We start from the raw sequence: 143,273 nt of genomic DNA on the forward strand, positions 1-143,273 counted from the left end.
CCTAGAGCCTTCAAATATCCAAGTTCAATTTTAATTATTTAGGCAAAATTTAATTTCATACAAAAACCCCAAATTATGAATTTATTCATTAGTTTAAATTAGTCACTAATTACGCAAATATTTAGTATACACGAGTCTTTTGGGAAACGATATCCCGGTCTTACCAGTTACTACTTGCGCGACTTGGTACACTTGCCAAAGTCTTAACAGATACCTCGGAAACTATTTTTGCCATCTAGTGTAATATTATTTGTATTTCTTCTAGTTATGACAATATGCCCAATTTCTTGAGATGATTGAAGGTTAATGTAATTTTGGATATTGATTCTGGTGGCACAATATCATCTGCTGGTTATGGTTATGTTTTTAACCTTGGATGAAGGTGTCCTATCATGGAAATATGTTAAAAAGTTGTTGTTATGTCTTGATCTACTGTGCAAACATAAATTATTCTTTTTTCCAATGCATCCTGACAATCAAATTATTATATTTAAAGTTTTTAGTAAAAATGTCAATGAAATTGACATAGAGAACGAGAGACAAATATATTAGAAACTTAATTACTCATGGTATTGTCTCTGTTGACTTTGTCAGGTTAGAAAGAAATATTACAGATATGCTTATCAAAGGGTTGATGCATCAACAACAAGTATTTGAGTCGTTGAGGGGAATGAGACTATAGCCCATAAATTAGTTGCAACAATGGACACCTATCTCCACATGAATGGCGATCCCATGGAATGGAGTTCAATGGGTAACAACGAAGTTGTTGTTGACTAAAGTACACCAAATAATTTGATTAAATTTTATGTCTCATTCCTATGGTGAGGTGTACTATAAATTGTGACAATAATAAGGTTGAGGTATGTACATTATTATGCTTATTTTATAAAATACCTCTTAATAAACCCAATGGTTGAGGTATGTGCATTATTTCATAAAATACCTCTTAATAAACCCAATGACAATTATTGTAGGGGTGTGAGTCACAAACCACCCTTTGAGGGTTTACCTAGTGAGTGTGATGGTGGGGCCGCCATTGTGAGACATGGGCAAATCTCTAAGTGACACTCATGAAACAATATACATGCACAAGGCCGTAACGTGCACCCACTGATTAGAACCTATAATGAACACCAATATTGTATGTGTTATTTACTAAAACCTGGTCACAAGGGATGTAGTTCAAGACAATCAAGTCTCTGCATTTTCTTGGGTGGAAGTTTATAAGCACTAGGTGTAAGGGTCAGACCCGGAAGGTTCCTTACACTGAACTACAATATTTTGTTTAAAAAGATAATATATATTTTTTGTTTTATTTTATTTTTTAAATTATGTGGGGGATTGTTAGAAATATTTTAATGTAATTTAAAAAATAAATAATTAAAATAGAAATTCTACTGTTAGTGAAGTTTTTATAGACCTTTAATTTATGGGTTAATGGTTTTTATGGCTAACGACTATATTCCAATTACTATTTACTTCTTTGTCTCCATTTTCTACCTATAAATACCACCTAGGTGCATGGGGAAAGACACAACAACAAATACTAGAGTTCTCTCAAAAGTTTTCTTCTCTATATTATCTTAAAACAATGGTGTTCATAAGGTTCGGAGATCTTTCGCTGCACTCGATCGATCTGACAGGTTGTTGTATCTTGGGAGAGAAACGCATATGATAAGAAACACATATGATTGTGTATTGATATATTTGTTTAGTCCTGTGCAGTAGGGGCGTTTTCTCTCTAAGGATAGTGTTATGCGTGTCTCAACCCATGATATTTCTACTCCTTACCTTTTATCTATTATTTATTATTGTTAAAATATTTGTTGATATCTGATTAATATTCATTATTTTATATATATGTCTTAGTATTATTGTTGATTTAATAATTATTATTATATCATTTTATATTTTTATTATTATTAGTATTATTTGAGTAATCATTTTCTAACATGTATCGGATATGACACGTATATGATATGTCGATACGTTTATTTTAAAAATAATAGGATACGGTAGATCCGTGATATATGCATATTGAGAAGTGTACAAAAATTCTTAAGAACATGATAAATATCTTATTGTTATTATGTGAATCCAAATTAAAATTATATATACTAGCCTAAACACAGGCGCTATCGCGCCTGTGTATACGCATTTTTTAAATATACGTGATATTATATTAGTCAGTGATGATATTGTAATGTTATTAAGTTAATATATAAAATAAAATTATATTTATCAAAAATAAAGTGAAATATATAAAAAAAGATGAGAGAATAACTGTTGATAAATAGGAAAAAAAAAAGAACCAAAGATAGACCATTTTATGAAAAAGCTTCTAAAATAACGGTCAATTTTCAAAAGTTTAGTAAATAATTATATTTTAAAGGGTAAAATTGGAATTTTGAAATGTGGACACAAAAAAGAAAATCTTCTTTATATATTGTTATAGATTAAACGTTGTCAAAATAAAAATGTATAAACTATAAAAATACTATTGTTTTATAGATTAGATATTTCATTAAAAGTATCAATAAAATATTTTAAAGATCAAATACGGATATGTGTCGAACACGGATATATGATCCAAATTGAAATATATGTGCATCGTACATTCATAATAATAATTAGGGTTAAATATGTTTTTGGTCCCTCAAGTTTGAGTGAATTTTGGAATTAGTCCCTCATCAAAACTTTATACCAATTTAGTTCTTCATCTTTCAAAATGCGTGAATTTAGTCCTTTTAACCAAATTTTGTTAAGTTTATTTGACGTTTCAAGAGCATTTCATGAAAGTATTTAAGTTAACATTGAAACAAAAATGTGTCAAACAGTGTAAATAATTTAAATACTATCATGAAATGCGCTTGAAACGTCAAAAAAACATAACAAAATTTGGTTAAAAGGACTAAATTCACACATTTTGAAAGATAAAGGACTAAATTGGTCAAAAGTTTTGATGAGGGATTAATTCTAATTTTCGCTGAAACTTGAGGAACCAAAAACATATTTAACCCTAATAATTATCATTCATTTTATTTTGTTCTTTTCCGTGTTTTTAATTCCAGCAATCGAATTCTTCCTCTTCATAATTTAGTGATATTTAGGTATTATGATAGCATGTTTAGAAATAATTTTGATACCTCAAAACTGATAGAATCTAAATTTAATTTGACCTCATAAAACTGGTTTAGTGGAGGAAAAGGAGTATGTAATAGATGCAACAAACTTAATCTATGACTTTGATATCAAGAGAATGCATCTTATAAATACTCACTTTAATAAATCAATTTTATGATATTGGGTTAAATTTAGACTTTATTATGCGAATAAAGGGTTTATCTTAAAAAATCGTACATGCACTTTTAAGTTTTTATTCTATGATAAAATTTGGTTTTGATTCTTTATTCCTTACAAAATTATTTTTATCACAATGATACCTTGTTTAATGCATCTTCACTATAAATAAAATACTTTTTTCATGAGAAAAAAACATAGTATATCCAATATCACGAATAATGCATGTGTTGTTTTTCAATCATATTTAAAATTTTTCTAAAGTAAAACTCTTAAAATTATTGTTGTTTTTCTTTAGTTCTAGTAAATACAGTTATCATTCATGTGTGAATATTATATTATATTTATGAAATTCACATTTAGCTCTTTTCAGTGTAATTTTACAATAACTAAAGTTTTTTTTTTGGGTTATATTTGACCGTCTTAAACCCATTTGAACACCCCGTGCCCACTGATCCCACTGCCCACGTAAGAGGTCAAGAATAAAAAAAGTTGGCCTTGAAGGCAGGGCAATGCCAATATGAATGACAAAGATTGATGCAATACTTGTCAACGATAATAAATGCATATATACATATATATATATATATATATATATATATATATATATATATGTGTGTATATATATATATGTGTATATATATATATATATACATATATATATATATATATATATACACATATATATATATACATATATATATATATATATATATATATGTTACATTAACGGGAGTAGATGCACCAAAGAAAATTAGGTGTTCTCATTATGACAGAGTCCATGTACAAACTTTTGAGTCTTGTTACAAATCAAAAATTCTATGACATTTTCAATTACACCTTTTAACACAATTAAAACTAAACATTTCTTCCTACGTCCTTGAATTATTTATAAGCAAAGCTATGTTGAATTTATTTACATGGCATCTTAATAACAATAATGGAATTGAATTTACGTAAGTAATTCAATATCAGTCATTTCAAAAGTCGAAGTCAACTCGGCAAATTTATCATTAAGTTTCCACAACTAAAGTCATTGTCCAGGGAGAAAAATTCAACCAATGTGTAGTAAGTCTTAAGTCCAGGTTATGTGTAATGGCTGACTGATTTGAAGTGTGGTTTTGGAAGCACGCCCAGTACCATAAGAAACCGCGTCCATCTTTTGGATGATGCAAAAGCAATGGTCCCCCAGTAGCTTTCATCCAAACATTACAACTACTTCAACTCCAACGTAAGACCACATCCTAATTTATGCAAAACAATGGCTGTTATTCTAATCATGTTCCTTCTCAGTGTTGTTTCACAGAACTTAGTGCACATGATGCCACGTACACTTGCTCTCTCTTTGAGTTCAGAGAGTGACAAGCAGGCTTTACTTGCTTTGAAGCTTAAGCTTACCAATGGAGTCGCCAATGCTCTTCCATCATGGAACAGCTCTTTGCATGTCTGTGAATGGAAGGGTGTTGCATGCGGACAACGCCACATGAGAGTCTCCGTCTTGCACTTGGAAAATCAAACATGGGGTGGCACTCTTGGACCATCTTTGGGAAATCTAAGCTTCCTCACAACCCTCATTCTTTACAACATCAACTTGTATGGGGAAATTCCCACACAAATTGGACAACTAAAGAGGTTGCAGCTTCTTGATTTGAGCCACAACAACCTAAATGGTCAGATTCCTATACACCTTACCAACTGCTCTAAACTTGAGGTCATTAGCTTGTTGGAAAATAAACTCACTGGAAAAGTTCCCTCCTGGTTTGGAAGTGGATCCATGACACGGATAAAAACGTTGTTTCTTGGTGCCAATGATCTAGTTGGTACCATCCCACCTTCCTTGGGGAATCTTTCATCCCTTCAATATATCTCAGTTAAAGGAAATCATTTGGTGGGAAGTATACCACATGTTTTGGGTCAATTATCAAATTTGAAAAGACTGGATCTTGGTTTAAATAGTTTGTCAGGAGTAGTCCCTTATTCTCTTTATAATCTTTCCAGTATTCAAAGTTTTGCTCTCGATGCAAACCAGTTATCTGGGACTTTTCCGTCAAAAATGCAACTTGTTTTTCCAAACCTTAGAGCATTCTTGGTTGGAGGGAACCAGTTCAATGGAACTTTCCCGTCTTCAGTATTCAACATCACTGGATTGGAAAGGTTTGATATCTCCTCGAATGGTTTTAGTGGGTCAATTCCTCCCACTCTGGGAACCTTAAATAAACTTCAGCTGTTTCACATTGCTTACAATAGTTTTGGAAGTGGGAGAGCTCGTGATTTGGATTTCCTTTCATCATTAACAAATTGTACTCATTTGCGCATACTTATTTTGGATGGCAATGGATTTGGTGGTGAGGTGCCACGTCTTATCGGCAATTTTTCTACCAACCTGAATATTCTTAGTATGGGGTCGAATCAAATATCTGGAACGATACCTGAAGGAATTTGGCAGCTAATCAGTTTGGCCGATATCACCATGGAAAATAATTATCTGGTGGGAACTGTTCCAGATTCAATTGTAAGGCTTAAAAATCTAGTACGATTAAACCTAGGAGAAAACAAATTGTCTGGTAATATTCCTACTGCCATTGGCAATCTTACTATGTTGTCTGAACTTTATCTGTACAGAAACAGATTCGTTGGAGACATTCCATTAAGCCTTAAATACTGCATGCGAATGCAGTCAATTGGTGTTTCCACCAACAACTTGAATGGGGATATCCCTAATCAAACCTTTGGCAATTTGGAAGGTTTGACAAAGCTTGACTTATCCTACAATTCTTTCACTGGTTCCATCCCTTCAGACTTTGGAAACTTGAAGCACCTTTCCGGTTTGTATCTTCGTGGAAACAAATTGTCTGGTGAATTACCCCAAGAGCTTGGCGCTTGTTACGGGTTAACAGAGCTTGCATTGGAGAGTAACTTCTTCCGCGGAAGCATACCGTCGTTCTTGGGCTCTTTAGGATCCCTTGAATTCCTAGACCTTTCTAACAATAACTTCTCAAGCACAATCCCTGTTGAATTACAAAAGTTGAGTTATTTGAATACTTTGAACTTGTCTTTTAACCATCTTTGTGGTGAGGTTCCCACAGGAGGTGTCTTTAATAATGTTACAGAAATTTCACTCATTGGAAATAAGGATCTCTGTGGTGGCATACCTCAACTGAAGCTTCCTGCATGCTCTAAGTTGTCCTCAAAGAAACACAAGTGGTCTTTTAAAACGAAACTCATCCTCATCATTGCAATTGTCGTTGGAGTGGGTGTGGTTACTTCAACACTGTTTATCAGCATCTATTTGTTCAGAAAAAGGCCCATAACACCCAAAACACCATCGACTTCATGTTCTCGTAAAAACAAGTACGTGAAGGTTTCTTATGGAGATCTGCATAAAGCAACCAATGGATTTTCTTCGTCCAATTTGGTAGGTTCGGGAAGCTTTGGTTCTGTATATAGTGGATCTCTTCTCCCTTTCAAAACACCTATTGCTGTGAAGGTATTGAATCTTGAAAGAGGTGGTGCATCAAAGAGTTTCGCAGCTGAGTGCAAGGCTCTAGGAAGGATCATGCATCGGAATCTTGTCAACATCTTGACTTGTTGTTCAAGTATTGATTATAACGGTAAAGATTTCAAGGCTATAGTTTTCGAGTTCATGCCTAATGGCAGTCTAGAAAGTTTGCTGCACGACAAAGTAGAGCCCAAATCTAGAAATTTCAGTGTCAACCTTGATCTTGTGGTAAATATTGCTCTTGACGTTGCTAATGCATTGGATTATCTTCATCATGGTTCTGAGGAAGCTATAGTTCACTGTGATATTAAGCCGAGCAATGTTCTTCTTGATGATGACATGGTTGCTCACTTGGGTGATTTTGGGTTAGCAAGACTCCTTCATGTGGCGACGGGAAATTCCAGCAGAGATCAAGTTAGTTCCTCTGCAATTAGAGGAACCATTGGATATGTTCCACCAGGTAAAGTGTTTCACTATCCTTTAAAATGGTTACCTATGTTTGACTATATATTTATGTATAATGTTGTTAAAGGGTATAGTTGATATAGTTGAGTTGGTTGACGTAGAAGGAATTAGTGTAGATTTTTTTTTGATGTGTTTAATTTGTTGCTATAACAAAAAAATGGTGGTGAAAACAGAGTACGGAACAGGTTGTCGAGTATCAGCTAAAGGAGATATGTACAGTTACGGAATTCTTGTGCTGGAGATGCTGACAGGAAGGAATCCAACAGATGCAATGTTTGGTGAGGGTCTAAGCCTACACAAATTCTGCCAAACGGCAATCCCAGAAGGAATCACCGAGATCGTGGATTCACGTTTGCTTGTGCCAACTGATGCAGAAGGAAGAAAGGTTACGGAAAGCAAAATTAGGGAGTGTGTGGTTGCTTTAGCTAGGATTGGAGTTGAATGTTCTGCAGAATTAGCTGTTGATCGAATGGACATAAAAGATGTGGTACTGGAGCTGCACTCAATCAAACAGAGGCTGTGTCACTGAGTCACTAGTTACATTTTTTTTTAAGTCTTTACCTCCATCATCACCTGTATCTTTTCTTTCACATGTTAATCTGCTTTCAACTTCCTCTGTTTCTGCTTGGTGGTGTTATTTGTTGTTCAATAATGAAAAAGGCTTTGAAAGAAAGACCTTGAGATAAAACCTATTAATGAATGTAAAAAATAAAATATAACTGTTAGAATAGTTTTGCTTTGTAAAAATAATTGTTAATTTTAAAAAATAAATAAATAATTATATCGTGAAGGATAAATTAAAAATAAGTAATTGTGTAAAAAAATAATTATCTTTATGTTTATTTATAAAAGAAAGAAATGCTCTGTATATATAATGATAGATAATAAAAGTTTAGAAATAGTTAAAACGAAAGAAGAACAATTCTATTTTTAAAATAAACATGAAAATTATTAATTATCACATTACTAACTTGTTGGTTTTAAGAAGGAACCATCATGCATTTTTTAGAATTATAATAATAACTTAACACTAGAATTTTTTGATGGAGCTAAAGTTGAAGGGTTCCTTCTTTTTACTAATTTAATTTTTTTTTATTTAACTTAATTTCTTAATGATCGGATATCTTTTTGAGTTAAAATGATGAATAAAATAATTGTTATGTCGTATGGATAAAATACATGTATCGAATAAGACATGTATATGTTATAGTTATATATTTATTTTAAAAATAATAGTATATTATAGGTGATATTTGTATAAGAAAAAAACATATAAAAACTCTTAAAAATTTATGATTATTAACCAAAATATCAGTAATTTCCCTTCTCCTAGTATTAGTAGTCACTTTTTTCTTGTTTTTTTTTTTTAACATGAGTTACTCCTTTACTTGTATTGTTTCCTAACATTCTATTTAATTTGTTATTCGCCTTTAAAATTTATTCTTGATTGAATAATGATATTTTGACTCTCATCTTGTACTTCTTAATGTGACTTAGTATTTACATTAATCAATACTCACATTAAACCACATTAGGAATACAAAATGGGAATCAAAATATGATTTTCCTTTTTTATTATTCAACCCCTTATATCTCCGTTATAACATCTCATAAATGGCTACCATAAATAGTTGAAGGAAATTCTCCATAAAAGATTTATTATGGGATTATGTGATATATATATATATATATATATATATATATATATATATATATATATATATATATATATATATATATATATATATGACTTTATCTTATAATTTATAATTAAATGTGTCTTTTTTCCAATAAATAAGCAACACTCTTTCAGAGTGGTAGGGAAACTGATTTTACTTGAAGAGAATTTTTTTATTGTCAGAGCCGATTTTATTATACATCAACATGCAGATGTATTTTATGAATATGGACCTCAATGAAATTGGGAGTAACACCTTGTGGCAAAGATTGGTAAGATATTAAATAAAATAAAATATACTAAATCAAATAATAATAATAATAATAATATTGAAGAAATAAATAATAGTAACCTTAATAAAATAAATAATAATTAAATAAAATATAAGAATAATAAATATAAATAACAATAATTTTTATTTTTATCAATTAAAATATATTTTTTTAATTTATTAAATCTATCACGTCATTCTGTAATTTCTATAATCTTACTTTCATTCTAAACCTTTTAATCTAAACAATTTTATTCTTACATTTTTTTTTTCTTCTCAAATCCACTCATTTTTTACTTCCTTAAATCCACTATTCATTATATTTAAATTGTAATGTTATAAGATTATTATGTAATAAAGTTAATATAATTTTCGTTTAAATCTCATACACTCACCTAATTTGTAATGAGTGTAGCATTACAAATGTTTTTGTTTTTTATATATAACTTTGAATCGATGCATTTAAATTGAAAAATCATATTTGATTATAAACCCTAACCTAAATAAAAAACACTATAAATAAATTTATTTGTTTTATTTAAAAATATTATACATCAATCATAAATATTTTCATTGAAAACAAAATAACATATTAAAAATATTTATCATAGTATACTTTAATTAACATAAATTTATATATTTAAATATAATATTAATTTTGTGATTAAAATTATTTATTGAAAAATACTAGCTGTTGTACAATAATATCATGATCCGTTATAAAACTTGTTTTAATTCTTTATCCGTTACAAAATTATTATGATCCAAATAATAGTTTGTTTAATGAATCTTTACTATATATAGAAGACACTTTTTTAGGGAAAAAAAATACATTCAATATCACGAGTAATGCATGTGTTGTTTTTCAATCATATTTGAAATTTCTCTAAAATTGTTTTGTTCTCTTTTTCTTTTAGCTTTTTATGTTTAGTGAATACAGTTATCATTCACTTATATTTATAATATACACATTTAACTCTTTTCTGTGTAATTTTTTAATAAACTTTTAGGGTATAATTGACATTCCTGGGTCCATTTTATCACCCCGTCTTCCACTGCCTCCAATCCCCACTCAAGAGATAAAGAATCATTCAAGTTAGCCCTTTCCATAAGGCAGGGCAATGCCAATATGAATGACAAAGATTGATGCCAAACAATAGAACAAAGTCATATTTTACATTAACGGGAAAAAATGCATAAATTTTTTTTTGGTGTTTCTCACTGTGATAGAATCCACTTAGAAACTTTGGAGTCTTGTTACAAATTAAAAATTCTATTTCATCTTCAATTACACCTTTTAACACAAGTAAAACGAAATCATTTCTTCCTGCGTCTTTTAATTATTTATAAACTTAGCTACGTTGAATTTACTTACATGGCATCTTAAGAACAATAATGGAATTGAATTTACTTAAGTAATTCGATATCAATCATTTCAAAAGTCAAAGTAAACTTGGCAAATCTACCGTCAAGTTTCTACAACTACAGACATTGTCCAGGAGAGACAAATTCAATGAACAAGTAAGTCTCTAGTTCAAGTTATGTAGTGATTGATTTGAACCGTGGTTTTGGAAGCACACCCAATAATATAGGAAACCGCGTCCATCTTTCGGAAGATGCAAAATCAATAGTATCCCCAGTAGCTTTCATCTAAACATTACAAGTACTTCAACATCCAACATACACTATGGATTACTTAAACATGATTTTAAGGATGCCGATTAAAAAACGTAAGACCACATCCTACTTTGTGCAAAACAATGGCTGTAATTCTATTTATGTTTCTTCTCAGTGTTGTTTCACAGAGCTTAGTGTACATCATGCCACATACAGTTGCTCTCTCTTTGAGTTCAGAGAGTGACAAGCAGGCTTTACTTGCTTTGAAGCTTAAGCTTACCAATGGAGTCGCCAATGCTCTTCCATCGTGGAACAACTCTCTGCATTTCTGTGAGTGGCAGGGTGTTACATGCGGACATCGCCACATGAGAGTCTCTGTCTTGCACTTGCAAAATGAAAACTGGGGTGGCACTCTTGGACCATCTTTGGGAAATCTAAGCTTCCTCACAACCCTCATTCTTTCCAACCTCAACTTGCATGGGGAAATTCCCACACAAATTGGTCAACTTAAGAGGTTGCAGGTTCTTGACTTGAGCCACAACAGTCTAAATGGTCAGATTCCTGTACACCTTTCTAACTGCTCTAAACTTGAGGTCATGAACTTGCTGTACAACAAACTCAAAGGAAAAATTCCCTACTGGTTTGGAATTGGACCCATGACACGGCTTAATAAGTTGCTTCTTGGTGCCAATGATCTAGTCGGTACTATCCCACCTTCCTTGGGGAATCTTTCATCCCTCCAAAATATCACAGTGGCAAGAAATCATTTGGTGGGAAGTATACCACATGTTTTGGGTCGATTACCAAATTTGAAGGAGCTGAATCTTGGTTTAAATGATTTGTCAGGAGTAGTGCCTGATTCTCTTTATAACCTTTCCAATATTCAAATTTTTGTTCTCGGTGTAAATCGGTTATCTGGTACTTTTCCACCAAAAATGCAACTTGCTTTTCCAAACCTTAGAGCATTCTTTGTTGGAGATAACCAGTTGAATGGAGCTTTCCCGTCTTCAATATCCAACATCACCGGATTGCAAGCGTTTGATATCTCCTTAAATGGTTTTAGTGGTCCAATTCCTCCCACTTTTGGAAGCTTAAACAAACTCGAGACGTTTAGCATTTTTGATAATAGATTTGGAAGTGGGAGCGCTCAAGATTTAGATTTCCTTTCCTCTTTAACCAATTGTACTCGATTGAAGATACTTCTTTTGGGTTGGAATGAATTTGGCGGTGTGTTGCCGGATCTTATTGGCAATTTTTCTACCAATCTCACTTCGCTCAGTATGGAGTGTAATCAAATAACTGGAACGATACCTGAACGAATTGGACAGCTAATCGGTTTAACTAACTTCGTCGTGATTAATAATTATCTTGAGGGAAGCATTCCAGATTCAATTGGAAAGCTTAAAAATCTAGTAAGATTGGCCCTGCAAGAAAACAAACTGTCTGGTCATATTCCTACCGCCATTGGCAATCTTACCATGTTGTCTGAACTTTATCTGCACACAAATAGATTGGTTGGAGGCATTCCATTGAGCCTCAAATACTGCACGCGAATGCAGTCATTTGGTGTTTCCTCCAACAACTTGAGTGGAGATATCCCTAATCAAACATTTGGCAATCTAGAAGGTTTGATAAATCTTGACCTATCCAAGAACTCTTTCACCGGTTCCATTCCTTTAGAGATTGGAAACTTGACGCACCTTTCCGTACTATATCTAAACGAAAACAAGTTGTCTGGTGAAATTCCTGCCAAACTTGCTGCTTGTTCCGCATTAACAGAACTCATGTTGCAGATAAACTTTTTCCGAGGAAGCATACCTTCGTTCTTTGGCTCTTTAGGATCCCTGGAAATCCTAGACCTTTCTAACAACAACTTCTCAAGTGTAATCCCTGCTGAACTACAAAATCTGACATTTTTGTATACTTTGAACTTGTCTTTTAACCATCTTTATGGTGAGGTTCCTATAGGAGGAGTCTTTAATAATGTTACAGTAATTTCACTCATTGGAAATAAGGATCTCTGTGGTGGGATACCTCAATTGAACCTTCCTGCATGCTCTAAGTTGCCCTCAAAGAAACGCAAGTGGACGTGTAGAAAGAAACTCATCCTCATCATTGCAATTGAAGTTGGAGTGTATTTGGTTGCTTTGACAGTGTTTATCAGCATCTATTTGTTCAGGAAAAGGCCCAAAACACCATCGACTTCATGTTCTCCTGAAAATGAGTACGTGAAGGTTTCTTATGGAGATCTGCATAAAGCAACCAATGGATTTTCTTCATCCAATTTGGTAGGGTCTGGAGGCTTTGGTTCTGTATATAATGGATATCTTCTCCCTTTCGAAACACCTGTTGCTGTGAAGGTATTGAATCTTGAAACAGTTGGGGCGTCAAAGAGCTTCGCAGCTGAGTGCAAGGCTCTAGGAAGGATCATGCATCGGAATCTTGTCAACATCTTGACTTGTTGTTCAAGTATTGATTATAACGGTAAAGATTTCAAGGCTATAGTTCTCGAGTTCATGCCTAATGGCAGTCTAGAAAGTTTGCTGCACGACAAAGTAGAGCCCAAATCTAGAAATTTCAACCTCGACCTTGATCTTGTGGTAAATATTGCTCTTGACGTTGCTAATGCATTGGATTATCTTCATCATGATTCTGAGGAAGCCGTAGTTCACTGTGATATTAAGCCAAGCAATGTTCTTCTTGATGATGACATGGTTGCTCACTTGGGTGATTTTGGGTTAGCAAGACTCCTTCATGTGGCGACGGGAAATTCCAGCAGAGATCAAGTTAGTTCCTCTGCAATTAGAGGAACCATTGGATATGTTCCACCAGGTACAATGCTTCTCAATCCTTTAAAATGGCTACCTCTGCTTTTTGAATTACCCAGTGGCAACATCAGTATATATATATATATATATATATATATATATATATATATATATATATATATATATATATATATATATATATATATATATATGTATGTATTTGTTGTGATAAAAAATTGTGTGGAAACAGAGTACGGAACAGGGTGTGGAGTATCAACTAAAGGAGATATCTACAGCTATGGAATTCTTGTGTTGGAAATGGTGACAGGAAGGAGACCAACAGATGCAATGTTCGGTGAGGGTGTAAGCCTACACAAATTCTGCCAAGTGGCAATTCCAGAAGGAATAACTGAGATTGTGGATTCACGTTTGGTTGTGGCAAGTGGTGAAGAAGGAAGAAGGGTGATGGAAACAGAAATTAGGGAGTGTTTGGTTGACTTAGTTAGGATTGGAGTTAGATGTTCTGCAGAAAAATCTGTAGAGCGAATGGACATAAAAGATGTGGTACTGGAGTTGGATACAATCAAAGAGAGACTGTCACTGAGTCTATAGTTACAATTTTTTAAGTCTTCGTCCATCACTTGTATGTTTTCTTTCACATGTTAATCTCCTTTCAACTTCTTCAGTTTCTGCTTAGTGGTGTAATTTATTGTTCAATAATGAAATGAAAAAGGCTTTGAAAAAAAGACCTCGATACAAAAAATATTTATATATGTGCTTCCTAAAAGCCAAAAATCTTCGTTTTCAAATTCTTTTTATTGGCCATGGTCTGGTTTATTTCCGATTTATATCTGCTCTCTATCTATATTTATATTTATATTTATATTTTAAATATTCATCTCTATTCTTAAAATCAAATTCAACGAATATCAGATTTTTGTCTCATTTTCGTTCCCACTAGATAACGATATATACTATTACTCGTATCCACCTTCTTACTGTTTCAATATTAATTAATTATTTTTTTAAATAAAAAAGAATTACAATGAAAGATACATAATATTATCAAACATTCAATACTAGAACATGGGTTATTTCTTCAGTATCAGATATTTAGAAAAAAAATCATAATTGTATACATTTCAAATTATAATACAAAATAAAATTTTATTAAAACTAAAACATTTATTAAATTTGCAAGCATTAATGAAAAGTAATTGATAAAATTTAAAAACAATTTTAAAAAAGTTTAAAAGGAAAGAAAATTTAAATTAATTTTTATTAATATATTTGTTTATTTCAATTTTTTAAATTCTAATGAAAACGCTTTCTATACACAAATAAAAGTTAAATAAATTACTTTATCAATATCACACAAAGAATAAAGATTAAATTAATAAAAAAGAATTTTAATATAAATTTTTCATTTGATGAACTTCAATATATGTTTGATGGTGATAAAAAACATTCATGGTAATTACATTAAGTTATTATATTATAGTAAATAAAATTTATTTATACAATTATAGTGATAAAATTATATATATGATAATGAGTTGGAAAATAAAATAATTATATAAAAAAAATTAAAATAGTATTTACATATAAAAATAAACAAATGTGTGTCTTAAAAACAGTTAAAGAGACCATTGGATGAAATCGCACCAAAGAAAACAAATGTATAGTTAAGGGTATGATAAGATAAAAAATAAGTTAAATATCTAAGTTTCAAATATCAACATAGTCGATGATCGAAAGATAACAAAAAATATTTTAGTGAAACAAAAGAGTTTTTCAAATGAAACAAAAATTAATAATTATAGAATAAATAAGATATTTTTTTATATTACCTAGTAAATAAAATATTTATGCTATTGAATACTTAAATTGAGAGGGTTAAACATTTTCATATGAAAATAAAATATACAATAAATAAAAATATTAAGAAAAAGTAAAAATATTTAAATGTAAGACATAAAAATATTTAATTGGCATATATCATTTGAACATAATTGCCAAAAAGGTAATGATAACACAAAAATTATATATATATATATATATATATATATATATATATATATATATATATATATATATATATATAAGGTTACTTAATAGGCTAAGTATTTTGATAATTTAAACGGTGACGAGGATATAACAGAAATGGGTAGGGGAGAAGAACGGGATAGATATGTACATCATATACCTATCCATATATCCAATCGAAAAAATTAAGTATTTTTCATACTCAAATCTAATCAAATGTAAAAAATTTTCTTTAAAAATAGAACTGATTCAGACAATATCCAAATTTATTTGTAATCATGTATACGAGCCCAGACCTTTATACCAAAGAAACATGATGATTATTATCATCAACATTATGTAAATAATGAATGTTTAGAAATAGTCAAAGAAAAAGAAGAATAATTCTATGTCTAAAACAAAATGGGAAAGTTATTAATTATTACTTTGCCAACTTATTCATCAGTGATCGTCTTAAAAGAAGGCATAGACAAAAAAAATTCCTCGACTTTAACAATAAATGTCCCAGTTATTTTAATAAATAAATCAAAACTTTTTGAGATGTTGATAGAAAAAAATATCCTTAAAAGATGAGTTAATGTTGTCTTCCTTGACTTTGTGCGGATAAATAATCAAGATTTATTACCTCAACGTGAACTTGCGTTTCTTTTCCTTTGATATTTATAATATATGGAAAAGAAGAGAATAATCAGTTAACAAATTAATTAAATTAAAAGTCAAATAATCAAATGCAATTCAAACTCATAGAGCTTGAAAGTACAATAATTTATTTGTTTATAATTACGGAAAAGATTAATAAGGTCGATATGGATCTTAAAAGGTCTATAGAGGAGTCTTGGTCTTCTCAATTTTTTTTCCTATGCATATATAAATTAGTATGTAAATAAAAGTTTTATTTTTAATTTTAGTATACTTTACGTATTTAATACTCCAAAATATTATCATCTGTCATTCATAAAATGAAATATGAATAAAAGAAACTTCTACTGTTGAGATAGTTTGTTAAACAATTTTTATTGTGATATTTCAAATGATAAAATACGAGATTTTGGTTTTAAGAAGGAATCATTGATGTATTTTTAGAATTATAATAATAACTGAACACTAGAGTTATTTGATGAAGCTAAAGTTGAAGGTTCTTCCTTTGAACTGTAACGTCCCATTTAATTATTAAACGAAGTTAAAGGAAAACGTCACACAATAATAATATTGTAGCGTAGTCTTGGAGTCCTTAACACAACCCCTACAAAACTAGGGCACACCACGATGCCAAAGGAAAGTTGAATACAAGTCTAACACAGAGTGTATAGTAGAAATGCATAAAGAGATACATGGGCCATAGTCCTAAAGAAAACATGAAGAAAACTCCAGCCCAGATGGCTAAGGAGCGGAATCACCATTCCCTTGTTGACCACGAGAACTTCGCCCATCTGCTCCCATCAATCAAATTGATGATCATCGCAAGAAAGAACAGCCACATACAATACAACCATGCAACAAAACGGGTAAGCTAGAGCCAACACATATTCATCATACAGTCAAATGCATTATCATCATCCCATATCCATATACAACCAAGCATGTTATGACTCCTCATTCAATACACTACGACTCGACTCGACTCATCCGGATACGTATAACTTAGTCAGATTCAGCGGATGCTTGCACTTGTGGTGGATACCCCTGCTCGACCCTGAGCTGCTCATCTCCGAGCTATGTGTTACAAGTGTTACGATAGATCAATTTCCCCTCACCACAAGGTTAGCCCTTAATGAATTTCAGGCCTCCTGCTACTCTCACCACAGGAGTCAGTCTGCTCTAAGTGAGACTAACTGGCTTCTTAGAGCGTCAGGATGCAACCTTAACTTGAATCCTTACCTAGTTATACAGATGGGGCACCACCATGGACACCCACTAACAGGGGCCATGGAATTACGTCCCGACCACTAAAGCGCGACCCCGGAGGTCTCACCTAGAGACCCCAAGGAAATTTACACGCTGACACGGACCAACATTCATAACTCAGCAATAAGGGAACATTAAATCATATTTACATTTCCATACCAACCCCTGAGATTAATTCCTCATACACATCATATTTCGAATCCATACCTCTGATCATCACCACCCCATGAGTCTAGGACCTCATTTCATATTAATACCATGTTCCTTTAGTTCCACACCGCTCATTCATTTCACATGCCAACTTTCATACTAGACCCATCATACACAATTCGTGATTCATGCCAAGCACGCACACTACTCCATTATATACATGTTTCTCATCATACAATTCACACCCAAACCAATATCAATCATCCAAGAATAAACGAACACCCAAACAACGCACTGCCTCGCCCAATCCCTCGCTCAGGCTGAGGGGTCTCGCTCAGGCGAGCCCCCCCTTCGCCTAGGCGAGGGCTCGAAAGGGGAGCAGGAGCACATGCGGGATCTCGCTTAGGCGAGACCCCTCTCGCCTGGGCGAGATGCTCGCTCGCTCAAAACGTCGAGCTGGTCGCCTGGGCGACCTTTCGCGCAAAAGCCCTAGGCGAGCTCCCTGTTCATCTCGCCTAGGCGAGACTGACTCACTTGGGCGAGATTTACAGGTCTCGCCACTGGTTCATCTGGAACAACCATGTTTTTCAAACCAACCAAACATACAGAGTGTTCTCACGCATCAAATCGAAAGATTAAACCATACAAGCAGCAACCAACTCAAACACAGACCAAAACGACTGGAAACTAAGAACTCTAACTTTCCGTACCTGGAAATGGGTCCGTACAGGTCTTTCGGCACAGAACTAAGGAGCACAGCAGCTCTAGAACCCGATTCGCAATTGGAACAGTGGATAAAAACGAGTTATAAAAGAGTTTCCACTGTTACTGTGAAGGCTATACAAAACAGAAGCGGTAAGGGTTAAAGGTACTTACGTGAGCAGAACAATGGCCAAGCCAAACGTGAATCTGAAGAACGTTGGAACCCTAGCGGAAGTAAAGGCGGCTGTGGCTCAAGACAAGGACAAAGCTTTTCTGAAAATGGTAAGGAATGTTAGGTTTAGGGCAGACCTAAGGACTTTATATGTTGGGTCGGCCTTAGGCCCACTTACAAAAGCAGTCCACTAACTTTAGGGCAGGAATAAAATGGGGGCCTTACGTTAACTAATTTAGAAATTTTTGGTTCAGATAAAGTTGTATGTTCTCGATTTCTTATTTGATTGGAAATATTTTTAGGTTGAAGTGATGAATAAAGCAAGTACAAATAAAATTTTATAATGCTATTTTGATTATTTAAAGTAAATCGAAAGAGATGATGGATATATCTTGTCTGAAGGAATGAAGGTTAAGAGTAAATGCTCAGTTTGAGGTATTTATAAGATAATTTGGATATTATTGAGTTCTTTTTTTGGTGAAACTTTTAAGTCATGGGAAATATGATGGAAATCTCAAACCCATTACCAATGAGAGAAGTTCTAGGTACAAATATTATAGGGCTTTTGAGGGTTAGGAAAAAATTTAATTTTCTTCTTTGGTAATGTCTTTTTGAGTTGTGATTGAAGAGTGTTTTATGTTACACCTAATTCACTATAGACATTACAAAATCAAGAGTAAGAGTTTAGTTAGCTCATACTGAATTGACTCGAGAAGTATTATGGATGCTAGGAGAAAAGCTTAATATTCATTCCGTGAAATCTTACCACCAAAATATCCAAATTAGACATTTGTGTTGTAAACTTTGATGTTAACATTATTGGACCTCTAATGCATGGTTTGAAGGAGAGATTGGATTTTCTTAAAAGTCTTCCCAAGTCAAAATAATTGTAAAGTAATGTTCATATATAATTAAAATAACAAAATTTGTATTATACTAAACTTTATAAGAAAATGATGATTTAGTGATAAAATTGGAAGGGAAGATGGAAGAAGTTGTTGGTTCAACTCTTTACTAACAATTTGAAAATATAAGATTAATTTAATGGGTTTGGAAAGAAAGGTGGGAGAGTTTTTGAGTTCAATTCTCTCCGATATCAAATACTAACAATTTCTAAAAAAGTATTTGTTTTATCGAAAATATTTTATCCCAATAATAGTTTGTTTGATGAATCTTTACTATAGATAAAATACTTGTTTAGGAAAAAAAAAGACTCATATCCAATGTCCTGAGTATTGCATGTGTTGCTTTTCAATTATGTTTAAAATTTCACTGAAGTAGTACTCTAAACTGGTTGTTCCTTTTTTTTCTTTAGTTCTTTTAGGTTTAGTAAATACAGATATCATTTCACATTTCACATTTCACATTTCACATGTGAATATTATATTATATTTATGATATTCACATTTAACTCTTTTCACTGTAATTTTTCAATAATCGAAGTTTTTTTAGGTTATATTTGACAGTCCTAGGCCCATTTGAAGACCCTGAGCCCACTGCCCCCACTACCCACGCAAGAGGTCAACAATCATATTAGTTAGGCCCTTCCCATAAGGCAGGGCAATGACAAAATTTGATGCAATAGTTGTCAACGATAGAATAAATGCATATATAGGTTACATTAACAGGAGTAAATGCACTCAAGAAATTTTTGTGTTCTCATTATGACAGAATCCACTTACAAGGTCAAAGTGCACTTGGCAAATTTACTATTAAGTTTCTACAAGTACAGTACAGTGTGGAAAAAATTCAGTCAATATTTAGTCTACACGTTAAGTTTTAAGTTATGTAATGATTGATCTGACCTGTTCTTGTGGAAGAAACAAAAGAAATAGTATCACCACTACCTTTCATCTAACCTTAGTGCTTCAACAACTAACATACACTATGGATTACTTCAACATGATTTTAAGGATGCTCATAAAAAAACGTAAGACCACATCCTACTTTGTGCAAAACAATGGCTGTAATTCTATTCATGTTCATTCTCAGTGTTGTTTCACAGAACTTAGTGTACATGATGCCACCTACAGTTGCTCTCTCTTTGAGTGCAGAGAGTGAACAGCTGGCTTTACTTACTTTGAAGCATAAGCTTACCAATGGAGTCGCCAATGCTCTTCCATCGTGGAATAACTCTTTACATTTCTGTGAGTGGCAGGGTGTTACATGCGGACATCGCCACATGAGAGTCTCCGTCTTGCACTTGGAAAATCAAACATGGGGCGGCACTCTTGGACCATCTTTGGGAAATCTAAGCTTCCTCACAACCCTCATTCTTTACAACATCAACTTGTATGGGGAAATTCCCACACAAATTGGACAACTAAAGAGGTTGCAGCTTCTTGATTTGAGCCTCAACAACCTAAATGGTCAGATTCCTATACACCTTACCAACTGCTCTAAACTTGAGGCCATTGGCTTGTTGGAAAATAAACTCACTGGAAAAGTTCCCTCCTGGTTTGGAAGTGGATCCATGACACGGATAAAAACGTTGTTTCTTGGTGCCAATGATCTAGTTGGTACCATCCCACCTTCCTTGGGGAATCTTTCATCCCTTCAATATATCTCAGTTAAAGGAAATCATTTGGTGGGAAGTATACCACATGTTTTGGGTCAATTATCAAATTTGAAAAGACTGGATCTTGGTTTAAATAGTTTGTCAGGAGTAGTCCCTTATTCTCTTTATAATCTTTCCAGTATTCAAAGTTTTGCTCTCGATGCAAACCAGTTATCTGGGACTTTTCCGTCAAAAATGCAACTTGTTTTTCCAAACCTTAGAGCATTCTTGGTTGGAGGGAACCAGTTCAATGGAACTTTCCCGTCTTCAGTATTCAACATCACTGGATTGGAAAGGTTTGATATCTCCTCGAATGGTTTTAGTGGGTCAATTCCTCCCACTCTGGGAACCTTAAATAAACTTCAGCTGTTTCACATTGCTTACAATAGTTTTGGAAGTGGGAGAGCTCGTGATTTGGATTTCCTTTCATCATTAACAAATTGTACTCATTTGCGCATACTTATTTTGGATGGCAATGGATTTGGTGGTGAGGTGCCACGTCTTATCGGCAATTTTTCTACCAACCTGAATATTCTTAGTATGGGGTCGAATCAAATATCTGGAACGATACCTGAAGGAATTTGGCAGCTAATCAGTTTGGCCGATATCACCATGGAAAATAATTATCTGGTGGGAACTGTTCCAGATTCAATTGTAAGGCTTAAAAATCTAGTACGATTAAACCTAGGAGAAAACAAATTGTCTGGTAATATTCCTACTGCCATTGGCAATCTTACTATGTTGTCTGAACTTTATCTGTACAGAAACAGATTCGTTGGAGACATTCCATTAAGCCTTAAATACTGCATGCGAATGCAGTCAATTGGTGTTTCCACCAACAACTTGAATGGGGATATCCCTAATCAAACCTTTGGCAATTTGGAAGGTTTGACAAAGCTTGACTTATCCTACAATTCTTTCACTGGTTCCATCCCTTCAGACTTTGGAAACTTGAAGCACCTTTCCGGTTTGTATCTTCGTGGAAACAAATTGTCTGGTGAATTACCCCAAGAGCTTGGCGCTTGTTACGGGTTAACAGAGCTTGCATTGGAGAGTAACTTCTTCCGCGGAAGCATACCGTCGTTCTTGGGCTCTTTAGGATCCCTTGAATTCCTAGACCTTTCTAACAATAACTTCTCAAGCACAATCCCTGTTGAATTACAAAAGTTGAGTTATTTGAATACTTTGAACTTGTCTTTTAACCATCTTTGTGGTGAGGTTCCCACAGGAGGTGTCTTTAATAATGTTACAGAAATTTCACTCATTGGAAATAAGGATCTCTGTGGTGGCATACCTCAACTGAAGCTTCCTGCATGCTCTAAGTTGTCCTCAAAGAAACACAAGTGGTCTTTTAAAACGAAACTCATCCTCATCATTGCAATTGTCGTTGGAGTGGGTGTGGTTACTTCAACACTGTTTATCAGCATCTATTTGTTCAGAAAAAGGCCCATAACACCCAAAACACCATCGACTTCATGTTCTCGTAAAAACAAGTACGTGAAGGTTTCTTATGGAGATCTGCATAAAGCAACCAATGGATTTTCTTCGTCCAATTTGGTAGGTTCGGGAAGCTTTGGTTCTGTATATAGTGGATCTCTTCTCCCTTTCAAAACACCTATTGCTGTGAAGGTATTGAATCTTGAAAGAGGTGGTGCATCAAAGAGTTTCGCAGCTGAGTGCAAGGCTCTAGGAAGGATCATGCATCGGAATCTTGTCAACATCTTGACTTGTTGTTCAAGTATTGATTATAACGGTAAAGATTTCAAGGCTATAGTTTTCGAGTTCATGCCTAATGGCAGTCTAGAAAGTTTGCTGCACGACAAAGTAGAGCCCAAATCTAAAAATTTGAGTCTCAACCTTGATCTTGTGGTAAATATTGCTCTTGACGTTGCTAATGCATTGGATTATCTTCATCATGATTCTGAGGAAGCTGTGGTTCACTGTGATATTAAGCCAAGCAACGTTCTTCTTGATGATGACATGGTTGCTCACTTGGGTGATTTTGGGTTAGCAAGGCTCCTTCATGTGGCGACGGGACATTCCAGCAGAGATGAGGTTAGTTCCTCTGCAATTAGAGGAACCTTTGGATATATTCCACCAGGTAAAGTGCTTCTCTATCCTTTAAAATGGTTACCTATGTTTGACTATATTTTTATGTATAATGTTGTTAAAGGGTATAGTTTATATAGTTTAGCGTAGATTTTGTTATATGTATTTAATTTGTTGCGATAACAAAAAAATGGTGGTGAAAACAGAGTACGGAACAGGTTGCCGAGTATCAGCTAAAGGAGATATGTACAGTTACGGAATTCTTGTGCTGGAGATGCTGACGAGAAGGAAACCAACAGATTCAATGTTTGGTGAGGGTGTAAACCTACACAAATTCTGCGAAATGGCAATTCCAGAAGGAATCACTGAGATAGTAGATTCACGTTTGCTTGTGCCAACTGCTGCAGAAGGAAGAAAGGTTATGGAAAGCAAAATTAGGGAGTGTTTGGTTGCTTTAGCTAGGATTGGAGTTGGATGTTCTGCAGAATTACCTGTTGAGCGAATGGACATAAAAGATGTGGTATTGGAGCTGCACACAATCAAACAGAGTCTGTCACTGAGTCATTAGTTGCAAGTTTTTAAGTCTTAAGTCAATCACTACTATGTTTTCTTTCACATGTTACTGTCTTTTCAACTTTTTCAGTTTCTACTTAGTGGTGTAAATTGCTGCTCAATAATGGAAAATGTTTGGGAAAAGAGACCCTGGCACCGAAAATATTTATGTATGTGCTTCCTAAAAGCCAAAAATCATGCTGAATAAAAATATGTATCTTTTTCATTTGAAATATACTTATTACTTGCGGAATAAAAAAGTAAGATTCAAATTTCATATTTATCAAGCACCGAAAATAAAAATATATATAAAATTTGACATAGGAAATGAAAATAAGCATAATAAAATGTGCAACTTCACATCTTTGTTTGATCTTATTAAAAGTGAAATAGTATAATTGTGAATATCAATGTAACTCGGCAAATAAAGAATACATAAAAAAAAAAAATTGAGATAAAGTTACCAAGAATACGTGTGATGCGTTCATGAGAGGAAACCTCGATACCTAAGGAACATGGGAATTATTATCATCAACATTATGTAAATGATGCATGTCTAAAAATAGTTAAAGCAAAAGAAGAACGATTCTACTTTTAAACCAAAATAAGAAAGTTATTAATTATTACTTTGTCGACTTTAACGATAAGTATCCCTGTTGTTTCAATAATTAAATCAAAATTACTTGAGATGTTGGTAGAAATAATATCCTTAAAATGTATTAATATTGTCTTCCTCACTTTGTGAGGATAAATCACCGAGGTTTATTACCTCAATGTGAACAACTGGTGTTTCTTTTCCTTTGATATTTATAATCTTTGAAAAAGAGGAAAATAATGAGTTAATAAAATTAATTAAATGAAATTTAAACTCATATGACTTGAATGGACAATGATTTATTTGTTTATAACCACTAAAGAGATCGCAACAGGATCGACAAATGAAATGCTAATAAGGGACTTCGTTCATAGGAGAAATGACCTCTATTAATAAGACAATTTGTTGAACAAGTTTGTCTTTCTTTATTTTAATCTTGTATATAATAAAATGTCTTTTCAAAATTTTATTTTATTATTTTTTTTATACTCAATTTCAACTTATTAACAAATCAGTTATCATTTTGTTCTCTCCTAATATCTTTCCACAACTAAAATCGTTATTTGAATTTTTTACCTCATCCAAGACTTTTTAGAATATTTTTTTCATAACTTGGTATCCTCTTTTCTTTCCAAGGCTCAACTTCCATTTTCTCAATAAATTCATATTAAACATTTTGAAATTCTTTACTCCAAGATAATCCCCTTCATTGGTATTGGTTTTATTAACGGAGTCTCACTTTACCTATGTAATTTTTCTTGACCCTACTTCATAAAAAAGTCCCTTTGTATTTGTTTTTTAATTTTTTTTCTATATTAACATGTATCTTGAACAAAGATAAGTAGTACAGAGGAATGGTAGATGATACGCTTTTTGAAAAGTAACTCTACCAACAAAATAATACTCATGATCATGTGAGATCTTTTTTTTTTTCTATTTTACACTCTGTCCTAAGGAAGGATTGGGCCTGACTTTTTTAAGAGTCCAAGTTCAACCCACTTTGGAAACTCCAAGACCTTCTCAGAGTCACTTACTCTTCATTCTACCACTTTTTACAGAGAACAGTTTCTCCCCCTCCCTTGTAGTGTTGCAAGAGCTCTGCTAGGGCACCAGCTTTTGCCTCCCGTAGCTAGTGAGTCATCCCTATTCGGAGCTGCCTGAGCTCATATCTCGGTGTAAGTAGATCTCAACCTTCGTTTTTCCAGTTGTGTTGTGGTGGTCCTGCATAGGGTTCGTTCTTATACTTGTAACTGTTTTGATTCAAGTGTCGATATATTTCAACTCCTTAATGTGTTCCTGGAGCTATGGTGCTCTTCCTTAAAGTTCAGTTTCGTTTAGCTAAGTCTCATTAAGGTAAGCGAAGCTAGGGTTTCACGTTATTTCTATTTTATGCGATTAATGTTTTGTGAAATATGAGAAAAGATTGTGGAAAACGTTAGTTTTTGGTATATTTTTGAGTTAGGGGTTCAAATATTCATGAAACTGTGATATTTGACCTTATTTCTCTTATTCTGAATGCGTCGCGCAGTCGTTGGGCGACGTGTATTTTTCTGATATGCGCAGTTTTAGTAAAATTGACTTTTCTGACTCATTAACCGTTGGATTGAACTCAAATTTGGACACGTGGTTCATAACATGCTATTTTGTAGTTTGACCGGTTGGATTGTCAATTAGATGTCTGTAGCTTGAGAAATGTGTCACGCATTACTGCAGTGATTTTGGTGTAAGAATTATGGTTGTGTGTTGTACTTGATTGTATGAAATTGCAGGTACTTAAATGTTGACACTCATTTATTTGGGATGAATACTATTTTGTGATATATGTATGTCATGGTATGCATTTATAAAGTATGAGATTAAATGAAATCTTGTTATGTTGAGTATGAAATGGAAAACATAACTTGTTTGGTTGGTGGTGGATTGACATGAGACCTGAATGAATGAGTATCGAATGTTTAGTCACAATGGTATACCATTTATATGTTTCAATTTCAAAATATATACACTGCCTATCTGCATGGACCTACAACAACTTTAATGCAAAAATTCTCATAAACTATGGAGATGGAAATCATTGTAATGAAAATGGTTTCAATATAATGTTTCGATGTCCAAAATAGTTAATTAAGGTAAACAATTAACATAACACAAGTATTCAAATTAAGGTAAACAATTAAGGAAATGGGTTCTGTTTGAAAGAATGGTGTAATGGTAAGAGAGTGTGTGTGTGTGTGTGTGTTTGGCACCACGCGCGAGTGGTTTTTTACTTTTCCCTACAGCTTTTAAGTTAAGGAAAAAAATAAATTAAAATTCAATAACAAATGACACGTAATGTGATAAGAGAAGTGGTAAGAAATACTAGTCACTGTATCATTCTCGAAAATATTTATGTATGTGCTTCCTAAAAGCCAAAAATCATGCTGAATAAAAATATGTATCTTTTTCATTTGAAATATACTTATTACTTGCTGAATAAAAAAGTAAGATTCAAATTTGATATTTATCAAGCACCGAAAATAAAAATAGATATAAAATTTGACATAGGAAATGAAAATAAGCATAAAAATGTGCAACTTCACATCTTTGTTTGATCTTATTAAAAGTGAAATAGTATAACTGTGTGAATATCAATGTAACTCGGCAAATAAAGAATACATAAAAAAAAATTGTGAGATAAAGTTACCAAGAATACGTGTGATGCGTTCATGAGAGGAAACCTCGACACCTAAGGAACATAGGAATTATTATCATCAACATTATGTAAATGATGCATGTCTAAAAATAGTTAAAGCAAAAGAAGAACAATTCTACTTTTAAAGCAAAATAAGAAAGTTATTCATTATTACTTTATCGACTTTAACGATAATGATCCCTGTTGTTTCAATAATTAAATCAAAATTACTTGAGATGTTGGTAGAAATAGTATCCTTAAAATGTATTAATATTGTCTTTCTCACTTTGCGAGGATAAATCACCGAGGTTTATCACCTCAATGTGAACTGGTGTTTCTTTTCCTTTGATATTTATAATCTTTGAAAAAGATGAAAATAATGAGTTAATAAAATTAATTAAATGAAATTCAAACTCATATGACTTGAAAGGACAATGATTTATTTGTTTATAACCACTAAAGAGATCGCAACAGGATCGACAAATGAAATGTTAGTAAGGGACTTCGTTCATCGGAGAAATTGCCTCTATTAATAAGACAATTTGTTGAACAAGTTTGTCTTTCTTTATTTTAATCTTGTAAATAATAAAATGTCTTTTCAAAATCTTGTTTTATTGTCTTTTTTAAGGCTCAATTTCAACTTATTAACAAATCAGTTATCATTTTGTTCTCTCCAATATCTCTCCACCACTAAAACTCGTTGAATTTTTTTACCTCATCCAAGGTTTTTTAGAATATTTTTTTCATAACTTGCTATCCTCTTTTCAAGTCTCAACTTCCATTTTCTCAATAAATTCATATTAAACATTTTTAAATTCTTTACTCCAAGATAATCCCCTTCATTGATATTGGTTTTATTAATGGAGTCTCTCTTCACCTATGTAATTTTTCTTGACCCTACTCCATAAAAAGTCCCTTTGTATTTAATTTTTAATTTTTTTTTTCTATATTAACCGGTATCTTGAACAAAAATAAGTAGTATACAGGAATGGTACACAATACGCTTTTAGGAAAGTAACTCTACCAACAAAGTAATACTTATGATTCAACTTTATATAAAATAGATAATTGATGACTATGATATCATCTTAAAAAAAACATGCATTCTATAAATATTCACATTAATGAATCAATTTTGTGAGATTAAACCAAACTTTAAATGGATATTTTAATAAAAGTTGCAACTTGGAAATTAGTCCATATATTTTTAATATTTTTTTTCTATGATAAAATTTGTTTTGATTCCTTATTCCTTACAAAGTTATTGTATCCCAGTTTGTTTAATGAATCTTTACTATAGATAAAATACTTGTTTAGGAAAAAAAAAAACTTATATCCAATGTCCTGAGTATTGCATGTGTTGTGTTGCTTTTCAATTATGTTTAAAATTTCACTGAAGTAGTACTCTAAAGTGGTTGTTCCTTTTTTTTCTTTAGTTCTTTTAGGTTTAGTAAATACAGTTATCATTTCACATTTCACATGTGAATATTATATTATATTTATGATATTCACATTTAACTCTTTTCAGTGTAATTTTTCAATAATTGAAGTTATTTTAGGTTATATTTGACAGTCCTAGGCCCATTTGAAGACCCTGAGCCCACTGCCCCCACTCCCCACGCAAGAGGTCAACAATCATATTAGTTAGGCCATTCCCATAAGGCGCCTTCTCCCTGCACCTCCAAGACTTCTTCTGTACCCCCAAAAAAGACCGTTATACCCTCATTTATAAGAGTGGGTGAAATTCGTTGGGACGCAGTAAATCTCATTTACTGCGTCACCAACCTCATGCACCCCCAAAACTTGACTCTCTTAGTATTTTTCTCTTCTCGCGTTTCGTCGTTCTTCATTCCAATTGCTCTCGTTCTCTTCTCCCTGGTCCCTTTCTGTCCTTCATTCATTCTGTGGTCCATTCATAAAAGTTTGCAAATTTTTTTAGGAAACGGATTACAGAATCCGTTTCACAGTGTATGAAACGGATTCTGTAATCCGTTTCATAAAAAAATTTGCAAATTTTTTAATGAAACGGATTACAGAATCCGTTTCACAGTGTATGAAACGGATTCTGTAATCTGTTTCCTAAAAAAATTTGCAAATAACCATGGATTTCAGAATCCGTTTCTAAAAAAAAAATAAAAAAAAAATAGGAAACGGATTACACAATCCGTTTCCAAAAAAAAAAAACCAAACGGATTTCACAATCCGTTTTAAAAAAAAAAGGAAACGGATAACACAATCCGTTTCCAAAAAAAAGCACCAAACATAGTCTTCATCTCAGCTACAATCAGATGCCTTTCTCATCCCAGTGCGCATGTTCGTGCTCTGAGTATATCAGTTCTTCGTGACATTTTGCAAATAACCATGGATTTCAAAATCCGTTTCTAAAAAGAAAAAAAAAAAAAGGAAACGGATTACACAATCCGTTTCCAAAAAAAAAAAAACCAAACGGATTTCACAATCCGTTTTTGGCCCGTATTAAACGGGCCGGGCCGGGCTGGCCCGACATGGTAAAACGGGTTGCGTTTCTGAGCCCGGCCCGCGGGCTGGCGGGCTGACGAGCTGGCGGGCCGGCCCGCCAGTTTTTTCTCATCTGTATAATTTGTGGTCCAATCAGATTTTAATTTTTTTCATTTCAAATTTAGTTGACTGAATAATGTCCCAATTTTATATTACCAAAAGAAATTCTCCTGCAATTAAAAAAATACAACAACAATGATATATTAAACAAGAAAATTATCACAACACAAACAGCCCTGCAATGGAACCAGAACGCTACGAAGTTGAAATGGAACCAGAACGCCGTGGGTGGAGGAGAAGTGAGCGCAGAGAAGAGTCGAGAAGAAGAGACGCAATCACAGAGTGTGTGAGGTGTCTCGGCGCAGAGAGTGTGTGAGGGAGGGATACTGAAAAAATGTGCACGTGCTGTTTTTTTTTATTAAGTGATACGGCCCGCGGGCCAGCCCGTTTTGGCCCGCGGGTTGGCCCGACGGGCCAGCGGGCTTGACGGGCCGGGCTGTCATGGGTTGACGGGCTGAATTTCTGGACCCGGCCCATGTATTTACTGACGGGCTAGCGGGCCGGCCCGTCGGGCCCGGCCCATTTTGCCATCCCTAGATTACACAATCCGTTTCCAAAAAAAAAAAAAAAACCAAACGGATTTTACAATCCGTTTTTAAAAAAAATAAATAAATAAATAAAAGGAAACGGATTACACAATCCATTTCCTAAAAAAAAAAAAAGAAAAGGGGGGGACGTGGGTGGTGCTGTGTTGTGTGTGTGGGAGAAGAGAGAGAAGGGGGAGAAGAGGGAGGAGACGTGTGGGTGATGTGTTGTGTGTGTGGGAGAAGAGAGAGAAGAGGGAGAAGAGGTGTGCAGGGGGCAGGGGGTGCAGAGGAGGGAATCTGCTTTTGGGGGTGCAGTGCGGTGAATCACGGAGTATTTGGGGGTGCAGTGCAGTAAAAAATAATAACTCATTTTTTAACTATGGGCAAAGACGGAATTAAGATAAGTTTTGGGGGTACAGGAGAAATCATTGGAGGTGCAGGGAGAAGCCCCCTTCCCATAAAGCAGGGCAATGACAAAAATTGATGCAATAGTTGTGAACGATGGAATAAATGCATATATAGGTTATATTAACAGGAGTAAAATGCACTCAAGAAATTTTGGTGTTCTCATTATGACAGAATCCACTTACAAAGTCAAAGTGCACTTGGCAAATTTACTATTAAGTTTCTACAAGTACAGTACAGTGTGGAAAAAATTCAGTCAATATTTAGTCTACACGTTAAGTTTTAAGTTATGTAATGATTGATCTGACCTGTTCTTTGTGGAAGAAACAAAAGCAATAGTATCACCAGTACCTTTCATCTAACCTTAGTGCTTCAACAACTAACATACATTAGGGGTCGACATGGATCGGATATTTAATGATCTAATCCACATCCATTTTAGATCCAAATAATTGTATTAGATTTTTGATCCAAATCCATTTTTTTAGGAAAAGTAGTTTGAATTTTTTTTAAATCCAGATCCAAATATTTGGATCAAGATTTAAATCCAATCCAAATATTTGGATCAAGTTTAAAATCCAGAATCCATTTTTAATAAAAGAAATTTAAATTGAATTTCTTAAAACTTGTGTCACTAAGGCCCGAATGACTCGGATGGGATCGACGACCCGGACGACCCAGACGGGCCCGACGACCCGAACGACCCAGACGAGCCCGATGACACGAACGGGTCGGACAACCCGATCGGGCCCGAAAACACAAACAGGCTCGACGACGCAAACATGCCGGACGACCCGAATGGGCCTAACGACCCGGACGACTGATCCAAATAGTCAGGCCCAATCGGGTAGTCGGGCACGTTCAAATCGTGGGGCTCGTTTGGGTCGTCAAGTACGTCAAGGTCATCAGGCCCGTCTGAGTTGTCGGGTCCATCCAGGTCGTAACGCCCGTTCGGGACGTCGCGCCCGTAAGGGTCGTAGGGCCCGTCCGGGTCGTAGGGCTCGTTCGTGTCATCGTGCCATCCGGGTCGTAAGGCCCGTGTAAGTCGTCAGGGTCGTCAGGCCCGTCAGGGTCGTCCAAGTCGTCAGGTCCGTCTAGATTGTTGGGCCCATCCGGGTCATCCGGCCCGATCGTGTCGTCGTGCCCATCCGGGTCGTAAGGCCCGTGTAGGTCACACTCGTCCGGGTCGTCAGGCTCGTCCGGGTCGTCGGGCCCATCCAGGTCGTCCGGCCCATCCAGGTCTTCAGGCCCGTTCGGGTTGTCAGGCCTGTTCGAGTTTTTGGGCCTGCCTGACCCGTTCGGGTCTTTGGGCTGCCTCATCTGTTTTCGACATTGGTTCTGCCTGGTTTGTTCGGGTTTTCGGGTCTATGTGACCCTTTCGAGTCTTCGGGTCTGCCTGACTCGTTCAGGTCTTCGGGCCCGCCTTACCCCGTTCGATTCTTCGAGCCCACTTGACTCGTTCGGGTCATTGGGCTCGCCTGACCCGTTCGGATCTTCGGGCCTGTCTGACTCGTTCAGTTCTTCGAGCCCACTTAACCCATTCGGGTCATCGAGCCCGCTTGGCCCGTTCGGGTCATCGAGTCTGTTTGGCCCGTTCGGATCTTTGAACCTGTCTAGCCCGTTCGGGTCTTCGGGCCCGTTTGGCCCGTTTGGCCCGTTTGGGTCTTTGGGCCCACCTGGCTCATCAAGTCATTGGGCCTGATCGACTCGTTCAGTTTGTCGGGCCCGCCTATTTCGTTCATATCTTTAGGCCCGCCCAATCTCTTATGGTTGTCGGGCCTGTCCGATCCGTATAGGTCGTCGAGCAAGGCCGGTCCAAGTCTGAATTTAGCATAGTTCATCTCAACCTTTAGTCTAACCCAACTAAAAATTTAAATTGAAAATTTGGATTGGAGTTTTCGGATTATCCATATTTAAAAATCTTGATTTATAAAATGGATATCCAATCCATAAGATATATAAAATGTAAATTAGATTGAAATCCATATCCATTAAATGGATTTTAAATGGATTAGATTTTTAATAAAATGGATTATAAATGGAGTGGATTGGAGCAAAAGTGGATTAGATTAAGAAAATTAAATTTTTTGCCCACCCCTAACATACACTATGGATTACTTCAACATGATTTTAAGGATGCTCATAGAAAAACGTAAGACCACATCCTACTATGTGCAAAACAATGGCTGTAATTCTATTCATGTTCATTCTCAGTGTTGTTTCACAGAACTTAGTGTACATGATGCCACCTACAGTTGCTCTCTCTTTGAGTTCAGAGAGTGACAAGCTGGCTTTACTTGCTTTGAAGCATGAGCTTACCAATGGAGTCGCCAATGCTCTTCCATCGTGGAATAACTCTTTACATTTCTGTGAGTGGCAGGGTGTTACATGCGGACATCGCCACATGAGAGTCTTTGTCTTGCACTTGGAAAATCAAACATGGGGTGGCACTCTTGGACCATCTTTGGGAAATCTAACCTTCCTCACAACCCTCAATCTTTCCAACATCAACTTGCATGGGAAAATTCCCACACAAATTGGTCAACTAAAGAGATTGCAGGTTCTTGACTTGAGCCACAACAGTCTAAATGGTCAGATTCCTGTACACCTTTCTAACTGCACTAAACTTGAGATGATTAACTTGTTGTACAATAAACTCACAGGAAAAGTTCCCTCCTGGTTTGGAAGTGGATCCATGACTCGGCTAAATATGTTGCTTCTTGGTGTCAACGATCTAGTTGGTACTATCCCACCTTCCTTGGGGAATCTTTCATCCCTTCAAAATATTTTCCTTGCAAGAAATCAATTGGTGGGAAGTATACCACATGTTTTGGGTCGGTTATCAAATTTAAAAATCCTGAATCTTGCTTTAAATAGTTTGTCAAGAGTAGTCCCTGATTCTCTTTATAATCTTTCTAATATTCAAATTCTTTCTCTCGCGGAAAACCAGTTGTCTGGTATTCTTCCATCAAAAATGCAACTTGGTTTTCCAAACCTTCGAGCCTTTTTGTTTGGAGGGAACCAGTTCAGTGGAACATTCCCGTCTTCAATATCCAACATCACCGGATTGCAAGCGTTTGATATCTCCTACAATGGTTTTAGTGGGCCAATTCCTCCCACTTTCGGAAGCTTAAATAAACTTCAAATGCTTAACCTTTGTTACAATAGTTTTGGAAGTGGGAGAGCTCGTGACTTGGATTTCCTTTTGTCATTAACAAATTGTACTCATTTGCGCATACTTCATTTGGATGGAAATGGATTTGGTGGTGCAGTGCCAGGTCTTATCGGCAATTTTTCTACCTATCTGAGTATTCTTACTATGGGGTTGAATCAAATATCTGGAACGATACCTGAAGGAATTTGGCAGCTAATCGGTTTAACTGACATAGACATGGGAGAAAATTATCTACAGGGAACTATTCCGGATTCAATTGGAAGGCTCAAAAATCTAGTAGGACTGGACCTAGAAGAAAACAAATTGTCTGGTAATATTCCTACCGCCATTGGCAATCTCACTATATTGTCTGAACTTTCTCTGCATTCAAATAGTTTTGTTGGTGGCATTCCATTAAGCCTCAAATACTGCACGCGACTGGAGAGATTTAGTGTTTCGGCCAACAATTTAAATGGAGATATCCCTAATCAAACATTTGGCAATTTTGAAGGTTTGGTAAAACTCGACTTATCTTACAATTCTTTCACTGGTTCCATCCCTTCAGAGTTTGAAAACTTGAAGCACCTTTCCGTATTATATCTTCAGGTAAACAAATTTTCTGGTGAAATACCTGAAGAGCTTGGCGCTTGTTCCGGGTTAACAAAACTTGTGTTACAGAGTAACTTCTTCTGCGGAAGCATACCTTCGTTTTTGGGCTCTTTAGGATCCCTTGAATTCCTAGACCTTTCGAACAACAACTTCTCATGCACAATCCCTGTTGAACTACAAAAGTTGAGTTATTTGAATACTTTGAACTTGTCTTTTAACCATCTTTATGGTGAGGTTCCCACCGGAGGTGTCTTTAACAATGTTACAGCAATTTCACTCATTGGAAATAAGGATCTGTGTGGAGGGATACCTCAACTGAAGCTTCCTACATGTTCTAAGTTGCCCTCAAACAAACACAAGTGGTCTTTCAGAAAGAAACCCATCCTTATCATTGCAATTGTCGTTGGAGTGGGTTTGGTAACTTCAACACTGTTTATCAGCATCTATTTGATCAGGAAAAGTCCCAAAACACAATCGACTTCTTGGTCTCCTGAAAAAAAGTACGTAAAGGTTTCTTATAGAGAGCTGCATAAAGCAACCAATGGATTTTCTTCATCCAATTTGGTAGGTTCTGGAGGCTTTGGTTCTGTATATAGTGGATATCTTCTCCCTTTCAAAACACCCGTTGCTGTGAAGGTATTTGTTTCGGGGTAGGAACCAAGAGCCTATTAAAAGAACCTTTCCAAACTTGCTCTATTCTTCACTACAACTGTAACTTCAGCGAAATCCACTCCTTAGCTCGATCGGCTGGGACGACGATCGAGGTACCTGTCTAAAAGGCTCTGATGCTTAAGTCAGTAATGGACCGATCGGTATACCAGTGTAACTGCCGTAATAAATGCGTAATTAAGATTCTTACCAACCTACCTTTGGGCCCTATTTATAGCTTTCGGCATGGGCCTGTAATTAGGGTTTCTTAATCACGGCCCAATGATCTTTTAATCAAGATTACTGACTCGTTTAACGTTAATTAATTTGACTTAGGTTATTTAACCGTGCGACCGATGGCCGCTTGGCTGGGTTAATGATATTCTGTTTTTAACAGGCGAACGATCCATGTGTATTGCTGATCGACCGACAAATGCGTGTAAGGGACTGCGCGAATCTAAAGAAATTGATCGACCGATCAACCCGATAGTTGATCCACACGCGGGTCCGATCGACCGATGTGCCATTGGGGGGGTTAGAATGTTTGTCGATGATGTTCTACCGATGGGCCCTTGGGGTTAGAATGTCCCTCGCTGATGTTTTACCAATGGGCCGATGGGCCCTTGGGGGTTAGAATGTCCCTCGCTGATGTTTTACCGATGGACCGATGGGCCCTTGGGGGTTAGAATGTCCCTCGCTGATGTTTTACCGATGGACCGATGGGCCTGAACATGGGTGACTTGTGAGACCGATCAACCAATTGCTTATGGTGGTGACTTGTTTGTGTAACCGTTTGACCGATGGTCTGTGGACTTGTTTACCAGGCCGTTTGACCGACAGCTCTTATCGTTGCTCTACGGAGTTTATAGAATCGAGTTCGATTAGCCGATTGACCGATGGTGTTTTATGTATGATTGGCCGATTGACCTATTGGACGTATAGTACAGTATTGAATCTTGAAAAGGGTGGAGCGTCAAAAAGTTTCGTAGCTGAGTGCAAGGTTCTAGGAATGATAATGCATCGGAATCTTCTCAACATCTCGACTTGTTGTTCAAGTATTGATTATAACGGTAAAGATTTCAAGGCTATAGTTTTTGAATTCATGCCTAACGGCAGTCTAGAAAGTTTGCTGCACGACAACGTTGAGCCCGATACTAGAAGTTTCAGTGTCAACCTTGATCTTGTGGTAAATATTGCTCTTGATGTTGCTAATGCATTGGATTATCTTCATCATGGTTCTGAGGAAGCTGTGGTTCACTGTGATATTAAGCCAAGCAACGTTCTTCTTGATGATGTCATTGTTGCTCACTTGGGAGATTTTGGGTTAGCAAGGCTCCTTCATGTGGCGACGGGACATTCCAGCAGAGATGAGGTTAGTTCGTCTGCAATTAGAGGAACCATTGGATATGTTCCACCAGGTAAAGTGCTTCTCTATCCTTTAAAATGGCTACCTATGCTTTTTAAATTACCCAGAGTCAACATCAGCATATATGTATTTAATTTGTTGTGATAAAAAATGATGGTGGAAACAGAATACGGAGCAGGGCGTGGAGTATCAACTAAAGGAGATATGTACAGTTACGGAATTGTTGTGCTGGAGATGGTGACAGGAAGGAAACCAACAGAAGCAATGTTTGATGAGGGTTTAAGCCTACACAAATTCTGCGAAATGGCAATTCCAGAAGGAATGAGTGAGATAGCAGATTCACGTTTGGTTGCGGCAACTGGTGAAGAAGGAAGAAGGATGATGGAAAGTAAAATTAGGGAGTGTTTGGTGGGCTTAGCTAGGATTGGAGTTGGATGTTCTGCAGAATTACCTTCTGAGCGAATGGACATAAAAGATGTGGTACTGGAGCTGCACTCAATCAAACAGAGGCTCTGTCACTAAGTAACTAGTTAGAAATTTTCAAGTCTTACCTCCGTCATTAGTATGTTTTCTTTCACATGTTAATGTTCTTTCAACTTCTTCAGTTTCTAAGTTTCTACTTAGTGGTGTAATTTGCTACTCAATAATGAAAAAGGCTTTGAAAAAGAACTTTGGGACAAAATATTTACATATGTGTTTCCTAAAAGCCAAACATTTATGTTTTCAAATTTATCCTAATATTATTTTATTAACATTGTGTTTAGATGAAGTACTTCAACGATGGTGAAAAATTGAAATGCATTGTATTTGAATTATTTGCAGATAAATTCCTTTCATTTTCTAAATAACTTGTTTGGATAAAAAAATTAAAATACCTTACATTTCAATTTCTTGTTTGGATAAAACAATTGAATTTCATGTGAGATAAAATTTTATTTTAACAATATTTATTTTAGACTTAATTATGTTTTGAGTTCATGATAAATTTAGAAACAAGCTCGACGACCCAGATGGGTCAAGCCGACCCGACTACCCAAACATGTCGGGCCGGTCGAGAAACCCAAACAAGTTAGGTCGGCTCGATGATATAGACATGTCCGATCAGCTTGACGACCCATAGGGGTCGGTTTGCCAGTCAAGTTCGTCGGCCCGGCCCAACCCAACCTGTCTAAGTTGTTGGTCCGACTTGGCCCCACTAGGTCGTTGCGTTCGCCCGACCCATCTAGGTCATTGGGCTTGTTTTTGTCATTGGGCCCGCTAGACGAGTCTTTGTCATCGGGCTGGTCGGTATCGCGTAGGTTGTCGGGCCTGTCTAGGTTTTTTGGCGGGTAAGTCAGGCACATTGAGGTTGTCGGGTCGTCGGGCCTGCCTGACACGTCTAAGTCGTCAAGTTTGCCAAACACCTCTAGGTCATCTGCCTCGCCCGACCCGTGTGGGTCGTTGGGCATGTTGGACCTATTTGGATCATCGAGCCCGCCCAACCTATTTAGGTCATCGGGCCTGCCCGACCTGTTTGGGTCATTGGGCTCACCTAGTCCATCTTGGACGTCAGGCCCTTTAGGTCCGTTTTGGTTATTTACTTCGCCCGGCCCGTCTAGGTCGTCGGGCCCGTCCAACCATGTTGGGCGACCCATGTGGGTCGTCAGTCCCGCCCAACATGTTTGGGTTCTCGGATCGACCCGGTCCGTCTAGATTGTATGGTCGGCCTATCCTGTCAGGGTTGTCGGGCTTGTCTGGTCCGTTGAGGTCATCTGATTAGGCTGTCCCGTATAGATCGTCAGGCCGGTCGGACCCGTCTTGGTCGTCAGGTCAACCGACCTGACAATCTATTTTTAAAAATAATATATTTTTCATGTTTAAGAAGAAAGCTCAAGGGTTGGCCCTGACCTATAGGACTTTTGTGGAGTTTTTGGCCCTGTGGACTTCTTTGACTCTAGCCCAAGTGGGTCAGGACCAAGCCCTGTGGACTGGGCCAAATTGATAACTCTACTAGAGAGTCCAGAGTATGAGGTTGAATGAGAAAATTTTCTAGTTCCACCTATTTTAAGGGTATTTGAATTTCTACTAATTTAGCTAATTGAAATACTTCAAAAAAAAATACTTACATTTGAAATGTTTTTTAATTTCTCTATTCAAACAAAACATTTCATTACAAATAAATCTAAAATCTTCAAAAACAAAATATGAAATGCTTCATTAAAATGTTTTATCCAAACACACCATAATAATATTTGATTTTTAAATTTGACAAGAAATAAGTATTTACATATAGGTTTCATTCTTTTTATTGTCTTTGGTACTATTTAAATTATTACAACACATAATCTATTTATTATTTTATTTTAAAATTATAGAATTATAATATCTTCGTTTTTATTTTATATTAAAGAAAATAAGATATGTATCTTTTTAATTTCAAATATACTTATACTTAATGAATAAAAAAGTAAGATTCAAATTTCATATTTATCACAAAATGAAAATACAAATAAAATTTACATTATAATTGAAAATAAATTTAATGAAATTTGATTAAAAAGACTAAATTCACATATTTCTCAAAATCGAAAACTAAATTGGTTCAATATTTTAAAAAGCGACTAATTCCAATTATAACAAAAGTTTAGTTTTGTTCTGCTTTTTGTTTTTGCAGGTATGAATCTTCTTAAGTTTTACATATGTATTAAATGATCATAATATTTTTCCTACACTAAATATTGGGTAGAATTATTTTCAAGTTTTTTTTTTTTTGCGGTAAATATTTTCATATGTAAAAGGATGTAGCTCTGTCTTTATTACTAACTCAAATTTTATCATTACATTAATTAAAATCAACATTATTAACACAAATAATTGATGAAAAAATTATTTAATAAAAAATAAGACAAATATTTTTAGACCTCTAAGACAATAATTGAAGTTTTTTCTGTTAGGTTATATTTGAGTCCAAGGCCCACTGCCCCCATTCCCCACGTACTGCCATAGGGGGCTTCTCCCTACACCTCCAAGAATCTCGTTTGTACCCCCAAACTGAATTTAATTTCCATAACTGCCTATGGTTAAATATAACATTTACTGTGTGTTTTTTACCCCATACCCCTGCACCCCCATACCCCTGACGCTGCACCCCCTAAAAAACCCCATACCCCTACACCACTGCACCCCCAAAACAAACTCCAATAAAAAGAGAATCTGATTCCCACACCCATGATCAGGAATCTTTGACCTAACTCCTCTCTTTTGTCCTCTGCTCCCGCAAGCCTCCACACACTGTTCGTCCTCTTCTCCCAGCCTCCACACACTGTTCGTTTTCTCCCATTTGGTCTTCTCCCATGTTGGTCGCACACATCCTCCACCTCTACCACACAGTTCTTCTCTCCACCGTGCACAACACAGTCTTCATCCATCTCTGCTGCATCCCTTTTCTCGTCTTCTGCAACACCACAGACGCACCCGCATCTTCTCCAAGTAATGTTTTGAAATTTATAATTAATTTCAGGAATGTTGTCTGTTTATTTTAATTGATTTTTGCATCTTCATTTAGTTTTAGGAGTGCAGTTCCACAATGGTGAAAGGGAACATACTTGGTTTGTTTTATTTTTTTTTGAATTCTTTGTGAAACGGCATTTGTAAGCCGTGTGGGAAATCAGAAACGGAATACACATTCCGTTTCTGCATTTTTTTTTTCATTTGTTTTGTGAAACGGCTTTTGTAAGCCGTGTGTGAAGTGAGAAACGGAATACACATTCCGTTTCGCCTTTTTTTTTTTCAAATTTTTCTGAAACGGCTTTTGTAAGCCGTGTGGGAAGTCTGAAACGGAATACACATTCCGTTTCGCCTTTTTTTTTCAAATTTTTCTGAAACGGCTTTTGTAAGCCGTGTGGGAAGTGAGAAACGGAATACACATTCCGTTTGGGTTTTTTTTTTTTTTAAATTTAACTGAAACGGCTTTTGAAAGCCGTTGTGGGGAGTGTATGAAACGGAATACACATTCCGTTTCATTTAATTTTTTTTTCAATTTTATTGAAACGGCTTTTGAATGCCGTGTCGGATGCGTATGAAACGGAATACGCATTCCGTTTTTTGTTTTTTTTTTCAAATTTTGGTGAAACGGATTTTAGTATCCGTTTTGTGTTTTTTTTGGTGTTTTTTTCGTGAAATCTGTTTTAGCAGTTACTTGTTGAATGTAATTAAAGGCTTAGTCTTTGGAGATTATGTGTGTGTGAAATGGAAAAAGAAAGAATGGTTAGAGAGGTTTAAAAAAGAGAACACACGGTAGCTCGGATTAAAATGAGCTGATTCATGGTTGGTACTAAGAACTACTATACTGGTCCGTCACCAATTTAAGCATTAAATCCAACAAACATGTCTTCCAAGTCTAGCATGTAAAATTTACAAACCAGTAGAGGAAATTGCCTTCATGAGCATCAATAATTTACGTTTCCTATTATTAGACAGAAATTGCATTTGGTAACGGAATTTAAAATCATGTTGTTTATTTCATTTAGTTATTTTTCCAGGAAATTTATATTGGATTCTAATGTTTCAAACTTTGAATTACAGATATGGTTAGAACACGAGGAAATTTAGGTAGACGCGGTTCAAATGATGCACCAAAGAGTTCTAGACAGGGTGGTGCACGGAATAGACCCACAGCTTCGGCTCGTAGAAGGGGTCAGCATGAGGGTAATGTGGTTGAGGATGATATTGTTGAGAATGAGGTTTCTGACGTTCCTCAGGAGGACGAGCACGGCATTGATAACGATGGTGGAGGATTTCCTGGGGGTCCATATGATACATCTTTATTGACCCGGTACCAGGATCATGTTGCACGCATGATATGGGATGGTCAGGTCAGTAAAAAGTTTTTATATAGGTTTAATTTTATTGTTGGTAAGTATTTTTAGTCTTTTTTGTTTCTTCTGGTAGGATCGAGTTGTGAAAGTGGTCTCTCATATTAAAAAGGTGAAGAAATTAGGACGTCCTCATCCTTCTGTTGCACCTTTTGTGTTAGCTTCTGGATTATCGCCTCTGTGCGATATTTTATATGAATATATCGATCTTGGGTTAGTATTGGGTTTCGTGGAAAGATGGCATCCCGAGACTAATACTTTTCATTTACCCATTGGGGAGATGACCATCACTTTGGATGACGTATCGTCACTTCTCCATCTTTCCATCAGTGGAAACTTTTGCTCCACTGAAAATCTGGAATATGAAGATTCTGTTCAGATTTTGACGACACTTCTTGGTGTTGACCGGGCCATGGCATGTGTGGAGCTGAATCAAAGTCGGGGTGCACAGGTCCGACTGAGCTGGTTGAGAGACTTGTATCATAGCTGTTGTGAAAACGAGCTATGGGAGTTTGCTGCACGTGCATATCTTTTGCACCTTGTAGGGTGCACGATATTTGCTAACAAAAGCGCCACCTATGTTCGTACACATTATCTCGAGCTATTTAGAGATCTTTTCACATGTCGTACATATGGTTGGGGAGTTGGTGCTCTTGTCCACTTATATGAGCAGCTAGGAGATGCCAGCTTTGCAAATACAAAGCAATTAGCTGGATATCTACCTCTTCTGCAGGTACCCATTTATATAACATTTTATTCTTTATTTCACTTGTTTTTAGTTTTATATGATAATGGTTAAATGAAATATTATTTGATACAGGCTTGGATATACGAGCACTTCCCTACATTGGGAAGGAAGCAAGTACGGGATACATATGTGGAGACCGAACCCCGTGCTCTACGTTATGTCACTGGACGCGCCATTTCCGCTATAGTTGATGTTAGAGTCCAGTTGGATGGCTTGACATATGATGGGATGATTTGGAACTCATATGTAGCACATAGAGCTGCACGACAACTGGTAACACATAGCATGTTTTCTGGCTTCCTGAGGGTTGGGACCGTCGTACAACGTCATTTGCCTGAGCGTGTGTTGCGACAATTTGACTTCATCCAGCCTATTCCACGACCGCCTAGTTCGGTTCCCATGATGGACTTTGAGGCTATTGATGATCGGTGGAAAAAGCACGAGCAGTTTGTTGTACATCAAGTGGTCCAAGCACCAGCTCCCTTTTCATGTTCGGATGGATATTTGCAGTGGTTTAGGAGAGTCTCCCATCCATATATTTTACGTGGAGCTGAGGCCGACCGACCTAGCCTTGTGCTTGTGCCCCGACTTCGTCGGAATTTGCCAGATGACATAACAGTTCAGAGGACGTCACCGTCATCATCTTCCAGTGGTTTATTGGTATGTCACACATTTAGTTGTTAATAGTATTAGTAACTATTAATATTTGACATTAACTTGTTATTATGACAGGGTCTCGTGAAACGCATTGTAGGTGGTCTTCAGCGGATGATAGACTGTAGAGATGTTACTGAGGGCACTGTTGCCTAGGATCGCACTCATGAGTTATTGCAGATGGCTCAAGATGGACTTGAAGAGGAAGAGACTAGAGGAGGACGTAGAGTTCGAGGTCGACGACCATCTACGTCTGGATAGTCGATTTATTTGTATTTGATGTTAGAGTTGACATTTGTATTGGATTTTATGTTAAGATATTTCATCTATATATGGTATTTTATATTAAGTTATTTAATGTTAGCAATGAGGCCAAAATATATCCGTCCCTTGGCCAAAGGAGTTAGAATTTTATATATTGGTAAAATAATTACAAACTACAACAGTGAAATACTTAAATACAATCAACAAATATTAGTCTTCCATGAGATCTACATAACTACGATCCACTATGTGTAAATCTAGGAATGCTTGCATCCTACCTCTATATAATGATGCCCACCCTTTTGCCTTTGGGTAACAATTGCTAGATGATATGATATCCACTGTCGGTAATGGACAGCCTTCTTGTAGACAAACCTGTAAATACGCAATTAGACAATAGAGAAATAAAGTTATTTATAAAAATAATATATATATATATATATATATATATATATATATATATATATATATATATATATAAACATATATACCTGAACAAAATGAGAATTGTAAACATGTCCGATACAAATTAGTCGATGTTGACTTTGCGAAGTAGGTGGGGATGTACGAAGTGGGAATATAGTCAAATTCTGAACTGATGACAAGCACACGAGGATTACATTATATCGATTAGCAATCGCATACCCCATGTCTGGTATAGTCATCCACTTGTCTCGATTAGCCTGTATATAATTAATTAGATTATAATAAAACAAAATCATAAAAAACTTGTAATACATAAATTTCAACAGTGGTGTATAGAAGTTATACCCCTGATGGTGATTGAACTAGCAAAGACTTTCTCAGTTCTTCCAGACGATCATAGCCTCCAACTAACGTTGCATATTCATCTCGTCATTGGCTAAGTTCTTTGTATAGATCATGTCTGATTAGAGGCCACGACTCCTCACCCATACCCAACAATGCAGCAATGCATCTATATCCACAATGACCGTCCGCCACAACATCGACAACATCCAGTATATATGGATGAAAAACAGGATTGAACTGTTCTAGCATGGGTATTACTTTCTCTTCAATAACACGTTTGCTCTTCACCTTGTTTTCTGTTTTTGCAACAAATGTGTCTTGTCTTGAGGACTCTATGAAGGCGTCCACATGCTCAAAATAGGAGGGATCACGTTTGGTTGACTTCTTTGATCTATGACTCTTAGCTGCACCTATCGTTTTAACTTTAGTCGGTGGTGGTAACATCGATGTCATGGAAGGGCTAACTATGTCAAGTAATTTATGTTTTATGGTCACTTTTCCTGCAATATCAACTTCTTTGAAAAGATTAAGCAGTAGATCAACCTCCCTCTGAATAGATAATTGCCCTTCAGATTGTGAAGACGAGACATTGGAGAAGCTCAACCTAGTCCACATGACATGAATTTCTTGGAGAGGAATAATCCCAGGATCATATCGTGCTAATTCACACGCACATGGTAGACCATAAGTTTGTCTGAGAATGCAGCCACAACGACTACTATCGAATCCAATCTTCTTTACTCTTTCCAATTCTGGAGCAAGGAGTTCTAAGGCACATCTAGAAATATTCCCCACTAATCTTCTATAACTCAATGCCTTGTAAGAGTCACTGATCAAATTTATACTTCTTTCAAAAGACGCCTTAATTTCGTTGTGTTGCAAGATAATAACGTTGTGAATTCCATCCCAACACGAACAAAGGTCTCCCATACTACTTCCAAGAACTTTCTTCAGACTCCAGTGAGCAGACTCAACCCTAGTACAATTTATACAAGGAAATCATATAAACCATTAATAAAAAAAAATTTAATTAATAGCAAAATACAAACATACCTGTTTGATGTTGTATTCCCCAAATGCATAACTTTGTTCGTCCATGCCTTCACAAAGAATTTCTTATAAGGAATGATCCACGAGTCGTTAACATATTCAAAGAATACAGGCCACGGCTGGCAAACAACCTGAAGACGATGAACACACTCCTTAAACTTTAATTCATCTTCACAGTCCATGACATTCTCCCAGGCTTGAAGTACAACATCCCATGCGTCAACAGAATTTACTAACATTTTGCACTTTGCCTGCACATTTTTTTGAATGTGGAAACGGCATAGAAGATGATAACACTGAGGGAACACCATGCCAACAGCATTCATTAGAGCAAGATCCCTATCAGTTACAATGACTTGTGGACCACCCTCGGACGTCATAAATAGACCTCTTAGCCTTTCAAGAGCCCAAATGAAATTATTTTGCTTTTCACTAGATAAAAATGCAAAAGCGGCCGAGAAAGTTAATCCTGTTGAGGTCACACCAACAATCTCAAGTAATGGCAACCGATATTTGTTGGTTTTATAGGTACTATCCATTAAGAACACAATGTTGAATGAATTTAACAACTTCACAGCATCAGGATGGGTCCAGAACAAATCGCTTACCACATCAGATTCATCAAGACATCTACTAAAATGGATGTAGTGATCACGTTCCAACATCAACATTAACTGTTGTAACTCAGTTCTAGAACCTTTTATTGAACGTTTGTACCTATATCTTGCATTATACACTTGCTTAAGGGTTGTAACATTACACTCATCTTTTTCTTTCAGGGTGAGAAGTATATTTGAAGGTTTGACTTGACTTTTAGTCATATCAACAAGCAATGACTGTTCAGTAGACTTCAACCTACCAGCATAGGGGTGACCAACTAGAGTAGATGAGACATCGTGATTATGGTAACCACATTTTACGTTCAACACCCATCCCTCCCCTTGAGAGATGGGTCTCCCTCTCAATCTAAATGGACAATCACATTTTCTTGTCCCAGATAAACTCGGTTCTGCATCAGACTTGTATTTTCTATATTTTCCACCTCTTTCACAACCTAATAATACATGGGTCTTTCTTCCTGGTTGTCCATTATATTTATCTGATCTTAGAATAATGACAACAAATCCAAGATTATAAGCAACCCCTCTAACCCACTTAATCAAATCTTCACGTGTTGGGAAAATATCATCGGTTGTAAAATGAGATGTATAATCTTGTTCGCAGATATCATGAACAAAATCAGAAAAGTCCGACATGAGACTACAATTTAGTTGAGAATCCGCTTGAGAATCCAAAAAACTCAAATAACTAAATTCATGATCTTCCATGATGAACTATAATAAAAAAAAAGTATTTTAATACGTAAATTACTCACATCAGAATATTAAAAAATAATGCAATTAAAAAAATGCATAAAGAATGTAAGACGAATCACATAAGAAAACCAATGAATGCAACACGTATCAAAATTGGAAAACTGATTGCTGATATTTATAACTGATTGCATTATTTAGGTTAGAAAATTCACCCCTCACACAGTATAAATTCACTCACATTAAAAATTCACCAATAACACAACATAGACGTATCAACATTCAATACAAACACACAAAATCCAAGTATCAAACGGAATACCTATTCCGTTTCACAAACATTTGAAACGGCTCCCACAACCCGTTTGACATAAAACTACAGGCAACGGGTTACAAATTCCATCTCACATCTTTCAGAAACAGATTATGTAATCCTTTTGGAAAAAAAAATTTGGTTTTTTGATGTTTGAGTGTTTCCTACAGTCGCACAAAACAACCATGCAAATATGGATTTCAACTCTATTTTTAAGACGAGGATAACACGTACATGCATGCCACCAATCTTATCATGCAAAATTTATTTACAACTAAGGTTTAAAAGAACGAGGTGAGGGTGTAATTTTTTAATGAATGGGTGTAAGAAAAAAACAAAATATATCAGAAACGGCATACAGTTTCCATTTCATATATTTGTGAAAGGGATTCGGAAACGGCATACACTTTCCATTTCAAAAATTGTGAAAAGGATTCCTCTTCGCAGAGAAAAAGAAAATCTTTACTAAATTAACAACTTAGAGCATCCCAGAACCAGCTACGAACATCGGAATATTTCAAATTAATGGGGTGGGGTGTAATTTTAGCATGCAAAATTCAAAATGCATGTGAAACGGAATATAGAATCCGTTTCAGAGTATTATGAAACGGATTCTGTATTCCGTTTCATAAAAAAATTTGCAAATTTTTTTATGAAACGGAATACAGAATCCGTTTCAGAGTATTATGAAACGGAATCTGTATTCCGTTTCAAAAAAATTTGCAAATTTTTCTTTGAAACGGAATACAGAATCCGTTTCATAATACTCTGAAACGGATTCTGTATTCCGTTTCATAAAAAAATTTGCAATTTTTTTATGAAACGGAATACAGAATCCGTTTCACAATACTCTGAAACGGATTCTGTATTCCATTTCGCATACATTATGATTTTTTTATCAAACGGCTTTTGTATTTCACAAGCAAACAGAAAAATAAAAAGTTTAAAGGCTAACCTGATGGAAACTACCACTTACAGATAAGATAACGGAGTTCCTTACAACCACCTTCCTTCAACCTTCGATCACAACAAACCAGGGACCACGAGTGATTGAGACAATAAATAACATTCCTTAAAAAAGAATAAAGGAAACTGATACAAAGGACCACGAACCAGAACCAGAGAGAATGAAGGAATGAGACAGAAGTTAAAAATTTTAGGGACCACCAACACAGAGAGAAAAGTTTTAAATGAATGTCGAGTGGAGAAGAAAAGAAACGGAGCCGAACAAATAACGTTTGGGGGTGCAGGAGTTGGTGACGCAGTAAATGAAATTTACTGCGTCTAACGGACTTTCACCCACTCTCTCACTGTTAATTAATAAGGGTATAAGAGTAATTTTGGAGGGTACAGAAGATTCTTTTGGGGTGCAGGGAGAAGGCCCCACTGCCATATTAGTTGGCCATTCCCATAAGGCAGGGCAAGGCCAATATGAATGACAAAGATTGATACAATACTTTTCAACAATAGAATAAATGCATGTTACATTAACAGGAGTCAATGAACCAAAGAAATTTTGGTGTTCTCACTGTGACAGACCCACTTACATACAAACTTTTGACTCTTGTTGCAAATTAAAAAATCTATTTATTTTCAATTACACCTTTCAATACGTCTTTTAATTATTTATAACTTAGCTACCTCTAATTTACTTACATGGCATCTTAAGGACAATACTGGAGTTGAATTTACTTGAGAAATTCGATACCAGCAATTTCAATAGTCAAAGTGAAGTTGACAAATTTACTGTTAAGTCTACACGTTAAGTTATGTAATGACTGATTTGACCCATTCTTTTGGAAGTATACCCAGTAATATAAGAAAGCGCGTCCATCTTTTGGAAGAAACAAAAGCAATATTACGACCAGGACCTTTAATCTAACCGTTGAAAGTGCTTCAACATCCAACATACACTATGGATTACTTAAACATGATTTTAAGGATGCCGATTAAAAAACGTAAGACCACATCCTAATTTGTGCAAAACAATGGCTGTAATTCTATTCATGTTTCTTCTCAGTGTTGTTTCACAGAGCTTAGTGTACATGATGCCACCTACAGTTGGTCTCTCTTTGAGTTCAGAGAGTGACAAGCTGGCTTTACTTGCTTTGAAGCATAAGCTTACCAATGGAGTCGCCAATGCTCTTCCATCATGGAACAACTCTCTGCATTTCTGTGAGTGGCAGGGTGTTACATGCGGACATCGCCACATGAGAGTCTCTGTCTTGCACTTGCAAAATGAAAACTGGGGTGGCACTCTTGGACCATCTTTGGGAAATCTAAGCTTCCTCACAACCCTAATTCTTTCCAACATCAACTTGCATGGGGAAATTCCCGCACAAATTGGTCGACTAAAGAGTTTGCAGCTTCTTGACTTGAGCCACAACGGTCTAAATGGTCAGATTCCTGTAGACCTTTCTAACTGCTCTAAACTTGAGGTCATTAACTTGTTGTACAATAAACTCACTGGAAAAGTTCCCTCATGGTTTGGAAGTGGATCCATGACACGACTAAATAAGTTGCTTCTTGGTGCCAATGATCTAGTTGGTACTATCCCAGCTTACTTGGGGAATCTTTCATCCCTCCAAAATATCACAGTTGCGAGAAACCATTTGGTGGGAAATATACCAGATGTTTTGGGTCGGTTATCAAATTTGAAAGAGCTGAATCTTGGTTTAAATAATTTGTCGGGAGTAGTGCCTGATTCTCTTTATAACCTTTCCAATATTCAAACTTTTGTTCTCGGGGTAAACCGGTTATCTGGTACTCTTCCATCAAAAATGCAACTTGCTTTTCCAAACCTTAGAGCATTCTTTGTTGGAGATAATCAGTTGAATGGAGCTTTCCCGTCTTCAATATCCAACATCACCGGATTGCAAAGGTTTGATATCTCCTTAAATGGTTTTAGTGGTCCAATTCCTCCCACTTTTGGAAGCTTAAACAAACTCGAGACGTTTAGCATTTTTGATAATAGATTTGGAAGTGGGAGCGCTCAAGATTTAGATTTCCTTTCCTCTTTAACCAATTGTACTCGATTGAAGATACTTCTTTTGGGTTGGAATGAATTTGGCGGTGTGTTGCCGGATCTTATTGGCAATTTTTCTACCAATCTCACTTCGCTCAGTATGGAGTGTAATCAAATAACTGGAACGATACCTGAACGAATTGGACAGCTAATCGGTTTAACTAACTTCGTCGTGATTAATAATTATCTTGAGGGAAGCATTCCAGATTCAATTGGAAAGCTTAAAAATCTAGTAAGATTGGCCCTGCAAGAAAACAAACTGTCTGGTCATATTCCTACCGCCATTGGCAATCTTACTATGTTGTCTGAACTTTATCTGCACACCAATAAATTCCAAGGAAGCATTCCATTAAGCCTCAAACACTGCACACGCATGCAGTCATTTGGTGTTTCCACCAACAACTTGAGTGGAGATATCCCTGATCAAATATTTGGCAATCTAGAAGGTTTGATAAATCTTGACTTATCAAACAACTCTTTCACTGGTTCCATCCCTTTAGAATTTGGAAACTTGAAGCACCTTTCCGTATTATATCTACACGAAAACAAGTTGTCTGGTGAAATTCCCCCAGAACTTGGAGCTTGTTCGGCATTAACAGAACTCATGCTGCAGGGAAACTTCTTCCCGGGAAGCATACCTTCGTTCTTGGGCTCTTTAGGATCCTTGGAAATCCTAGACCTTTCTAACAACAACTTCTCAAGCACAATCCCTGTTGAACTACAAAATCTGACTTTTTTGCATGCTTTGAACTTGTCTTTTAACCATCTTTATGGTGAGGTTCCCATAGGAGGCGTCTTTAATAATGTTACTGCAATTTCACTCATTGGAAATAAGGATCTCTGTGGGGGAATACCTCAACTGAAGCTCCCTGCATGCTCTAGGACTCTCTCAAAGAAACACAACTGGTCTTTTCGAAACAAACTCATCCTCATCATTGTAATTGGAGTTGGAGGGGTTTTGATGTGTTCCATAATATCTATCACCATCTATTATTTAAGGAAAAAGCCCAAATTACTTTGTCCGTCACGGTCTCTGCAAAATATGCATTTGAAGGTTTCTTATGAAGAGCTGCATGAAGCAACCGATGGATTTTCTTCATCCAATTTAGTAGGTGCTGGAAGCTTTGGCTCTGTGTACCGAGGATCTCTTCTCCATTTTGAAAAATCCATTGCCGTAAAGGTGTTGAATCTTGAAGCTAGGGGGGCGTCAAAGTGTTTTACATCCGAATGCAAGGCTCTTGAAAAGATCAAGCACCGGAATGTACTTAAGATCCTAACTTATTTCTCAGGTGTTGATTATAATGGAGATGATTTCAAGGCTATAGTTTTTGAGTTCATGCTTAACGGGAGTGTAGAAAGTTTGCTGCACAGCGACGAAAAGCTCAATTCTATAAATCTCAATCCCAACCTTCAACTCAGGCTAAATATTGCTCTAGATGTTGCTAATGCATTGGATCATCTTCACCATGGTTCCGAGAAAACAATAATTCACTGTGATATTAAACCAAGCAACGTTCTTCTTGATGATGACGCTGTTGCCCACTTAGGAGATTTTGGGTTAGCAAGGCTCCTCAATATGTTCACGGGACAAGTAAGCAGAGATCAGGTTAGTTCGTCAGCAGCAATCAAAGGAACCATTGGATATGTTCCCCCAGGTAGTGTTTTCTATCCTTCAAATGTTTTTGAATATCCCCTTGTTGCAATAACAGCAAAAGAAATCTAGATATGATCATGTTGGTGATGGTTTATTATTTATTTATAATGAACAATACGTGGTTGTGCTTGATATATCCTTCATTTGTATCTACGTTGTTGTTGTTGTTGTTGTTGGAATGGAACAGAGTACGGGGCAGGTGGTCGAGTATCAGAAAAAGGTGATATTTACAGTTATGGAATTCTTGTGTTGGAGATGCTGACGGGGAAGAGACCAACGGATGAGATGTTTGGTGAGGGTTTAAGCCTACACAAATTCTGTCAGATGGCAATTCCTGAAAGAATTCTTGAGATAGTGGATTCACGTTTGCTTCTGCCATTTGGGGTCATGGAAACCAACATCAGAGAGTGTTTCGCTTCTTTTGCTAGGATTGGAGTTGCATGTTCTGCAGAATTTCCCGTTCAACGGTTGGACATAAAAGATGCGATAATGGAGTTGAATGCAATCAAACACAAGTTGTCTTACTAGGAACCATTTTTTTGGGAAAAGATTTAACTGGGTTTGTCGGTAAACTAGGTAAGTTACACATTCATGTCTCTTTATTTTCGCATGCTACTGTCCCATCCTGTGTAATAGTGTACTAAAAATGGGAATGAGTTAAATTGGTTCAACCTACAAATTTAGGTCAATGTTTGATTATGAATTCATTTTCGGAGGAAAGAGACATATGGTTTTGGTTTTGGGTAATGTAATTTTTTTGTTTTAATTAGTATATATCACGTTAGTATCACTTATATGATAGTTTTACTTACCGAGAAGTTATTTTAATAATAACAAATATATTTGAAGAAGTTGTGATTAATGGCAGGTTTTCTTACCCTCTTGGTTAAAGAATATTTTATGAACAAAGCATGTAAAGAATAATTAACAGAGTGATGAAGAATAACAAGGAACTGCATTGCTTGAGTTGTTACGAAAAATCACTGAGTCTAACAGATACCAAACTTTATACGTCCTAACGCTTTTAGAAATTACGAGATTCTCTCTTGCAGTTTCAATTCTAGCGAAGTGCAAGAAAGAAAGAAAGATAGAAAGAAACTACTCTGCATGCAAAATCAACGGAAAAGATTCATCTTCTTCTTCATTCTGGCTTTAATCTTCATCTTCTTTTCATATTCCGATGCAATTCGAAGATATTCGTAATCCCGAGGCTTCTTTTTCAACCACCGAAACATCTGAACAAAAGAAACAAAAGAACTCAAGTCTTGTTTGATGGGAAACATTAATATTGTTACAGTTGATGATGCAGAATTGAAGAAGAAAACTTACGGAATAGGAAAAATATGATCCAGGTGGAATCCGAATATACTGGTTTTGTTTTGTGGAAGTGGAAGCTTCGTTCCGTGAAGCGTAGGGATCCCAACTCCAAGGAGTAAGAAAAGATGTATCTTTCTGAAGAAACGACGTTAGTGTCGAATAACATATATTTTCCTCCATAGCATTCATAGAAGAATATTGTTCTTCCATTCTCGGGAGTTTCGCTTTCTTGCTCCTTAACGCTACTTCACTGCTCATTCATATGGGACTATCTTCAGAATAGGTAGTGTAAATATTAGTTAGGTTTAATCTCACACTTTTCATCTTTTATCCTGTTTTTACGATTTATTTTAATCTTTTAAGAGATTATTTTAGACTTACATATGTTAAATTTAACGAATTTTATTTTTTAAATGTTAATATTTTCATTTTGGAACACGATATTTAATCATTTTTAGATTGAATCAAGGCTTAAAATTTATTACAATATATATATATATATATATATATATATATATATATATATATATATATATATATATATATATATATATATACGTGTATGTGTGTGTGTTTTATTTTTTATGTATACTTAAAATCATTTTAAATATTTTAATTTTATTTGTAATGGTTATAGTTAATGTAGAGATGAAAAAAATTTAAAAGCTGACAAATAAATTAAAAAAAAAGTTGGATTGATTGAGGAATTTATGAGAAAAATTATATTTATATGAGATACCAACTAAAATGAAACAGAAAACCAGAACCAAAATAAAATGCGTGTTGGGAAACACGTGGAACGAAAAAATAGGTCTTTTTCGAAAATATTGAGCAAGCAGACCAACATTCTAACTTGGGAGGGCCAATGATAATAAATATTAAATTTCATACAAAATATTTATAAGTATATGTATTAAAATTATTTTCGAATATTCAAAAAATATATTTATATAAAATATGACATATAATTTTTAAAGACCTAAAATTTAAGCTATTAATTTATTAGTTTTACCTTTTCACAAAGAATAATCTTGAACTCAGTTAATATTGGAATATACATAAACTATAAATTTTTATGAAAAAATTCCCATTAGTTGTGTATAGAAAAAACTACTGATCTTTTATGTTTTTCTCATCACTTCAAAATGCACTCAACGAAACCTTTTAGGTTGCAAGGTTATATTGTATTACGCATGGTGAAAATAGAGTGGGAGGAACAAGCCTGAGTTTCCAACTCAAGAAGACTCCATGTACTTAACAGTGCCATCTGCAAGTTCCACATCGTTCAGAAAATTAGAAAAACTAGTATTTATATATCGTCTGACAGACATGTCAGTTCGCCGAGCTGAGTAACGTCAGCCTACAACCCAAGTGGGGGCACTCAGGTGATTGAACAAGGCTTTAGCTTGCTGAGCTGATCTGGTGGTTGCTTTGTGCTGGCTTGTCTGCTCCAAGTTGAGAGTTGAGCCATGGTATCTTTGCGAAGGCATTGGTTTCCCGGTTCCTAGACAGGAGGGCACCGCGTTAGGCTGGCTTCACAGAGCAGCGACTACCTCTGGTTCTTGATAGTGGAGGGATTACAGGCTGCTGCACCCCCATGTCATCTAAGCTTGGTGAGCTCATGTCTCTTGAACTATCACCTTTTATTTTCTCAATCTCTATTTAAATGCAATCTGAGTGCGAAAACAAAAATATTGTCTTTTTGCTCTAACTCCTTTACCCACCAAACATTGGTTTATATTATAACACAACCCCACAAGCAAAGTAAGCATGTGTTTCATTTATCTTTTATAACTATATAGCAAAGTAAGCATGTTTCATTAGTATTTAAAATTGAAACAATAGGTTATAAAAGAAAAATACTACTAAAACGAAAATTTTGTGATATTAAATTATGCTGTCTACAAAGAAAAAAGGTATACATTTCTACGATGACAACTATAAATGGAAAGTCAAGTTTTTTTTTTAAGAAAAATACTAATATTTAAATAAAAATATGAAAAATTGCTCAAATACTCGAGCAAAAAATAAGTAATACTTAAATACTATCATTATTAAGGATGTTTGTTTAATTAAAATAATAACCCTAATACATATGTGGGAGGCGTATAATGATTTTTTATAATCAAATCATGCCACTATGTTACTGAATACCCCACTCAACAAGAGAATAACTCTTTAATAGTTTATCTCTTGGACAATTATTTTCAAATAAAATTTACTAATCTATTAAATTAAAAGTTTTATTATGTGAATCAACTAACAAGTTTTTACAAAATTCTAAAACTACTTAATATTGATTAAATAAAATCATATTTTCGTATAAAAAATAGGTTACAACCAGAGATGTGAACCGTAAATATAAAAAAGTGCAAAATCACATGTTGCTAGCATTTCTCAAAAAATACAATGCCACACACAGGGTTTCTAGAGTTTTGGCGTGATATAACACCACTTAAAAAAAAATGAGTATTACAATTTCAGCGTATAGGTGATCTATCTAAATTACAAATAGCTTCCACTTCCGGTAACTTTACATGAATTGAAGCATGGTTAGCTCCATATAAAAATCCAATATGGCTGAAACTCAGGATAGGAATGGTTGAAGCATTAAAGAGTAGGTAAGAGGATTCCTTTTTACCTACCCCGCACACTGGCAGGAGATTGACCACTTCTTTCACTGCCAATATCATCGTCTATTTCACTAATATCTAAGCAAAGCCCATTTGGGTTTACACTCACTTCAGAACTAGCATTACTGCTAGTGGCATGAGGAGAGCCAGAGATACTAACAGTGCGGCTACGCTGAGGACCAGACCTCACACTATACATTGAAGATGCTGGAATGTTCGTCATCAATGATGACCGTAAATTGCCTGGAACCCTTCGCCTTATATCCTGTTCCAAGAGAAACCAAATGTTATTAGGAGGAAAAAACTCAATTTCATCACTTCCGATTAATTTCATTATTAATAATAGGTATGAAATGAAATGTAGGCCCTTAATGACAAACTCTCAAATATCTAAATAACGTCTAGACATAATGCATCCGCAAAGGGATGCCAAGAACTAATGTAGAAAATGTGCAGAAGATGCATACCATATGCCTTATTGCCATATCCAAGGATTTCTTCGAGAGTGACCTTCCAAAACCAGAGGTATCCGGTGATGAAGAAGATTTGCCAGAAAGATTATGGGAAGAGTTCCTGTCATCCAGCCTTGGTGGTGCCAATTTCCGCATATTTACTACCCTCTCAACCATTTTGGTGCCCATTACAACAGGACTGACATTGTCATTTGCTCTGGAGTACCCACGATTAACTGCCGGCATAGAGCTTCCAGTTGGATGAGAAATGCCGTTGGAGGAACGTCCTCTGGACGGAGAGCACGATTGCCGCCTTGGTCTACCAATAGAAGGAGGCTCAACAGAAGCGGATCGTGAACTGGGTGCTCCAGGCCTACCCCTAGTTGTTGAAAGTGCCCTTTCTGGAAGCGTTGTCCTCAAATTGGGTGGCGCATCAAGTGAAAAACCAGGCATATCAGATGGCTTCCATGGTCTTGGGCTTGACTTCACAGTTGGTGAAGTACCAGGTGATGTTATTGGCTGCCTCACAGGAGCCGACTTGGAGATTGAAGAAGTTTTTACAGACGGAGAAGATACAGTGGGTACATTAGACGGTGTTGTTGGCCGCCTAGTTGGGGTTGATGCCCTTGAAGTAGGCCTCGATGCAGGTAAGGTAGTTCTGGTTGTTGGTGTTGAAGATCTTGTAGTAGATCTTGACAAAGGTGTAGAGGATCTAGATGGAATTGTGGTTTTAGCAGCAGGTACTGTAGAAGTTTTAGCAACTGAAACTGCAGCCTTAGTAGCAGAAACCATGGGCTTGGCTGAGGAAACTGAGGTCTTGGTGGTTGCTACCATTGCCCTAGTTGATGGCATGGTTGTCCGAGAAGTGGGTGTCGAAGGTCTAGATGATTTTGAAACTGTGGTCAATGTAGGTCGTCCAGTAGGAGTTACAGATCTAGCTCCCAGATTCCCTGATGATGAGGACCTCCTAGTTCCCCCAACTGAAGAACTCAACCCCGGGGAAGAGGCTGGTTGTTTAGATACTAAGTTGCTTCTTCCAGCTAGTTCTGACAAGCTTCCTGATGATGAGGGCCTTCTAAGTCCACCACCTGAAGAGGTCAACCCAGGGGAGGAGGCTGGTTGTTTAGATACAAAGTTGCTCCTTCCAGTATGTTCTGACGGAGGATTTGACAACTACAATAACAACGAAACAAATACAAGAAAAATTATTTTCTGACCATTAGCATGAAAAAAAAAACAACAAAATCATACTACTATGAACCATATGTTAAACCACACATCATGGATTACTTTGGACATGGAACTAACAAATAGATGCAGAGCATTACACTTCTTTGATTTTATCAATATAAAAAGTATTATCAATTTACTCAGTGGAACCGACAAATCTGCTTTTATGAAAGAAAATTATGTACACAGAAAAGGGGAAGGAATCCTCCTAAACAAAGCAACAACAGAAAAACAAACAATGAAAAAGAAAAAATCTAAGTAATAGAGCTTCACTCCTCAATATTAACATATCTAATAGTAGAACCCCCTTCAAAAAAGGCCCTGTGTTTCCTACCAAATAGACTGTGAAGCTTGGACACCTCTTTTGTTTGAAGTGTTGCAATGTAGTACACATTGCAAATTGCCACAGAATTTAGCCTCTTTACTTCTACCTAAATCATTAAAGTCATTCATCAATTTGGTCTAGGGACCAAGGACTAGGACACACCCAACATTCATTAAAAATACCAAATATGGAATGCCATGAAGAAACTGCAAAAGGACAGTGAAAAAGAGAAAGAGAGGATAGTTAAATAAATGATCCTGTTATTAACAAATAAATTAACCAAAGCAAATGTCATGCAAAGTTGGAAAACATTCAAAATAATGAGCACGAAGCTTGTAGTTCAGGGATGTCCCGCTAGAGGGAGCAGTGCATGCCAATTAGCTACTTGTAATCAGGCACCAATAACTGAAATTATGCAATAATTCACAAAATATTCTCACCCATTCCTAAAATCATTTATTTCTGCTTAAGCTCATCAGGAATAATGAATAATAATGATATTGCTAACAAACGAACTTTCAACAAAACCAGGAGTTTACAAGGAAATGTACCATTTTATTTATGAATTAAAACCAGAAGTAAAAGACAAAATCTTCAAATTACCATAAGATGATAAAATGATTGACATAATCCAAAACATTCAATAAAATTGCTTACTCTAGTTTTTAATGATGTGGGGCGTAAAGTTGGAGCCCCAAGCTGACTCATAACAGTTTTTGTTGATTCCATCTCCAAAGAAGGAAAAAGGGGAGTCCCAGGTGGGGTTAGAAGCCTGAAAACGGAAAAAAAAATGCTAAGCACCAATCTGAACAATAATCGTTCTGCTCAGGTCGCCAAAAATGCCATGGTGTCTTAAATAATGTAAAACCATGTCTGGATATTAGTGCCTGTTAAGTTATTTATTATTAGGTCATGCTTCAAACACACAGAGCATCAACGCAAGAACCTGGTTAAAGTCAGCAATTTAAGATTTGGATGCATGATAAGAATGAGGTTAATAATAAAAATAGCAACAGTGATACAGTCCTACTAATAATTTATGATTGAAAAAGAATTATCATAAAGAAATATCAAAGAAAGGAACTACAAAGATACATTAATTGTTAAGTTGTATTAATTGCCAAATTGATTACAAGGCTTTTTGCAGTCGTCCAAACTGCTGAATGCAGATGGAGCTGTGATTTCTAACAATTTCGCTTTTTTTAATCAGGGGAACAAGAACAACTAGCCATCAGTTATCCAATAAATTAATTAGTCATTATCTTCTAGACTTCTCTGTTGCGGAAAAAAGAACATGATACTTTACAAACCTAGTCAGTATCATAATGATGGTATTAAAACAAGGGAAAAGCTATAAAGTGAGCATGTCAATTATGTGAGGTCAGGAAGAAATGTCAAAGACTCTGGTCACAGATACCAAATTATCAAAACAGTTGACGTTGTTTTTTATGCTCTCATAAAATTTTACCAAAGGTTTATTTAGATATTTGGAAAGGGGCGGGTGAATTAACAAATGCTTGTGAGAAAACATAATCAAGTAAGGGCATTCATATTTACCATAATAAACGTGAATATGTAATTTGAGACAAAGCTTAGTCCACCATAAAAATGCAATTACAATCTCATCTGTCTAACTCACAACTCATTCTAGACAGTTTTTCCCCACAAATTTAACTTAATTGTCCATTTCATATTAGTAATAGCAAAGGATAGTTATTGCTTCAAAGTTGAAGTGATATTCATTACAATTGCTTCCTCTACGGGATTTACATTGTAGAGCAGATTAATTGCTCCATATCTAGAGCTGATATCAAGTACAAAGAGTTGTTAACTTATTATTTTTCACAAGAATATCCAGAAACCACACTGTACAAGTTTTATCCAACAAAAAGAAGGAAGAAAAACAAACTACTAAAATGGCATAGTTGCACTGAACACAGTAGACACAAAGGCTAAGAATAAAAAAAAAAAAAAAGCAGTTAGAAAGACAAACAGAATATACCAGTCATAATCATTCTTATCATTCTCCGAATTGAGAAAATCATCAGCACCAGTCTTTCGTACCAGCGCCGCCATGGAAGACGGAACATGAAACAAGGGAGAATTGTCTGGATTTGAGCCTGAAACACGAAACACATAGCGAGTGAAAAAGGGAAACACAACATGTCACACCGTGCAAAGGACACCACCATTCCGCAGTTGTTGGAGCTAAAATTAACAAAACGATATCACAAAAAAAAAAAAAAAGTGTTGTCGACGGTGTTCATACCCAACGCGGCTGCGCCGTCGAAATCCTCCGCGGCGCGAAGCATGAGATCGCCACGCTCCGCCTTCTCGCGGCTCCTCATTTCCAGGAACAACGCGAGCTCCTCGTCCCTCTCCTTGGCGCGCACAGAGGACCTGAGAGCCCCCAATTGCTGTTGCCTGAGCTTGAAGGCGTCTTGCATTTTGGACTCCGGCGCTATGAAGCTCCGATTCATCTCAGAAACGGCAACGACGATTAGGGATCGATGGAGCGAAGAGGAGAAAGAAGAAGAAAAGCCCCAAACAAGAGAAGAACCTAACTGAGTTCCCCCATTCACCTCAACAACCGCGCACCAACCGAACGCACCCTCGTGAACCAAAAATAGAAATGAAATTAAAATTTTAAAAAAGGTAAATTAAATAAAACGGGCTTCGGTTGGAAACAGTTGCGGAAAAAACAAAGTGGCGCGGCGTTGGGTTAGGTGGAACGCAAAGGCATGGAGAGTGGAGTGAAGAAAAGAAAAGAAAAGAGTGAGAGCATTGGGGTTCCAGAAACTTCGATTGAGAGTGATGGTGAAGAGAAGGGAGTGGCATTAAAGGTAATAAAAGGCAAGTTTGAAGATGGAGGGAGAGAAAAAACAGATGCTGCTTCTGCTTCTTCTTCTTCTTCTTCTTCTGTTTCTTTTTAATTTCTATCACTTAAAGCCTACGTTACACGGTTGATGGATTGGATGAGTTGGGTGAGTAATCACCGTTATACCCTCTTTTTTATTATAATATGTTCCTCTTTTCCATTCTTTTGCCAACGGTGACTTCACAACTATGCACTCATCATTCATGCGATCCCCACATCCCAAACTTCTTCTCTCTCGCGGGACAAAATTTTAGGTATTAATTAAATTACATTAACTGTAACCAAAATGATTTGCCGTTTCCAAAAAGAAGTTTCTTGTTACCATATAAATTTGAGGCGTACGTTGTATGTGTATAAGATGCTTATTCCACTCTGACACCGAACAATCTTTTTGCATTTACTACTCCCTTGTGGTTAACGTCTTCAGTTGGTAACTTTTTTCTGTTAAAGCAAGAAAAGAAAAAACGCACAAAGGTGAAGTCTACGATGAGAAAAAGAGTACAGAATTCAATAAATGATGTGAGAAATTTAGGCGCTTCGTTAGTTATTGGTGAGTGCCAGCCAAGCCAACACTTTTCATGACATTGTCATCGGAGCAGTTAATTTGGATAACAAAAACATGCGATGCATTTAAGCAACTACTTTTTCTCCATTGATATATCAGAATTTGGTTGATTCGGAAATCTCTCTTCTACATGAACACGTTCCTTGTACATTTTACCTTTTGCCAGTGTTTTCCCCCTTATCCATCCAAATTCCATTTCAAGAACAGATATCGGAACGTAGAATAAACCCTTTAAGAAAATATTTCAGACACAATCAATAACCCTATCGATATTATCAGAACAAAGATCAATTAGCCTTTGTTCTTAAACTGTATCCGGTTGGTTGTCTGTTTCATTAAGCATTTGTATGAAAGCTTGTCTGATAAACACTGACTGACATTATTTCAATAAATAAAAGGATAAAATTTATTTCTAAGAATGACATGGATCTCATTCATAAGTTCAACTAAACAAGTTCCACTTTTAATTTGACCATTTGTATGATTAGAAAATATAAACACTGTTACAAGCCAACTTCTGACAAATGGTAATAGCGAATGGAGATCAATATACAACAAGAAAAACATGATTGATTCGAACTTAGGAGTTTTAACATTAGTTTTTTTTTTTTTTTTACATCAGAATTAACAATCAAATGTATATAAATTGTCTTTAGGGCAACAAGCAGATTTTGCAATACTGCCCGAATAAAATCCACATTCGTTGAACAACAGGGGAAGGGGATTAAAGAATGTACAATTCAATTGTCAATGGCAGATGACGACTAAGCGTCATCTGCATCACTTCCACCATGTGCTTCATGGCCGACCCAATAATTGCAGCTATCAGGACCTGACACCTTGTACCTGGCCAGAAGTAAAAACATGTTAAATCCAACCGATACTTGTCTTCCAAAGAACTTCATGTATTAAGAGTGTTTTCTCGGTTCTTTCTCACACAACATTTCTCTTACCGTTCAAGTACAGATTTTCCTTCCTTGTACTTCTGGCTTTTTTCATGAGCAGTCTCCTGAAAGAAACCAAAGTGGTAACTGCTAAATTCCACGTACAAATAGAAAAAATCGTACTCGTGAAGCACTGTTACAAGTCTTACATATTTCCAACCCACAATTGATCCACACCCCACACAGAAAATGTCAGCCACAGTATGCATCCCAGTGAGCATCTGTCTGTCCTCGTTTTCTCCAGCAGAAACATTCACGCTGTAAACGAAAAAAATACATTAACTGCATCCATGAACAAAACCAACTATAAAACATAACGTGGCTAGATCTTTGGACATTCAGAGGCGAGAAGCCATGAATAACAACGACATCTCTTCCGCATAATACTTTACAAACTACAAGATCTACATTCACCTAAATGTCAGTTGATTAGAGTGCAGCTATGCACTGTTCTTGCTATGTAGCTTGCCAAGTCATAAAGACAATCATGAGTAAATTCATGATGCACAAAACAAGGACTACAATAGCAATGTGTAATGTATATACTCAAACAAGTTCTAGGACAAACAAAATGTCATTAAAAATGTCTTGATTTTTTGGTCTTACTTTTAGACAATATAAGTGGCATACAACTATATTTCAAAGTTTTATCACTAATTGTCCAGATACATTCATACAAATAACAAAAGGGAACGTTTATCTTAGTTATATTTATAGTAATCACATAATGGTAAATAAGGTTCCAAGATCAAGGATAACTTACACCTTACTGAAGAGATAAGCTTTCCCATGTCTGCTGTGGAAAGACTGGATAAAACAGCACAAGAAAAAATGGAAGTCAGAAATGTATTTTATAGAAGAAAGCGAGATGTGAATAAAACAAAGTGAGCCAAAGCTCAAAGCCAATACATTGAAGATGAAAAATGATCACAATGGCATAACTGATTTGGCCCATTAAAGTATACTACTTAACACAACAAATCTTCTTCAACCGAGATAATCGAGTGGGTTCAAATTCCATGTAATGGGAGCACTTCTGCATGCAAAGGGCCAAGGAGACCCAAAAATTCTGCCACTTACAATTTATTTGCACCTCTTATATTCACAAAAGTATGAGGAATCAAAATCCAAATAGCTTGGCTTTTCACAGCTTCCCTCATAAGAAAAATGCTGTACCAGCCAAACCACGGTGGTTAACCATTTATTAAGAGAACATCTTCCTCGGTTTCTCCTCTGGGAATACAGACAACCAGAAAATTATCTACTTTCTCCCTCTCCCTTTAAGCAAAGTAAGTATCTATTATCTAAGAATACGCAGCAACGAGTTAATTGTTCAGAGTTGAACCAGAAAACAAAGCTTAACTCCACAAGAATTTGAGTCCATTAACTATTACAATTTATAAACAAAAATACAAAACACAACAAATGACACAACAAGTATCTTCATGATTTACAGGATCTTAGCAATTAAGTTCATTTGCAAAAAGAATTGGTAAACAAGGATGCAATCCAGTCCAGGATTAAACTGTTAATCGCTTGATCGCAAAGACAGTGATACCACAACAATAACCAAACCTCCTAAAAGCCTTAACTAATAGCCATTAGGTGAAAACTCACAAGTGGTTTTACATCTATCCTATATAGCCTTTGCACAAGATGTTTCCACCAGGCAATTGGGAAAAAGAATAAAAATAAATAAAAATCCCAATTTGAGCCAAGGGAATACAACACAAGTAAACAATAACTAAAAGATGTATATGAAATCAATCATCAAAATTAACAATTTGTACTCACAAAATTGTATGGACAGAGTATCTATCAGAGGAAAAGAAAAAGAAATGCTTGAGAAGCAGATAAAGTGACTGTTCAAACCCACATTAGTGCACAAACTCATCATCCAAGGGATAAAATTAACAGGGATGAGATAAAAACCCAGAACGAAGTTAGAAAAGCAGAAAAAAAAAAGTAGGTGAAAGAAAGAAAATAAATAAAAAGACAACCTTGGAAACGATGTCTTCATAGAGAGCAAGATGGGTACGGCAGTGTTTGCAGCTATAGACCTTCCCCTCGAGATGAACCACAAACAACCTCCCCATAACTCAATTCGGAAAATTCTAGGCTGAAGATCAACCGGGATTTTCAGATGAGGGGTAAACTAAAGAAAGGACTCAGTCAAAGCGAAATCACGCAAAGGTCAAATTGAAGCGGTGATGATCTAGACATAGCGTCAATCGATGAAGGAGAGAAGAAGACAAAAGAAGAAGATGAAGATTACGATGACGATGATGAAGAAGGGAAAGGAAAAGGGAATCGTTGAAAATTACCTGAGAAGAGAAGAGAAGAGAAGAGAAGGAGAGGACTTGCAAGAAATGTGGAGAGAGAAACAATCAATCGTCGCTTTTTTCTGCGAAAAGAGAACCCGACAAGACGTGTCTTCTTCCCCTGTAATTATTTATTTATTATTGTATCACGCTTTTCTTCTCTTTTTTTATTTCATTTTCTTTGTTTAATACAATAATAAAAATACTAATGGAAGGAAAAAAAATTGTTCAAAGTGTAATGAAAAATGTTTATTGTGTGATTTATAATGAAAAATGTTATAGTTTTCTTTTAATGTCATTGTAATGGCAGCGACTCACTTTGAAATAAAATAAATATTTTTAAATTAATTGCGATGAAATCAATAACCTTGTTAATGCAAGGTTGCTTTGCTTGCATGACTTACCTACTTGCAAGACAATTTAGTTTCAAGTTCTTTTTCACTTTGATGAATTGTGGAGGATTATATTAAAACTTTAGAAATTAGTTTAAACAGATTCAATTATTTTAACCTTACTACAGTTCAAGAAAGTTTAACTTCCTTTTTGTCAATATAACAAAATAAATTTTAAGACTATTCCTCCATTGCAACAGCAGTTAAAACACTTCCATGCTGAAATCTTACAACTTTAAAGATTAAAAAGTATTTCATTATAGATAAAAAGAATATTATTATATTATAAAAGTAATATTTTATCGTCAAATAGAACAAAAGTTATTTTTACTTTTTAATAAGAATAGAACACCGTATAAAAGTGGAATAATGATTTTATGTTTAATTTTTTTATTTAAACAAAATAGACGTACGAGAAAGTGATAATAAAACACAAATTTTAAGTAACTCCAAAACAAATAATAATATTTTAACAAATTCATTATTTATTATATTTAATTTTATATTTTATAATCTTCTAACATTAAATAACATATTTAAAAAAATAGAATTCACCTAATTTAAATCTCATACACGGGATTTGGATAGTTTGATAGTTAAGGAAACCATGCTCCCATGATTTTCCACCTGACAATAAAAACAAGGTATAATTAGTTGCAACGTACTCAGTTTCGTTCTAATGTGTCTAAATGGTACCCGCTTTTAATTTTGCATCTACTTAGTACCCAAATTAGTTAATTTGCATCAATGTGGTCCCTTTTCGTTAACTTCGTTAAATAAGATAACGTTTGACTGAGTTGACCAGTTAAGTGAGAAAAAATGTTATGACGTGGCACGAGAGTAGTGTGTGATGTGGAACAGTGCAGCGTAAGAAGAAATTGAAAAGAAAAAAAAAGGCACGAATTGGGAATAGAATAGAATAGGGGTTTTCTAGAGTTAGGGTTTACGAAATTTGGGCCATTTCATGCGTTGTGGACAAAATTGAAGGTGTAATTGACATCAAATTGACAGTTATTTGGGATTGCAGGTGCACAAACCATTTGCTTTGGTCGTTGATTGCATTATTTGTTCTTGAGATGGTGGGGTTTAGGGTTAGTGGTTGAATGTTGTGCGTGATTTAATTTAATGGTGTTTTGGGTATTCTGAAGGAGATGGGTTATGCCAATGTGAAGGAGATGTGGTATTCCACCCACGACCCATATACAGAACTAGGAGAAGAAACGTTGTGGTTATGTGACCCACACGAACAAGGCGACCACGAATGACTAAAACTATGCGACATTTCCCACTTCACTCGCCACCTTACCCCTGCAACAAATCAGCTTCCCGGCGAAAAAATGAAGAAGAAGATGAAGATGGGAATGGGAAATTAGGACTTTTTGAATGGGGACAATCAAATCAAACAGGGCATGACACGTTATCCACAAATTGCCACCACTATACAATTATTTTCATTGACACGTATCCGTTCTGCAATGCCACATCACTGATCTGTTAACGGCGTTTTTGAAAACTTTACGAGATGGACCACATTGATGCAAATTAACTAATTTGGATACTAAGTAGATGCAAAGTTAAAAGCGGGTACCATTTAAACACATTAGGACAAAGCTAGGTACGTTGCGACTAATTATACCTAAAAATAAATACTTTTATAATAATAGAATACAAAATATGTTTATATTCACTTCGTATTTAACGAACATGATAGGTAAGTTATGTGAGAAAAGCGTTTACAAAATAAACTCAGTCCAATTCCTTTATAGTTCAATTAATTTTAAACATTCAATTACATTATATAACTAAGTATGTAAGTAATCTTACTCACAAATAAAATTATTTAATTAAGTAGCGGAACTTACAAAAAAAATCTAGAAATGCCAATTTTATTAATCATAAAAAGTTTTTATAATAAGAGTACAAATTTAATTTTATATTTTTTATTTAAATTTTAGTGAATTAGATACTTTCAAACAAAAATAAGAATGGGCATTATTATTAAAAGTATAAAAGATTATTACAAATACTATAAAAGAACACATTTATTTAACAACTAAAGAAAAATGTTTGTGTTATCTTTGAATATCTATTTTAAAATTAAAGAATATAGCAGTGTTATTTAGTATAGAGAATGTTATTTCCCTTATTTCAATTTTTCTCCCAAAACAATCAAGTGATTATTTTCAGCTAAAGTGTACGTGTGTTTTCTTGGTCTTCTTCAACCTACTTTTTGAAAATTGCTTCCTGTACCCAATCAAATTTCTTTATGCACCTCATCATTTCATTTTGGATTTTATTTTTCGTAAATCATTAAATTAATTTCGAAAATATTTTTCTGAAAGACATTCACCAGAAACCCAAACACTCTTATTTGGGAAAAATATTTTCAGAATTAATTTAGTGAATTCTGAAAAATAAAATTCAGAATAATAATGAAGTGCAGGAATAAATTTGATAAGATACATGAAGAAAGTGCCATAATATGGCCGTGCGGTCCTTTAAGCACATTGGGCATAAGCTTTATCTATCAAATGCATGGCCCAATTCATACACTGGGCTATTTTTATTATAGATAACGTTTAATTTATTTTTATTCTTAATATATAAAGTATTTTTAAATAAATACTTATATATAAATATTCAATGAGGTTCATTTTATTCTCAAATTATGAATAAATAAAATAAATTTTTAAAATGTTTAATTTTTCTCTTAAATCTACGTGGAAAAATCTTTTAAAAATTACACTGTATATAAACAAAATTATACTACCAGGTGTATAAAATAGAGTAATGCAAAGTTGTTTCGGCCCAACCTCTACCATCGATAGACTTGCTTATTTAAATCATCTTCATTAATTTCTTCACAACTGAAACAAAATTTTCTCTAATGAACATATCTGTAGTATCTATGTAGAGAAAAATATTAAAATATTTATAAAACTAGTTTATAAGATAAAGATTACACTCACTTATATATTATGAATTAATCTTATTTCTAATTGATGTGAGACTTTTAACACATTCCTTCACTATTTCGATTCAACTATATCGACAAAGCGCAAAGCAAACGTCGAAAAGAAAGAGAAAGATGGAGCTATGATGGGAAGCAGCCCTTCCTTTTGTCACATGCAGTAGAGGTAGTATATGAAGTGTTATGGCCCAGTAGTAACATGTATCTCATTTGGGTGATGTGATATCATAAAAACTTCATCTGCCTCCAATTATTAAAGGTAAACCACTTTCCACACCCATCATTACACTGCTTTTTTCTCACCATAATAACCTCATAGGCTGTAAAGACCGTAAGAAGAATGGGATCGAATCGATCCATAAATCACAAATTGCTTATTATCAAGTGTTTGATGTGAGAACTGAGAGAAAGAAAAGCCATTATTAACACATGTTCATGTCGGAGGTTGCACCCCAATGGAATATATACCCATCACCATCATCAAAAATGGAAAGAGCTTCGCATCATACCTACACGTTACCCATCTTAACGTATACTCTAGTAATGCACACATCACCATGATCTAAGAATTTGTGTGCTGTTAATCATGATTTACATTCTTAATTCTCCTTTATTAAATCAAATGCAACTAATAGCGACATAAAAAGTGTTTGAGAATTCAAGTTTTAGTTTAAGTTCCACATCAAGTAAAAATGAAAAAGTTAAATATATTGATGTGAAACTTAAACACATATAAAGATAAAAACGTATAAAATGATTGTCTTAAAGTGTTAGATTAAGAGAAAAGTAAATCTCGTATGAGTTGGACTTAAATTTTATTGATGTTGTTAATGTTTGTTAGGAGAGAAATTGAACCTACAACTTATTTTATCTTTCATTTTAAATTCATCAAACTAATTTTATATCAACAACTTGTTATTAGGAGATTAAATCCACGATTTCTCTCTGCTTTATTAAACCAACCTTATAACTTCTAATATTATGATACCTTAAATTTCATCAAAAGCCACTACGGATGATTCTTTAGCTAAAGTTTTATTGTACCCATTTTGTTTTTGTTTTTTGTTTTCCTTTATAGATGTGGGAGGATAACTAACAAAAGTGGAACCACGTTAAACTTTTCTTTTTCCTTTTCAACTTTCAGTCACTTTCGATCAAGAGTTTGGGAGAGGGAGAATGGAGAAACTTCATTGATTCGACACGAGAAATGGTAAATAGCCGACAAGAGAATGTTAAGAAGTGAAAGAACACTCGGTCAAATTGCAGGCATGTTTGCCAGAGAATAAAGAAGAAGAAAAAAAGTAAATAGAAAAATATAAATTAGAAAGAGATAAATATAAAACTAAAGGTACATTGTTTGATTAAAAAAAAAAAAGTATGAATTAATTTCTTACAGTCTATTATTTATTTATTTTTTCATTGTAATAAAAATTAAACAGTAAATTACAAACTTTTATAATTGTTATAGTTATTAATACAACTCAATTGGAAATTTTGACAAAAATGTATTGACTATCAAGGTCTCAAAAGATAACATTAAAGAACAGAAATTACGTGCACTTCACAAATAACATACGAAACACAAAGCATGTGGGAAAGATAAAACAAATCAAAGAAACAAAGGATATCAACATGATATATTAGGCCAGTCATAACTCCAATAAGATTGTTCTGATTTGGCCTTCGCCCGCATGGCTCAGTTTTTATTGGTCAAATTGATATCTTTATAAATAATTTATATTTGAACTGAAACATGTTAAACGATATAAATAATTTAAATAATAATTTGAAATATTATTTAATTTGTCAAAAAAAATTTTATGTAAAAATAATTATATCTATTTATTTTTAAAGTTTGAGAATCAAATTATATTAAAATTTAAAATATAAACAAATTTTAATTTCGTTTCAAAATTTAGAACTTAAAAATAAAATTTGTACTTCAATGTATATAAAATGACTTTTAGAATTAGATAGCGACGAACTTTTAAAGAAAATGCAAGCGTTGAATTGGAAGATGTAGCATAAATGAGTAGTGACATGGGAGTTGCAGAATCCATTTTACAGCAACAAAAATGGGAATAGAAACGTGAAAGATGGAGAAATGCAGAGAGAAAAGATGATTAGCATATGAATGAGATGTGGGTGTGAAACAGTGAATGCATATAAGAAAAGGTCAAAAGTCAATGAATTATGAGAAGATGTGATTGCACGTGAAGTGCTATTTATTTGGATAAAAGAAAGAAAGAAAGAAAGGTGCAGTGAGAGAGTGAAAAAAAGGAAGCATTCGTGCGGAGAAGTGGGTAGACATCGGAAAATGCGAAAGAGATCACCACGTGTCTCCTCTCTCACCACACCCACTTCTATCTTCACCATACATAATGCATTTTTACAAACAGCTACCATGCATCTAATAATGGCCTTCAAATGTTTGTGTTAATGAAATTTATTCTATTAACCAAAAATGGAAAGTCGTATTTATAACACAGAAACCAATCGTATTTATTCTTGTTCATTTGATAGTAAGTAAAAATTACTACATTTTTCTATAATGGTTGTACATTTAAATAAACAATTACTACTACATATCTCTATAAGTACATACATAACATATTTACCTTGTATTTTCATTATTTATAATGGTTGCGCATTTAAATAAACAATTATTACTGCATATTTTTATACGAAACAATTAATATCTGTTTAAACAATTAACTTTTAAGAACACGAATATAAAATGTGAGCCTCATTCTTGTATGAATTAGAAATAAATTTTTTGAACAATTAGTAAAAAAATTATAAATTTAATATCTTAAAATTTTAAATTAAAAAATATACTATAACCTTTTATAAAGATTCATGATGTCAATGTGAATCATCTATGTTAAATATCTTTTATTGAATAAATATATAAAATAAATTTATAATATAACTGGTACAAATTTCATCTTATATAAATTTTATATAGTTAAATTAAGTTTAAAGTTAAAAAATAATAATTTTTTAAAATTTATCATAAAAAAATTCTTTTTAGATATATTTTGTCATCAATATATCATGACATTTATTATTAAATTATTATCAAATTATCTATTAATATTTAACTTCACGTCTAATATGTATATGACATAGAAAGTTTAAACAATGTCTAAAAGCTTTTTCAAAACAGAAATAGAAATTTAAAAAAAAAATGTATAAAGTTTAAATAATACGTTATTGAAATAGACTCATCCATTTTATTGTGCAATTATTATACTCTTGACTACTCCACTAACATTATTATAGACACATTTTGCCTTCTTAGAGTGAGAAAATGGAGCAATTAAATTATATTACATGATAGAATCATGAAAACAGCTATTATAGACGAACAGAGTAAAGATGTTGACGGAGGTCTTATTGGGGTTGCAATAACATTATATAATATAATCAGCGATTTAATAATAAAAGTAATATGGTTTTGTAATAGTATTGGTACAGTGTTTACTAAAAAAAAATCAATGTTTTGTGTGAATGTAGAGTGTGGTGAAGGATTGAAGCAGAAATTTTGAAATAATTGAATAATTAATACACATAGTGATTGAAGCAGCATTCCCAATTTTGCAGATTCCTATGTTCCAACTAAAAAATTCTGTCTCTAAATCACAAACCTACCTATGCTGCTTTAAGCGTTTTATAAGACGGTTTAATTTTTTTTATATTATTAATTTGTATTTATTTTAAAAAAATGACAAATAGTGTTAAGTCTGGTTTTGTATGTACAATTTTATTTTGAAGAAGTTATAAATGAAAGAGTTGAATATGTTTTTATTCTCTTAACTTTCAGTAAATTTTGAAATTAGTCTATTTTGAATTTTTGGCTCAATTTAGTTTTTTATCTCTCGAAATACGTAAATTTAATTATTTTAATCATAATTTGTTATGTTTATTTGATATTTCAAACGCATTTTATAATAATATTTGACTAAACACTAAAAGAAAAATGTGTTAAACATTATAAATAACTCAACTACAATTCTAAAATGCGTATAAAACATCAAATAAACCTAACAAAATTTGATTAAAAATAATAAATTCTTGCATTTCAAAAGATAAAGAACTAAATTAATCTAAAATTTCAAAATGAATTAATTTCAAAATTTACTAAAAGTTAAGGACCGAATACATATTTAACCTAAATGGAATATACGATTTCTCAGATCATATATGTCATAGACTTTAATCTGAAATCGGATACATCATTGACGATTTTAGTATGATTTTATTTGAAATTATGCATTCGATTTATGACTTATTCGAAATAAAATTTTCTATACAAAACACAACTTAACCCTATTCACAGTCCTTTTAAAATAAAACCCAGATTTGTCGTATAAAAAACAATTAACTCCTATAAAAAAAACGATGCTTTATACATGATGTGGCAAATTAGATTTATTCCCCCCCTCCCCCCCTCCCCTCCCCTCAATTTAGAATAAATCAAATAGAAAAAAAAATGAAAATTTTCCAAAAGTATAATGATCAATACTTTATATATATATATATATATATATATATATATATATATATATATATATATTTAAAGAAAGAATAAAAATGATAAATTTAATATATAGTGCAATAAGAAGAAAAATAAAAACAAAAATAAGCGTTTAATAAATACTATAAAATAAAATTGTATATTTATCATTGTTCAATAAAATAAATGGAAAGAGAGTGAATGAATGTAAACTTTAAAAATGTTTGGTTGAAAAAAATAAAAAGAAAACGAGATGAAAAAAAAAACCCTCTATTCTACCATAAAATATGCTACATGTGCAATAATTTTTCTTCATCTCAGTTTTTATATTTTTAACTGAATTTTTCTCGTCAAATTTTTTAAAATAATGTAATTATTATTTTTGTCTCATCATTTTTTTAATTGATTTTACATAGTAAAAAGTATAAAAAAATCATGATAAATATAAAATGATAGTAAGTAAAACGGGTAACTTTCATTATTGTTATGAAAAAACGTACTAAATAACAATATCATCGTATTTAGCTATGGCTTCCATGTAACCATTATTCAAGATAATCTTATTGTTATTCAATTTATTTTGAATGAGAATAATAAAAATCACTCACCATTTATATTAAATATATTATTATTTTTATATTAATCATAACTGTTCATGTATCTTAATATGTCACGGACAAATAAACAAAATGATAAAATAAAATAACATTTACGTCACCAAAAAGATTAAGCAACAACAACCCAATAAAAAAGTATAGAAAATTTGAGTTATTAATAAAAAATATATATTTTTTCAATAAAAATCAACTGAAAATATCCACATTTAATAATACTTAAATATAATTAAGAATCTTAAAAATAGTAATAAATACATTTTAAATGACGTCACCTTCTGAAATAAATGTAGTATTTTATTTTTTTTAACAGTGTTTGATAATATATTTCAATACAAAATAACGAATATGTCACTAAAAACTAAGTATTAGACAATTTCTTTTTTCCTAAAATTTAAAATGTGGTAATTTAAGGATGGAAATAGTTTAAAACAATAGAAAGAAAGTTTATATTCAAAATTGAGGTGATTTTTAATTTGTGTTATAGTGTTAAATAATGCTACTTCACGAATGTTTGATTAAGAAAGAAATCTTATTTTAATATTTAAGACTTAATATGAAAGTTAGAAAAGATGATTTTGATCCAACTTTTGAAATTTTAGGTAATATTCTAGAGGATGACATTTTCTGAGTTGCAATGAATAATTTTCAAGTGCACATTTGTTTCAAGAATAGTAATTTGCTTAAGAAAAAAAAAAGTGACAAATGAATTTATATTACTTCCATATGTTTGGATTTTAATGGGTAGGGATGACAAGATATGAAATGGGCGTGTGAGTTTCATAATTCCATGTTCATTTCCACGATAAAAGTTCATTTTTATTCCTATATTCAAATTTAGAATTTTTATCATTTCCATCTTCACCCAATAACGAGAATACTCATATATTTTTTTACTATTTCAAATATTAATTAAATTATTTTTATATAAAAAATTCACAACAAAGGAATTATGATATAATTAAAATATTCATTATTAAAATAACATATTATTTTTTTTCTTTTGTATTTCAAATATTAAGAAAAATAATAATTATATAAATCTCAAATTAAAATATAAAATAACAAGAAAAAAATTCAAAGAAAAAAAAAACAATATATATATATATTAAACAATTACACAAAACTACAATTTCATAAAAAAAAACACATCTATTAATTTTGAAAATGATAAGAAATATTTATGAAAAAATTTATTATATTATAATAAATGAAACATGTTTATAAATAGTAGTGATAACATTTTTCTTATGAGAACGAATTATAAAACATATAATTATATAAAAAATCATCCAAATAACATTGTTTGTGATCAAAATAATCAACAAATAAAAATATTAAAAATATTAAAAATTACTAAAAAGGTGTCCTATAAATAAGTTGATATATCACTGAACAAAATCATACAAAAAAATTATAATTAAAGGTATGATAAGAAAGAAAATACATTCAAAATTAAAAATAAACTTGTTAAATATTAGACTGATAAACCACTAAATTATAATGAAAATTGTTTAAAAAACAAATTCTTGGAATGATTAAAAAAATAAACTAAGGATCAAAAACAATAAATAAGATGATAAATTCTCTTATAATACAGTGAATTAAGGGTTTATGCACTTGGACACTTAAGATTGATAGGCAAACATTCTCATATAACAAAAATAAAATATAAATAAGATATTAAAAGGAAGTAGTGATATTCAGATGTGTGACCTATAAATTATTTGATTCAATGAAATTTAGAACACTTATTTGAATATAACCACACACACAAAGGAAAAATAGTAAAATTAACTTTGTTATATAAGAGGAGAAGTACCTTAACGATGTAACTAAACTTGTGAATATAAAACAAGTCAAATAATCTAGAGAACAACAAAAAATGTAATCAAAGAAAAAAAAAATTCCAAAATTAAGTATACAAAACATGCATATCATCATGAATCACTAACATGATACTACTGTAAAATTTTATTAGAAAAAAACACATTTTTTATTACATTAGGATTAGGAAGGGAATCATACATCCTATGAAAATATGACTATTGACTTAATTTAAGTCTGTGATCTCTAACAAATAAACACATATATATGATGATAGAGTTATTATCAAGCCTTATCAATAGAATAAAAAGAAGAGGTTTTGAAATATGTATGGAGAATATAAGTGGGTTACGTGTTGGTGATAAAAAAATCTGTGTGGTTTGTCTAGTGGGTAGAGAACTTCATGTCCCTTCATGGGGACCATGTAGTTGAATTAATATGTCATTTTGCTCTTCATCACACTCTTTTAAAAACTCTCTCCATAATGTGATTTGAAGGATTTATATATTACAAAGGAGTTGATTCATGTGATTCTTGGATGAAGAAATCAAATGTAGAACTATATTAGGTTATGTGACTATATGACTATAAAGAATATAACGTTATTGGTGCAACATTAATAAGTTGCAATATATCATGTGTAAGAATACACAAAATCATTCAACTTTGACAAGAAATAGGTAGTGTATACATAGAGTAATTATTCAAATGAACTTAAAAGATAAATGTGTATAATAGAAATGTAACTAAAATTTTAAATGTAAATGAATTAATTCTTGAAAAATTTATGTAAATATAAGAAAAAAATTGATATTTTTGTGTATAAAATATTGAAACTTAGTGAAAAATTTTCGCAATGTTATTTATGTGAAAGAAATAATAAAAATACTCGTATTTTAAGCACCATTTTAAAGATTTTGTGTCTATATTATTTGTGTTATTATGTTATTTGTTTAAATAACGTTGTGAAATTATTAAGAAGATATTAATTATGAGTCTATGTTTAACTTGACCAAATGCGAAATCAAACATGCATTTTTGTGACTAAATTAGATTAAGCATTGTGATTTTGCCTGAGAAAAGTTTACACGTGTAATCACAAAAGCTGAAAAAAGAAGAAGAAGAAAACAACGCAAAAGAATTTTTTGTAATGAAATGGATAAACATAAAATAATTTTGAAAAAACGGACAAAAAAGATTTTTTTTCCTTTACTAATCAATTTAAAAACTCATGACACAACATTGTATACAAATCTTTGAAACCACAAATAATCTAAACAAAGTTGGATTTTTCCTTTTTTTAACCTTCTTTACAAAAAAAAAAAAAAAAAACTTAAAAAATGCAACTACATGTACGCCGACAAGATTTTTTTATTTTTAATTTTTTACAGGTCACTGCAAATAGCAAATAATTGAAGGGAGGCCAGAATTTTACTATTGTGTGATATATGACATTCTTTGTTTTTATTTTTTATTTTTTATTTTTTATGATCACGTGTACCAAACAAAACCACTAGTGTCATCAAATCAAGTATGAATTAGGACAAGTCAACAACATTATATGAAACATTGGATGAGAAAGTGTTTTCAGAAGTTTAAATTAGACATTATAGAAGGTTTATGATAGGTGTATTAATCCGGTTCAATTATTACAACTCTTTTTTGTCAAGCTTATGACTAAGAGTTAGAATACATTTTGCATTCTATTTTATGAACTTTCTTTGACTATGAACAATATTATAGAACTAAAAATCTTACAAATAAGTGTATGGATATATAAGGGAAGATGATATCTAAAATGAATATAAAATATAAAATCAAAGTATAAAATATGTCACAAAGAAGAAAAACACATTTATACAATTGCATCTCATAAGTTTGGAGCCAAACTTCATATCTTTGGAAAAAGTCATATCAAAAACACACTTTTTAGGCAATAAGCGAATTCACCATGTTAGATAAACATAGGTCACACAGTCTACTAATTATGTCTAATATGTTGTGCATTGAATTTTTGGCCATTTTTATTTATTTTTATATTGTGGGGCAAAACCACACACATGCACATCACTAGAAGCCATGGAAGGAGGAAAACTTTTCCGTCTTTGTGTACTATGCTACTCATTTATAGCATCATAAACAAAAGAGTGCTACACTCCTCTTCAGGCTTTCCATAGTTCGTCAAGTTTGGGAGCACGTGTGACCCTTGCATCAGTCTCCAAGAAAATGCCCATATATTTTGACTATCACCATCTTCTTCATCATAGATCTAACGTGTTACAAAGTAGTCACCTATTAAAAAATTGCTTCTTTTTAATCCAAAATATTGCACGATATTTTCTAAAGTATTAGATGTGTCATTTCCGTTACAAGTCTTACATTAATCGATTAGAGATAAGACAATTTCATAATATATAAATAAACTGTAAATCTCATCTTACAAACTGTTTTTGTGGCATTCTATTTCATCTCTGTTATCTCGAACCTCCCCTTTAAGGATGAGTCCCTTCAATCACGAGTATTCATTTTTTGCCCTTTTTTGTACGGGACACGCTTACCTGACCCACACTGTCATGTGACTTTCGATACTAGGACCATAGAGCCGGTATTAACCATAGAGTGGGTTTATGGGTCTTTGATTCTTATATAATGCTCTACTTTCTCATTTTTAGTCAATATAGGACTTAGACTTAGACTTAAATTTCTAACATTACCCTCGTCCTCCTATCGTCAACATGGTTCAAGTTAAAGAATTCCCCAAATCTCCAAAAGTGGAATGCAAACTAATCCATTCCTTTGTGTTTCACAAATTTAATTATTTAAATCTATTCACTATAATATATTTATCGTTAAAAAATATATATAAAGAGAGTGATATTTTTGAAAACAAAAATTAGTAGAAAATTAGAAGAGGAAAGAAGAAAGTAGCTGACATACCAAAAGATCACTCCTTTCAGATTCTCATATCACACATTCCATAGACACCCCCGTGTGCTCCCTCTTCTCCCTCCATCAATTTCTTTCTCGAAAACATCACCATTCATTCACCACTCGCTATATAGTACTCCTACACACACCATACACCATAACATTCCTGTATATATATACACATACACACAGTACCATCACTCTCCTATTATTACTCCAATGGCATCTTTCATCACACCGCTCATCCTTCTCTTCATCTCCGCCATCTTCCTTTTCCTCCACCGCCGATCCCGATACCGCCGCCTCCGTCTCCGCCTCCCTCCGGGCACCCTCGGCCTCCCCTTCGCCGGAGAGACCCTCCAGCTCATATCAGCCTACAAGACCGACAACCCCGAACCATTCATCGACCACCGCGTCCACCGCTACGGCCCAATCTTTACCACCCACGTCTTTGGCGAACCCACCGTCTTCTCCGCAGACCCGGAGACCAACCGCTTCATTCTTCTCAACGAAGGGAAACTCTTCGAATGCAGCTACCCCGGTTCCATATCCAACCTCCTCGGAAAACACTCTCTTCTTCTCATGAAGGGCTCTCTCCACAAGAGAATGCACTCCCTCACCATGAGTTTCGCCAACTCTTCCATCATCAAGAATCACTTGCTCGTTGACATAGACCGTCTCATCCGGCTCAACCTCGATTCCTGGTCCGACCGGGTTTTTCTCATGGAAGAAGCCAAAAAGGTCAGCTTGTTATCGCTGTTTTCATTTTTCAACTGGTACGAGATTGTTGAGCTCCAACAATGTTATGAATAGTAAGAGTTTTATAGCTTATAACGACTTTATCTTATTCGGATATATAAGATTTCTATCTGTTTTCCATATCTGTTATATATACGATGTATCGATAACTGAAGCATTTTCACATGGAAAAGGAAATGAATTTGATATAGCTTTCCCAAAATTGAGTGAGTGAGTCAAGCGGGCCGTGAATCGTTCGAGTGGAGCTCACTTGCCACCACGATATGATCGTGAGTGATAATGGGGAGGTGGTGGACCAGCTGTTTGCGCCTCATAATGTTTATCTGGATTTTCTTTGTTTTGTTTATTGAGTTCAAAGTTCATCAGGGGCGTTGTTGTCTGCTTCTTTTTCCCTTTTGGTTCTAACTTTTTACTGTTTATTTCTTTGGTTGAATGGTGCTGAAAAGTTTGTTTAGTTAAAAGTTTGTGGGTTGATTGTTGGCATGTGAGTGTGATTTACGTGATGGAAATGGAACTGGAGTTGGTGACTCAGATTCCATGGTTTGGTATAATGTGTCCAGTTCCGTGCGTACGAGGCCCCATGGGTTTACGGATGCAGAAGAATATTAATCATTCCTTATATAAACTATAGGTTAGCATGCACATGTATGATTTTGTTGTTCATGTGACATGTTATTGAATATTATATTTTTTATGGTTTTATGTATGGGCACACACACACATTCATATACACGCCACGCCAATAATTTAAATATATTATTAAACGAAAAATTGATTAGGTGTGTTGGATTACTTGCAGATAACGTTTGAGTTGACAGTGAAACAGTTGATGAGCTTTGATCCAGGTGAATGGACTGAGACTCTAAGGAAAGAGTACGTTCTTGTCATCGAAGGATTTTTCACTCTTCCATTGCCTCTCTTTTCAACCACCTACCGCAGAGCCATCAAGGTGCATGCTAGCTCTTTCATTTCTAAATATATTTAAATAACATAAAATAGTTTATAAATGAATTGTTTGAGATAATGTGTAATGGTGCAGGCGAGGACGAAGGTGGCAGAGGCATTAACGTTGATAGTGAGGGAGAGAAGAAAAGAAAGCGTAAAGGAGGAGAAAAAGAATGACATGCTAGGGGCATTGTTGGCCTCCGGCAACAACTTTTCCGACGAGGAAATAGTGGATTTTATGTTGGCTTTGCTCGTCGCCGGTTACGAAACCACCTCCACCATAATGACTCTTGCCGTCAAGTTCCTCACGGAGACTCCTCTAGCATTGGCACAACTCAAGGTTCGTCGTCATAAACATAATTTTTTTTCTTTATTTTTCGATATTTCTAATGAATTTCTAGGGTGGTGGACCATATAGATGTAGCTTCTTCCTTAGGATTACCCCACCATCGTGTGCATGTCCATGTCCATGACCACCCTTCATGTGGTGTGGTCGCCTTTCAAATCTCATTTTCGTTATCTCTATACTCACCATTGCCCTACTCTAGATTGGCCTATATATATATATATTTTCTGCAGTCACATTTATTTACTAATGAATGCACAGTTAAAAGTGAAAATAAAAAAAATAAAATTAGTGTCGTGATATGTAAATAGCTGCTAATCAAACTTAGTACTCATTATTCGAAAAAAAGTTGTAGAGAGAGGTTTGCTTTTGACGGTGAGACAAGGAAAGCAAAAGATTTGATGGGTGGTTTTGTTGTTTTGTGCACGTCTAATTGTTTTCATCGAAATTGAAACTTGCTTGTGGTCAAAGGATGTCTCTGCCTGAACTTTACAACGCGGTTAATAATAGGGTTGAAACTTGTAACTCGTGCATTTTTCTTCCACAGAACAATCATCAAACGAGACTCTTTTTAAACTCACATAAAAATTGATTCGTAAACTTTCTCGTTACTCAAAGTTGATATGAATAAGTAGGTGTGTCTTTAAATTGTAAGCAGTCTTCTGTTGATATTCTCGATGTGGTGACAACATTAAAAAAAATGTTTTTATCGCTTAACGACGTTGTTATAGAAATTAATCAGCTTATAACAGAAGCTATGTTGAGACACGGTCAAAGTTAAAGGGGTATCTATCGAAAACTCTAGTCAAATCCTTCGAACCAACGGACAAAATTATTAGACCCGAACTGCACGCTTCGTAGTTTTTGCTGCCAATTGTCAATTTGTCATCGCAAAAATTCAGAGAAAAATAATCTCAACAGTGATCACACTTTGTGTTTTGACCGGAACTGTCACATAAGGGGCATGTGAGTCATTTCATATATGTGTTTGGTATGTGGAAAACTGGTTCTATTTTGTTACAGAGTAATGTCTATGGTCCCCTCCCATGGCACGAGAAATTAAATCGTGTTATGATGATTTCGAGGATAATTATGATGAAATGGTCCATCTTAAGTGAAAGATGATGATGGTATGGTATCACTGATTTGGTCCCACTGTTACTACAGTCTACAGCATAACTTTCTTTTGGTTCTGCACAACTTCAATTAATAGCATTAAACCGTACATAACACTAAAAGAAGATCTTGTGATTAATTATTGAACCGATTGTTGCATCGCTTCTGCAATTATTATGAAGTACAAGTACAACTAAACTAGAGGGTTTGATGGGGGAGTTCTGTGTGTTGTTTTGGCAGGAAGAGCATGATCATATCAGAGCCAAAAAGAGTCACCCAGAGGAACCACTGGAGTGGACGGATTACAAGTCAATGGCGTTTACTCAATGCGTAAGATTATTTTAACTCTTATTCAGCTGCATCAAAAACTAATCACAGATACAAAATGCACAAACAGGTTCTATTCTATCAAGTTTTTCATTATTAATATTATCATTATTAATCTTGTGCACAATATAGGTTGTGAATGAGACTTTGAGGGTTGCAAACATTATTGGTGGAATATTTAGAAGAGCAATGACAGACATAAACATAAAAGGTATCAACCAACTACTAAGTACTAATTACCAGTTATAATTACAGAGAAATTAGATATCATATCACAATTTAATTCCTCCCTTGTAACAAAAATAGGTTACACTATTCCAAAGGGATGGAGGGTCTTTGCTTCATTTCGTGCTGTACATCTAAACCCTGATCACTACAAAGATGCGCGAACCTTCAATCCATGGAGATGGCAGGTCTTTCTCTCTCCCTCTCTCTCTCTCTATATACACACACACATATATCATAATTCATTGCTGTGTGTTGAATCAGCCTTAGTATCAGTTGCTTGGTTATGTATAAAAATGCAGAGTAAATCAGAAGCAACAAGCCCTGGGAATGTATATACCCCTTTTGGAGGAGGGCCACGTCTTTGCCCTGGTTATGAACTTGCCAGAGTGGTTCTCTCTGTGTTCCTTCACCGTATTGTAACCCGTTACAGGTACTGCAGCAAACCAAAGTATCAATCACTATTAGCAGACTTTAACGTTGTAAAGTTTAATTTTTTTTTTATGTTTGTAAACCAGACATTAGTTTTAAATGGTATTGATATGTTTTTTGTTTTTGTTATTTCCCTTTTATGGCAGTTGGTTTCCTGCAGAAGAAGACAAGTTGGTGTTTTTCCCAACCACTAGGACGCAGAAGAGGTATCCTATCATAGTGAAGCGTAGAGAGGAGTGGAAAAGGAAGGCCAAAGAAGAAGAATGAGAGATTGTAGATTAGTTTAATGTCCATTGTATTAAGCAATAATGTTAGCAGTTTATAGATCATTTATTTTTAGGGAGGGATGTGTAAGTTCAAAACCCTCATCATCCTAATATAACACTTCAGCTAAATCCACCTCTGTATATATCATCCATCTTAAATCTTGATTATCCCTATAAAAAATCCTTTCACTTGTAGTATAATAAATTACTATTAGGAACAAAACCATGGAGTAAGTGTTTTTTATCGAATCAGATTCTTTACTGATTTATTTTACTAGTTTGCATTAAAAATATATTGTGTTAGTATTTTAAATATCTTTTTAATATATTTTAAAATATCAAAATTAGTGATAATCAATGTATTATGAAGACACTATAGAAGAATAGCACAAAAAATTCAACAGAGAATCCAAATTACTTTTTATGTTATCTTTCATCTATTATGTGTTAACAATTTTCGGTAATACACTTTATTTTAGATATATTATCTAACAATTTTCTATAATAATTTAGTAACGTAAGTGAGCTAATAAAATTTTGCTTTAAATACCTTTTTGGTTCTCATTTTCGTAGTATTTGTTGCAAATGGTCCTCATTTTGACATAATGTTTAAAATGGTCATCATTTTTACCCAATGTTTAAAATGATCCTCATTTTCGCAATTCGTATTTTATTTGGTCCTTTTCTGTAACGTCGTTGAAATCATTAACGGAGCATTGTACAGGTAACACGGTTTGTATTAGGGTGTGTTACGTGTACTGTACAGGTGTGAGTAATTAGATATTTGGGGATAAATAAGTGAGCTAGGGTTTTTGTAAGGAATGTTTGGGCAGTTGGTGAGTTTTGACAATCTTGTTCCTTCATTCCCAATTGGTGTTGCTGCAATCTTCTTCTTCCTGCAATCCCATTATATAGGTATGTTACGGTCCCAATCTTCTTCCTTTATCTCTGGTTGTAATCGTTGGAGGCAACCGTGTTGTATCACTTAGTGCACTGTTGGTGGTTCAACAAGAAATGGATTAACCCCGATTTGTAGCTACGGAGAGATGACAATTTTGAGGATGACAAGAATTCCAAAGAATATTGGTATATTGGTAGAAAATTTTGGGTACAATCTGTTTTTATTTTTGTGTTAATAATAAATTGGTTTTAATTTTTGGCTTATTAATTTACAGAGTGGAATGGTGTTCCAATCATGTGGGCTGCAACTTTTTCAAATAGTGGTGTTGATGAAAAGGATGTCATCATCATGACACAAATGAGGCAGATTAATGATTTGAAGAAATCATTGAAGATTGCTGAGAAGAGATTGCAATTAGTAATAGGGTTCACTTGTGCTTGTGTTGTTATTGTATTATTCGTACTGTTATTGTGTGTAATCTTTTAAAGTTCAATCTGTTTTGTACTATTCTTAAATGAAAAAATGAATTAGTTTGATTATGTTGATATTAGTTCCAACATTTTCAAAATGACATTTTGATCTAAGCATTGAAGTAAGTGACCTTGAGAAAAATTAAATTGATCTAAGTTTGAAAGAAGTTAAATTCATAACATTAATTTATCCTCATCAAAATGCACTACATCAATGTTTAGCAAAAGTAAAATTGAACGAAAGGTAAGGAAAGTCAAAATGCAGTACATCAATAATGAATTTTATATCAGAAATTCCAAAAAATAACTAAGACGTTTGTAGCTGCTATCATGGCCTCCTCCTAATTTGTAATTTCATTCTAAACTGCTCTGCAATTTCATCCCAATCTGTAATTTCATCCTAAGCTGCAACTGCAATCCAATTATGAAATGACAAGTATTATGAAATGACAAGTATTAGCTGATTCATCTGCAAATCCGAGCTCAAGAAAGACGAAGATGAAGAAATTTCCCTAATTGCAAAATTTCCCCTAAATTAAAAAATTAAGTTAATTAGACATATGTACAGTACACATAACACATCCTAATACAAACTGTGCCACTTGTACAATGCTCTGTTAATGATTTCAACGGCATTACAGAAAAGGACCAAATAAAACACGAATCGCGAAAATGAGGATCATTTTAAACATTTGATAAAAATAATGACCATTTTAAACATTCTGTCAAAATGAGGATCATCCGCAACAAACACTACGAAATAAGTAACAAAAAGGTATTTAAACTTAAAATTTTTAAACATTGTATTGTCATACTGTTATAACAAAAACAAAATAGTGATATACAAAATAGAAAAAAGGTCAAAATATTATTAGTGAAAAAAGTTATCATAATATCATTACTCTTGATTGGGCCAACCAAGAAAAAAAAAGAGTATCCATCTGAAAAAAAAAAGACAATGTTCGGAGAAAATCATAGCAATGCAATTGCATTGTGCGGAACGATACAACAACCGTAGTGTTGTCGCGCGGTTTGTGTCGTCCCGTCGAGATAGCCTCCCATTGACGTGCTGGTGTTGGCTCCGCCGCTGAATCTCCGTTGCCACCGCGACTTCCCTCTTCTATCGCGGTTGCTGGACTTCGCTCTTCAACAGGTTAGTTGCTACTGTTGATTTAGCTGCGACGACTACTGGTGGCCAAAAATACTGAATTGAAATAAACTTTCAGACCAACATACGTATAATTTGGCCTTATTTTTCTATCAAACCAGTGCACCGGTTTTTGTTGTTTATGCAAAACCAGTCTACTTAATTAAAATTTTCAAACATACCATATTTTGTTTTTGGGTCAAACCTTTTATCACAATTTAGTGGGATTGGTTTTGCTGAAACAACAAACAATGTATGTAACTTGTCCCTGCATTTATCACTAAACAAATTGAATTTTTGGAAGGGTTTTTTTCACTTATTAAGTATAGTATTGTGTTTGAAGTGTGTACTTTGCTCAACAATTATTGGCACCCAGATAAAAAAATAGGGTAGAACCGTCAAAGATAAATGCCATCGAAGAATTAGTATTTTATACTTCAAATTGAATTAGAAATTCTTCAATTGAGATTAAGAGTTTATTTATAAATTGATTCAATTTAATGGAATGATTTTTAGCTTTTCTATTTGATTGTGAATGGAGTTTAGAATTTTCTTGCCTTCAGCGAAGGGAAATTGGTCAATCCTGTTGTACGTTTGTGAGTTCTTTGACAATGGAAGTATCCCATTGCTTACCTCTCCGCAATAAAGAGTATTATCTAACGAATCAGGTTCTGGAATACCATGCTAAATGGTTATGATTACTTTTCCATGACCGCTCATGTTTGCGATAGAGATATGAGGCAATATTAAGATTAGAATTTGATTATATAACTCACTTACTTAGTGTTATTGTCTGCTTTCTTGCTTATGGTTAAAGATTCACTTTTTCTCCAAAAATTATCAGCTACATCAACGACCATTGGCCTTTTTGAGGTAATAAAGACAAGTCGATGGAGATAACTATTGGTTTCATAGTAGTTGATGCATGATTTCATACTAGAATGAATTTGATCTTTATTCTTACTTGTCAGACATAGTTTTTCAGTGAATTGCAAACCATCAATCAAGTTGACTTTGTAGAATTTGAATTCTCCACTGTTTTTTGTACCGTAGAATTTGGATTCTGTACTTTTTCAATGTATCAATAGCAGTGCTTTCTGGACTCTGCTTTGCATGTATCGTCATATATTCCATTTTTCTCTACTTCTTTAGTCATGTTTTCTGTTTAGAAGAATGCTAGCAATTCCCTACAGTGATTTCTTACGAGTTCAATTTTGTTACAATGCTAGTATGAAGTTTTACATTGCCAATTATGATTTTTAGAAGTACCTTGTTGTCCTTGGCTAAATAGTGACGCTGCTAATAACCAACCACCATGCGATGAAATATTTGACAACATATAGTGAGCCCACTCATTTGTTATAGCTATAGTGATCAACAACAATGGCGGGGAAACTGGCAAAGGCAGCTTATGATGCAAAGATGTTGAAGCTTCTGAGAGAGTACAGTCAGGTACTGGTGGTTTCATCTGACAATGTGGGTTCAAACCAGCTTCAGGGGATACGGAGGGGACTCCATGCTGATTCAGTTGTGGTGATGGGAAAGAACTCCCTGATGAAACGCTCTATCATCTTGGATGCTCAAAAGACTGGCAACAAGGCCTTCCTTAACCTTGTCCCCCTTCTTGTGGTAACTTTTCTTCCTTGTTTTGGTGTCTCTTGTACCAGAAAATAATTTTGATAATAATAGTAAAGGGAAGCAATTTCATTAAATTTTGAAGACAGTTTTAATGTTTAAGTTTGTTTCATTAATCAGGGAAATGTGGCATTAATTTTCACCAAAGGTGACATAAGGGAGGTCAGCGAACAGATTTCCAAGCACAAGGTCAAGTAACATGTTATGTTTATTCTATGTTCAATAATGTTCTAAATTACTGCTATGTAAGTGTGAGGTATCTCTGTGTGTAATAAGCTGAAAAGGAATGTTTGTTATAGTAGTTTAATCCTTTTTCAATCTTTCCACAGTATCTATGTTTAAGTAATGGCAACTTTTTACCGCACAGCTGATGGTTAAGCTCATGTAAACAATTTACATACACATACACATTAAAAGAGAGAAAAATTGCGTTAAGTGTATACATCTCTTGGGAGTTACCCTTTAGTCTTGTATTGCAGTCGATGCAAGAAAATATCTCTGGAGAAGAAAAAACTGAGAACCCTATCCTGGTATGGCACACCTGCGATTCTTTTTGCCATTTTCCTGTGTTGATTGTCTAAGTGAGATTATCAATCACAATTTAGGTTATTTGCTTAGGAGTCATGTAGGAGAGAAGCCATGTTATTACAGATTAGTTTTGTATGTTGCCAAGTTCACATACTAGGATTCTGTTAGTTGGTTCACCAGAAAGAGTCTTTCATTACATTGCATCACCGAAGATGTATATTTTTAAAACTGTTCGTTCTTGAATGTATAATCATTCGTTTTTAATTTCCTTCAGTCTCATTCAGTTTCGGAATATGGGAAACAGAGGGTGAGACAGATAAAAAAGCATGGATCTTCTGTCATTGCTAACCACTTCTACTGTTTTCAAGTTGGATGAGTTTGCTTCATGCTGCAGTAAATAAACTTTTTATTAATGTTCAATATACCCAAAATTTTGATGTGAGTGTGCCATGCTTTGCATTAGGATTAAACATTATGTTAAATAATCTTTTATTTAGTACTTGGTAGCATGATGGAGATCTCAGATATTTTTTTCTCTTTATTTGAGTAACCTTCTGACATAATCACATTAATATTAGTCATTTGCACATTTGGAAGATTTGCTTCTTTATCAAGGAACCTATTAGAAGGCTTCCTGATCAAAAGCCTCATATTTCTGCAGGTTGTTCAACCGATTCTAATGTGCCCGAAGTATATGTCACATGACACATACCACAATTGTTCCTATATGCAATCTGGACAGTTACCTTTGGGCCTCACATGTTGTAATCAGCAACAGTCATCGCAGGTTTCTGAGCCTTTTCTTGTATGCTCAAAATTCCAGCCACACCAACATTGTTTCATGATGAGATCAAGACAGTTCTTGATGACAAGTATATGGTCTCCTCTTCTCCTTTTGGCTGGAAACTTGTGACTTCGACGAAGTATTCTGATTTGATTCACATGGTTTGTATTACTCCTTTCTTTGTGCGTTGTTGGCTTTCAAACTCTATTTAGTTGTATTCTCCCATTTCAGGGGATGATGGAAAATGAAATGATTTTGACCAGGGTTTCAATTTGATTACTGAGATTTCTGGTTCGTGGAGTTTTAGTTTATCTTCTTTTTGAATAAGAATATGACAACATATTTGTTATCTTCATGCTATTTAATTTATCTCGTAAGTACAGCTTTTTGTGACTGTCTATAAGCGTCACTATTTTCACAATTTCAGAATCTCTTAATTTTTAGTGTGTTGATTTCTCAGTACGATTTCATCCTCGAAGTCAGATATGTTATAAAATTTATATGTAGATGGATTAGACCATTTTAATTATTACATCGATTTCATTAACAGTGATACATTTTATTACATTAAACGAATAATAAAATATACAAAGGTGTATATATATATAGCTTTATTTCATTATTTACGTGTTACCTTCCATCTTTAAATTTATATATGTAAATTTATACAAAAATATCTATGTGTAAAGTAGACATAGTGATTAGAAATGTTCATGATCCGTACTCATATATTCTCAATTCATCCTCTTGGATTTTCTGGTGTTTTTTTTATTTTATTTGATGATTACTAAAATTTTTCATATTTTGTGGAAATATTTCTATAAATTCATTATAAAAGTTTGCAAGAAAATTTATTTCTTATAATTCTTTTTACGAATTTTGATTGATAAGAAATTTATTTGTACGTGATTAGTTACCGTAAAATTTTAAAATTTAAAGAAAATTGCTTGTAAACTTTCTTATGAACAAATCCATGGCAAGCTTCCGTGAAAAAAATATTCATGATGATGTTTTTAGTGAAAAAATTAATTTAAACAGCGAAGTTACTTTTTCTTTCAAATTTTTATAAGTAATTTTCTTATCATTTTAAATTTGCAAGTGATTTCTTGTAAAAAGAAATTCTTACTAAATTTTCCTGTAAAATTTAATTTATGAGTATATTTTTTCATTAAAATTTTTACAAAAGAATCTACAAAAAAATACATAATAAAATTTTTAAAATATATAATTTTTATTTTTTTGTTATTTTAAATAACAAAACAATTTATAAATGACTCATATCTAATTATTTTTATATTTCACTACTCAACTAAATCGTCCTCAATTTTAATATTTATTATTGGTTTAATTAATTGCATAGTACTCAGTTTGGGACTAGTGTGTCAAATAGGTACTCGGTTTTAAAAAAATGTCAATTGCATCCCAACTTTTGAAAATTGCTTCAATTAGGTACCTTTCAGACAGAGTTGACTAACGCCGTTAGTCAACGTGCCACGTGTCAATCTGTGATTTTTTTGATTTTTTAAAAAAAAATTATTTATTTTTTAATTTTTAATTTTTTTTAAAAAAAATTAAAAATACCACGTGTCAAGTCCCTGTGTGTGACACGTGGCATTGTCAGTGCCACGTGGCATTAATGCCACGTGTCAGTGTCACTATCAGATGCCATTGTGATGATTTCGATTTAGTCCCTATTTATGTTTTTTCGTTTCAATTTAATACCTACTTATGTGTATTTGATTCAATTTTGACCTAATAATTTTTAATAATTAAAATATTTTTTAATAAAATTAAAAGTAATTAAGTATAAAAGTTTTAAAAAAATTAAGTATTTGATATTTATATTAAAATTTAGTGGTAAAAGTCATTTTATTAAGTCATTTTTAATAAATAAAAAATAGCATAACATTCATACAAATAATAAATTTGGTCTGAAATTGAGAGAAACATTATAAATATTAGTACTTAATTTTGTAAAAATATTTATACTTAATTATTTTTAATCTTATAAAAAATGGATTACAAAAATATTTTAATTATTAAAAAAAAATTGGGACAAAATTGAACCAGATACACATACTTAGATACTAAATTGAAACAAAAAGACATATGTGGGGACTAAATCGAAATCAATACAATGACATCTAATAGTGACACTGACACGTGGCATTACAATGCCACGTGGCACTGACAATGCCACGTGTCACACACAGGGACTTGACACGTGACATTTTTAATTTTTAAAAAAAAATTAAAATAAAAATATTTAAATTAAAAAAAATTAAAAGTTAAAAAAAAATCAAAAAAATCACAGATTGACACGTGGCTCGTTGACTAACTCTGTCTGAAAGGGACCTAATTGAAGCAATTTTCAAAAATTGGAATGCAATTGACACTTTTTTAAAAGCGGATACCAATTTGACACATTAGTACCAAACTGGGTACCTTACATTAATTAAACCTTTATTATTTCTAAAAAAACAAGCAAACTTTGATTTTATGTTTACTTTTGATGTGGCCAGGAGGAATACTGCTTATCGATGTACTTGTATATGGTTTACTTTTTTAGTACTGATTTAAATACTTTATATATATATATATATATATATATATATATATATATATTAGAATATTAATTATTTGCATATTTTATGAACTATGAAGACTCAAATCCCTAGAAAATGTACTAAATATTTGTTAAATTTAAATATAAAGTCAATTTATAAACATTCAAACTATTTTATTTTAATAAATATAGATTTGAATTTAATCCAATATAGTTATTTGAATTTAAGAATCCATTTTAAAAAATATATGAACTTAGATTTAAATTCGATCTAATTATATAGATTATATTTAGATTTTGGGATTATTTTAAAAAAGTCTAATTAATTAGTTCCAAGAAAGCATAGACAAAATATTGAGAATTTATTTATTTTTAAATTATTAATTAATTTCCCATTTTAAGAAATATGAAATATTTCAACTAATTCTACAATTTATTCGTTGAAAATATATAATAATTTAAAATTGAGTTTAAAAAAATATCAAGTCCAAGATCAATGTCAAATAATTTATAAACATCGAAAATATTTTGTTTTTAAAAGTATGAATTTAGATTTAAAATCCATTTTAATGATTAGATTGGATATATAAAAAAAGTCTAAACTAGTTTTTAAAATATAGATTTAAGTTTAATTTTAACCTAAAATTTTAACAATTTTGAATGGGATTCTATTCATGTCTATTCCTAATACTTGGATTCATAGAAGTACCCTTCGAAGTTCACTTCTACAAAAATTTGTAAACATGTATAAAGAAACATGAATACAAAATTTTCAACTAAAATATCATTTCCAAGGAATGAAATGGTGGTGATTTTGACCTACCACCATCCATGTACCAGTAAAACAAGAAAAATGTTCATTAATTTTGATCATGAAAAATAAAGAGTTGAGTTTTGAAATGATAGTGATCAATAATATCCAATTAATGAGATGTGTAAAAGTATTTAATTAAAACATATTGAATTGCAAATTATCACATAACATTTTCATGGATCAAAATTAAACTCCACTTTTAGAAAATAATTAAACTCAATCAATAAAGAAAGAAAACCATTTTGAAATTTTCTTCAATAAAATCATGTGATGCACAGGTAGGTCAATCATTTACAAGAAAACAAGCAAATATCATTTTCTTCTTTTTCTGTTTTATCATGTAATGAAATAAAGTAGGAAGAAGAACAAGCCCTTACACCTTCAATGTCAATTTTGTAAACCAGAAGCTTCTTTCTTTCTCTGCAACTTGTTCTGTAGGCAACAACCACATGTGCCACTGCCAAAGAACACGACCACACGAAGAGAGTTATTTGGGAACCTCTGTCGTACCTTAACAATTCTCTTTCTCCAACACTTGTGTCGTAGCTAAACAAGCAAATAACTTTGAAGCAAACAAATATCAGAGACATCACTGAGCATAACATGGTTACTCCCAGATAAGGTCCACGTGAAAGCTTTGGTCCATCACAAAAACTATAGACACCTACACAAAACCCACCAATCATGACGAAAGAAAGATTCAATTTTTAATAAGAAAGTAGTACTAAAACCACTTTAAAAAAAGTTTGAAGAAGCTTAAAATTCAAAAGGGTATTCGGAAATGGAAGATTTGGTGGTACTTACATAAAATGAGAAGTGATCGTGCAATAGATAGAAGGGGCATGTCAATGAGAGAGTATCCAAAATGGTAGTTCTGAAAATGGGAGAAAAGAGAAGAAGAGGAAAAGACTGAGAATAGAACTGAAGGAACAAGTGCATCTGCAATGGCGAATAGAACTGGTGCAGAGAAAATAAGAAGTGAGAAAACCATTGTGATCAAGAAGAACACAATCTTCACAACCCTTAATACCCTCTTGGATTTCTCTTCCTTTGAAAAACCCATGTTCTTGATAACTTAACTTTCTTTCTGATTCTGATTTTCTGTTGTGTGCTTCAAAACTACTATTGTGTTTGTTATGCACAAAAGGGTAGAAGAAATACACAAGAAAAAAAATGAAGGAAAAACCTTAAAAAAGAGAGACACAATTAGTGACGGCAAAAAATGCTTAGAACTTTAAACGCACAAAAATTAAGACTTTCTATCTTTTTCTCTCACTAACGCGGTGAGTATCACACCCAAACTCTATTTTCTTCGTTTCAATGTTCTTTTATGTCGGGGCGTTGAGAGAGTGATTCTATATGGACCATGAATCGTGTTGAAAATGAATCCTTGCTGAGAGCTTGACACGTGTCCCATGATGTGGAGATCTAACGTCAATAAATACGAAAGTCTGTGATCAAAGAATTGACTCTGGTTGCTGTGATTTTGGTTTTCAATATTTATATGCCCATGGGCGAGTGCATGATAGAACACGAAGATCAAATGTATGTGATCACATGCTTCGTTTTGTCTTTACCAGTTCCATAGGTATAATTAATTAAGTTTGTTTTTACAGTTTAAAAAATATTATTTTATAGTTTTTTCTATGAGTATTTATAAAATTAAAACAAAATTATGCCATCATTTATTATGTTGCAATCTTCATTCTTTTAAAATTAAGCATGCTGATAATTCTTTTAAAATTAAGCATGCTAACACTGGAGTATATATACTCAGGCCAAATATAGCACTTGGTTCTTTATAGGTTATAAGAGTAAATTTTTATAATTTTGAGTAAAGAATAGATTTAACTTTTTGTAAAGTGAGAAGTTTAGTTTAGAAAATAAATATACTCACAAAGGTTAATTAGGAAACAAACAATTTGAAATATATATTTAATAATATATAAATTATTTATAATTTCAATTATTGATTTTGAATTCATATTTATTTACCATTGTCTTTTATCAAATAGTTTTTTTTTCGTACTTAAAATAGTTTAAAACCTATGAAAGAAAAAGGCTCTTTTAAGGTTGAATATTTGGTATCACATTAACAAGTTTATCCTATAAAAATTGTTAACAAGAGATAAGTTCCTTTAAAATATGCATCATTTTTCATTTATAAGGGTTAAATATGTTTTTGATTTCTCAAGTTTCATCTTTAGAAATTTTTGACCAATTTAGTCTTTCATCTTTAGAAATGTGTGGATTTAGTCATTTTAATCAAATTTTGTTAAATTTATTTGAAGTTTCAAACGCATTTTAGGATAATATTTGAATTAGCATTTAAGCGAAAATGGGTCAAACGATGTAAAAAATTTAAATACTATCATGGAATGCGCTTGAAACATTAGATAAACTTAATAAAATTGGTTAAAATGACTAAATTCGTACATTTCTAAAGATGAATGACTAAATTGGTCAAAAATTTTGATGAGGAACCAATTCTAAATTTTCACTAAAACTTGAGGGACCAAAAACATATTTAACCTTTCTAATAAAATATTAAAACATCGCTAAGTTATTTTGGATTATATTTTTCTACTTCTCGTGTTCTTCTTTCATATCTTTCTCAACCCTCGTTCTCTATTTTTTAATAATCTACCAACATTAGACACTATTTGTTCAAATTTTAATAATAGTTAACTCAACATTTTATTTTATTTTGAAAACTGAATTCCTTACTTGATGAAATTGTTGATTAGGAAAAGTATTATATTATTTTCAAAATATTTCTAGAAAAATGAGAGTATAAGATAAGACATAGTCATATTTTACTAAATGCGTGTTGACCAAAGGCCAAAGATTTGGTAAAAGGTAAATATAATACACAAAACGGTATCGTATTTCAAAACTTGTATGGCATGTGGATGATTGTGAGAGAAGGAACAATCAATTTACTAAGACTTTTCCTTCCACACAAAATGTTAACATAGTCAAATCATCCAATAATTTTATCAATTAAAATAGTTCAAAATAACTAAAACTTAACATCTTTTATTTCAAACCATTTTCATACTAATTATACTCCAAATTCAACCTATATCAGTCCAATTGAATTAAAACTTTCATGAAATCATAAATATGATATTTATAATTAACTATTACAAATTTAATTTCAAACAATTCAGCCATTCTAATTTCTAATCTAAATCTAAAACTCCAAAAACTTTTAAAAAATAACAACTTCTTTAACATTTAAGTTTAATTCATACCTAGCCCTCTTACTAGTTTATTCTTCACTTTTATATGTTGTAATTCAAATCAACGGTAACTTATTTTAACTAAAAATGTCTTGGTCTTTAAAAAAATATACTTTTTGAAAAAGAGAACGATGATAATATTTAAAATTCTCCAGCTTCTTCTAAGTGGGTCAAATCTAACAAACATATCATCGTATATTTTTCTATTCAGACTATACACGTGTCTCACTATAAACCACATGCAGAGGAAAAAAGATTTAAAATCCTAAAAAAAAAACTTATTTTAATCAAAATTCTCTTTAAATTCTATTAATCTACGTTGAATCATTATAGATTCAAAAAGAGAGAAAATATCCATAAAAATACTTAATAAGAAAGTAGAAAGAAGATGATTTTAAATTTTAGATAATAAAAGAAATAAAATTATCTAATATTCTATTTATAAGTTTTAAAATTCTACTTAAAAGCAAAATTATTGTTTTGTATCAACTTTAAAATTCCTCCTCTACTTATTACATTAAAAACTTCTTACAAATACTAAATAATAAAACTGAATTTTATAGTTTACTTAAAACTATGATTTAGTTATTATTATTTTTTTGTTATTTCTTCACTTTTTATATTATGGAACTTAAAATATAGTAAATAAAATAATGCACCATTCATTAAAAAAATAGTAAAATGAATTTAAAAAAGGTGAATTTTATAAAGTTTTTTTTTTACCTAACGTAGATAATGGAATATATGCCCTTCCATTATAATATCTCCTTTAACCTAATCTTAACACATCTCATCCTCAACTAAAATTAAAATTCATGTACTTGAAATCCCTTTTACGTTCTTTACATTATCTTGATTAAGGTTAAACAATCTATTTCAATAATTTTTAATTTTTATTATATCCTTTTTGTCATTCAAATGTCGTCAAACCGTCTTCTTACTAATAAAATTATTATCATCACTTCCAAGAAATGTATTAACGTTTTACTATGTCATCATAAAATCACAAGTTCTAATGAACACATCTAAAATTTAGCTCCATTTAAATTCAAAGAGACGCACATTAAAAATTGTCAGAGAAAATTGTTTTTATTTAGTTTGAATTGGTTAAATACCAAAAAAATTAATGAAAAACAAATATTTTAAAAAACCTACTTATCTATTTTTAAGAGAGACAAAATAAAAAGAGAAAAAAATTCAAATATTTCACCAAAAAGTTGACCTAATATCCATGAAGACATCTTGTTCCCAATCCAAGTTGCCCTTTATTCTCTATGAGAATAAAATGAATAAAGTATTATACATATTAAAATAAAAATAAAGATATCACACTAAACAACACAAAACATGTTAAAGTAATTTTCATAAACTATTTATAAAAAAAAAAAATGTGAGCAGTTCAACACAAATTATATAATGTATATTTAAACCGACAGAAAAATAATTATATATTTTTGCTCTTTTGGTACCCATGACCGTCTTTTAACCTACCACCGAATCCCCGATGAACAGCGACTCCTCCCGCCGATCCCCCGCCACCGAACACGACGGCGTCGGCGCCGACCCCGTGGTGTGGGCGGCGGTCGATGAGAGCCTCCGCGAGGTGCAGTCGATGTTGGACCGCAACCGCCACCTGATCGATGAGGTGAACGAGAATCAACACTCGAGGCTCCGCCACAACATGGTCAAGAACGTGTCCCTCATTCAGGAGCTCAACGGCAACATCTCCAAGGTCCTCTCTCTCTACTCCGACCTCAACTCCAATTTCTCCGCCGCCTTCCAGAACCACCACTCCGCCGCCAACGTCGCCCCTGACAAATCGTGACACAGCACGCGACTTCACTCGCTCCGTGATTCGTTCCAGATTCGAATTTTGATCTGCTCTCCTCTGTGTCCGTTTTGGAATTTTTGTTCCTTTTTTCCAAGCATCTTTCTGCTATAATGTGAGAGAAGAACATTATATTGTTTAATTATTCTGTAACTTGTCATGGATCTATTAAATTTTGGAATGAATTGTCACGTTTATTACATGAACTGAATCATTGCATGAGTTCACCTGGTCTACTTTGCTTAAACTTTTAAGTTCTCATCACCAAATATAGCTCTAAAGATTGATACTTTACCCCCTTGCATACCCTACTTTGGCCTATAAAGTTAAGCTAACTTATTTGAAAAAAGGAGAGTTAAACTTTCATATATGGAAGTACCTCTATTATATATGGTATGGTGCTACATATAAAAAGGAAAACACAAATACCTAATCTGCAACATAATAGTGTTCAATGCTTTCTGCACAAAAGGGGAATTTTGAGGTTTAAAATTAAGGAAAGAATAAATGGTTCACTCCATATATGGAAAAAATATTAGGTACTGTAAAATTACTGTCTCTTCATGATCTCATAAATGTTTATATTAACAACAAAGAATTTAGTATACTTGATTATACTTCATGTCAGTATTAACATAAAAAATAATTTTTTAGGACTGCTTAATATGAAGTATACAGAAAGAAATTGATGTAAGAATGAAAAAAGAGATACATAACAGAGAAATATGAAGCTGCGATAAATCCCTTGGACAATTTGCAATTGTTAAATGAACAGTCCCAGAGAAATTTTCAACTCTTGTGTGACATATCTGCAGTTTTTATACTGTAATCCCATTAAGAGACCCATGAATTAAGAACGAAACAACAACTTGTAAAGTTTTTGATTGGCCCACATGGGAAGCTTAATAATCTTAATTATTAATACACATTCTTTCACTATTAACCATAAGCTCTGATAAAGTGGGGGGTTTAAACCTGCTCTGCATCCTTTTCAGAGAGCAATAATCAAAGAGCAGCAATAATAAATCACCAAAAGCACAAATAAAGGCACCAAGATTTTTAACGTGGAAAACCCCTCAAATCAAGGGTAAAAACCACGAGTCGTCCAGACCAAAGAAATAGCTTCACTATGATCAACAAGAGTACAAAAGAGTCTCAATCAATAGCACAAATTAGTGCCAACACCCAACCAAATAACAAAGCAACAAAGCTTTCAAATAGAGAAGAACAAGAGAGGAAAACCTCTACAAATCACTGCTGCAGTGCGAAATTAATATCTCCCAACTCAGACCTCGTATCAAAGATCCGACCGGTCAGAATGAAGAGCAATGAGTTCCGAACCTGCTGTAAAAATTTCAGCCCGATCCAACGGTGAACGAATCCGCAGCGCCGAATTTACTGCGACAGCTCTATGAAAAACGTGAACAGAATTTTCCCTCTACCTCTCCCTCTATGTGTTAGGGCTTTCAGTGTATTCTTACTCTATTGTTCTGCCTCTCTCTTTATTTTATAGCCTCCTCTCCACTAGGTTTAAGTGAGACATGGGCTTCTCAAATTTTGGGCCTTTTCTCCACATAGGAAGGGAGCCCAATACCCAACAAATCTCCCCCTCACAACTATGTGGAGATAACCGCCAAACCGGCGATCTCACAACAAACTTCAAACTTTCCTCTTGGCAATGCTTTAGTCATCATATCAGCACCATTATCATCTGTATGAACTTTTTCCAACTCCAACAACTTAGCATCCAAAGCATCACGTATCCAATGATACCTCACATCAATATGTTTGGATCTAGAATGAAAAGTTGGATTCTTACCAAGATGGATAGCACTTTGGCTATCAACAAACAATGAATAGTTATCTTGCCTAAAACCAAGCTCCTGCAAGAATTTCTTCAACCATAACACCTCCTTGCATGCTTCAGTAATAGCAATGAACTCTGCCTCTGTAGTAGACAACGCTACACACCTTTGTAGTCTTGATTGCCAAGCCACAGCTCCTCCTGCAAACTTTATCAAATAGCCAGAAGTGGACTTTCTGGAATCAATATCCCCAGCCATATCTGAGTCTGAGTAACCCATCAAAGTAGGTTGATCACCTCCAAAACAAAGCTTCATATCAACTGTACCATGAAGATACCTCAAAATCTATTTCACAGCATTCCAATGCTCTCTACCTGGGTTTGACAAAAATCGACTAACTGTACCAACAGCATGTGCAATATCTGGTCTTGTACACACCATCGCATACATCAAACTGCCCACCGCAGATGCATAAGGAACTCTACTCATATTGGTCTTCTCAACTTCATTTGAAGGACTCTGTTTAACACTCAGTTTAAAATGAGTAGCAAGAGGAGTACTCACAGCTTTAGCATTTTCCATCTGGAATCTCTGCAACACCTTCCTAATGTATTGCTCTTGTGATAGATAAATCTTCTTTTCTCTCCTATCACGTGAGATATGTATGCCAAGAATCCTTTTAGCAGCTCCCAAGTCTTTCATGGCAAAAGACTCGCCAAGTGTCTTCTTTAACCTGTCAATTTTGGAAATATCTTTTCCAACAATAAGCATGTCATCAACATATAATAACAGGATAATAAAGTCATCATTAGAAAAACTTTTAACAAAGACACAATGATCAGAAGTAGTCTTCATGTAACCCTGCTCACACATAAAAGACTCAAACTTCTTATACCACTGCCTTGGAGCCTGCTTCAAACCGTATAGACTCTTCCTTAGTCTACACACATATTCTTCCTTGCCTTTAACAAGAAAACCATCAGGTTGCTTCATGTATATCTCTTCCTCCAAATTACCATGAAGGAAAGCTGTCTTCACATCCATCTGCTCAACCTCCAAATCAAGAGTAGCAGCTAAACTTAGCACAGTTCTGATGGATGACATTTTCACCACAGGTGAGAAAATCTCATTGAAATCAACACCCTTTTTCTGTCTGAAACCTTTCACCACTAATCTGGCCTTGTACCTTGGAAGCGTAGAATTTGAATCTTGTTTCACCCTGAAAATCCACCTAGTTTCCAATGCCCTTTTGCCCTTAGGCAATTTCACCAAGTCGTAAGTGTGATTATCATGCAAAGATTTCATCTCATCTTGCATTGCATCCAGCCACTGTTTCTTCTCTTCACTATCCAAAGCCTCTTCAAAACACTCAGGTTCTCCACCGTCAGTCAAGGTTATGTACTCATCACAGGAATACCTTGTAGAAGGTTGTTTTTGTCTATTAGACCTCCTGAGTTGGACTTGAGGTGATTCAGGTATATCACCAAGATCGTCATCATCATCATGTTCCTCTTGAGCATCATCAATTGGAACCTCTACTCCACTTCCAAACTGTTGATCATCAACATCACCATGTTGCTCATTGTCTTGAGCTTCCGTTTCAACATTCTCCAAATTGTGAGCGGGCAACCTCATCGGATTACCATCAGTGAGATTACTATCTTTCTCGGGTGTGGTCTTCTCCACCTTATCAATGTCTTCAATGGTCTGGTCTTCCATGAATTGTACATCACGACTTCTAACAAGCTTCTTCTCAACAGGATCATAAAACCTGTAGCCAAATTCATCCTCACCATAGCCAATAAAGATACATTGCCTTGTCTTTTTATCTAACTTGGATCTTTCATCCTTAGGAACATGAACAAATGCCCTGCAACCAAAGACACGCAAATGATCATAGCTAACATTCTTACCAAACCAAATTTTGTCTGGCACCTCAGTATTCAAAGCAACTGCGGGACTGAGATTAATAACATGCACAGCTGCAAGCAATGCCTCTCCCCAAAAGTGCTTAGGCAACTTTGCTTCTGAAAGCATACATGTAACCCTTTCAACCAAGGTCCTGTTCATCCTCTCCGCTAGACCATTCAACTGAGGAGTTTTAGGAGGAGTCTTCTCGTGTCTAATACCATGCTGCCTGCAATAAACATCAAAAGGTCCACGGTACTCACCACCATTATCACTACGGATGCATTTCAGCTTCTTGCCTGATTGCCTCTCAACCATAGCATGAAATTCCTTGAACTTTTCAAGTACTTGACCTTTCCGCTGAAGAGCATAGACCCATAGCTTCCTGGAACAATCATCAATAAAAGTAACAAAGTAAACTGCATCACTAAATGACTTTACCTTTAATGGGCCACAAACGTCAGAATGCACCAATTCAAGTAATTCTGACTTCCTTGAGGGTGGATGCTTCTTAAAAGATACTCTGGTTTGTTTACCAGCCATGCAATGAGAACATTTCTCCAATTCTGCATTTCTCAATCCCATAAGCACATCCTTTTTAGCTAAGCAGTTAAGCCCTTTCTCACTTATATGACCAAGCCTCCGGTGCCACAAAGATGCCTCCATATACATAGCATTCACACTGTCTTTAGCAACCAAAGCTTTAGTCCAATACAATTTAGATTGTCTCTCCCCTCTGGCCATAACCAAGTTACCTTTAGTGAGCTTCCATTTACTAGAACCAAAGTGATTGTCATAACCACAATCATCAAGCAACTGCACAGAGATTAAATTAAAACGAACATCTGGAGCATGTTTGACTCCTTTAAGCAACAACTGCACTCCCATGTTGGTTTGCAGGCAAACATCACCAACACCAATCACTTTAGACTCACCATCATTACCCATCTTCAACACTCCAAAATCACCAGAAGTGTAAGATGTGAAGAACTCCTTCCTAGGTGTAACATGCAGTGTAGCACCACTATCAATAATCCACATGCTCTCATCAGATACAAGATTAACGGACTCAAAGTCACGAAGAAGAACAAGATCACCATCTGTAGCAGTAGTGACACGATCATCATCATCATGATCATTCTCTCTCTGTTTGCCCTTCTTGTCTTTGTTCTCCTTTTTCCACTTAAAACAGTATTTCTGAATGTGTCCAGTTTTATGACAAAAATGGCACTCTAAATTCTTGTATCTTGACTTGGACTTGCTCCTACTCTTCTCTCTACCACCTTTATGTTCCTTTTTCTGACTTCTCCCCCTAGCTTCTGTAACAAGCATCTCAGACTGAGATGAAGAACCATGTGCCTTCCTTCTCATCTCTTCATTAAGAGCACCGCTCTTTGCCATCTGAAAAGAAACAACACCATTCGAGGCAGAGTTCGTAATTGAAACCCGAAATACCTCCCAAGACTCTGGTAGAGTATTAAGCAACCATAATCCCATAACTTCGTCATCAAACTTTATGCCCATTCCTGACAATTGATCTAGGAGCCCTTGAAACTCATTTAAGTGATCAGAAATAGAAGAATTCTCCCTGTACCTCAAATTCATCAAGCAATTTAACAAATACAATTTATTATTGCCCGACTTAGAAGCATACAAAGACTCAATCTTCTCCCACAAAGCTCTGGCATGTGTCTCATTAGCAATATGATTATAAACATTATCTTCAACATATTGCCGAATAAAACCACATACCTGTTGGTGCTCAAAGTCCCATTCTTCTTCAGACATAGAATCTGGCTTCTGTGTAGCAAAGACCGGAAGATGCAATTTCTTGACAAATAATAAATCTTTCATCTTGCCCTTCCACAAATGATAATTTGTACCATTCAAAGCAACCATCTTTGCATTTGCCTCCATCATTCAAGCAAGTAAATATAGCCCAACCAAGAGCTCTGATGCCACTCTGATGGGGAAAACAACAACAAACAATATACCAGAGAATGCAGCGGATATAATTTCCCCTAACTTGCAAGAATCTATGAGGAGCAATAATCAAAGAGCAGCAATAATAAATCACCAAAAGCACAAATAAAGGCACCAAGATTTTTAACGTGGAAAACCCCTCAAATCAAGGGTAAAAACCACGAGTCGTCCAGACCAAAGAAATAGCTTCACTATGATCAACAAGAGTACAAAAGAGTCTCAATCAATAGCACAAATTAGTGCCAACACCCAACCAAATAACAAAGCAACAAAGCTTTCAAATAGAGAAGAACAAGAGAGGAAAACCTCTACAAATCACTGCTGCAGTGCGAAATTAATATCTCCCAACTCAGACCTCGTATCAAAGATCCGACCGGTCAGAATGAAGAGCAATGAGTTCCGAACCTGCTGTAAAAATTTCAGCCCGATCCAACGGTGAACGAATCCGCAGCGCCGAATTTACTGCGACAGCTCTATGAAAAACGTGAACAGAATTTTCCCTCTACCTCTCCCTCTATGTGTTAGGGCTTTCAGTGTATTCTTACTCTATTGTTCTGCCTCTCTCTTTATTTTATAGCCTCCTCTCCACTAGGTTTAAGTGAGACATGGGCTTCTCAAATTTTGGGCCTTTTCTCCACATAGGAAGGGAGCCCAATACCCAACAGTTTAAACCTGCTCTGCATCCTTTTCAGAGAGTTGATGGTGCTAAGCATATGCAATTAAGATGACAGTTAAACTACACACGCAAGTTCTTTGTAGTGCGTATGGAATTTTAGAGATACATGTCACAATTTTGTGGTAGATAATTCATTCATGCATTAAAGGGTCGTTCTACTGTTAAAGAATAGTATCAACACAAAAAATTGTCTCGACAAAAATCCGAAATCCCAGCCATTAGAAACTGTGATGTTATCACTATGTTCATTGGTTTCATCAATTGACCCTTTTTTTCAGCATCATTCCCTTTCACATCACAGAAAAGAAATGAATACGGTCGTATAACTCCTGAAGCAGTGTCTTTTAAATTAGTTTTTTTGACTTAGGACTAATAGGATCATGCAATGAACACAGGTTTATAAATATGACCAGATTAACTTTTTTCTTCAGAAAATTTTTCAACATGAATGATTCCAACATAAGACTTTACTTCAAAGAAATCAAGCATACTGCTATCGTAACATACTAAAGCAAGTTACGTTCAGTGCATAAAAATAAAAACCTTCTGAAATTCCCTCAAACACTTCATATCAAATTCCATATTGATGACTAGGATTTAGCAGATTGTGGATTAAATGGTGAATCAACTAATCAAGCCAAATTCTGGATTCAATGTTTTGGTGAATAATGAAAGCAAATCTAACATCTTTCCGTCGACCTCTATCTTAAAAACACTATTTCAAACACTCCCTCCAAAATCCTCCATGTGGTTTTTGCTGGAATGGTTCAGGAGGGGAATAGTATTAATTTTATGTGTACTATGTATACCTAATCCATGTCTTTTCTTTTTGTTTGGTTATATATATATATATATATTGTGCTTTAATTTAACATTTATTTATTTTTCTTTATAAAACAAATGTGTACTCATTTAAATGTACTCATTTTTCTTTCGTTAAATTTTATTTATTTAATAGATAATAATATTTTGACTCATTTTTTTAATCTATTTTTAATTTACAATTTCAATAACTTTTAAAATATCATATCACACTATTAAAAAATAAATCGATGATAATTAAAATTGTGAGTTAAAAGTGAATAAAAAAGAAATGGTCAATATATTATTATCTTTATTTAATTATGTTTTTATGTGATATTTGAAATTTTGTCCTTTTCACCGTATAAGTGGCTATCTGTGTGGATCTCCCACTCTTAGATTTAAAAACCGTAAAAGTTGTTGATGACCTTTGTCTTATATTTACTTCTACAAGATAGCATTTTTAGCATTAATGATGAAAGGAAGAATGTGCAAAGAAGAGAAGAGAAGAACAATTGAACACATGGAGAGAGAAAATTTAACAAGAAAAGGACTTGATTGAAGTGTATCTTATATTACCGAAGGTGATAAGGAACAAAACTGAAAAAGAAACACACAAAAAAAAAAAAAAAACACAAAAAAAATAGCATAAGATGAAGCATCATCAGAAACATCAACCATGAGACACAACAACAAGATCGCTTAACAGTTGACATTTGAAAATTTTATTTTAAGTTTTCGAGACTTCGAAAATAGTTTTTTTTTTTTTTTATCAAATCTAATTTTATCCAAGTTGGAGTTATCCGTATATATAGAAATTAATAGTTTGTGCATAGATCATGGAGTATGCAGGTTACTTTACATAATTTGTTTAAGTTAAAAAGTTTATGATTAGTGAGGTCATACCAATTAATCTGATCAGTGCATGAGAACCATTATGATTTCAATAACAATTATCCGAGTCATGCATGGAAATTAAGTCAAGTAGATGAAGACAGCTTAAAAAAATGGTATTTATAAGACGGAACATAAAATAACATAAAGTCACCCATCACGTTAAAGAAGAGAATCCCATAAAGGGAGTGGAATGTGAATAATGTTAGTGGAGTCCAACTATAGCGTACATAATGCATAAAATACAAAACTATACAAAATATCTATTCATATCAATGCTAAACTTTGCTAAATTATCCACACAAAATACAGAAAAGCTTCATTAGGAAGATGCTCAGCACAAAGCCTTCGTTACTTTTATAGTATGAAAACTGATAATCAAATCAAAGCAAAGCAAAGTGTATGAAAACTGATAATCAAATCAAAGCAAAGCAAAAGTGTCTGAGATAAAGAGAAAAACTATCTGAACTTTAAACCAAAAATGAATGCACTACAACAATTGAATACATTTATCCGATGATATATATGCACATGTGGTCGTGTGTACAAATATATATATTGCCTGAAAAGAGAAACATGTGCGAATTTTTGAAACCTTCTCGCCCTGAACCTCCGAGTCTCTTTCTTTTCTCAAGTCAACGTGGTCATGGTTTCTGCATAATATATTAATGCAATGTGAAAACTAGTCAGAGAACCAGATGCTACACTCACTATGCGTGTTTTCTGTATGTGACTCTCTGACAAAGTGGACCATACAAGTAGAGTCGTTGAATTTATATGAATATGTGAAAAAAAATATTGATTGATGTAAATCTAGCAGACAAAGTTAAATCCTAAATCAGTTTCATTTTGCTTATGCTGACGAGGGATTCTATTGGTCAATAAATCTAATAATGCATAACTATTTCATGCGGTATGTATATATGTTCTAAACTTGGCTGAACACAACTTAGATTATCAATTCTGCAAGTTGTGTCTGACGAATTTTAAATGCTTACTAAATGGCCCTTTTAAAACCAGTGGTTGTGTGATCAACAATTCGTTAACTTTTTATCTATGTTAAATATTTGGAGGAAGAGTTACGCCAAAGAAAAATAATGATCTTAAAACTCTTAAACAGTATGAACATTTATATTCCACCAGTTACGTACTTTGAAGGCAGAAAAGGAGCAGTTAGCGGAGAAGGTAAGAAGATTCTTAGAAGGTTCTTGCTTTTTACTCTCAGTGTGAGCCTCAGTCCACATAATATAAATGCATGCTTTGTTCCATAATCTCAGAGTCTGAAACACTTCAGAGGAACACACTGAGAGGCCCAACGAATGGGAAACAGCATGGCAACCCACAACAAATACCAAAGTTTCTTGTTCTTTATCAGAAAGTTCAAGGTCATAGAGCCAGATCCACCTCAGGACCTTGAGGAGGCGTTTTCAAAGTTCACAGGAGGAGGGTCCCACATGTCCGTGGAGCAGCTCCACCGTTTCATGGTGGAGCACCAGGGTGAAGAGCACCACACCTTATCGGATTCGGAAAAAGTTTTTGAGAGGGTTTTGCAGGAGAGAAACACATGTCAAGAAACTGTTAAGGTTGATCACCACAGAGAACATGAGATCACCCTGGATGAACTCTTTCGATTTTTGCTTCATAATGATTTCAATGGTCCCTTGAAAACTCAGGTAAGCTCTTCACCATGGGAAAGAGAACGTCTTTGGGTTCTTGAATTATATCTGTGAGTGTATTTCAAATCCAGTTTTATACCCAAAAGACTGATTTCAATCTATACATTAGTTTACTGGAAAAACTTACTGCATAAAAGTTTCATCTTTGCTTCCTGCTCTTCTTTCTTGTGTTTTGGTTTTAGCTGCTAAAATCATACAATTGATGCGATTCTAGGTACATCATGATATGGGTGCTCCATTGTCACATTATTTCATATATACAGGCCACAACTCCTATTTGAAAGGGAATCAACTCATCGGTGATTGCAGTGAAGTGCCAATCATAGAGGCTTTGAAAAGAGGAGTGCGTGTTATAGAACTCGATCTATGGCCAACCTACAATAAGGATGATATTAAAGTAGACCATGGATGGTACATGAAATTAATTATCAAGTTCGTTCATACTTATTTGATTTTTTCTTTATCTCTTCAATGGAATCAATGCAGGACTTTTACCAACCCTGTCTCAGTGGTGAAATGTCTAGAGTGCATAAAGGAATATGCTTTTGTTGCATCTCAGTACCCTGTGATCATAACCATAGAAGACCATCTTACAACAGATCTTCGAGCTGAATTTGTAGAAGTAAGCATCCAATTTCACTGATGAATGGTGATACTATTCTGTTTTACTTTTTCCTTTTGTTATCGTGGTTTCATGGCTTGCAGTTGGTGACTCAAATATTTGGGGAAGTGCTTTATTACCCTGGGGAAGAGTGCTGCTTAACAGAATTCCCTTCACCAGAATCACTGAAAAACCGAGTTATTATATCCACCAAACCCCCAAGAGAACGTTTTGAGTCCAACCAAATCAAGGACAATGGCAACCGTTCTATGCTTAACGAAAGCGAATCATCTGAAGAGGAATCATTCCGAAATGCATCTCCAAACTCCAGCAGGAACGAAGTAGAGACTGAGGACACAGTGAGACAAAGATATCTGCATTCATAGTTTTTAAGTAAAATCTAGAATTTTATTGAAGTACTCGTGAAATTGTCTTGCAATGTTACTTTGATTGTCAATGGAGACAATTTTTAATTATTTACATGTTAAAATATCAAATTTAAGCTCTAAAAGTATTAAGTTTTGATGGCTTATGTTACTTTTTTTGTGTGTAGCAGAATGGCAGTGATCGTGATGAGGGAAGCTTAAGTACAAGCGAATATGACCACAAACCATACTTGGAGTGTTCACCTGATTACAAAACCATAATTACTATCCATAACAGGAAACTGAAGGGTTCCCTGAAGGATAAATTGAGAACTGAAGGTGAAGTTAGACGCATAAGTTGGAGTGAGAATACTCTTGAAAAGGCTTCAGAATCTCATGGAGCAGACATTCTTAGGTAAGTCATTCTTACAGAAAAAGTAGTCCAAACAAACTTAACCTGTGTATAAACTATTTATCGACTTGCCGAGAAATTTATTTTCTCTTAAAAGTATTTACTGTGAAAATGTATCCAAACATGTCCCTAGTTTATGGTTTCAGCTACAAGGAGGAATTTCATTACACATCTTTTCTTGTTATTGTCTTCAACAGTTAACACCTATACTAGGCCTACATAGTTATCCTGTGACTCGCCTGATTCAAGCTTTTACTCTTCCCAGATTCACACAGAAAAATATCCTCAGGGTTTACCCGAGTGCAATGCGTGTCAAATCCACAAATTTCAAGCCACATATTGGGTGGATGTATGGGGTTCAGATGGTGGCATTCAATATGCAGGTTAGGAACTATGAAATAAATGAAAGTTTTTTTGATTTTGGAATTTTTAGTGTAAGGCTTCTTGTGTTTTCATGCAGTAATAGTGGGTAACCTTGTGAAACCTGAATCACATTTTTCAGCTGTTTTCTGTTGTGGACCAATCAATATGCATGCTGAAAATTGAATGGTTTTATTAGTAAATATATGTCTAATACAACATTATCAAGATTCAAATGAATCAATCTTGAATCCTTCTCCTAGAAATAGGTGATACTTTGTCCAATTAAAAGTATTGTGCCTCGAAGATTATTTCAGAAACATGTGCATTTAAGTTCATTTGCATGTTGCCTATGCCAGGAATTCTAACCTTCTACAGTTCTACCATTTTTCTTCCCAAACAGGGCCATGGCAAATCGCTCTGGTTGATGCAGGGGATGTTCAGGGCAAATGGAGGATGTGGTTATGTAAAGAAGCCTCAAATTCTAATGCAGAAGCATCACTGTGACAATGAGTTTGATCCTACAAGGATACAGTCGGTAAAGAAGACATTAAAGGTAAGCATCTATCATTCAATCATACAATACAGATTCTTTTGTTAGGTGACATTGTAATGCTATGTTGTCATGTCTAATAACAGGTCAAAGTATACATGGGACATGGATGGAGCTCAGATTTCAGTCCTACACACTTTGATAAGTGCTCTCCCCCAGACTTCTTCACTAAGGTCAGTTAAACAACAGTTCTCAGTAAACATAGAAGGTCTAATCTTAATTATTTTCACCCCATAAAAGGAAGAAACAAAAGTATTTTTGTGTGTGAATTGTGTAACAGATCCGAATTATTGGAATGCCTGGTGATGTTGCCAAGAACAAAACAAAGGTCATCATGGACAACTGGTTTCCTGTTTGGAATGAAGAATTTGAGTTCTGTTTAAGTGTTCCAGAGCTTGCAATGCTTCTGATCCAAGTAAAGGACAAAGATCAAGGAAAGGATGACTTTGCTGGGCAGACATGTTTACCAGTGTCAGAATTGAAACATGGATTTCGCTCAGTGCCTTTATACAACAAAAAGGGAGAGAAATATAAATCTGTGAAGCTGTTGATGCGATTTCAGCTTCAATGAATTGTAGAGAATAGAGATCACTCTTCTCTAACAAATACATTCTTATTACTAAAAACTTGAATGTAAAGTTTTAAGTAATCGGGGTTAGAAAGGGTCATTCTATAAATAAATCCTTAAATTAAATTTATTTTATGAGACAATGTTGGTTTTCACTTGAATCCCAATTGAAAGCAAAAAATTGGAGAAAAAGTTAATTTTATTTAAAAGGAAAATAAACGGAAGTTGAAGTTAATATAAAGAGCAAAATATAGGAGCATAAAAGTGTGGCTAAAGTGTAAACGGTGCATCCCTGTTAAATCGCATGCCATTTATGGGACTTCTCTGTCTCTCAAAATTCCCAAATCCAAACTTTCATCATTAATCCATTTATATTTCATACGCATCGAATCCTTCATCTTCTTCTTTCTTCCCTCCGTCAAATCCTGCACTGCATGCAACAATGGCCAGCGTCACCTACGGCTACGGCTACAAAATGTTCAAGTACTTCAACAAAACCTACGCCCTCTCCGAGCAGACCCCTCCGCCGGACGTCAAGGACGCATTCTCCCTCTTCGCCGAAGGCGCGGACTTCATGTCCGCCGACCAGCTCCTCCGCTTTCTGCACGAACACCAACTCGAATTGGACTACACCGCAGAGGATTCCAACCGCGTCATCGAAACCTTCATGCAATCGCGGACAGAAAACGCCGAATGCGACTCCGACAACAACGGTCTAACGCTCGACGAGTTCTTCCGCTTCTTGTTCCTCGTCGATTTCAACGATGCCCTCAAATCTAAGGTCCCTCTCTCCACCCTCTCCAAAACACGTGCACCAAAAAAAAAAAACGTTTTTGTCTTAGCTTCTTTCTTTTCCTTTTAATATTATCATTTTGTCACGTTGTTTGTTAGCTTTTTGTTATGTTGAGTTTTTCAAGAACAGGGTTTGATTAAACTAATTAGGTTTTAATTAAGATTTTAATGCCCGTATCTTCGTCAACTTTCACATCAATTAGTTTCTAAGCGTTACCTTCTGTAACAGTTTACAATGTGAGGAAACAACCATAAAACAGTAACAAGAAATGCTAAAACATGAAAACTAGTATTAGACTAAAATGAAAAGTTGGAGTAGGTATTCGGAGAAAGGGATTAATTAAACCAAACCATTAACCAATGTAATATAAAAAAGTTTATAGAAATTTTAAATGCTTTAACAAGGATTAATTTGATTTTTATATGAAATAAAACTATCGATTTGGAAGATACATTCGTTTGAAATTACTTTTGAGAAAAAAATTCACAGAGAAAGCAGCATGTTCAAGGGATTATTGTTTGTTAGGTGAAAGCTTTAATAAGGGCAGTGGTAGTCACAAAGATATCTGTATGTTCGGTTGGATTATTCAATGTTGTACTAATTTGTTTATTGTCAGATTTCGACGTATCGTAATTATTTACCTTCTTTGTACTGGACAAAGGCGAGGAAAAGAAAAGGAGAAATGAAAAAGCCCATATAACAAGAAATGAGGGACCCGTTTTTATTAAGTTTTTAAGAGACATAGGACTTAGCTTTCAAACCATTGCTCTGATACCTTTCATTTCAACTGACACAAATTCAAATTAAAGGTGTGAACTTATATATCACATTATGGAGCCGTCCTAGGGGAGATAGTTAATTTAATCATAGCTTTTAAACAAATTAAAATAAATACTCTGTAAATATTTATATTTATTTCATGTACATATTATTATTAAAATGTAATTTAGTTTCTCTTCTTGCCAAAAAAATGGATGTCCAATCAATTTGATCATCGTTTGAACATTCAAAATGTTCTCCCATTTTTTTTGGCACGTGCTTTTTTTATCTTATCTTCCTTGATCTCTTTGTCTTTTTGATCTCTTTAACACTTTCTTAACATGTTTAATGCACTCATTCTATTTTTGTTATCCGATTAGTTTCTTTAATCTATTTTACCTTCTATGTGGCATTCTAAATCAATCTACTCTTTCTTCTCATAACATATCTGATTGGACCGACTGATTGAACCTAACACCAGAGAGTCTCCAACTTTTAACTCTTCGGAGCGTTAATGATAGAAAGAAAAAGAGTTCAAAATAACTTATTTAAAAAAAGACAGATTGAGTGGACCAATAACTACAATTTATGTACTTTATTATTAAAATGCAATTGAAATTGTAAAGATTAAATTGTACGTTAATAATATATAGAAATATATTTAAAGTGAAAAATTAATGTGAATGATGAAAGCTAACTTTAAGATAGATTTATTTATTTATATAATTTAAGGACTAATGGAATATATATATATATATATATATATATATATATATATATATATATATATATATTCACCCGAAAAAAACTATGTATTTACACATTTGCCAGATATTGACAAATAACATATAGTATTTCCATTTTAAAAATACCATTTCTTATGGGAAAAACACAAATTATATTTTGAAAAAAATGCTTGATTATTAGAAAATCTCTAAAGATGTTTTTTTGACTGAAATTTCTCTTTCTTTAATTAAAACTTCCAAAACAAAGGGCCAAAACAACTGAAAAAAAGTGACTTTTACGAGCTCGAAACAGCAGTGCTTCTCTTTGTATGTGCATGTACAAAATTTGTAGTGATATTTGTCTGTGTCATAATATTGACGTCAATAGTTCAACTAGAGCAAGAGTGCCTAACTTTGTATTAAAGTTTTACAGTTACATGTGGGTTTCTGATTGACATTTACTTATAATGATCATGTATGGATTGGTGACTAAAATTTAATCATCTATACTCTCATTCGTTAATGCCAAGTTATGATGACACAAAAAAATTGAGTATATACCTAGTCTGTAGTGTTGTTATTTTAAGGAAATTGTTTTGTCTCTTCTTGACTATTTGAATTTTGTAATGACAGGTACATCAAGATATGAATGCTCCGTTGTCACATTATTTCATATATACAGGGCACAATTCTTATCTGACTGGGAATCAGCTGAGCAGCGATTGCAGTGATGTGCCAATAATAAAGGCTTTGCAACTAGGTGTGCGAGTAATTGAACTAGATTTATGGCCAAATTCAACTAGAGATGATATCGACGTCGTTCATGGAAGGTGCTGCTCTGGAGTTCAGTCTTGTATAGCTCTAGATGACTATTTTTCATCGTGTTCTGATCTATTTTTATACATTTCAGACATTCATGGTGCAAATTATATAATCATCTGCTTTGGAACATTTTCTGATATATTTCAGGACACTTACTGCTCCTGTCTCACTTATCCAGTGTTTGAAGTCCATAAAAGAGTATGCTTTTGTTAAATCTGAGTACCCACTAATTATAACTTTAGAAGACCACCTTACACCACCTCTTCAAGCTAAAGTTGCAGAGGTAAGGTCCATTGTTAACCCCTTCCCAACACACAAAGAACCTTACTTCCAAGCTAGGCATTGAACGCAAATTTAATCTTATTTGCAGATGGTAGCTCAAGTATTTGGAGATATGCTATACTACCCTGAGACGGATCTTCTCACAGAATTTCCCACACCAGAGTCGGTGAAAGGTCGAATTCTTATATCAACCAAACCACCAAAAGAATATCTTGAATCCAAGCAATTCAAGGATAGTGACAGTGAGAGGGAATCAACTGAAGAATTATCGCCATGCATTATCCCTGAATTGGAAGCTGCTGCTGCTGCTGCTGTTGCAGCTGCTGAGAAGGTGAGCGTAAAGACGGATTTGTTTCTTGTTGGATTTACATTTATAAGCTCTGCATGCTTATGTAATCTTTTTCCCCTCTAACCGGATAGCCCAATGGAAATGATCTTGATGAGGAAAGCTTGAATGCCCGTGATAAAAAACCAGACCAGCAGGGTGCACCAGAGTACAAACGTTTAATTACAATCCATGCTGGGAAGCCAAAGGGTCCTGTAAAGGATCACTTAAATGTTGTTGGGGGTGTAAAGCGCTTGAGCTTGAGCGAGCAGGAACTTGAAAGAGCTTCTACCACTTATGGATCTGATATTGTTAGGTATCCTACGTAGTACATAGTACTGCTAACTGCATATATATAACTAACTACTCTTTACAGTTGAAAGCCTCTCAAATAATGTGGTTGCATTTTATGCTTCCAGGTTTACACAGAAGAATATTATCAGGGTGTATCCAAAGGGAACACGTGTTAACTCCTCAAATTACAGGCCACATATAGGATGGATTTACGGAGCTCAGATGGTGGCATTTAACATGCAGGTTAGGGATTTATGACCAAGGTCGTTTCAAGTAGAAGGCTTATCCTAGTCTTTTCTATTTGTAGTCTTTATGTACTCTACCGCAAATGGTCCATGTGCAAATTGTTATTGTACAGTTCATCTATTAGAATACTTGTATGTTTAGGAAACTGGTGAATGATGGCTGCATCCTCAGGCTAATTTCTTTTGGTGCAATGTTGATGCATGACTATTATTTTTAGGTTGTTGTGCCCATATATATTTAATTCGATGCTGTACAGTGTACACTATTTCAATGCTATGTGGATTTTTGAAATTTTTCTCAGTAAGGTATTTTGTTAATAGTCATATGCCAGTGACTAGTGTATGGTCTAATTTTTTATTTGTTTTTATGCATCATTTGATGCTAACATTTTAGCATGTAATTTTCTGTACCAGGGGCATGGAAAATCACTCTGGTTTATGCAAGGAATGTTTAGATCGAATGGCGGCTGTGGTTATGTGAAAAAACCTTCATTTCTGATAGAACAAGGCCCAGATGATGAGGTTTTTGATCCTAAAAAACCAATGCCAGTGCAAAAGACATTGACGGTAAGATACTATTTCGAAAGGTAACCAATTGATTTGGTGACATACTTTAAACTTCGCCCCTGTCAACCTATAGGTAAAAGTGTACATGGGAAACGGGTGGAGCACAGATTTCAGTAAAACACACTTCGATGCATTCTCTCCGCCGGACTTTTACACAAAGGTGAGTTCGATATTTTTGCTAGTATTGCAGATTAGGGTATGTAATCTGTCAGTAGATGGACACTTTACGATGATACTATTTTTGTTATTAATCGTGTTTCAATATTGATTGATACCCTCCAACTAGTGATTGGGATGACCATTGTTAATATAACTGTTAAACCCTTCAACTTTTTATACCATCTCATAAGTGCATTTCACCATATGTATGGGTTTATATATATACCTTGAAGAGAAGACTGTACTGTACAGTTTCAAGATTGAGTAAAAATTATAATCAGAAACCCCTTTTGTCGGTAATGACTAGAATTTAAAGAGCAAATTGTGTAATGGAGTTGTCAATGGTGAAAATGAGAGAAGCAAAAATACGTTATACTTATTATAGAATTACTTTATGTAACAGGTTTGCATTGTTGGAGTACCTGCTGATAACATGAATAAGAAGACCAGGATAATTCAAGATGATTGGTTTCCCGTTTGGGATGAAGAGTTTGAATTTCCTTTGTGTGTTCCAGAACTAGCTTTACTCTGGATAGAGGTTCGAGAGTACGATAAGCATGAAAAGGATGACTTTGGCGGCCAATCATGTTTACCAATCTCTGAGCTAAGATCTGGTTTCCGGGTAGTCCCTCTATTTGATGAGAAGGGCGAGCAATTAAAATCTGTAAAGCTTTTAATGCGGTTTCAGTTCAAATAAACTACAACATTAGCCATTCCTTTTAGGCATGTAACATGGTTTCATATTCCTAGGTGGTTTTTCTTTTTACTAGTGACTAGGTTCATCCAGAAAGATTGTTGTAACTATAGATTATCTTCATCTCTAACTGCTTGAAACAATATTATGAGCTTAAGAATTCATCTAACTTATTTTCTTCACCTTCAGCACAACGCAAACATTTTAGCACCATGCAATTTTTTTACACATTAGTGTGTACATCATGTGGTGAGAGTCATGTAAGTTTTAAGGTGTATGCTGATTGAACATGAGACCAGAAAAACATCATACAGATATGAGAATTTGATGTCATACCCTCACAATGATGTTGATAAATAAATCAGTTGACAGATGTTTGTCAACACAGCCACACAAGAGGTGGCACATGCCACCTTTCTACTGACACAGACACAGCAGAGTCAAGTATATGTTAGGTTTAATTGGTCGGATGATATCCACTTTTGTTCAGATATATCAGTTTGGTACCCGTTTTTAAAAATGTGTTAATCTAATCCCAACTTTTGAAAAAGTGTCTTAATCAAGTCCGTTCAAACAAAAATTACTAAAGTCGTTAACTTAATTCGTGACTTCTACCACTAAATTTTGATATAAATATCAATACTTAGTAAGTCATTTTAAATATCAATACTGTTAATGGTGTTAATAATTTTTTTGCTGAAAAGGACCTAATTGAGACATTTTTTAAAAAATTGAGACTCAATTGACATCTTTTAAAAACGGATATTAAACTGACACATCTAAACGAAAGTGGGTACCATTTGATTAATTAAACCTATATGTTAGTTAGTGCATGTGTCTCATCACAATTCATCCATTCATTCAACCTGCAACTCTTTTGAAGGAGACCCTTGCTTTGTCCTTTGAATTTGGATAACGAACACTAATGTGTTGTCTGATAAATTTGTTTGGAAAAGATATTTTGGCACACTTTTTACATAGCTTTTGTGGTTTTTTTAAAATCAATTTTAAATAAAAAAAATTTCGGTTATTGACGAAGTGCCTTTTTTGTTGGTTTGGTTGTGTTGGTCAATGACATGTCAATATATGTACTCTGTGATGTTATTAAAAGTCATGCCTCATTTCTCTATTGACGAGCACTTACAAAAGGATTAGTAGCAATTGTTCATAACATTAACCAGGAGTGATTGTTATGTGCGAACTTGAAAAATAACCTACGAGTCATAATTTTCATGTCAATAAATTTTTCGTTAGTTTACACAAGTGTATAAAAGAAACTGTTCAAATAGGTTGACCATTAATTACATTCAAACTGTTTGACTGTCCCTACCGTTTTCATGAGCTTATTTATTGATATCCTAGTGGAGAAATATAAATTGCAGCAAACTGAAAAAAAAAAACTCAAAAATCAATTAAACCCTTCTTGCCCTTCTACCGTAATCCATGGCCGCCAGTGGGAGTGAACCTCCCACAGCAATTCTATGGAAGTTCACTATTTATACATATCGGAACAAGTATGTTATTTTACATCTTCATTCCATTATTTCATATCATATATGTAACGTTGTTAACCTATTTTGCTGTTAAATTGTAGACATTTAATTATGTTGATAGTCACTTTGTTGCATTTGAAGACGAACTAGGTCCAACTTGTACTTGGTGGACAACAAATGTCAAACACACCATGTTACCTATACCATGGATACAAAATAAATCCAAGAATCATAAACGGTTGGACACAATTCAAGACCTTATACCACATGCTATGGGACTCAGATAATTTTGATATGTGGGTAATTGTTATTTTGAAATAACAGTTTTTACATGAAGTTGTTAACATGTCTCTTCGTTGTTAAATTGACACAATCTCAAAGTTAAGGAAGTCATTTTATATGTTTTCCTTTATTTGTGTAAGGAATGATAAGAAAGTGTTAATTTTTTTTTACTCCAAATACAACACACAGTGGCATTACTTAAAAATATTCGTTTTCTTATTCATGCAGAACTTGTAAACTACTTTTACAAACTTTATAAGAAGTAAATGAATCAATGAGATTGTTCTTCTAGCAACGAAGACTGGAATTTAGTCCAAACTCTTGTTTCACGAAGGGCGACAAAGATTGGGAAAGGTTGAAACAATTCTCCAATTAAAATGACTTGAAGGAAGGAGATAATGTGGTGTTTGAAGTGGAGAGCAAAGGAATCAATCCTATTATTGAAGTTTATATCGATGATTTTTTTTTTATGTTGTTGAGTCTATTTCATTATTAACCTTTGATGTTTAATTTCATGTGAGAGAATTTAATAGGCCAGTATTTAAGATGTATTATGTTGTATTTAAGATGAATGTGACTATACTTGACAAATAACAAAGTTAAGTACTTCCATTAGGTAATTGCTTTGAAAAAAAAAAAAAAGTCTTACAAGTTATGATAATTAATTGGCACATACTACAAAAATAATTGATGAATAGCTTAAGAATTTTTGTACAAGTTGAAGTACCAAAACTTGTGGGACTCTTTTATTCAAATCAATGACCCAATAGAAGTACTTAACCTTGTTATATGTCAGTTATAGTCACATTAACCTTAAATTCAACAAATATAACATAATAGATCTTAAATATTTTTTTCTAATAAGTTATCCCACATGAAATTAAATATCAAACCTTATGTAGTGAAAATAGACTCAAGAACATAAAAAAAAACATTCATTGATAAAATTTCAATAATAGGATTGGTTCCTTCGTTGTCCACTTAAAACACAACATTAGCTTCTTCCTTCAAGTCATTCTCTTTGCAGGATTCCTTTCGACCTATTTGAACTTTGTCGACCTTTGTGAATTTGACAATGAACTCCAATCTTTGTTGTTAGAATAACAACCTTATTGATTCCTTTACTTATTATCAAGTTTTCAAAAAGTAGTATGCTAGTTCTGCACAAATGAGAAAGCAAATGTTCTTCAAAATTAAAATTTTCTTATCATTCCTTACACAAACGAAGGAAGACATATCAAATGACTTCCTTGGTTTTGAGATAGTGTCAACTTTACAACGAAGAAATATGTTTCGAGCTCTCTAGTTGCTCGTCGGATGAAGACCTTCATAATTTGTGATTTTCAATTCCCTACAAAAACTGTTATTTTGAAATAACACTTATCCAATATCGAAATTGTATATGTGAGTTCCATAGCATGTTCTATGTAGTCCTCGGTTATGTTTAGCCATTTATGATTCTTGAATTTATTTATTTTTTTGTATCCATGTTGTAGGTAACATAGTGTGTTTGACGTTTATTGTTCACCAAGTACCAATTTGAGCCCAGTTTGTCTTCAAATGCAGTAATGAAGTGATAATCGACATAACCAAATGTCTACAATTAATCACAAAATAGACTAACAAAATTAAATATATGATATGAAAAAATGGAATGAAGGTGTAAAATATTAAACATATTTGTTCCGATAGGTGTATGGTAGTGAGCTTCCACAAGATTGTTGTGACAGGTTCACTACAACCATCGAGTACTATAAAAGGGTTTAATTAATTTTTGAAAAAGAATGGGTCCTTTTTTCAGTTTTCTGTAATTTATATTTTCCCACAAGGACATCAATAATAAGGCTCATGCAAACGGAGTCGAAACGTTTGTATGTAATCTCAATGTTCAACCTATTTCAACCGTTTTTTTGACACTTGTGTATAGTACCCAGTTTCACATTGAATGATTCGTAACTATTGTGCATCATAAAATCACATTAAATTTGACAAAACTATTCAATGACTAGACAACAAATTAATTATTAATATTTCATAAAATTAACAAAAAAATTATTGACATGAAAATTATGACTTGTAGGTTAGTTTTCATGTTCGCAATTAATAGTCACTGTTAGTTAATGTTATGAACAATGTGGGGTGAAGGAAACACGTATTTCTTTTATTAAACATAGTTAGAGAGTGACATAGGAAAAAAGATACAATGGACTCTTACTAAATGGAAAATTATACTTTTGCCACCATCATTTTCTTTTACTTTCACTTTACAATCCCTTTTAATGATAAAAGTAAATAGAAATAAACTTTTTATAGTATCTTCACACCATTTGTTAATTAAGGGCTATAGAAAATTACATTTGCAATACTTTTGTTTTCTGCGTTACATAAGATTTATAGTTTAATATATTAGACATGCTATCTCTTTCATTTGATTCTCTCTTTTTTTCACTTTAGAGATGTTTATGAACTCGAGTGTACGAATCTTAATACATCACTAGATTAAATCAGAAAAACAAAATATATATGGGGTGTCATCATATATTTCTCAAATTTTGATTTTATTATGTGATTGTTGTAAATTTTGGAACACGTTATTTTCAAGGAAAATGGTTTTTTTTTATATAATCATATAATAAATAACATTCTATTATAATTTAAGAACTTTTTATAATAATTAATGTGACATTTTTCATAATTTTATAACTAATCCGTTTATAAATCAATAATTCCATATACCGTTCCACAGGCTATTTTCGTTTTCACGAGTGATATGAAATTTTGTTATAATTAGATTGAGAAGATTGTTTTCATATGATTTGATTTGAAAAATCAATTCGACTTTCTAATTGCTAAGTGTCATAATTTCATTAGTCAAGACCATGTATAATGGCGATAGTTTCATCAATCAAGACATTACATAAACATAAAGAGGCACTCCCAAACCACACAATAATTTATCATGTACAACCAATAATAAGAAAATAAATAAAAGATATTCATGGCCATATAAATTCAAATTAATCATATATTTTCATACATGTTATGTTTGGACATGAGATATTGAAAGAAAAGGAAGGAATAGAAAATCAAGAAAAAATAAATAAAGTTGATTAGCTTGAAAGAAGGAAAAAAAAAACAAAAATAGATGATAAACCCTAATATTTATCCCAATTAGGGATGTTAACGGGGCGGGTAGAGTACGGGTAGTAGCTCCCCCGTACCCTACCTGCTGGATAAATATTTGTCACGTACCCGTACCCATATCTGTCGGGTACCCGTCTATTTTTTTCATATCCGCGGATATCCACGGGTATCCGCGGGTATTTACAAAAATATTTTAAAAAATAAATATTTAACCATAATTAGTGCTTAGATCAACAAGTCTCATTTCTCCGATTGATTCTAGAAAAACAAACAAATAAAAAATCACTACCAATTTATATTGTAGTTTATTTTTGAATAAAATATTAAAGAAATTACTAACTTCATCAATGTCCACCTCTTGCAACATTGTATAAAGTTTCATGTTGTCCAATTTTAATCTAGAAGAGCCTTAAAACATAAGAAGTTCAGTAAAAATTTCTAACAATCACTTAATTAAAATATCTAAGTAAAAGTGTTAATTTAATTACCTTCCATGTTGGTCCATAACCAGTCTTAGAGACACATCAATATCTCCACAGTATATGGAAGTAATTTACTCATTTGTGGGGTAAGAATCTGACCACCATTATTGGATGAAGACTCAAAATGTTGTTAACTAATATATATATATAAAAGGTAAAGTTTAGCGGGTACGGGTATCCACGGGTACGGATACTATGATACCCGTACCCGCCCTGTTTGATATCCGCGGATAGTGGATATCCATTTTTAATATCCATTTCCTACTCGTTGCAAGTTTTATCCGCGGATACCCGCGGATACGGATTTTTTTGACATCCCTAATCCCAATAGCAAATTATAAGGAGTGTAATATATTTATCAACCTTTCTCAATTTGATATATACTACTAATATTTTTTATGTGTGGTGGTCTATTTGTAGAGTTGTCAAAAGGATTATTCACTTTTTATTCGTTTAAAAAACATTGATTCAATTTCTTTCACAACGTTTTTGCTTCGTATGGATCAAGGGAAAAAGAGTTTATTCAATGTTGTGAGAAAAATAAAGTTACAATTTTTTAAAAATTTGATCAAGTTTTTAAGTATTTTGTGCCCATAAAGTAGGTCAAACCATTTTGTGGTACCCCGATTAATTAAATTTGATTGGATAAACAAGGATAAGATTTTAATCAGTTTGCTCTGATAAACCTTAAATTGAAAACGACGTTATGAACGAATTCCTATAAATTTTCTAACTTTATAATTCTTTCATTTATCGGTATAGACGAAAAAAGAAACCATTTTCTTCTTCTCCTATATTTGTTTTCTTTATTTGTTCTTTTTTTTCATAACATTTGTAATTATTTCAGATGTTTTGTAAACACATTCTTTAATAGACTTCTATTAGTTTTTTAAAATTTGTTTTTTAAATGGTTGAGAATCTAAATATAGTTTAAGAATAATAATAAAAAAGTGGAAAGAAATTAAAATTTTATAAACTTATTATTTTTAAGATTTAGGACTAGAGATAATGGCAAATCTCTTATCTGAGTTAGTTTCATATTCATTAATATTATTCTTAATCAAAAAATCTATTATTGATGTCAAATCGATAATTGAGTGTTGAAAATTTACTAGTTCTGATGAATAAGTACACGTGTGAAGAAACTCATATTTAAAAAAAAAAGGGTTAAATATGTTTTTGGTCCCTTAAGTTTGAGCGAAATTTGGGTTTAGTCCCTCATCAAAACTTTTGACCAATTTAGTCCTTCATCTTCCAAAATGCGTGAATTTAGTCCTTTTAACCAAATTTTGTTAAGTTTATCTGACATTTCAAGTGCATTTCATGATAGTATTTAAATTATTTATACTGTTTGACACATTTTTACTTCAATGTTAACTTAAATACTATCATGAAATGCGCTTAAAACGTCAGATAAACTTAACAAAATTTGGTTAAAAGGACTAAATTCACGCATTTTGAAAGATGAAAGACTAAATTGGTCAAAAGTTTTGATGAGGGACTAATTCCAAATTTCGCTGAAACTTGAGGGACCAAAAACATATTTAACCCAAAAAAAAAGTATTAAAAATTAATATGTGGGTCTAAATCATACATCTTAGTTCTACCATTATTTCTACCAAAAGAAAAGGATCAACTAACAATATTATATCCTTAATTTTAAAGCATATATTATTCCATTCAATGAGGAAAGTTTAATTCAAAAAATTGTTCTTAGTCTTGATTTCGTGATATTTTTTACATTTTCGCTCTTTACTTCTTAATATTTCATCTTTCATTTTATTTCATTATTTTTAGTTGTTATTTACTTTTGTTCAATTCTTTATTGGAAATGTATAATCATAAAACAATCATTACAAGTAAGAATAATTCTTATTAAATTAGGATGAATATAATAGGAATTCTGAACTACACTACACGTAAAGAATATTTTATTTTTATTATTTAGAAACAATTGCTAAAAATTGAAGTACAAAATAGAAATAAAATTTGAGTGATATGATAAGAAAAAATATTCACTATCCTAAATCTTATGATAAAATTCAATTCACATTTGAAAATGAGACCCTTAAAAGTTGCATATAAAAGAAATTGAGTGACATATATGAAAAAAAAAAAAAAACCATTAACATTTTAAGCATTAAGATTATGTTAAATGTGCGGTTTTACGATTTTTGTATGAATAACTCATATTTTATAAGTACTAAATATCTAGTCTATTTTAGTAAAAAAAAAAATCCCTATAACAATAATAATTTTGTGATTTTCTTCAAATTAACCTATCATTAAAAATGAGATTTTAGGTTTAATCTCAATTAAAGAACTTCCGTAAATATATAGGATTGAAAATTCAATATCAAATACGATTAACATAACATTAACTCGTTGATTGTATATATTAGCTGCGATTGGTCGGGTATATGCAGATACTCACATAATTTTTTAGTATCTATGGATATTCATGGTTATCTGCGGATATTTAAAAAAAATAAAAATAAATATTTAACAAAATATTTTAATCGTAAATTCGAATAAAATATAATACATAACATTAATAAATTTTAAATAAAGTCTAAATAACTCATTTAAATAGTGTTGAATAACAATTTAAAAAAAATGATTTTTTTAAAACTAATTGATAAAAAAATAATTCATTCAAAATCAATATGTTAATATTTTAATCATTTTTTTAATTTAAATTAAAGTATAGCGGGTACGGGTATCCACGGGTACGGATACTATGATATCCGTAATCGCCCCCGTTAACATGCGGGTATTAAAAATACATGTACCCGTTACCCGTAGATATCCATTTATAATATTCATTTCCTACCCGTTGCAGGTTTTATCTATAACAAATTTTATTCGTAAATACCCATGTTTACGAATTTTTTTAACATTCCTGTCTCCAATAAAGAAATACAATATTGTTGAGCATCAATAATATCTGAGATAATGATTTCTCCGATTAGATACTTATCAAATCCATGACATTCAAATATAAAACTTTTCTAATTATCTTCTATCAAATAGAACTAAACAATACAATATAATATGTAACAACCATAACATTGTAGTTGTGAACAAAATATCGTAATTCCAAACATCAAATATATTGCAAGCTTAAACATTTATTATACTTGAGAATTTAATGAATCGAAGCAAACAAAATAGTAGGAGCAATGTTTGTTCCCAAGGAACCAAATAATGCTTAAACATTATCTTAAAGCGTTTAAGATAAGAGCTAGAAGATAAAAGAACTACATAGTATTCTCATTTTCATGTTTTGGATTGCAAAAAGCATATGTTTTCAAGAATAAGTTTGTAGTTCTTTTACAAGATATCATATAAAATAATTTGAAGAAGACAACACGAGTAGTTCTGAATTAAAGTAGATTAGGAGAATGTTAGTTTTGTTATTTTAAGAAAAAAAAGTACATATTTATATATTAAAGTTGAAATTTATATATAAGATCCTTGCTTGTTATTTTGGCAAAAAACTTACAAAAGTTAGGGTTAGTTGAATATGCAATGGTGGCACCAAAACCAATATGATCGTACAAAGGGTAGGTGTGATTATTATGACATATCTAATATGGATCATACCAAATTAATTAGCTTTGAAAACAAGGCAATTTACACAATAAATTTACAACGAAGATAAAATTAATTAATGAAGCATGAGTTACAAATGAGATGAGAAGTAGAAAAGTTGGTGTCAAATACTACTTTAAAGAAGAAAAAAAAAAGTTATTGAGATTTTAAGAAATGTAATTAATATTGTATTATTTAAAATTAAGAGAAAATTAAACGTTAAGTATTCCACTAAAAGCACTAAAGTTAAAAGATAGATGACAAAAAGGTTCGTTACAGCTTTGAAATTATTAAAGTGGTGGCTGGGTCAACATTTAGAACAATTGCATGATGCATTAGTGGGACCAAAACAAAAATTAATAATATTTGTGAATTCTAAGTAGCATTTAGAAATATCCATGCAAGACATGTGAATATATACCACACCTACATTTTTCTCTGCTTTATAGATAATGTTGGCACGTTCACAAAATTGTTGGGTCTACATGAAATTGAAGGATCATTGGTGTTCATCAATCATTATTTATTCAGACAAATGTGGACACGCGAAAACCAACAATTATGTCAAAAAATACTTTTAGATTCAAGTAAAAATGAAAAAAAAATTAAAAATAATAATGTGTGACACTGTCAAAATGAAAATTATCTCTATTAAAAATTAAAGTTGACTTATGTTAGGAATTCAAGTGTGAGTCTAAGTCATACATTGATCAGAGAAAGTAGAACACTCCATAAAAATAAAGACTCATAAATTCATTATCTTAATATCTTAGGTTAAGAGTATTGTCAATTCCTTATGTGGTTGGACTCATATCTTATTGATATTATATCTTAAACCCCTCCTTTAGACCTAACAACTTGAAAATTTATCAAATAAAAAATAAGTAAAATAAATAATATATAAATAGAAGAATCTATTATTTTAAGATTTTAGGTTAAGAAAATTAAAGTTTTGATATTTTATATAAATTTGTTTAGAATTTATTGTTATTGATTTTTTTTAATAAAATAGATGAGAAATTCTAAAATCGAAGGATTTTTTTTATAGAAAATATTTCATTAAAAACAAAAGTCTTCTTCCATTATAAAATTACATTTAAGGAATGTTTTCCTCCGAAAAAATCTAACAATTAGATAACTTTTCTAATTAACTCAAGGCATTCAATAATATAATACCAAAATACACACTAGAAAGAAAGTAACATTTGGTGCATGCTAAGATTTCTTGCCAGATTGAGTTTTTTTTCTTTTTTTTTCGGAAATGCCGATGTTGTTGGTTTATTTCTATCTTCAGAATAAAATTTGTACCACCTAAAAAGTTGAAGCACCAGTTTAATTATAATAATGTTATTATGATATTATCACATCACAAGTCAACAAAATTATGTATTGTCTACGTTTTCAAAATATGATATTACCATGTTGTAAAATGAAAAACATAATATTTTCAATAGCTAAAATAGAAAATTTATTCTTTTTAAGAAATAAGTAAAAATATATTATTTATAAAATTAAATAAAATATAAAATATCATAATTAGTGTCAGAAAGCAAAATTAAAAATAGAAGATCAAAATTAATTCAGAAACTTAAAACTTTAAAATAAAGGAAATTAATCAGAAATTAAAATATAATTAATTAAGTCTTATTGAAATACTATATGTACATAAAGAAGAAACGCGTGGGAAGTAGGTGAAAATGGACGGTTAGTTCTATACATTAATTTTATTATTCGAAATATTAAATTAAAACTTTTTGTTTGCATTGATTAAATAAATTTTAGAAAAATTGTAAGACTATTTGATATCTATTAAATAAATTCAATTCAAACATCCAATTATATCCTAATCCAAATTAAACTCTTTTAATTCTAAATCTTAAATAATTCTATTCATGTACCCCAAAATTCCATTCAATAATATTATGACATTTTATAATTGTATTTGATTTTGGAGTAATATTATTGAGTTAAAGTAAAAATATCTGATGATTCTAATTATATATAAAAATTCTTAAAATAATAATTTAGAAAACTTCTTAGACTAACTTCCTTCCTCCTTAGTCGATTAATTTATTATATATATAAAAAGACAAATGATATGAAAAGAAATGTTTGTCTTGTTATTTTATTGGCAAAAGATTTTATTTTATAAACATTCCTTCTTACCTCTTTTATTTGACATTTTCATAAAAATAAACAAATGTAGTTGTCAAATTTAATTTTGTTATAAAATCTATTTCTTTATCAAAGTGGTAAACATTAAAGAAATTGAGCAGGAGGGCCACTTTGACATTTAATGCAATTTATATTTTAATTTCACAACCTTTGGTAATAATATTTTATTAATATATTTCTTACCTTTTTAATATTGATTAAATATTCTCCTTCTCTCTTAGTTGGCATGGTAAATGTGAATATTTTCACTTTTCATGTGAGATCATGAAGAAAAGTGTCACTGTTAAACCTATTTGAGAAACAAAAAAAATTAGTCTTTAATTTTATATATATATATATATATATATATATATATATATATATATATATATATATATATATACACGTATACACACGCCTTTAACAGTGGGTAATTTGAAGAAGTAATAGCGTTGAAGAGTGGATCCATCTTGTGTAACGTTTCACTTCAAAATCTTCTTCCATCACTGTCGCAACACAACAAGAAGGTTGAAGTGAACTCGGAATCCACACGCACAAATTCTCACTCTCTCGCATATATTTGCGCGGGTAGTGAAAGAGAACAGAGAAGAGAAAGGGAGCAAGTGATGTCGAAGCAGACATACAGCGTGTGCTTCTGCTGGCGCCGGCGGTTTAAGCTGGCTCTGGCGGAGGCGCCGTCGGAGATCAAGACCCTCTTCGAGGAGTACTCTGAGAATGAGATCATGACACCTTCGCATCTGAAAAGGTTCCTTGTTGAAGTGCAAAAGCAAGAGAAGGCCACTGAAGAAGAGGCGCAAGCCATCATCGACAGCTTCAGGCATTTCCATCGCAGAGGGGTTGGCCTCAATCTCGAATCTTTCTTCAAGTACCTCTTCAGTGATGACAACCCCCCTCTTCTTCCTTCTCATGGGGTAAGCAAAAAAAAAAAAAAAACTCGGTTTTTTGTGTTTTCCTGTTTTGGGTTTTTGACAGAGTCGGTTGGGTCAGCGAGATCTGGATTTAGCATTGTTTACTTTCCAATCGGGGTGCTCATCTTCTTCCTAGATTAGACTTCTTCTAGATTCGGTACCTTGATTTATCCATTATTGGGTTTTACTTTCTACCATGTTTTTTTGGTGTACTTTTCCAATTGTTTTACTTTTTTGCTGTCATCTTTGCAAAATCTTGGTCTACTCGTGCTAGCTGTCGTTTAGTGTTACGCATTGAGGGTCAATAGCAGCTGAATTTGTTGTGATTTAGCTTCGTGTTGGTGCCAAACTTGTACTTTTGGCCTCCCTCAAAAAAATTCTGAACTTTGGTGTGTTATTGAATTTCGGTTGACTCGTTGACCATGAGGATTTGTAACTGAAATTTCGTGGTAGAAAACGATAACTGGATTGAGGATGATCAGGTTCAAGAATGAATTTATCTTTTATGGAATTGAGCCTTTCTCTTAAAGGTCGTCGAAGGGCCGGGCATTGCAGGAAATATGAAGGCTTTCGCTTTATATTCCATTTGCGAATACCCTTTGTTGTTGGATGTGCTTTGTGGTCTCTCACTCTCTTCAGGATATGCATTACTTTATAGTTCTTGCACTGGTTTTGGTTGTGTTTATGGTAATCATTCATTTTAGTTTAGGATCTTCATTTCTAGTGCCTCTAGTACCTTACTTTGGTAAAAATCTGGCTCCGTGGTATTAAACAATGGGTTTAGGGCGAAACCTCTGATTAGCATATTGAATTCCATCCAAAGTTTTCGCAACTGATTGTTACTTCCATAAATGTTGATAATATATCATGCTTAATTGCTTGCATTTTCTTATCCTGATCATTGTGCGTTGTACAAATATTTCCTTCATTCCAGGTGTACCATGATATGACTTTACCCTTGTCACATTATTTCATATATACTGGCCACAATTCCTATTTAACTGGGAATCAGCTGAGCAGCGACTGCAGTGACGTGCCCATCATAAATGCACTAAAGAGAGGTGTGAGGGTGATTGAATTGGATATATGGCCTAATGCAGCAAAGGATAATATAGATGTTCTTCATGGAAGGTGAGTTTAGTAGTTTACAAGTAGAATGGTACTTACTTTCATACATGAACTAATTCCAGGTCCCATGTCACTAGTTTCCCCTCATTTTTCTTTAGGGATCAGGTAGAAGTGAAAGAAATAAATTTAAGTTGAAAATGTATTTTAGCTTTCGAAAAGTTTTGAAAATTATTATTTATCTGTCTTAAGCTGAGCGTAACCATGGGTTACCTCGAAGACAAAATGTTTTAAAGGATGAATAAACTTATGCTAACAATGATGGTCCTCCAACAACTCGATAAAGATTTATTCTTCAATTTTTTTTATGCTTTTGAGAATGATGATGCCAGAGTGAGGGTGAGCCATGGCACAATAGTAAAGCTGCATATATGCAAGGGGAAGGTTGCATACAATTAACCTCTCCCATACCTTTGCAAAGCTAAGAGCCTTTGGCATTGGGGTAGGTACCTTAGTTTTCATGTTGTCAAAGTCCCTTGAAGTAAAAAGGTGATGAATTGCAGTTTGACATCTGCTATCTGGCATAATTCAAGCTTAAGTTTGAAATCTTTTTCCTTTTACAATTAAACTTGAAATCATGGTAGTTGAACAGATTATATCAAATATATTGTTTGTAATTTCCAACTGAACCCTAAATTATTTAATTGAAAATTTGATACATAGTTGCTTACGCTTCTTTTTTCTTTTTTTTTTTTGACACAGGACATTGACTGCTCCTGTAGAGCTCATCCGATGTTTGAGATCTATTAAGGAATATGCTTTTGTGGCATCAGAATATCCAGTTGTAATAACCCTAGAAGACCATCTTACACCGGATCTTCAGGCTAAAGTGGCTGAGGTTAGTTACTTGCCATTTTATTTGGATTCATAGTACTTACACTCTAAATGATTGACATCCCTATCCTAATTTTTAGATGGTTGCAAACACTTTTGGAGATATACTATTTACTCCTAACACCGAAAGTGTGAAGGAGTTCCCTTCTCCTGAATCACTTAAAAGGAGGATTATTATATCAACAAAACCACCTAAGGAGTATCTTGGAGCAAAAGAAAAGGATAAAGGGGATGATTCACAGAATGAAAAGGGAAAGGGGGACGATTCGCTACGCGGAAAGGGATCAGGCGATGATGAAGCTTGGGGAAAGGAAGTCCCTAGCTTGAAAGGTGGTACTATAGAGGATTACAAGGTTGTAGACTAAACTGAACCTCTATATTAATTGTCACTGCATTTAATATTTTATGGTAAATTTGTTAAATGACTTCGTGCTTTGCCATCTTTAGGACAACAACGTGGATGAAGAAGATCTTAATGATGAGGAAGAATTTGATGAATCAGATAAGTTACCACATAATGAAGCTCCAGAATACAGACACCTAATTGCCATTCATGCTGGGAAGCCTAAAGGTGGATTAGAGGAATGCCTCAAAGTGGATCCTGATAAAGTGAGACGTCTAAGTTTAAGTGAGCAACAGCTTGAAAAGGCTGCTATAAATCATGGAAAACAAATCGTAAGGTATTGCAAATTGTTTTGAGCAAGTACTTTTGAGGCAGAATTAATTTGTATGTGGTTGAACCCCCTCATATCTGAATGGAAGAATGAATAAACATCATCTAACTCTATTGTCATGCAAAATGTTGTAAAAATTGACTTTTTATTATTTGAAACAAACTCAAACATTTTATATGCTGTTTGTCTTGAAGAATTTTTTTTACTTTTGTTGGCTATTGGCCCATTCTAGCAAGTTTTGTGGTGTTTTGACAAGACGACGACCCCACTAAGGATCATGTGCTTGGGGGAAGGGGTGTGTGAACAAATTATAAGAGGTGTGGGATGTGTATGCTAATTATAATTACTTTTTATTTCCTGCTGCCCTTCTCTAGGTTTACTCAGCGCAATATTTTGAGGGTGTATCCCAAAGGTACTCGCATTGACTCATCAAATTATAACCCATTAATTGGGTGGATGCATGGAGCTCAGATGGTTGCATTTAACATGCAGGTATGTTCCTCTGTCTAGTGTATATTTCTTCTTCATTTTCCTGCTCACTGGTCCTCCCATTTTTTTGTTTTCCTTATTTAATATTTTCTTGTATGAGAATTTTTACTATTGTTTTTTGTATCTTCATTTTTGTTGCTTCATTTCCTCTGAGGTGTCAGGGAGAGATGGAATTGTTAATCTTAAAGTAGCCAACAAAATTCTATAAACATTTGACATCTGGTGATATAAAGTGTACAGTGAACATTTCATGTCTAGTAATGAGATCGGCAAAATGTAGCGCGGTCCTTTTTATAATTTATTGAATCCCTTGATGTGTGCTATTGCCTGCAAAAAGTTAGGGTGCGAGATCCAACTTACATTTCTTCCACCTATAGCTTACTATCACACTCATTATGTCAAGAAGTATATCATTGATTACCATATTGTTTAATAGGACTTAGTTTTCATTGTGGTTGGTTTCATGACCAGGGACATGGTAGATCGCTTTGGTTGATGCATGGAATGTTCAGAGCCAATGGAGGGTGTGGTTATGTTAAGAAACCAGATTTTCTGTTAGAGAATGGTCCAGACAATGAGGTCTTCGACCCTAAAGCCAAGTTACCTGTGAAGACTACTTTGAAGGTAAGGATTTCACGTTAATCTGTTGCCTCATTCAAGAATCTATCTATAGTTTAATACTAACAAAGTCCATACTCTTCCAATTTTAGGTGACTGTATATATGGGGGAAGGATGGTATTATGATTTCAAGCATACACACTTTGATCAATACTCCCCTCCAGACTTCTATACAAGAGTAAGTTGAGATGATATACTCTTAATGCATAGGAACCTTATCACAGCAATGCGTTTTCCCTTATTAAGGATTGTTGTTCATTGCTGCTATGCATTGCATATGATACCTTCCCTTTTGTTTTCACCTTGTTTGATGGCTCAATTGTGTGATATGATAAACTTATAATGCAGGTGGGGATTGCTGGAGTCCCTAGTGATACTGTAATGAAGAAAACTAAGGCAATAGAGGATAATTGGTTACCTACATGGAATGAGACATTTGAGTTCCCTCTTACTGTTCCAGAGTTGGCCTTGCTTCGCATAGAAGTTCATGAGTATGACATGTCTGAGAAAGATGACTTTGGTGGACAAACATGCCTACCTATCCGGGAGCTAAGAAGTGGCATTCGAGCAATTCCACTGAATAGCCAAAAGGGAGAGAAATACCCCTCTGTAAAGCTTCTCATGCGCTTTGAGTTTATTAATTGATTCTGTTCATCCTTCTACTCTACATTATCATGTACAGTCATTAAGACGTTCAGTAGTATGAGTTTGTATGTATATCTTCAACAATGCCTCGATTTAATGATGTATGAAATAAAATGTGGTGTGTATTTTGTTTTCTTGAGGAGACTTATTTATCTTGTAAGCCTTGTCGATATATAACTATATAATATAAACATGGAAATTATTCGTGTTTTGCATGAGGATACTTTTAACTCATCTATTATCAAATGTTGGTTTTGGTCTTTGATGCTTTATCATTTCACAATTTTGTAATTATGTTATGCATACGAAGTCTCTATCCGTTTTGTCGATAACTAACCTTAGAGAGTTTGGTAGTTGCTTCTTTTGTAGCGAAAATAATAACAATTATATATTTTTTACTTACAAAAATAGAGTGTGAAACTTTGTTGGACAAAAGTTTTGTTTTTTCACTGACACCACCCCGAACCTTATATCAAATACAACTAAGCGTTTAATTTGGTTTTTAAATTTTTAAAACAAGAACAACTATTAAGTTTGACAATGAGCATGAATACGCAATGAGCATGTTTGTTTAATACTATAACAGCAATGCGTGTTAAGATAGATATCTTGGTTAGAAAATACGTAATCGCTTCTCTGAGTAGACAAATTAGTCTTGAAAGAAACAGGCTTAACAAACTATTTATATTCATGACAGGCTAACAGAAAATACCTAAACGTGGTGGCACTTGTTGTTTTTGTTTCTCATCCAGTTAGATTAATTTTGTAATTAAACTCTCTCTATATCACTATCCCTATTTATGTCATAAGATAATTTTTTATTAATTGACTTACACAGATGGCAAATGAATCTCTTAGTTGTTTATCTGTTTCTAAGTATAATTGGTGTCATAACTTCTTTTCTTTTTATATTGACAAGTAAGTCTTGGAAGTAACCACATAAATAAGTATGAACAAATATGCTATTTTGGCTGCCATGTGCCAAACATTAATAAGATAGAATTCACAAATCATATTAATGAAAACATTTTACCATAATATCTACTTCTAAGCGATCTTCTCACAGTTTAGATGCATACCTGTAAAGTTATCCCTTCTGACATTACGCCAAAGAACCCAGAAACTGTCTTGGGTGGGTATTTTGCCTTGACCTATAAGCATTCATAGCAAACATAAATGGACAAAAGGGAGTTGGATTAGTACCACCCATTAATTACAAAAGGACACACTCATCATCAACATCATGGGCCCAACTCATTCCCACTGCAGTAACCCATTAGGCCTATGGCCCAGAAACCTTAGCCCAGCAGCATGTGCAGAATTTGCATCATGTGTCATCAATCTTCAGCCATTGAGTCACTCTTCCGTATTTGACCAGTCCACAGAAATTTTGACTTGAGTATGCAAATTGTTTCAGACTCTAATAAGTCCTAAAACCTGAGCATACTCTAAAGCCTGTGCTATGACCCCATCACCTAGCTGACGTGTGATTAGAAAGTAGCAACTCTGCAATAGCCATTAAGTCATCAACCAATCCACTTCTGAATTTGGTTCCTTTTCTCTACTCAGACTCTTCCACCCATCATAGAAGTCAGCAACACCTTTCTTCCAAGTAATTAAAAATGTGTAGACCAATCTATTTCTATGGGGTCCATGTTTCGGAAAGGTGATAAAGAAGAAGAAAAAAGGCTAATTATAGCACTTCAGGACCCAATGGCTCAACCACTCACTCTCACAAATAGTAACCTATACTAGCACTGTTTTCACGCTGAACCCAATCTTTGTTGTTCACACTCTTTCCCACCTATTCTCTCACACGCTTGTCAAATTTGCAATCACACTTGGTAAACTACAAGTAGCTTCCCCGTCAACGCGTGGCCAAATAAGTAGTTCATGACGGTGCCTTCTCCTCCGACCAAATAGAAATACAAGAGCTCTAAATTTCCACGTTACATCAAGTACAATGCCTCAAACTTATAGCCTAAACCTTAACATGGAGGTTGCATCGAGTACATTGCTTTAACGTGTAGCATAAAGGACAAAAGAGTGGTTACGAAAAATCTGATGTACTTGCACACAATGTCACACGCATTAGCACAAATGAATCGTTTGAAATTATGCCCTGTGCGGGGATACAAGGATTACAGGTTGCAAAATCTCTAGTCTGATAAGGAGAATGGCAAAAGAAAGTTAAAAAGTGATGAATTTTACTGGCTGTTAGTGTTTCACATTTCACAAAATTCTACGCTACAGGTTGATGTTAGGTGACATAACATTCCTAGTCTTTACACCCTCATCATATAATTTTCGGGAAAAGAATCAATAGGAATAAGGAAACATTGTTCTACTTTAACTCCCTTTATCAGGGTTTGAGTGTCAGTCTGATACAATGGAGACTGTACCACTGGAAATGCTGCCATGACTACTATCACAGAGAGCCAAAGCACGCTCCAAATTTGCCACAATATCAGCCATTGTTGGTCTGTCCTTCCCCTCCAAATTTACACAATGCATAGCTGTATATGCCACTAGCTCCACTGCCTCTGTCTCATTTAACTCTGGTGGTTCAACCCTTGGGTCCAAAATTTTTGCCAATTCTCCTGCCATAATAACTGGCACTGCAAAGTCCACCAAACTCACTGGGGTGCCTCCATTTTCGTCATTCTTGAATATTGCTCTCTTTCCTGTTAATAGCTCTAGCAGTACCACTCCAAGACCATACACATCACTCTTTGCTGTCAATACATTTAGACCATAATATTCAGGATCAATGTATCCTACTGTTCCTGCTGCCTTCGTTGGTCGATAATCAAGGTCAGATTCTGGACTCATCAATGACAATCCAAAATCGGATACTCTCGCCGTCCAAGTCGCGTCAATGAGAATGTTTGAAGACTTTATGTCTCGGTGAATTATAGATGGAACTGCGTAGTTATGGAGATACTCAATTCCTCGCGAAGCATCCAGAGCGATTTTGATCCTCATTCGCCAAGAGTTCACGACACTGCTACTTTTATCCACATTGTTTTTGTCATGCAAATGATCATACAATGCTCCATTCTTCATGTACTCATACACCAAGAGCCTCTCGTCTTTCTCCTCACAGAACCCCACCAGCCTTACCAAGTGCTTGTGGTGTAAACGGGACAAGAAGGCCAATTCTGACTCGAATGCGCTCTCTTTCTCTTGAAACTTCTTCATCTTGGTGCCTGTTTCGCCCCTTTTGATTGCCACCTCACGGCCATCTGCAAGTTTGCCTCTATAGACGACGCCATAGCTTCCGGCACCAATCTTGTTCTCAAGGGAGAAATTATCCGTAGCTGCAACAAGCTCAGCCAAGGTGAATTCTTCAGCCCTTTCAGGATGCTTTGTTGATGAGGTTCCACTCCTTTGGCGTCTCATTATCCGCGACCCTTGACGCCTAATGGTGGATGATCTCGACGGAGGACTAATACTATTGCTAGAACCACCGCCACCACCGTTTACACTGCCACCTCTAGTGATTGTTGGCTGCACAGAATTGTGAATTTTCTTCTTCCCTAAACAAACCCCAGTCCATAAGCAATAAATCACACTGCATATCCCAGTAACACCTCCCACGCATCCAACAATGGCAAATGCCAATAACCCTTTGGTGAAGGCACTTGATTGAGACGCAGGTGGCACCGCCACCACAGGCGGCGGCGCCATTTGTGGTGGTTCTGGCCCTGGCATTGGAGGCCAACAAGGTCTTGGCTTACAGATGTTACCAAAGCCAGAACAGAGAGACTCCGATTGAGGATATATCCCACATTCACTGCAGGAAGATTGAACACAAGGCCCTGGAAGTATAGGAGGCAAAGGAATTTCATAACCTGAAGTATTATTAGCCCAACCAGGACCCCAACAAATAACTGAAAAATTGTTAGTCGTCAATCCACAAGTAAAATTGGACCCAGAAACAAGAACCTCAAAAGAAACACCTTTTGTAACATTAACCTCAAACAACCCTCTCCCGCCCCAACACACGACAGAACCATTGGATCTCCGAATAGCACAACTATGCTCAGCTCCAAGAGCCAAACCAGAAAACTCCAAAGCCCCTCCTTCAGGAACGTCAATCTGACCAAAATCGTTACTTCCTCGACAAACCAAATACCCACTTGAATTCAACCCACAAACATGTGACTCCCCAGCCACAAGACTCGCCATAGACACGTTCCCAAACTCACTCTCCATTTTTCTCGCTCTAGCCTCAACCCCCCAACACCGAACCCAATTACTACCCTTCAAAATTCCGCAAGAAAAACCCAACCCAGATGAAATAGAAGAAAACCGGTCCGACCCAGAAGGCAATTCGAAGGCGGCATTGGTTCTCCAACACGACACCGCTCCATCGCCGACCGCGGTGGCGCAAACCTGGGACTCCCCGAGGGCGAGATTCTCGAATAGAACAGTGTCATTGTTGTAAAGTCTCTTGCTTTGGAAGTAAGAAAGGGTGTCCCAGCAGAGAAGAGTGTAGTTGCCGGACCGGAGGCCGCAGAAGTAGCTCAGGCCGCCGGAGATCGCGGAGAACGAGATGTTGGGGGCGACGGCGACGACGTGGCCATCGCTGTAGCACGCAATGCGCCGTGTCGGCTCCGATGCCACCACGCCGCATACGGCGGCGGAAGTGACGGCGAGGGTGGAGGCGGAACCAATGGCATGGGAGGGTGACAGTGAAGAGAGGATTAAGAGGGTGGCAGTGAAGAGGGTGAAAGTAACGGCGGAGAAGAGTGAATTATTCTTCTTCATTGAGGGAAAGAATGGGTTTGGCGGTTGGGGGTTGCGGCTGTTTCTGCATCGTTGGCAGAGAGAATGAGAGAGAGAGAGTTGAAGAGCCTCAACTCTCAAACTTCGAAGGGTACGGTGAAACTTTTCAGGGTGTTTGTTGCAGACTTTGTTGTTGACATCAGATAACGTGGATTTAGAACCAGTTTTGGAGATCGGTTTTTCTTTTTCTTTAGGCCAGTGTTTGGTTCGTAAATAAATTTTTCACACTGATTTTTATTTTTCAATTTTGACAACTCAATATGTAACAACACTCATACGTGGAATAGTTTTTTTTTTAATTTAGTTTTATATTACAAATGAGTATATTTTAAAAAAAAAAAAACAGAGAGATAAACAATTATTTAGTTTCTGAAATCTACTTGAGCAATTCATTCAAGATTACTCTACTTAACATCTATTCTAAAAATATTTTATTAATTATTTTTAACTCAAATATAAAAAATGATTAACAGTTATATTAATAAAAAAATTAATAAATATAATTTATTTATAATGATTTTATTTAAAAATTAATATTTTATTAATGTGTCATAATTGAAATGCAGTATTAATAATTAAATAATTAAAACTAATATCTCTGTTAATTGAAGACTATTGATGAAATGTTGAATGTAATTCAAATTTTCTTATGTTTGAAACCATAGCTTATAATTAAAATTCGTCAAAAGATGGTATAAATATGTGGGTAAAATAAATTAAGGAGTTATTCACATACCCACATCCATTATATTGATTACTTTTTTCGTTTTCTGTTTAAAATGAAAAGAGTTTCTCGTTTCGCACTGTTACAGAATTAGAATTTACTCAGTTAATAGTTATTCCTTCTGACAAATAACTGTTTATAACACTAATTTATAATAAATGTTTATTTAAATATTTAAAAAATGTGATACTTTTGGCATATTCTTTGGTTAAATTCAAATGTGAAATGCAACCGCAGAATCATATATTCAAATAACATGATCTTTACAGAAAAAGAAAAAGTATGAAAGGGACAGAAGATGAGAAAATTGAGAGAAGTTCTTTCTCAATTTGCTGGCTACGGAGACTTTACAAAATAGTTTATATATATATATATATATATATATATATATATATATATATATATATATATATATATATATATATATATATATATATTTTGAAAGTACTGTTTTTTGTTCTGTTATCTCATCATGTACAAAATACGATTTAAAAGCGTACAATTTAAAATAAATTAAATATGACACGTACAATTAAATTCGATTTCTCTTATTTTCATCACATATAAATTCATGTTTGGAAACTAAAAAAAAAATGCTTGAATTGGTAAAGATAGCACGCCAAAAGAAGTTTTTTTTTTGTCCAGTACATCTCTACTTTTCCTTGATAAAATGATTTTTTTTTTCTTTTTCCTTTTCTTAATATAAGTTTACCTTCTAAAAGAGATATATTAGAAAGCATGGTTATAATTAGGGGTGGCAAAACGGGTTGGGCCCAACGGGCCAACCTGTCAGCCCGTACTAAAAGGAACGGGCTGGGTTGAAGATTTCAACCCGTCAGTTTGTTCTGGCCCGTCCCGTCCAGCCTGTCAACTTGACGGGCCAAAATACGGATCAGCCCGTCCTGGTCCGTTGGCCTTTTTGAAAAAATAAAATAAAATAAAAATAATTAAAAAGATTAATTTTTTAGATTATATATTTTAAATGTATAAATATATAATAGTATTGTAATTTAAATCATTAACACCTACAAATTAAGTTTGAATTATTAGTTATAATTGAATATGTAAATTTAATAATTATTTTAACTTATCTAATTAAAAACATTAACTAATCAATTAAAAGTTAAAATAATATTTTATTTGATTAAATATGACTTTAATAATAATTTATATGTATATATAAACAAATTTAAAAAATAAAACAAATTAAAAAATTTGAAAACTAATTAAAAAAAAAACTAGACGGGTCAGCCCGGTCCGACCCGTTAGCCCGTCCTATACGGGACGGGTTGTGACTATTGGCCCGTTTCTATTTGACGGGCCAGCCCGTCCTGACCCGTTTTTTGATGGATCACATACGGGCCGGGCCAAAACGGGCCGGGTTTGTCACCCCTATTTATAATATTAAAAATGTGCAGGTTTAAAATCCTTTTAACATATTAACTATTTATATACTCTTGGCCTGCACATAGGGATGGAATCTTAGACATTATAGTAGTGAGATAAAAATGGAGAAAGAAAGAAATAATAAAAAATAAATATTATAAATTTGTTATCAATTGCAGATAAAACTAAATTAATATATATATAATACAGAATCTTAATATATTTCACCAAATCAAAACTATGTCATCTAATTTCATAATTTTGTATTATGTTCCCATGACCACAGTAAAATACATAAATTTATATTTAAACACATCTCCCATACTTCATTTACATAATTTTGTATAAATTTTATTTAATAATATCATATAAAAGAGTAATTTTTAAATTAGTAATGTTAATGTTATACTTTTAATTAAATTTTAAAAAAATCATAAATGCTCATTATATGTATATTTATGTTTTAGTGAATAGTTTAAAGATTTTATATCGATGAGATGAATTCTCATTACACAAGAGGAAATTTGACTTAACAAACTTATTTTGTGATATTAAATTAAATTTAAATTAATTTTTTAATATGATATATATTAAAGTATATGTTAACAAGCTTTATTAAATTTATCGTCTCGTCCACAAATATATAATCTTACAAATGAAATGTTCATGGATATGTGGGAGGTAACGTTTATCACCTTAATTGAATAATTAACATATCTTTACAAAGGAAAATTCATCACTCAAACTCAAGCTTTAATATAGTTTGATTTCCCACCCATATAGCTAGAAATGTGATAAAAATCAACAAGTCTTACAAAAGAACAAATTATTTTGAGCAAAGAGTATGATCATTAATGACAAAAATATTATTTAATTGACCACCATGACATTTCTACCATACTCTTCAATACAAATAATAGTAACCATAGTGAAAAACACAACTTAATACTTAAACAAAAATTGCATAAAACAATAAATAAATATTTTAAACATAAAAGTTATTTTAAATTTACAATCAAACTTATACAATGATACATATACAAAAAACATGAAGCATTTAAATGTGCACACTATTTAATTTTTAAAGGGTCCTATTTAAAATTTGAATAAATTTACTATAATTTTTGCCTGTATTCATAACTTATATGTTCATTAAGTATATTGGTGAATAGAATTATGATAAATAGACAATTTTCTTAAACATATTCTTAAATAATTACATAACGAGAAAAGCTTTAGATAATAGTGTCAAAATTTATTTTTAATGTTTTTTTTACCTAAAAAATGAATCTACAATTATCACATGGGAGATACTTAATAAATTTCAGATTTTCTATCTAATTTTATTTTAGGTTTTTAATAAATATTTGTATCGTTTTACGTATCTAATAAATTAAATATTTTAGTTTAAATATTTTTTTAGCTGCATATAGTTCTACTATTCTAAAATTGTAACAAATAATTTGTAGGATTGATAAAAGTTCTTCAGTAGATTCTTTTTTACCTAATATACATCATCATATGAAAAATATATTAATTATTATGATATAAAATAGATTGAAAGATAAAAAATATTAAAAAATCAACATATTTTTAAGAACAAAGTAGAGAAAATTATTTTTTTAATAAACTTATGCCAAAAATTTATAATTTAATGGTATAAAATTATATTAATATTTATTTTACAATAATTGATGTATAAGAAATGAAATTATAAAATTAAATATTATCATGATTATGTTTTCACATATAAAATATTAAATTATGTTATTGACTAATGTACTTTCATAACATTAAAAACCTATGCTTACCAACTGAAAGAAATAATCTGAAAGAAATACAGTCTAAATCTGATCAAGATTGTGTACTTTTAAAATTTTAGAAAACGTCTAATTAATGATTAAGGAGATTTGGAGCCATCTAAATTATCACAATCAGTTAAAAAAATAAAACATTTTGATCAACATTCGAGTGAAGTAAAATTTTGGTTCTTAAGTCTCGGTTTGAGATCAATTTATTATGGTAATAAATAAATAAAATGAATTTTTTATAATCTCAAATATGTTAAAAAATTATTATTAAGAACTAGTAATTTATTAATAAATAAAAGACAGAATTAATTTTTTAATATTGTCTATCTTACTACATTTAAAGAGACACACTTATTATTGGAAGATCAACTATACTTCTGATAATAAAAAAGGAAATCCCATATATCATAGAAATTTAAATTCTAAAACAACCCTAATTTTGAATCGAAACATAGAGTATTATATATGTACTAATTAGGGGTGTCATTGCGCGTTTGGGCCACTGGGTCAACCCACTTGTCCATCAAGGAAAAAACAGATCGAATTATTGAGGTTTTCAACCTGTCAGTTCGTTTTAGTTCAATCCGTCAAAAAAATGTCGGATTGGGTTGACATTTTTAATCTGCTAGCTTATTTTAATTCGGTGTGCCTAGTTTGTCAAACCGGCAGACCAAAGGCGGGTTAGTTCGCCCTTGGATCGTTTTTATATATATTTTTTATTTTTAAAAATAAAAAATAATTAAAAAATATTTTTTATATTATATTTTTGTATAAATGTAAATATGCAATACTATTATAATTTAAATCATTGACACTTACAAATTAAGTTTTAATTATTAGTTATAATGTAGTAATTTAACATTTAAATATAATAATTATTTTAATTTATCTTATGATTAAAAGTTTAGAAAGTATTTATGTGATTAAATATGCTATAAATATTTATTTATATATATATATATATATATATATATATATTATAAATAAAAGATTAGAAAAAAGGATGGTGGGTCAATTCATTAGTCTGCTGACTGACGAGACAGGTTTAATTTTTTTGGCCTATTTTTTACGACGAACTAGTTTGATTCGATCTATTTTTTGGTAAATTAAGGATAGAGCAGACTAAAACCAAAACGGATCGAATGATCCGTTTTGTCACTCCTATCTAAAATTAGGTGGTTTAAAGTGGATAAAAATATTCTTTAAGAAAACTTTCATTTATTATTGTGGTATCGTATCTTAATATATTAAAAACAACTCAACTTTTTCAAAAGTTTCGTGCCAAAACCTAGTGATACGTCTTTTCAATAAATAATTGTAAGTGCGATGAGTTAATTTCACACTTCAACACATAATATCTTAAATATGGTAATTTTAATGATGTTCGAAAAATTTGTGGTGGTCAAAATATGGATATATTAAGTAAGGATTCAAATCATTTCATTTTCTTGTCTTCAACTAAGAACTTATATTTTACATACTTAAAAGTCTCACGTCATAATTTAATTTATATGCGTTCCCTTACTTCATTAAGACACATTTTTAATATAAAATTATTCGTGTTTAACAAACTTACAATGATTTGAACATGGTGAATTCTTAGTTTGGCTGTCACACAAAGAAACTTTTAAATTTCAATTATGTACAAGTTGCTTCAAATATATTCTGCATAATGTTGGAAAAGAAATTTTAAGAAGCAAATATTATCAAAAAGAATAACAAGAAATTCAACTCTTGTCCACTGTAGATTTTTTTTGAGTATCTCAAATTATTAACGACATACATTCACGCGGTAATCGACTTAATCTTGTTAATAATTTTACTATTAACAATTATTTTAAATTATTATTTATTATTATAAAGTCGTGTCATACTTTGTCACTTCATTAATTAATGAAATATTTTAATGAGAATTAAAACCGTCATTAGTAAATAAATATATAAAGTCCTTCTTTAATGAAATTAGAGATGGAGACTATATACAAAACTCTAAGTGTATGAGCTTCAATTCAATATTTATATAATTATCAAAATAATTACCCCACCTAATCCTTTCTAGAAATATTCTATCCAGCTTCGAAGATGTACGAACAAAATGTTGGGGCCTTAATTTCAAACTTTAACATATAAAAGGCAATACAAAACAACCAAGTAGGTTTGTTTTGACCATTATTTGTAGCACAAAACAATAAAAGAGAAAGTGCCAACTATTACGACAACTAAAATATGCATACCACGAATCATACTCAGTTCATGGGAAGCCAAAGATTATGGTCAGAAAAAAAAAACAATGAAAAAAGCGACACTATAAAACGACATAATGTGTTGTAACTATAATCATGGCTGCTGCAAAAGCCTGGTACAATGGGAATGCTAACTAAGTATAAGCCATATGTTTTTTCTCCAATAAAACATAGTTAAATACTTTATAATATGTCATGATGGAACGTTTATCATCTGGTCAAAAGCTATATTTTTTGTTAGGCACAATTTTTTTTATTTAAAAGTATGACAGTCCAAACACTACGATTCGATTATGATCCGGCCTACATAATCTCTATCACGAAACAATTGATCTCATATGCAATACAATTAAATCCTCATCATAATCAAATATTATAATTTGTATAAAATTTTAGGTTTGTCTATTCTTTTTAGTAAATCATGTCTCCATTCTACAATCCATATGCACAAACGACGCGCGCTCAATCAATTTTATAACACCATGTCTTCTCCTTTCAGTTCTAAGTGTGCTACTTTTGATGAAAACTTTTGTATTATCTACAAAGGTTAAGTCTGATAGAAGATATTAGTTTTACATCATTCATTAAACTAAGATTAAGGCTTCGTATAAGATATATATTAAGTTACATTTTTAATATTTGAATTTTTTTACACAACTATTTAAACATAAATACTAATTAGTAATTAGAGTAAAAATGAAACACGCCCCATTGATATTATCACCAATATCTAGGTATGAAGTGAAAAGGAGACATTTAGACAAGGCAACTGAATAGTGTTGGAGAATAAATAAAGGGTGTGGAAGCAGAGAAGCAGAAGCAGACACAAAGTGTGAAGTTGAGAATGAAAAGGTGTTGCTTTTTGTGAAGGTTTTGAGGAATACTGGATAGAGGTTACAAGGACATGTCAAGCTGTCAGATTGCAAATAATTGTTTTATATTCTATCTTATTTTTTACAACCTAAATACATAAGAAGATGTTGGGTTCCATTCAATCATCAGATAATTCCTATTTCTCAAACACAAGCCATATATGAACATACTCCAACTCATATTTTGGAGGCATACTCTCAAAAAATCAAAATAAAAAAATTTAAAAATTCTAAAAACTAACACGTGACATCCCATTTAACACCGTTATTACACCACTAACGAAAAAGACTTGATTACATCAAATTTTTCAAAATAGAGACCAAATTAAGATAAAAAAATATTAATGGACCAAATTAATATTTTATTATGAAAATAAATACCAAAAGAAATAATTTAACCTATATTTTATTTTGTTACATCTATTTCTCCAACTGTGAAATATACGTTTCCAACATGACCTGGATAAATCCATCCGAAGCTGTAATTGTCTAAATAGTAAGTTCACTGTAGACAACATCCATAGTTATCCTTATACGCAACTTCATACTATTTACTCTCAACTACTAGAAGCAAGGTAAAATACTATAATTTATGATACGAGTCAACAGAAAATACAGAAACAACTCCAAGTTAAGCACGCAATGTGGTGGCAGAATTAAAATTGTTCTCCTTATTCAGAGGCCAATCATAGCTACCTAACACCAAAAAGTTTCTCCCACGCTTGTCAATGTGTCATAGCATTCTGACTGCGAGCGACTAATAATGTAAGCTGCAGCAGTTGAATTTCTAAAATGACATAAATTATGCTAACGACCAGAACCACATCATCAGTCTTGAAAGTTTAGAAGTAATAGTAACAACTGTCTTGAACCCCCCACCTCCCTGAACCCTTTCTTGCAGTCGTTAAAGCAATTGACCCCAAATAAGGAAAACTAGTTAGTTTATATTTATTTAACATGCTTCACCAACACTGCTCATAACAAACTTTGCAACGTAACGAATGTTTAAACTGATGATCATTGATAATAATTATACAATGGACTAACAAGATACTTTCCAACAGACTGCAAGCCTATAAACAAGAATCAGAATTCTGACAATCTACATACACAAGTAGTGAACTGATTTAACTTCAAGAAGCAGCATTTGAAACCTTTGAGTGATCCAAAAACAAATTCATGCTATACAAAGAATCTATTTCAACCAATCAGCAGCTGCCCTTCCAGCAAAATAACTAAGAATTTCAGCAAAAGGAAAAAAAAAAAAACAGACCTTAATGGCAAACTAGTTTAATCCTACAAAGTCCAACTAGAAGCCGGAATCCCTTGTTTCTGGAACCAATCAGGCATGTGGAACTTTTCATAGAGCAAAGGTCTTACATCATTCAGCTCAGAAAGTTGCTTGAGAAGGGGTAGAATGACATCTAGAAGCTGTTACACATCGAAAAGCGGGAAATGGTGAGCAATTCATCAAAACATTATGAGGATTTTTTTTTAATTTATTTTGGTAATGGTGGCTTTAATTTTCCAAAGC

The 143,273-nt window shown here is 33.5% G+C and overlaps 17 protein-coding genes and 1 non-coding gene across 23 annotated transcripts in view; 12 read left to right on the forward strand and 6 right to left on the reverse strand.

The window, feature by feature from the left end:
- The first annotated feature begins 4,564 nt into the window (after window positions 1–4,564).
- Window positions 4,565–7,894, forward strand: LOC114194029 (uncharacterized). Its single transcript, XM_028084060.2, has 2 exons — window positions 4,565–7,262; window positions 7,441–7,894. Exons 1-2 carry the CDS (start codon window positions 4,565–4,567, stop codon window positions 7,794–7,796), a joined length of 3,054 nt encoding a protein of 1,017 aa, XP_027939861.2. The 3' UTR covers window positions 7,797–7,894.
- A 3,023-nt stretch (window positions 7,895–10,917) lies between these two features.
- Window positions 10,918–14,265, forward strand: LOC114195139 (receptor kinase-like protein Xa21). The gene is made up of 2 exons (XM_085665200.1): window positions 10,918–13,665; window positions 13,852–14,265. Exons 1-2 carry the CDS (start codon window positions 10,977–10,979, stop codon window positions 14,211–14,213), a joined length of 3,051 nt encoding a protein of 1,016 aa, XP_085521326.1. The 5' UTR covers window positions 10,918–10,976; the 3' UTR covers window positions 14,214–14,265.
- A 6,163-nt stretch (window positions 14,266–20,428) lies between these two features.
- Window positions 20,429–23,934, forward strand: LOC114194039 (uncharacterized). Its single transcript, XM_028084071.2, has 2 exons — window positions 20,429–23,234; window positions 23,389–23,934. Exons 1-2 carry the CDS (start codon window positions 20,537–20,539, stop codon window positions 23,748–23,750), a joined length of 3,060 nt encoding a protein of 1,019 aa, XP_027939872.2. The 5' UTR covers window positions 20,429–20,536; the 3' UTR covers window positions 23,751–23,934.
- An 8,710-nt stretch (window positions 23,935–32,644) lies between these two features.
- On the forward strand, window positions 32,645–36,948 carry LOC114194051 (uncharacterized). Its single transcript, XM_085665483.1, has 4 exons — window positions 32,645–34,908; window position 35,183; window positions 35,868–36,338; window positions 36,453–36,948. The coding sequence occupies exons 1-4, from the start codon at window positions 32,680–32,682 to the stop codon at window positions 36,806–36,808; spliced, it is 3,057 nt and encodes a 1,018-aa protein (XP_085521609.1). The 5' UTR covers window positions 32,645–32,679; the 3' UTR covers window positions 36,809–36,948.
- Window positions 36,949–43,015: 6,067 nt separating this feature from the next.
- On the reverse strand, window positions 43,016–45,447 carry LOC114167445 (uncharacterized). The gene is made up of 5 exons (XM_085665991.1): window positions 44,630–45,447; window positions 43,669–44,552; window positions 43,577–43,614; window positions 43,297–43,488; window positions 43,016–43,180 (listed from the first exon to the last, which is right to left on the reverse strand). Exons 1-5 carry the CDS (start codon window positions 45,445–45,447, stop codon window positions 43,016–43,018), a joined length of 2,097 nt encoding a protein of 698 aa, XP_085522117.1.
- Window positions 45,448–48,124: 2,677 nt separating this feature from the next.
- On the forward strand, window positions 48,125–52,122 carry LOC114193904 (receptor kinase-like protein Xa21). 2 transcript variants are annotated; one of them, XM_028083889.2, is made up of 3 exons: window positions 48,125–50,932; window positions 51,119–51,507; window positions 51,984–52,122. In XM_028083889.2, the coding sequence occupies exons 1-2, from the start codon at window positions 48,241–48,243 to the stop codon at window positions 51,457–51,459; spliced, it is 3,033 nt and encodes a 1,010-aa protein (XP_027939690.2). In that variant the 5' UTR covers window positions 48,125–48,240; the 3' UTR covers window positions 51,460–51,507; window positions 51,984–52,122. The 2 variants fall into 2 exon arrangements, with proteins under 2 accessions (XP_027939690.2, XP_027939689.2); XM_028083888.2 differs by lacking the exon at window positions 51,984–52,122 and having other exon boundaries at window positions 51,119–51,703.
- A 1,465-nt stretch (window positions 52,123–53,587) lies between these two features.
- LOC146884452 (signal recognition particle RNA) lies at window positions 53,588–53,892 on the forward strand. The gene has a single exon (XR_014984299.1).
- Window positions 53,893–54,610: 718 nt separating this feature from the next.
- LOC114195354 (uncharacterized) lies at window positions 54,611–59,596 on the reverse strand. The gene is made up of 5 exons (XM_028085785.2): window positions 59,158–59,596; window positions 58,891–59,008; window positions 57,546–57,660; window positions 55,349–56,506; window positions 54,611–55,146 (listed from the first exon to the last, which is right to left on the reverse strand). Exons 1-5 carry the CDS (start codon window positions 59,366–59,368, stop codon window positions 54,886–54,888), a joined length of 1,863 nt encoding a protein of 620 aa, XP_027941586.2. The 5' UTR covers window positions 59,369–59,596; the 3' UTR covers window positions 54,611–54,885.
- Window positions 59,597–60,881: 1,285 nt separating this feature from the next.
- LOC114195293 (protein yippee-like) lies at window positions 60,882–63,724 on the reverse strand. The gene is made up of 6 exons (XM_028085713.2): window positions 63,600–63,724; window positions 63,276–63,490; window positions 62,039–62,082; window positions 61,425–61,533; window positions 61,285–61,340; window positions 60,882–61,177 (listed from the first exon to the last, which is right to left on the reverse strand). The coding sequence occupies exons 2-6, from the start codon at window positions 63,369–63,371 to the stop codon at window positions 61,096–61,098; spliced, it is 387 nt and encodes a 128-aa protein (XP_027941514.1). The 5' UTR covers window positions 63,372–63,490; window positions 63,600–63,724; the 3' UTR covers window positions 60,882–61,095.
- Window positions 63,725–76,873: 13,149 nt separating this feature from the next.
- Window positions 76,874–81,486, forward strand: LOC114193700 (3beta,22alpha-dihydroxysteroid 3-dehydrogenase-like). The gene is made up of 8 exons (XM_028083591.2): window positions 76,874–77,588; window positions 78,406–78,555; window positions 78,646–78,891; window positions 80,254–80,343; window positions 80,473–80,551; window positions 80,647–80,753; window positions 80,868–80,998; window positions 81,144–81,486. Exons 1-8 carry the CDS (start codon window positions 77,067–77,069, stop codon window positions 81,262–81,264), a joined length of 1,446 nt encoding a protein of 481 aa, XP_027939392.1. The 5' UTR covers window positions 76,874–77,066; the 3' UTR covers window positions 81,265–81,486.
- Window positions 81,487–83,546: 2,060 nt separating this feature from the next.
- LOC114193739 (large ribosomal subunit protein uL10-like) lies at window positions 83,547–87,149 on the forward strand. 3 transcript variants are annotated; one of them, XM_028083655.2, is made up of 4 exons: window positions 83,547–83,787; window positions 85,153–85,410; window positions 85,537–85,605; window positions 86,606–87,149. In XM_028083655.2, the coding sequence occupies exons 2-4, from the start codon at window positions 85,165–85,167 to the stop codon at window positions 86,855–86,857; spliced, it is 567 nt and encodes a 188-aa protein (XP_027939456.1). In that variant the 5' UTR covers window positions 83,547–83,787; window positions 85,153–85,164; the 3' UTR covers window positions 86,858–87,149. The 3 variants fall into 3 exon arrangements, with proteins under 3 accessions (XP_027939456.1, XP_027939455.1, XP_027939454.1); XM_028083654.2 differs by having other exon boundaries at window positions 83,548–83,787; window positions 85,073–85,410; XM_028083653.2 differs by having other exon boundaries at window positions 83,550–83,787; window positions 85,147–85,410.
- Window positions 87,150–90,278: 3,129 nt separating this feature from the next.
- LOC114195407 (uncharacterized) lies at window positions 90,279–91,374 on the reverse strand. Its single transcript, XM_028085867.2, has 2 exons — window positions 90,913–91,374; window positions 90,279–90,772 (listed from the first exon to the last, which is right to left on the reverse strand). Exons 1-2 carry the CDS (start codon window positions 91,169–91,171, stop codon window positions 90,396–90,398), a joined length of 636 nt encoding a protein of 211 aa, XP_027941668.1. The 5' UTR covers window positions 91,172–91,374; the 3' UTR covers window positions 90,279–90,395.
- A 3,385-nt stretch (window positions 91,375–94,759) lies between these two features.
- Window positions 94,760–95,387, forward strand: LOC114195206 (protein EARLY FLOWERING 4-like). Its single transcript, XM_028085600.2, has one exon. The coding sequence runs from the start codon at window positions 94,858–94,860 to the stop codon at window positions 95,176–95,178; it is 321 nt and encodes a 106-aa protein (XP_027941401.1). The 5' UTR covers window positions 94,760–94,857; the 3' UTR covers window positions 95,179–95,387.
- A 9,107-nt stretch (window positions 95,388–104,494) lies between these two features.
- Window positions 104,495–107,944, forward strand: LOC114195335 (phosphoinositide phospholipase C 6-like). Of its 3 annotated transcripts, none has more exons than XM_028085758.2 (9): window positions 104,496–104,921; window positions 105,139–105,335; window positions 105,411–105,546; window positions 105,630–105,884; window positions 106,079–106,305; window positions 106,568–106,685; window positions 107,066–107,218; window positions 107,302–107,388; window positions 107,496–107,944. In XM_028085758.2, exons 1-9 carry the CDS (start codon window positions 104,568–104,570, stop codon window positions 107,784–107,786), a joined length of 1,818 nt encoding a protein of 605 aa, XP_027941559.2. In that variant the 5' UTR covers window positions 104,496–104,567; the 3' UTR covers window positions 107,787–107,944. The 3 variants fall into 3 exon arrangements, with proteins under 3 accessions (XP_027941562.2, XP_027941559.2, XP_027941561.2); XM_028085760.2 differs by having other exon boundaries at window positions 104,498–104,921; window positions 106,082–106,305; XM_028085761.2 differs by lacking the exon at window positions 105,630–105,884 and having other exon boundaries at window positions 104,495–104,921; window positions 106,082–106,305.
- Window positions 107,945–107,991: 47 nt separating this feature from the next.
- LOC114195337 (phosphoinositide phospholipase C 6-like) lies at window positions 107,992–113,628 on the forward strand. Its single transcript, XM_028085762.2, has 9 exons — window positions 107,992–108,564; window positions 110,694–110,890; window positions 111,030–111,165; window positions 111,253–111,495; window positions 111,585–111,805; window positions 111,909–112,026; window positions 112,443–112,595; window positions 112,669–112,755; window positions 113,158–113,628. The coding sequence occupies exons 1-9, from the start codon at window positions 108,226–108,228 to the stop codon at window positions 113,449–113,451; spliced, it is 1,788 nt and encodes a 595-aa protein (XP_027941563.1). The 5' UTR covers window positions 107,992–108,225; the 3' UTR covers window positions 113,452–113,628.
- An 11,429-nt stretch (window positions 113,629–125,057) lies between these two features.
- LOC114194128 (phosphoinositide phospholipase C 2-like) lies at window positions 125,058–130,046 on the forward strand. Its single transcript, XM_028084195.2, has 9 exons — window positions 125,058–125,529; window positions 126,461–126,657; window positions 127,354–127,489; window positions 127,566–127,838; window positions 127,933–128,165; window positions 128,534–128,651; window positions 129,120–129,272; window positions 129,359–129,445; window positions 129,616–130,046. Exons 1-9 carry the CDS (start codon window positions 125,224–125,226, stop codon window positions 129,910–129,912), a joined length of 1,800 nt encoding a protein of 599 aa, XP_027939996.2. The 5' UTR covers window positions 125,058–125,223; the 3' UTR covers window positions 129,913–130,046.
- Window positions 130,047–132,003: 1,957 nt separating this feature from the next.
- CCR3 (CRINKLY4 related 3) lies at window positions 132,004–134,890 on the reverse strand. Its single transcript, XM_028083121.2, has one exon. It carries the CDS (start codon window positions 134,683–134,685, stop codon window positions 132,289–132,291), a length of 2,397 nt encoding a protein of 798 aa, XP_027938922.1. The 5' UTR covers window positions 134,686–134,890; the 3' UTR covers window positions 132,004–132,288.
- Window positions 134,891–142,734: 7,844 nt separating this feature from the next.
- LOC114194751 (Haloacid dehalogenase-like hydrolase (HAD) superfamily protein) overlaps window positions 142,735–143,273 on the reverse strand; it is a 3,773-nt gene continuing 3,234 nt past the window's right edge. Inside the window, exon 6 of the mRNA XM_028085142.2 lies at window positions 142,735–143,170. Coding sequence (XP_027940943.1) covers window positions 143,036–143,170 — 135 coding nt within the window. The 3' untranslated portion in view covers window positions 142,735–143,035. The remainder of the gene's footprint in view (window positions 143,171–143,273) is intronic.

This window comes from Vigna unguiculata, chromosome 8 (assembly GCF_037176805.1).
Source record: "Vigna unguiculata cultivar grain cowpea cultivar isolate G323 ecotype 2 chromosome 8, ASM3717680v1, whole genome shotgun sequence".
Lineage (NCBI taxonomy): Eukaryota > Viridiplantae > Streptophyta > Magnoliopsida > Fabales > Fabaceae > Vigna > Vigna unguiculata.

Coding starts and splice junctions, on each gene's coding strand:
- LOC114195293 (XM_028085713.2), bottom strand. CDS start 63,371: ATGGGGAGGTTGTTTGTGGTTCATCTCGAGGGGAAGGTCTATAGCTGC. Junction 62,083..63,275: donor ATGAAGACATCGTTTCCAAG/GTTGTCTTTTTA, acceptor TGTTTTATCCAG/TCTTTCCACAGCAGACATGG. Junction 61,341..61,424: donor CAATTGTGGGTTGGAAATAT/GTAAGACTTGTA, acceptor GGTTTCTTTCAG/GAGACTGCTCATGAAAAAAG.
- LOC114167445 (XM_085665991.1), bottom strand. CDS start 45,447: ATGACTAAAAGTCAAGTCAAACCTTCAAATATACTTCTCACCCTGAAA. Junction 43,615..43,668: donor TGATCTATACAAAGAACTTA/GCCAATGACGAG, acceptor ATCGTCTGGAAG/AACTGAGAAAGTCTTTGCTA. Junction 43,181..43,296: donor ACAATTCTCATTTTGTTCAG/GTATATATGTTT, acceptor GCGTATTTACAG/GTTTGTCTACAAGAAGGCTG.
- LOC114193700 (XM_028083591.2), top strand. CDS start 77,067: ATGGCATCTTTCATCACACCGCTCATCCTTCTCTTCATCTCCGCCATC. Junction 78,556..78,645: donor CCTACCGCAGAGCCATCAAG/GTGCATGCTAGC, acceptor GTAATGGTGCAG/GCGAGGACGAAGGTGGCAGA. Junction 80,344..80,472: donor CAATGGCGTTTACTCAATGC/GTAAGATTATTT, acceptor TGCACAATATAG/GTTGTGAATGAGACTTTGAG.
- LOC114193739 (XM_028083655.2), top strand. CDS start 85,165: ATGGCGGGGAAACTGGCAAAGGCAGCTTATGATGCAAAGATGTTGAAG. Junction 85,411..85,536: donor ACCTTGTCCCCCTTCTTGTG/GTAACTTTTCTT, acceptor TTCATTAATCAG/GGAAATGTGGCATTAATTTT. Junction 85,606..86,605: donor AACAGATTTCCAAGCACAAG/GTCAAGTAACAT, acceptor ATATTTCTGCAG/GTTGTTCAACCGATTCTAAT.
- LOC114193904 (XM_028083889.2), top strand. CDS start 48,241: ATGGCTGTAATTCTATTCATGTTTCTTCTCAGTGTTGTTTCACAGAGC. Junction 50,933..51,118: donor CATTGGATATGTTCCCCCAG/GTAGTGTTTTCT, acceptor GGAATGGAACAG/AGTACGGGGCAGGTGGTCGA.
- LOC114194039 (XM_028084071.2), top strand. CDS start 20,537: ATGGCTGTAATTCTATTCATGTTCATTCTCAGTGTTGTTTCACAGAAC. Junction 23,235..23,388: donor CTTTGGATATATTCCACCAG/GTAAAGTGCTTC, acceptor TGGTGAAAACAG/AGTACGGAACAGGTTGCCGA.
- LOC114195335 (XM_028085758.2), top strand. CDS start 104,568: ATGGGAAACAGCATGGCAACCCACAACAAATACCAAAGTTTCTTGTTC. Junction 104,922..105,138: donor ATGGTCCCTTGAAAACTCAG/GTAAGCTCTTCA, acceptor ATGCGATTCTAG/GTACATCATGATATGGGTGC. Junction 106,686..107,065: donor TGGTGGCATTCAATATGCAG/GTTAGGAACTAT, acceptor CTTCCCAAACAG/GGCCATGGCAAATCGCTCTG.
- LOC114195337 (XM_028085762.2), top strand. CDS start 108,226: ATGGCCAGCGTCACCTACGGCTACGGCTACAAAATGTTCAAGTACTTC. Junction 108,565..110,693: donor ACGATGCCCTCAAATCTAAG/GTCCCTCTCTCC, acceptor TTGTAATGACAG/GTACATCAAGATATGAATGC. Junction 112,756..113,157: donor CGCCGGACTTTTACACAAAG/GTGAGTTCGATA, acceptor TTTATGTAACAG/GTTTGCATTGTTGGAGTACC.
- LOC114194029 (XM_028084060.2), top strand. CDS start 4,565: ATGGCTGTTATTCTAATCATGTTCCTTCTCAGTGTTGTTTCACAGAAC. Junction 7,263..7,440: donor CATTGGATATGTTCCACCAG/GTAAAGTGTTTC, acceptor TGGTGAAAACAG/AGTACGGAACAGGTTGTCGA.
- LOC114194051 (XM_085665483.1), top strand. CDS start 32,680: ATGTGCAAAACAATGGCTGTAATTCTATTCATGTTCATTCTCAGTGTT. Junction 36,339..36,452: donor CATTGGATATGTTCCACCAG/GTAAAGTGCTTC, acceptor TGGTGGAAACAG/AATACGGAGCAGGGCGTGGA.
- CCR3 (XM_028083121.2), bottom strand. CDS start 134,685: ATGAAGAAGAATAATTCACTCTTCTCCGCCGTTACTTTCACCCTCTTC.
- LOC114195206 (XM_028085600.2), top strand. CDS start 94,858: ATGAACAGCGACTCCTCCCGCCGATCCCCCGCCACCGAACACGACGGC.
- LOC114195354 (XM_028085785.2), bottom strand. CDS start 59,368: ATGAATCGGAGCTTCATAGCGCCGGAGTCCAAAATGCAAGACGCCTTC. Junction 57,661..58,890: donor GATAAGAATGATTATGACTG/GTATATTCTGTT, acceptor TTCCGTTTTCAG/GCTTCTAACCCCACCTGGGA. Junction 56,507..57,545: donor CCACATCATTAAAAACTAGA/GTAAGCAATTTT, acceptor TTGTTATTGTAG/TTGTCAAATCCTCCGTCAGA.
- LOC114194128 (XM_028084195.2), top strand. CDS start 125,224: ATGTCGAAGCAGACATACAGCGTGTGCTTCTGCTGGCGCCGGCGGTTT. Junction 127,490..127,565: donor TTCAGGCTAAAGTGGCTGAG/GTTAGTTACTTG, acceptor CCTAATTTTTAG/ATGGTTGCAAACACTTTTGG. Junction 128,652..129,119: donor TGGTTGCATTTAACATGCAG/GTATGTTCCTCT, acceptor TTTCATGACCAG/GGACATGGTAGATCGCTTTG.
- LOC114195139 (XM_085665200.1), top strand. CDS start 10,977: ATGGCTGTAATTCTATTTATGTTTCTTCTCAGTGTTGTTTCACAGAGC. Junction 13,666..13,851: donor CATTGGATATGTTCCACCAG/GTACAATGCTTC, acceptor GTGTGGAAACAG/AGTACGGAACAGGGTGTGGA.
- LOC114195407 (XM_028085867.2), bottom strand. CDS start 91,171: ATGGGTTTTTCAAAGGAAGAGAAATCCAAGAGGGTATTAAGGGTTGTG. Junction 90,773..90,912: donor ACGATCACTTCTCATTTTAT/GTAAGTACCACC, acceptor GGTTTTGTGTAG/GTGTCTATAGTTTTTGTGAT.